At 38.6% G+C, this 141,498-nt stretch overlaps 3 long non-coding RNA genes across 3 annotated transcripts; 2 read left to right on the top strand and 1 right to left on the bottom strand.

Moving 5' to 3' along the window:
- Window positions 1-58,783: 58,783 nt before the first annotated feature.
- Window positions 58,784-60,270, top strand: LOC114144283 (uncharacterized). Its single transcript, XR_003595456.1, has 2 exons — window positions 58,784-58,849; window positions 60,074-60,270. It is a non-coding gene; the product is annotated as an uncharacterized LOC114144283 (long non-coding RNA).
- A 1,099-nt stretch (window positions 60,271-61,369) lies between these two features.
- LOC114144133 (uncharacterized) lies at window positions 61,370-82,884 on the bottom strand. The gene is made up of 3 exons (XR_003595414.1): window positions 82,854-82,884; window positions 70,308-70,309; window positions 61,370-61,468 (listed from the first exon to the last, which is right to left on the bottom strand). It is a non-coding gene; the product is annotated as an uncharacterized LOC114144133 (long non-coding RNA).
- An 8,635-nt stretch (window positions 82,885-91,519) lies between these two features.
- On the top strand, window positions 91,520-107,408 carry LOC114145198 (uncharacterized). Its single transcript, XR_003595628.1, has 3 exons — window positions 91,520-91,719; window positions 91,897-91,901; window positions 107,387-107,408. It is a non-coding gene; the product is annotated as an uncharacterized LOC114145198 (long non-coding RNA).
- Window positions 107,409-141,498: the final 34,090 nt, after the last annotated feature.

The raw sequence follows: 141,498 nt of genomic DNA on the forward strand, positions 1-141,498 counted from the left end.
ACGCTTCAGCTTTGATTCAACAACATATTAATTATGATGGCAGACCGTGGGGCAGAGGGTTGTAGCGGAACATCGCGCCCCGCCGCTCTGGAGCCGCCGCCGGCCTGACGTTCGCCAACACTGGCTGGCAGGATCGCTGCTGTCCCAGCTCCGCCAAGCGGACCCGGCTCCTGCAGAGGCAGCGGTTTGGACCGGATCCACCCGAACCGATCAGCACGCCGGCTCTGAGGCCAAAGCTAGAGAAAACACTGCAGTTTTTATTTTCTTAAGCAATTCCTCAACCTTTTGATCTTTAAATTTAATAGATAACAGTAGCCAAAAGATATGACAATACTGCAGAGGCACCTGCAAACTCAATAAACGTAGATTTAAGAAAAACTACAATAAAAAGCAAATACCTACAACTAGCTGTACATGAAGAAGGATTTATTTACATATTTAAAAAAAACAACACTTTTTTCTGTGTTGTTTTCACCATTGGGCATATGCAGCATGTTAGCTAGTAAATGTCATAATTCTGAGAAAAAGTTTGAATTCTGAGAATAAGCCAGAAATCTGACTCCATCTGCAACACCTAGTTGAGGTACAGTACTTTCTGTTAGCTTCCACTTAATACAGAGTTCGTATAGCGCTTTAACATTAGCTCCCACCAAATGCAGTGTTGGCATAGCGCTTTAGTGTTAGCTTCAATTAAATACAGTGTAATACAGTGGACCAGTTGCTAATTTTCCTTGTTAGTTGCAAAGATCTAATGTGTTTCTAATTTCAACTTTACCAGCAGCACCAACTTCTTCAAAGCATTTAGGTTTTTCCTTCCTAGCAGCGTCATGAACGACAGTTTAAAGGCTTGCGTGAAATAGGACAATTAGTTTCATCATGGAGCCACACCGATAAAGGAAAAAGTGATCATAAGACCATGACTTCCCAGCCTGATGAGTTAAGAAGGGAGTTTCACCTCGTCTCAACCTTTGCATTGATTTTTGAGCGAGTGGGAGATCTGGGGATTACTTCGGAGAGCAGCGATGAAGACCTAGCTTATTTGGTCTTTTTTGTATTTGGCAAATGGGCTTGACAAAGATGGAGGAGACAAAATCTAGGGCTTACAGCTGCGGCACCCAATCGGGGGAACTTGAAAGTAGCGGCGGCATGGGAAGCTGGGATAGACGGTGCCTCATTTAGGAGCGGTGCGTTTTGGACCGGGCGGCATAGGGAGATGCTTAAAGCAAACCACAGAGGCCCCAACAATCACCGGGAATTGAGACGTTTTAAACCTTTAACAGGGGACTGTGATCAAAGCGGCGGAAGATCCTCGCTCGAGTGTGAAGGAGGAACCAGAGGGAACAGAGGGGATTGGGAGGGGATCACGGCAGGTTGAAAACGTAAAATCAGCACATTAGCTTTATAAGGGCATCAGAATATAGATGATCTGGGGATCATTGGACCCATGGGGAACCAAAGAGAATCTGATATGTACCGAGCCGAAGCGCAGGAAAAATGAGGCCACTGCTGACAGGAAAGCCTCCTTTATCAAAGATGCAGTTAGAGAAGATTTTTTTTCTATATTCCCATGGAAAATATCTTCATACACAATTTGGAGTCGAAATCTTTATCTCTTATCGCCACCTTCCAGCTAACGGAGTTACATTACACACCAGTGACTTTCATCATATCCAACTTTTCTGCCTAAAAGTTTGATTGTTTTATCAGTTCAGAGAATGAAAAGCAAAAGAATAACATCTGTACAGACATTTAATCTAATAAAAATCAGATTCTTTCACCTTTCGCTTGCTGCACCTCCCGCCGCTGGCTGGAGAAGCTCTTTGAATTATAAATCAAAGAGCATTTAAATAAAACCATTTGCTAATTACACACACGCTCACTAGTTTCTCTCCTCGGCGTATTGCTTGCTGGTGAAGTTTATAAGATGAGGAGTAACTTTTAATAAGTTTAAAATAATGGAAAAGTTAACTTATATCATTAAACCAGTTAAAGAAATGAAACCTGCCCATTATATCAGTTTACTACAATCATTTCAAGTGTTTATTTCTTTTAACTTATATAGATAGATATAATAATAGATTCAAAAATAACATGTCAGTGGTGACTCAAGATGCTGTCCAGAAAGTCTTCAGTGGTTTTTGCCTCACAATCCTCTAACAGCTACATTTGCAACTTTTCTACAACACATTTTTCCTTCAACTGAACTTTCCAATCAATATAATTGGACACATCACTCTGTGAGGGAGGTTTCTGAGCAAAGACAACCTGTCATTTCTTATGGAAATAAAATAAAATGTGATAAAATAAAATTGCTATACAAATAAAGCATTGTTATTATTTTGGTCTATTTGTTGTGAAATCCCTGGTTTTGAATCTCAGTGGGTTTTTTGTCCTGGTAAAATAAAGGTTATTTATTAAAAATGTTATTACCTGTGAGCCATAATCAAAGTGAACACAAATAAATGCTGAAATATAATATTTCTTGTGTAATTTAATATTTGACGTTTTGAAGTTAAATAAGTGAACTCTTCAGGTATATTCTTATTAACTGGGACGTTTTATTTTCTTGTGATTAAAATCTGTATTTGCTGAAATTAACAGACTCCCGGCTACCAAAGCTGCTCTTTCTTTCCTCCAGTGGAGATATTTTTATCTCCTCTCCTGTATTTGTGACTTGCTCGTCCTCTTTCTGTCCTCTGAGTGTCATGCTTTACGCCCCCACCGCCTCCGCAAGGCGAACCAATTCATCACCGGCCAAAGAAGGCCCTTCACTTTGTCTGTTTCCCGGCTCTCGCTCCGCAGGTCGGTCTCCTAATGAAAGGCGGTGTCGCGTCCCGGCCAGTCCACTGAGACCAAAAGGGGCCAAGAAGTCCAGGTCCAAGTCCAACGTGGAGCGGTAATTATCCCCCGAACACTCACACATGCTCTGGTTGTTAGAAAGGGCTGCTCAAGCCGGGCGCCATGTGACCCGGTGGACTCAACGCGCCTTGGCCTTGGTCGCGGGCGCCGGCGGAAGGACCGGTGCCAGGCCCGGCAGAGGAGAGGGGGGAGTCGGTTGACAGGAAGAGGAATGGACTGTCAGGCAGAGATAAATAACGAGAGGGAAGCGGGCAGCAGGCGACCCGCGGCAGGGCTGCCTCGTTGGGACAGTGACCCACTGACCTCTGGGCTAGCTCTCGCGGGGGCCACCCACTGGTCACCTACTTTCCCTCTGTCATGTCGCAGTTCAGGCTGGGATGGAGAAATTACATGATGGATAATCAAGAGGCCGGCGTTTAAAAATGATAAACTGTGGATTTCGTCTGATCAGAGCAAAGACTTTTCCTCCTTATTATTAAAGGTGACCTGCTCTGCTTCCTTTAACAGGTTAAGATGGATCCATAGGATATAAAAAACATGTTTGTTACATTTACTCCTTAAAATCATTCTTACATAATGATTCAGTCGAATCTGAGTTCCTGTCAGAATGAGCTGTTTTAGGGCCTCTGTCACTTTAAATCCAAATAAGCTGCTGCTGGCCACCCCCCAGTTACACGTGCATGTGAAGATGGCTGCAAACAGATCTGCAATTATACAACTGTACATCTTTGAAAAGCATTAGTAGAGCCTCCCGCACAACCATCAAGAATGCAGCAAGTGGTTTCTGGATGGTAAATCAGCAACAAAATATCTGAAATATCTGTTAGGGTTGAAGCCGAATTCAACCCCAGTAGCAACTTAGGGGCAGCTATTGCTGGTGAGGGGCAACTTACCTGCTCCTACGTTGCCCCTTAGGAGCAGGTAAGAAAGTTTTGCTGACTGGTGAAGGGCAGTGCCTGCTGATTTGTGACATTACATTTGGAAGGTTTTTGAAAGGGTTCATGTTCTAGACACCAAAAAACATTAACTTGTTGCCAAAAAACGGCTGGATGGTTTTATTTCAGGCACTTGGGTTGTTTTTAGAAGTAGCAGAAACCCAAATGGAAGTACAAGAGCAGGTCCCCTTTAAGAAAAGATGACACACAAACGACTTGGATTAATTTCTTTTACTTACATGGATACCTGGGTTAAAAAAAATAATTTCCTTCTTTTAATTTAATTTCTTCTTTTCCCCCTGAAATCCTTTTTTTCTCTCCTTTTTTTGCGTGGTCGAAACCGGACTTCTATGTGAACAGTTCTTAAGCGACACGCATGCGCAGAAGAAGAACGTTGACGTCACACAGCAGCGCCCTGATCAGGGAATAATGGCCGCCGCCGCCATCTATGGATGGATTTTAAAGTTTATTCAGCAATGGGAGCCGGTAGCATCGTCACTAAAACGTAATAAGACGGAGGAAGCTAAGAAAAAGAAAACAAAACCAATAGCGACGCCTTTTTGCGGAGCCTTGACTGCAACGTCTGGAGAGACGTCGGTTTGGTTGTGTGGTCGGAACCAGGAATGGCGGGATTCGGATGCAATGCGCTTCACTGACACATACGTATTTTATAATTTCATAATTATAATGTTCAGTCGTTGTTTGCGGTCGGAATTACCTCGTCTGGCTTCTTCTGGTGGAGGAAAGGATTCTGGTACCGACTTTGGAGGGCCGCATCCCGCAGCTGAACGCCGTCAGGTAGGGCGCTCACCTTGTTTCCAATGTTGAGTTTTTTATGGCATTTTGAAGCTTAGCATTAGAACAGGTAGATGGAAATTAGAAATCACTCCTGTAAAACAAAAGAATTCTATATTATCAACTTAATTTTATTTGTGGCAAAATATCATATAAATAAATCTAAACGTTCAAATCAGAAACCTTGCTTCTCAACCTTTAAAGAGGAAAAACTATAAAATTATATCACCCTGGTATTCTAAAAGTAGAAAAGTCATAAAGACATTTATATGTGTACTCACTTTAACATTTTTGTGACGTGATTTATATACATTCCCATTTGAGTTTGCTGTATAACTTCCTGGCATTTTTGTTTTGTTCTTTATTGACAATCACTTTATCATCAATAAAGATAAAAAAACAGTTATAGCTTCCTGAAAACCTTTTCTGAGATGTGTTATCCAAGTTAGGTAGCCACCTCTACTTCCTGTTTATTACAGCTACGCACAACGTCAAAATGTGACAAAATGATGTTTTACCAGCCTGGTTGACTGACTCAAATCCGGACCTGTCACGATAACAAATTTTTCTGGATGATAAATTGTCTCAGAAGTTATTGCGATAAATATAAGTATTATTTTTTGAGACCATTTGAAAGTAATATGATGGCAATAGCATAATAATGCAAAAACATATTCTCAAAGGTCAATAAACTTTAAACCCTAATGAACATTTAAAACTAGAACTGGAAGATATTTTAAATATCCAAACAAAACAACAGAAACAGAAACTGTTCTTTAAAAAAAACAGACTGAGGACGTTTGTCATCCAGTTTTTGGTAGAAAGAAAAGAGAAAAATGATGAATTAGGCAAATGGAAATGATTAAGTTTGTTTTGATTTATTGAGTGAATAATTTATTTATTGCAACATTTTAAAAATTCTCTTAGAAAATGCACACCACTCACCTCCAGTTCAGGTTCGTTCAACACTGAACATACCAACTGATTTACATTCTTATATGTAATTTTTCTGTCATAAAAACACTATTTTCAAATCATCCAATCAGGCAAATGTTACATTTTTTATTTCAGTGTTGACCTCTGAGGTCAAAACAAGCATCTCCTCCTCCAATCCTCAACTTACACAGACAGCACAGCTGAGTTCCCATAAATTAAAGCACAAAGTTCTCCTGAAAACAGCCCTCTGGCAGTTTTTATAACCCGCTCCCCTGTTTTCATCATGAACCAGTGTCTGTAATGTAATTTAGTTGAGTGAGCTGCCTGGGATGCCCATCATTCCCTCCATCTCTTCCTGCTGGTATCGATCTTCCTCTTGGACCAATTAGACATCTGCCTCCGCAGGGTTCTGCTGCACCCATATCTGCACCACTGGACCAAACCAGCGTTTGTTCAGGGACAACAGGACTTTTCCCTCCTCCGTTGGAGAGAAAGTAGACTCTGGATTCCCTCTGGAAACTGCAATAAATAACCGAATAATTCAAATTTCACAAACTGCTGATGAACCCTAAGTGTATTCTTTTGTGGATGTTATTTACATTTGTTTTTCAGGAAAACAAAATCTATAAATTTCATATGTACATTGTTATTTTCCTTATTCTTCTCAAGCTTTTTAACTCGTATATCTAAATATTTTTGTGTTATTGTGACCAGTTGATTTGCAGCTTTAAATCTGGACAAAACCAAAGCAAATATATATAAAAAAGAATATTATTTGTATTAAATGAAAGAAAGAAAAACAACCTGAAACAAACAAAATACTGATTTTTATTATCCAAACTTTTTGTCATTAGGGCCAGAATTGTTAAGTTGACTTGAAGGTCACACTTTTTTAAAATAAGGCTGTAAATATTTGTTTCTTAACATCTGTTATCAATATATTGATCAATATACTAAATAGACAACATTTTAATACAGCAAAGTCATTTAAAGTTTGCAGAAAAGGAATCTAAATTATTGTTGATCCAACATACAAGCAGGGCTTTGCAGAGTTTCTGTGTTAAATAACTGGTTAACATTTTTTGGGTATATTTGTTTCTCAGTTTTTCTTATTTTACATTTGTCAAAAACGTTTGTGCAGAGCCTGCTGGTTTTAGGAAAGCGTAAGCAATAAAAACAGAAACATTTTGATGAACAAAAATACTTTGTCTTGTACCTAAAAATATGTTTAATAAGATCTTATTTGTCTGTGAAAATCTCGAATTGATCGATCAATTCTTTAACTGTGGACAGAAAGGCCAAACAAAATCCTCCAGAGGGCCACAAAGGGCCCCTGGGCCACACTTTGAACATCCCTCATTTAGCGCAACAGCTTCATCATGTAAGAAAACCTTTTTCACACTTGAATGTTTCAAAATATTTGAAGGGGCGGTGTTATTTGATTCAGATCACAAGCAAGTAACTATGTTGCCTTCAGGAGTTAAGAAATGCTGTGAATAACAAAAATGGCTTAAAAGAAATTTGATTTTGCATCAGAGCTGCATCCATTGCCTTGAAATTGGCCTCTGTCTCTTTAAGAAACTGCTACCCTTTATATCAGCCCCCTTCGGCACTATGGTAAGAGAAAAGTACCAAATTACAATAACTAAATGACATGTGAAATTATTATTTAAATCTGTCGATTTTTAGAACTAAAAGTATAAGAATAATTTATTAAATATGAATTAATCATGTGTTTCGATTATTATGGCCATTGTAGAAAAAAAGCACATTTAATCCTAAAAAATTCTGAAATTTGTAGAAAAGTTTCTGAAAATGTTCACATTTGCCAGAAACAAATAAAGATTAATATATAAAAAAAAATCTTGAAAATATTTTGGTATTTCTGAGTTTGAAAAGACAAAAATTTGTTAGAAGAAATTTTTAGATTAATCTCAGAACTTTTTTAGAAAAAAATCAGTGTCTAGAAAAAAATCAAAAACTTTGAAATTGTTCTCAGTAATTTTCTAGGACAATTGTAGAAGTTTCCCAAAGTCAAAAATGATCAACTCTTGAAACTGAGAAATTTCCAAGATTTTTCTAAAAAAATCCTGAAATTAATCTATAAAATTTGGAGTTTTCTGGTGGAAATTTACTGCAGATTTTTCTATCTACAAAGGTCCTCATACGGTTTCGTACTTATATATGTGTGCAGTAATTCTCATTCTCATCCATGAATCCCCCCGTAAGACAGTTTGGCCCCCTGTGGCGCCCCTGACTTTAAAAGTCTAGCTCCACCACTGCGTCTAAAGTTCTGCGCAAACAATTCCTGGTTTATTTGTTTATCGAACTACGACGCGTGTAAACGTTGCTATGTGCATTCTTCCAGTCACAGCAGCACACCCCATAATAGTCGAGAGTTTCGGCCTGAAGAGAGGTGACAGTGGGGCAAGCCTGCGTCGTCATGGCGATAGCCCGAGCAGAAAGTCGATACGCGTCGAGGCGAGGAGTCGCGGGGAGGGGGAGCGGAGCGAGGGTTGAAGGAGGAGCAGATCAATTTTGCTGTTTGATCTTTCTCAGGCTCTGAATAAATGTATATTTATTCTCTCTGAGCAAACATTGACATTTTTCATGTTGATTCTTGACTTTTGTGGATAGAGACTTGATTTTATCCAACATCTTGGACTTGTTATTCCAGCTGTGTGTGTGTGTTATTTTTTTTTGCGAACCGGACCGAGGTGGCAGAGCACCGGGTCTCCCCTCAGATACAGCGACTCTCAAAAGGGAGAGTCATGCTTTTCTAACTAAATGTATACAAATTTAGATCAAATAAGTAAAATTCAAGTGAAAAACAATGTATAGTAAAAAAGCTGAAGTAGCTGGGTTGTTTAAATGTGCAAAACCAGCTGAAGCAACTTTTAATTCAATTTCAGCTTTTAATCTTGAGGTCACACCTGATTAACACACTAATATGTAGATAAACGAATAAATACATGAGAGAAGTGGGGACATTTCTCCAAAATTGATAAAAAGATGAGACTGAACTGCTACAAGACGGTTAGCATTTCTGTTCATTCAATGTATGACATAATCAGTTTGATTCATTTAGATGTTTATATACAGTATCTTAGTGTATATGTGTTTCCATACATATGTATCATTGTAAATACATACAATGATACATATTTATATTGTATATATTTCTTACATCGTTTGCACTGTTTTTGGAGATTTTTGGATGTGACGACAATAAATTCTAATTTGTTAAAAGACAACAGAAGGTTTTCCTTACAAAGAAAACACAAGATAAGTTTGGAGAAAACAACACAACTCACCAAAAATACACCGTACCAACAGTGACGTATGGTGACGGCAGCATCATGAACGTTTTTTAAATACCAGTCAGATTTTTGGTCGCTAAACCTTCAGTTGTCGTAAGTTTGTGATTCAGTTATAAGTACAAGTAATGGAGTATTAGGACCAGGATAAGAAAAAAACTTAAATTACGCAAATAAACTTATAATATTATGAGAAGATGAGTGACAATAAAGTTTAAATAATACCACATTAAACTACATTATGGAGAAAAATTGTAACATAATAAAATTTGTAATAAAACGAGAATAAATTAATATTATTACCATAAAGTCATAATGTTGTAACAAAAGTCATACTACAAAATAAAGTCGTAACAATATCAGAATAAAGTCGTAACATAAGAAAAATTCACAATAGTTATTTTCCCAGGAAAATGTCGTAGTAATGACAGAAAAAAGTCACTACATACCAAACATACCTAAATGTTATAGTACTCCTAGAATAAAGTCATAGTTATACAAGAAAAAAATTGTAGTAATACAAAAATACTCATAATATTAGTAGAATGAAGTATTTAGAGAATGTCTTGTGAAGTTATGTTTTATTGTTTTTACAAATAAGGAAATAATCTTTTAACTCATCAGTTTCAAATTATTTAGCAGAAGTTAGAAACGATTGGGGAGACAACTGTTTCAGTTTTGAAAAACGAACTACCCAAACTGAGGATCTCAATGCTTTTATCTCATGATAACGTCTTTTTTTTTCTGGTAATGTGTGTTTATTTTGCTAATGTTATGACTTTATTCTCCTAATAATAATAAAAAATCAAACTCTTAGCCAGGTCCCAACACTCTGTTGTAATTAATCCAGTCTTTGTGAAAGTCGACCAGCAGCAACACAATCCGGTCTTTACTGGAATCCAGTGAACCAAACGAGAGACTAACTTTTTCTTTAGTCAGACTTCTCTGATGCAAGAGTAGCGAAAAGCCTCCTATGTTCATACGATGCCAAGCAAACAGAGATGCGTTTGTTTTGTTCGGCAGCAAAGTTTCTGTCAGGCAAACTGTAAAGATGTCAGTAAGGCAACAACAAACCTACTGCCTGTCTCTGGTGTGAACGGTCTGCAACAAGACGCTCTCAGTTTTATTTCTGCTTTCTTCTAATGAAAACATTCAGATATTTAAGTACAAAGAAAGTGGTTCTAACGTTTGACCCATTTACGGTTCTCTACCGCTCCCTGTTCAACATGGCTGCCCGTTCTGCGGTCCCAGCGGTTGTCCTCGCCCTGGATCTGGTTTAAATAACAAGCTCTGCTGCAATAATTATGATTTAATCTCGTTTAACGTCGCTGAATTAAAGAGTTTCCAAGATGGGCAGATTGGAAATAGAGAGGGATTTGAATGAGAGTTAATGAAATTAGACCGGCTGGACATTTATCTAAATAATTCATTGTCCTTGTGATGTTACAGCGATATGGTGATTACCCATTTAAACGTCTTCAAGGGGAGTTTTATTACTTTTTTGCAGGTTTGTGGAGGAAAATATGAAAGTTGCCAGGCGGTTCTTCTGTAAAGTGTGTTCAAAAGGCGTATTTATTTATTCCCCTGTTGCTCCAGATGTGTGAAATATTTTACCGTCTGGGTATGAAACTGGTTTTTGTTTTGTTAAAAGTGCTGCAGCAGTCAGCGAAACATCAAATGAAATTAACCCAAAACACAACACTGATTAACAAACAGCGCTGTGCAAAAGTCTTGAGTCATCTCTGGTGTTTCCAAGAAATGACTGTAGCTTGGATTGTAAGTCCTTGAAAATGCTTGAATTTCATTGAGGTGTTTTCAAAGTTAACAAACTGTTTGATTTTTGTTTCATATTCAAACTGCATAGTTTTGTAATGAATCCATTTAATGCTGAATTAAAAACCTAAACCTGAAAAACAATATTTACAGTTAAAACCAGATATTTTATAATTACACACATTTTTTTTTTTCTCGCTGTTTGAAATTAAATCAGACTAAACTTAATTTGTTTTAGGTCAGTTAGAATAACCTAAATTATTTCTATTTGACCAGAAAACTCAGTGAGAAGATTTTTTTTTCAACTTTCTTTGCATATTGTGATTTTTAAACATTTAATTTGAGCAGGAAGATAATTCACGTTAACATTATTTGTTTGGATTGTTTAAATTGAATGAATATTTATTATTCCCAGTGGCTCAGTGACTTATTGATTGATATTTTATACGTTAAACAACTTTATTGAAATTGGGGGAATTTGTTTCTTAAATTTGTGTTTTGTTGTCAGAGCGTTAAAGTGTAAGATGTAAAACTTTGTTATATTTAAGTTTACCTCGTCCACGCTGTAGGATGTGTAATAATGTTGTCACAACTTTATTAATAACAGTAATAATTGATGTCATCTAATGGTGAATTGAAACATTTCTATTTATTTTTTTTATTTTTTTTGTGTTGTTCTTATCTCCAAAATGTGAAGCTGGAAAACTTTGAAAACATACCTTGAAATTCTTGAAAAGTGCTTGAATTTTATTCTTTGTTCCAACTCAGTGTTTTGTTAATTAGTTTTTTCATTTTCAGCCTTTTAGCTGCTCTTTCTACAGGAATAGTTTGGTGTTTGTTTGGTGAATCTGTGAACTTTGACCTATGAATCTTTTAAATTAAAAAGTCAGACTCAGTGAATGAATCGGTGTTGGCACCCAAAAACAGTCAACCCAGAAAATAACTGGGTTCAAATAGGATTTTCTCCACATTTTCTCATGTTCTAGCTAAAGCTGTGCAATAAACAATTAATCAGTTCAGCGCCTGATAAATTAAAAATCAGCTCAATAATTTCCATCTAATTGATTGTTTTAGTCGTTTCTCTCTTTCTACCAAAACCTGGATGACAAAAGTATTCAGCCTGGATATTTGGTCCTAACTAAACCCTATTTTTCAATCATAATTTTGTTTACAGAGACTTCAGTGTCCATTTTATTTGTTGTTTTGGGTGTTTTGTTTATTTATTTTGGATATTTAAAATGTCTTTAAAATTTCCAGCTTTAGATTTTTGTTAATAGTAACATTTTATTGATCTTTGAAGGGGTTACTTGCATTGTTACTAGCAGTAAATCACTTGAAAATGATTTCAAAACAACAATATTATCATTAATTACAATAACTTGTGGGACAATTTATCGTTCAGAGAAATTTGTTATTGTGACAGGCCTAGTTTCTGCCTTATTCCAAATGGCACTAAATTAATCTCTCTTAGACACAAATACCAAATAATGAGAGTAGAAGCATTTCTATTACAAATGTGCAAAACTTTGTCAATATTCTGCTCCAAAAATCCATAATTTAGCTATTTTTGTGTTTCCATTAAGTGAGAAATGTAACTAAAATGACACTTGATACGTTTTTTCACTCAAGTTATTAAAAACCATATCGCTCCATCATCTCTGACCACTTCCTGTCGTCTTCTTCGCGGTTTGCACCAGTGGGAACATCTGGTTGTTGATCATGTGACTCGTGTGACGTGGAAATACAAAGTGTTTCCATTGCAGTTTTGCTAAATAAACAAATTTCAATATGATCTAAAAACCACCAAAACTTTTTATTGAAAAATGAGTTTTTTCGAATTTGGCATGTTTCCTTTACATTTTTAGATATCAATTATGTGATCAATGGAAACACAACTATCGTGGAAAATATTTTTAGAGGTCTTTGCAAATTAGTCTTAATCTCTATATATATATTTATTTTGTGTATCAGCGTGTGGAAGTCGGTCCGCTGACCCACTTGTCCGTCATCAACGCTCCACCCTGGAATCGTACCGTACCGCTGCAACATCTAACCCTATACATCACTTGGATCTTCTTCCATTATTTATCAAAAATGTTTACCGCCACTCTAATCTGGATCTCTATGAATTTCCTCTGACAGGCCAGATGCTGTGTGTTCCTGCACATCAGTCATCAGGCTTCATGAACTGTTTCACGTTTTGTCACGTAGTAATGCAGCTGGACAATATGGCTGAAAAACTTATCACAACATAAGAGATACATATCAACAGATGTAGATCATTTTTGATGAGTTTTTTATATTTAAATATGTGAGCGGTTTGATTCTTTTGACCTTGTGTCGTCTTTGTCTTTTCAGACTTAGCTTGTTTAAAATCCTCTTCACGGTTATTGTTTTTTATTTAATCTAAGAGGATTTAATCTACACATAAATACAATTGATAGAAATGGGTGGACAATTTTAAAATTTAATGGTGTAGAAGAGAACTTTTGTTTCTGCCAAAGCAAGTCGTGTCTTTTTTCCTTTTATTGTGCTTCTAAATTACAAATAGTCCTAAAATGCTATAAATGCACACAACACTTGTAGTGCAGTACTTATTTTTTTCATTTCCATGTGTTTGACATCATTTGAAAGCTTAGAATCCACGTTTTCAAAAACTGTAAATAACTCAAAACTCCCAGAGTAGTTCACGGTTTCGTCGTGGCCAGTCAGCACCGCCGTTCTCATAAGGATGAACAAACAAAACAACAATGGCTGCTGGAAAAGACAAGCATTTTGTTGTTGACTTACCATCCAGAGACCACTTGCTGCATTCTTGCTGGTTGTGCAGGAGCCTCCACTTCCGCTTTTCATAGGTGTTTGGTTGTATAGTTGTGCATCTGTGCAAACGCTGAATTGGGGGCGTGGCCTGCAGCAGCTTATTTGGATTTAAGTAACAAAATAGAACTGAGAAGACTAAAATTCCATTATGTGAGAATAATTTTTGTGCAAAAAATGTAATGAACATGTTTTGTTTAGGCCACTGACCTATCTTAACCTTTTCAAGGAAAGATAATAAGTCACCTTTAAAATCACCCAGACTTCACGTGGCTCAAAGTGAGAGTAGAAGTTTGTCTTGTCTTGTTTGGATCACCTGAACCCACCTGAACCCTCTGCCTGACCTGTTGACCTCCACCTCAGCTAATTAGGAGGAACAACAAGGTTTTTTTTACGCTACATTCCTGATAACGACATTTGTCCTGTGAGTAACTGGGAACCAGTTCCTCTAAAACTCTCAGGATAAACATGCACCAATCACAGCAGCGGCGCAGGTGCAGGACACACCGAGGACAGCCGCATTAATAATTCACCAGCATTAATTATGACATGGCCGCCTCTCTGTGTGGTGCCATTTCTGAGGGCATCTTAACGTTTGCTAGGACTCTTCCACTCTGCGTTTTCCCTTTGTGGGATCAGTCACCGCCACCGGCCACTGGGACCTAATTAACACAACATAAATTATGGGATGCTGATAAAGCAGTCAAAAGGGGAAGCTCTGCTCATAGCGGACCAACATGGCCGCCTGTGTTTACTCTGTGAAGTGAGATACTGGATACTTCACTTTGTCTTCCACTGCAAGGACATTTTAATTTCTATTTAATCATTTTCACCTGATTAAAAATAAAAATTCTTCATTTGCATAAACCTCCTGCAATTGCATCATTTTTTAAATTTGCAGTCAAAGGCCACAAAAAAATCATCCCACGGGCCACAAATGGCCCCCTATCCGCACTTTGAGCACCTCTGGCTCAGTGTTTTTGCATGCAAACCTTTATGCTTTCCGCAGAAAATATTTTACAAAAGATTACTTTACCTGCTCTACTAAACACCAGCAGACAGTTTTAGACACATATAATTGTGCAAAAGTTTTAAACCACCACCTAACTTTGCTTAAACTTTTTTTTTCAAAGATCAAAACTTTATTGTAATTTTTTAAAATGGATGGGGATCATTGTGTTTTTTTGAAGGTTTTTCTATTTTTTCTTTCAACTTAAGCTGCTTTTTTATAAAAAGATTTGTGCAATCCTTGTACCTGAAAGACTTAGACTTAGACTTGTACTTTATTGATCCTTTGGGAAGACTCCCTCAGGAAATTGAAGTTACCAGCAGCTCCCAGGCAAAAAACAAAGATAACACACAGTAAGTTAAGTGCAAAAGAATACAAAATACAAATTAAATACTAAGGTACACACCAAATGTGAGTAACCAAAACCTTAAATTATGCAAGAAACAAGGAATAAGAATATAGAATATAAGAATATAAGTAAATATAAGTACAACACAAAAAAAATATAAGAATTTGGCGGATAGATTGACCAGTGATATGGTATTGCACTATGTGGTTTGACCTGATAAGTATGGAGAAAAATACAAGGGGTCACTACTCCTTCCACCCTCTGTCCTGTGTCACCTCCCCCCCCCCAGTGAGGAATTGTACAGTCTGACGGCATGGGGAACAAAAGAGTTCTTAAATCTATTGGTCCGGCACTTGGGAAGCAGCAGTCTGGCACTGAACCGGCTCCTCTGGCTGCTGATGACGGCGTGTAGAGGGTGGCTGTTATCGTTCATGATGTCCAGCAGTTTGTTCAGTGTCCTCGCCTCTGCCACCGTCACCAGAGAGTCCAGCTTCATGCCGACCACAGAGCCGGCACGCCTGGTCAGTTTGTCCAGTCTGGACGTGTCTTTCTTGGATATGCTGCCTCCCCAGCACACCACGGTGTAGAAGAGGACACTGGCAATCACAGACTGGTAGAACATCCAGAGCAGTTTGCTGCAGATGTTAAAGGACCGCAGTCTCCTCAGGAAGTACATCCTGCTCTGCACTTTCCCATACATGTGGCTAGTGTGTTTTGGCCAATCCAGTTTACTGTCCAGCCACAGCCCGAGGTATTTGTAGGCGTCCACGACCTCAACCTCAGTTCCCTAGTCTAGCAGTCAGCAGTTGATCCCTTTACATTCTGTCTACCCTACATTTTGTTTTATAATAGTAGAAGCAACAGAATAAATATACAACTCACTTAGTTTTAGGCCTGTCGCAATAAGCAATAAATCAACTAATTGCATAATAGATTAAAACAACCTCAATAATTTCCATTTACATGATTTATTTTTTTCCCTCTATCAAAAACTGGATGATAAAGATCTTCAGTCTGGTGCTTCGGTCTCAACTGGCCCTTTTTTGAAGGATAATTTTGTTTACAGAAACTTCATAATTCATTTTATTTGTTGTTTCTGTTGTGTATTTTGGATATTTTAAGTGTTTTCCAGTTGTAGTATTAATTGCTCATTAGAATTTAAAGTTTATTAATCTTTAAGTGGCAGTGGTATCGTTATGCCACTTGAAAACGGTCTCAAAACAACAATATTATTGTTTATCCCAATAACCTCTGGGACAGTTTTTTAGCTGCATAATGTTGGAATCTTGAACAACGAACCGGAAAAAGTCTGCATGACTGACTGAAAGCGCGTTTGGCCAAATAAGGAAAGAAGAAGCAGTGTTGACAGCGAGGCAGTGGTCGATAAACTCAGACAAAATGAAAATGGAAGTGTGGAGCCATCCGTTACCTCCCGTTCTGGAGGAGATAAACCTCAGGCCGCCGCTGCAGACATGTTGGGGACCGGCAAAGATGGGCGGCCGACACACAAACACCGAGGCCATGATAGATGTTAAAGCGAACCAAACAGCCGAGTAACGAGCCATGAAAAGACAGAACCCACCGGCGCAGACATCACTGCCAAAAAAAACCCCGAGCAGGTAAATAAAGTGTAAAAAAAGGGCAAACAAAGGCGATCCCCAGCAGCTCGTGGCTCTGAAGGAGGATCAGGCAGCACTCAGGCAGCCTTGTTCTCTGTTTATCCGAAAACAACAGAGAAATGAACTGAGTGTGTTCCTCCAGGTGCATGCTAGGCATTGCCCTCGGTTGCGCTGTTTGATTTGTGCTCGGCCTTGCTGTTGTGCTTGTCTATGAGCTCTTGACATGTGCACTGCCGCATAAATAATTGAGGCCTCGCACACAGTTAGGGTCCAGCAAGCACTGCTAGCTCCCTCTCTCTCTCTCTCCCTTTTGTCTCGTCGTCTCACTTCATTTTCAACTGGACTCCAGACGCGTTGACACCCCGACCGCCGTTCCCTGTGAAATATGATGCCATTTATTGACGGTTCGGTCTGTGATGGAAGCGCCGAGTAGAGATGATACTATCGATACCTCCGATACCAGAACTTTATGCTTTAAAGTTCAACTACGCCTGTTGCAATAAGCAATAAATCAATTAATTGCATAATAAATTAAAACAAATTCAACAATTTCCATTTGCATGATTTATTGTTTTTCTCTTCTCTCTTTCTACCAAAGACTGGGTGAAAAAAGTCTTCAGTCTGGTGCTTTGGTCTCAGCTAGCCATTTTTAACCACAATTTTGTTTACATTGACTTCATAATTCATTTTATTTGTTGTTTTTGCTGTTTTATTTACTCGGGATAATTAAAATGTCTTCTGATTCCAATGTTAAATGGAACTGGAAAGTTTATTGATCTTTCAGAATGTGCTCTTGCATTATGTTACTTTAAAATGTTCTCTAAACAACAATAGTTTTGTTTATCGCAGTAACTTCTGGGACAATTTATCGTCCAGCAAAATGTGTTGTTATGACAGGCCTAAAATCCACTATTATGTTTACTTGAATAAGCTGGGAAAGGTCTGTGGGCGATATAAAACATGTTCATTACATTTAACACACAAAATCATTCTCAGATCATTTTTAATAAGTCTGACCTGCCAATTATGATTTTGGTCGATACCAATTTTCTATTTTGTTTAAATTGTTACTGAATATAGCAAGAAACTTACTGAGTTCTCTTCTCATATTTTTCCTTTTTCTTGCTTTTTGTGTCGTCTGCGCAACACACAGGAATGTTGTCATAGCAACTGACTGACAACAACAGCTAATGTAACAGGATTCAACACCAAAAGACAGGAAAACATTTGCCACACAAAGAACAGAACATTCAGTCCATTGCAGTTTTATGTTTTCAGGGATGATGTTTATTTTTGCGCTTATTAATAATTGATCGTTGTGGTAGATTAGCTACTTGCTGCTATTAGCTAATCTAACACATCGTTTGTTGATTAGATAATTTAAACACATTCTCCACTGATGATCTGTCAGAGTTGGTGTGTAGGTCGTGTTTTTTTGTTTTTGAACTGAACCGGAAAGCACTGATTTCCACAGCACATCTACATGTTAAGGTTGTCAAAGTCAAGCTAGCATAACTGACTTACTCATTTCGCTATTTTTTTTAAATTAATACTTTTTCCGGACCTTGTTATCTAGTTGTCATAGTGTTGAAAATTAGTACCACGGCAGTGTGTCCCTTTTTCTTTTATATATCAGTTGTACATTTAAGATTTAACTCAATATCTTGATAACTTGACAGCTTAAAACAATGCTAGTCATCGTTAGCACGCAGATTTTTTCCCTCCAGCTGGGAGCCGGATGGCGGGATCTTTCCTGTGACGTCACGTTGGATCGGTTCTATCCGGCCAAAAAACCACTTCATCCTAACGCCAAACCTTTTCATTGGAAAATGTTAATGTTATTGAAATTATGCAAATGTATTTTTGAATTCTCAAATTGCGCCATAATATGGTCAATGTAAACGCAGTGACGTATGAAAGGGCTTTTTATCTTTACAGCTCTTTGACGCTGCTCTTTTTGGCTTTGAAAGTGCTTTCTAAATAAAGTTAATCATGTATTTGTGTAATTATTCGTAACTGTTACTCTGGTGTACATTCATTTTGTTTTATTTTTGACAGTATATGCTCCCTTTAGGCTTGTGAGGTTTGTGCTGAATGGAAGGTAAAGAAAAACAGCCAGACTGTTGATGAAGACATGCTAATCAATGAGAAAAGACTGGAGGAGATCCGTCCGTCTGTCTGTCTGTCTCTTCCTCCATACTGAGGCAGGTACAGCGATCAGCAGATAAACAAACCCAGCTGCCAGATATAACTCCAATATGTGAAACTCAATCAAAATTCTGGAAAAACCGGCTGGGGATATGAAAGAAGGAAAGAGGAAAATGAAAGCTGCCATGCCCACAGGGCAAAGCCCAAGGTCCCTCTGGAAAACCTTCCTTTCCCTCTTTGCTATCACTTATTTATCTTAGAAAGATAAAAAAAAAAAATACAGATTGAAATAAAAAAAAAATCACCATACAGAAAATCCCGTTACGTTTCTTTGTCAACGCGCTCTGCTTATTGGAGAATACAGTGAGGAAGACGAAATCTGGCGAATATATTCAACCCTGAACGCATCAAGGTTTTAATAGTTTTGGGTTTTTCTATATAGTTTAGTTTTATTTTGTTGTTTGCCCAATTCAGTTAATTTTTACAGTATTTTTGCTAGTTTTTATTAGTTAAATATTGTTTTGTTTTGGTTAAGTTTTTAGTTATTTTAATAGTTTTAGTTTTTTCATACTTTAGTTAATTTTTAGATTCAGAATTCAAAAAGTATTGAGATTGCGTGTGCATGGATTGGGTAATAAATACTCAACAGAAGATCCATCCACCCATCACCCTTTGTCCCTAATGGGGTCGGGAGGGGTGCCGGTGCCTCTCCAGCTAACGTTCCGGGCGTGAGGCGGGTTCACCCTGGACAGGTCGCCAGTCTGTCGCAGGGCAACACAGAGACATACAGGACAAACAACCATGCACACACACTCACACCTAGGGAGAATTTAGAGAGACCAATTAACCTGACTGTCATGTTTTTGGACTGTGGGAGGAAGTCGGAGTACCCAGAGAGAACCCATGCATGCACAGGGAGAACATGCAAACTCCATGCAGAAAGACCCCGGCCGGGAATCGAACCCAGGACCTTCTTGCTGCAAGGCAACAGTGCTACCAACTGCGTCACTCTGCAGCCCTCAATAGCCCTCATTTTCAAAAAAAAAAAAATTTCAATTACTGTTGAACGACTGGCGTAAGACTGGACGATACGACTGAAAAATGTATTGATAATTATTGATTAGTTTTTTGTTTTAAATATCTGAAATATTGCCAAACTGGTGATCTTTCCTGTTTTATCCACAATTTTTTCTCTATGTTGTAGTTTTTTATTTTTACGCAGTTATGAGACACGGTGGAAAAACTTAAAACTGCTGCTGTGTAAATTACCCAGCAGCTTGTTGCTAGGTAACCGAAGAACGAGTTAGTTGATTCAAACAAGCTAGCTTAGCTCTCCTCAGCCTACATCTCCCAGAATGCTGTGCAGTTGTGGGTGGGCGTTCGGTGAATATTCTATATATTGGATATTGAATATTCTACTAGACGTATCTATTGATATTGATCATGTTTCTGTGGCCATATATATTGTTATTGATTTTTTGTCCAGCCACATCCTGACTGGTATTTTCTTACCCTAACCTTTTCCGGTCACCATTTTGCCGTCAGGAGGAGAATGGAGCGCCGTAATTTGCCGACAGCTTGGCATAAACTGCTTGAATGGGGGAAAAAAATAAATTTTACATTCAAAAGACAAAAAAATAAGTACATTTATAAATGCACAATACTGTTAGGCCAGTCGCAATAAGCAGTAAATCAATTAATCGCACAATGAATTAAAACAAACGTAGTAATTTCCATTTGCATGATTGATCGTTTTGCTCTTTCCTCTCTTTCTACCAAAAACTGGATGACAAAACTCTTCGGTCTGGTGGTTTAGTGTCAGTTTTGTTTACGGAGACTTCATAATGAATTTATTTCAGTTTTATTTATTTTGGATATTTAAAATGTCCTCTAGTTCCAGTGTTAAATGTTAATTCGAATTTAAAGTTTATCGATCTTTCAGAATGTGTTCTTGCATCACCACTATATGACTTGAACATGGTTTTAAAACAACATTTTATCACAATAACTTCCAGGACAATTTATCGTCCAGCAGAATTTGCTATCGATTTAGTTATAGTTTCCCCACCCATTAATTACCACTTTTATTAATTTCAGTGAATGAAAACGCTTTCTCAGGTTCAGTTTTTGTTATTTTGGATGTCTCCTCTGAAGTCTTCCTCGCCCTCCATCTTGGATGTCTGTGATTTCCTCCTGTCAGAGAGGAACGCGACCTCAGCATCAGAGGAAACTTAGAGGAAGGGAAAAAAAACACAACCAAGTGTGTGCGTAGCGCTAGCTTCGACCGGACTCACTCCTGCTTTGACATTGACGGCCCTGGGAGAGAAGAAGAGGACCGGCTACCCCAGAGGAAGAGGAGGAAGAGAAGCGGGCGGGGGGGACTGCCAGAGGCGGATCCAGGCTTTGAAGCAGGGACTAGAAAGAGTTGAGGGCACCGTTAGACGCCTTGAAGTGGATTCAGCTCTTGTCACTCTTGCGGGCGCTGCCTTGAGCCGCGGACAGGTCCCAGTCTGGGCTCACCTTGATGTGGTGACTTGAATCGATACGCAGACCAGTGAGCCACTGGAACCAGTATGCTGTGATGTTTGAAAAGTAGCTGAAGTGCTTCTCCGTGCCCCGGCTAGCTGGAGGAAGCGGTTCCTGTCAGAGTCCTCCAACACGCAGCAGGAAACAAAGTGGGAGGAAAACACAGAGGAGCAGGCCGTAAACTTTAGGTTAGGAAGAGAAAAAGTACATTCAGGTAAATATTTGAGCCTGAAATTCACTTTTTAAAATGGGCTTGACTGCAAGTCTCATACCTTTAGATTAATACAAAACTCTGATTTGCTCTCTTTCTAACTAGTAGTCATTTTAAATGCCCTTTATCTGTTTATGCTGTATTATGCTGTACAAGTATTTCTGTGTAGCTGGTATAAAATAACTTTAGAGTAACTTTTCATCAGCTATATGAGCTTGTTTTAAGTTAATAATTCTTTAATATTGGGAAAAGACATAATATTACAAGAATAAAGTCGTAATATAATCAGATTAGTACTACTTTATTCTCATAATGTTATTTTTTTATTTTCTTAGCGTGGCTCTGATACTCTATCCTACTTTTTCATCAATAATAAGGAATTATTGACTTAAAACTATATCTTGCTGAAAAGTTACAGGAAAGTTCATTTTATTGAGATATTTGCACTAGAAACCAGACCAAAAATACTTGGTAAGATTTTGTGTTTTGCAGTGTTTTCACTGAAAAACATTTGAAGGTAGTTTAAGTTGAGAATGAAGATTCACCTACTGCCATCACTGCACAAGATTTTACAAATAATTTTGGTTTAGTTTCTAGTGTAAATATCTCAATACACTTAATATAAGAAAAATGAACTTATAACAGGCTTTTCAGCAAGAATTATGAGTTTGTTTTAAGTCAATAATTGCTTTAATATTGGACTGCTCCAAAAACAGGAAGTGGACTACAGTGCAGTGCATTCTGGGTAAACACAACCAAACCAAACAGGGGAACAATTGAGAAAAGAAAAACAATTGAAACTATTTTTCCCCTCTATTTTACGCTCTACTTATTTGACTGTCATGAATAAATACAATAAAAGTCACTAAAGTTTGTTGTAACAACATGTAGAAAAGTTAAAGGAGTGTCAATAAATCTGCAAGGTGTCAAATACACAGGAATAAAAAAAAAATCAACAACTACCAAATGCTAATCCATTAGTTTCCTGTCTTTGTTAGAGGTTTGCACGTAATTATTGTCAGTGAACATTTGTCTCGGTGCAGAACGGCGTTCACTGTTCATCATATATAAGGGGGAGGAAAAAAAGCCCTTTGTCTTTGCTTTAGTGACCCAGCTCAATAAATAGACTGAAATACTTCTGGTCCCAAAGTACCCACTAAGTACTATTAGTATTTACTGCCTGTGGTTCCTCTGCCCCCTCGTTTGGCCTCTCCCCTCCCCAAAGATAGATTACATCCAAGACAGCCTATGACCGATGGATGGGGGGCACAGGCCTGAGCCTTTAGAGAAATATGCGCTTATGAAATCATAAATATTATCTCTAACACTAATTAGCATTAAGAGTAGCAGTGATTTTATTTATCACGTTTAGCCACAATTAACAGCCAGAGCCTTGAGAAGAGCGCGAGGCGGCCGTGCAGGACATGTTCTCCGCGTCAAGGCCGTAAACCCACAACACGTTACTGATTGAGGCAGCCGCCCCCCTGGGGGAATAAGTAATTGTGTCTGAGAAATTTTAATTGCCCTGGAATTCGTTCTAAATTACAGCGGCTTGTTTTCAGGCAGGAGCAGCGCGGGTCGAGGGGCTGGGATCGTGGCGAGGTGTCGTGGGTCCAGTAATGGGCGCTAAACTCCAGATTACCCAAGCTGTTTTATTTTTTATTTCTTTATTTTTTAACCTCGTGGTTTGTGAAAGACTTCATAAAAGTTTTAATGTGAGGCTTTGCGACTGCACAATGGTTTATTTTATTTTAAATTAACGGGTATAAAATAAAATTGATTTTGGAAATGGAAAAAAGGAAATGTAATGACTATGAGGCCGATTCCAGGGCCGGCACAAGCTCTTATGGGGCCCTAATTAGATTTTCATTTGGTGCCCACGATACCAACAGGCTTCATCATTCCTAAGCTAACATGCCTACTATCATTAGCATCATTTATAATTAGGTTACATTATACCAGTGTTATTATTGCCTTTGATTTTTACCAGGAGTAGCAAGTTAATTTAAAATATTTGGATTTTAAATTGCAGCGGCGTTTCAGTGTGTGATATTATTTCAACTGTCTGAACGTAGCACCAGCTGGTAAAGTCCTTGCTACATGTCTACAAGGCCTCAGTTGGAGTAGCATTAGACGATAAGTTCACATTTTGTTTTGAGGTAAGTCCTGAGTGCATGTAATGGGAGACGGGAGGTTCAGTGCAGATGATTTTAATTATAAACCGAAAGAAACAATGTGAGAGAAAACTCTTACGGTCATCTCAGGTAATGCACAAAAACCGACAAAGTGTAGCGGTGAGCCATGAAGATTGACGGACAAACCAGGGGAGAACAGAAGCTGCGTTTCCGCTGACCATAACATTGTGCAAATGGAATTACGAAAAATACATGTGAAAAAACACGACAATTTTAAAAACTTCACATTTTTCAACAAAGATTTTGCAAGAACGGATTAAAAAGTGGATTAAATGCAACATTACCGTTAAAAACGATGGATTTGTATTCAATTTATTTCCATATATGGAATTGGCACAAATTGGATTTTTGGGGATCAAAACTTCGGATTTGGGTCGGCTGCTGTGAGAAAGTAGCCTAAATGCAACCAGGCAGTTGTCAAGCGCCACCTGGTGTTCAAACACAAAACATTTATTTTATTCTGTATTTTCACATTATGACCTTTGTTTTGTTTTGAGAACAAATCTTTAAGTTTTGGACGTAGATGAACATTTCTAAGCATAAAAAACTATAATTATTTTATGTAATTTTTATGGTGATTGTGTTGAAGCATTCTTGTTTTGTTTTTATTGTTTGCATTTATTGTAATGTTTTTATTGACAAAATTTGTGTAGTAACATTTGTGTAGCTTTTGTTTGTCTTTAGAAAACAAATTGAGCATTGTCCAAGGACAGCAGATGAAAAATAGCCTTTGGGTTAATTCTGGTACATTTACAGAAATATAAATATGCATTGTCCCAGACAAATAAATTAAAATTAAATGTTTTTTATATTAGAAATGAAGTTGCTTTACCTTTGCGCCTCCTATCTAACTGGAGCCGGTTGTTTGTCTTATTTTTTAAGTTATTGTGTGCTCATTCATTGTAGCCATAATAATGTCAAATTTTTAAATTTACTGGCCCTCAGATAGACTCTTATCTCACCTGCAGGCCGTCAAAGTGAACCCTCTGCCTGCTGGGAATAAACTGAACTACTTTGAAAACTCAGGGGTTTTGGCGTTACTTTGCTATTAAAGTTATTCTTTGCTAGCTTGTTAGTGCTGCTGCGCTGAATTAAAGTTCATCCGAACGTTCACTCGCACAATCTTTGTCCGATACTCACGCGGGAATATTTTCTGATGATTTCTGTTTCTCTAATAACTCCCAGCCCTGCTTTGACCCAGTGGTTGTTGCTGCCGTTTGCATCACCTCCAAATATAAATATTATTGTGCAATTCAGCCGGGGAAAGAAATCAGAAGTATGAAGATTTGCTTAATGAGTTTTTGTAAACAACTTTCATTTCAAATGAATCATTCAGAAAGTGCCAAATTCAGTCGTAAATTTGTAAGTGTGAGGCAGAAATAATGTTTTAATTACAGAAATTCTGTATAAAATACATAACTTGTGGATCTCAGGACTCGGAGACTTTTGTGGCAACATGCAGAGCAGTGAAATGCAGAGAGGGGGAGCTAGCTGCCAAGTCTGGAAGAAAGATTTCACTGTGCACATCTTCTAAATTCACACAAGAGTGTGTTGATCTTTGTCGCTTTAGGGGAAAACAGACAATCTGAAAGCAGGCAGAGATCATAAACTGTCTTTAACATCAAAAAAGTGTCCACACAGATATACTTAATGGGTTTAACTCGGATGAATTATTCAAAGCTTCCCACTATGCCGCTCTCTGGCAACTGAACCCAAACACACAAATGGTCATGGCTAAATGTTATCACTCCTTCAACCTTTTATTAGTTTGTTTTTCTCCACTGGCTTCTGAAATCTTGGAAAACTAATTGGACTTTTGAGAGTTAAAAAAAATCTGGAGTTTTAGACAATTTTCTTTGCTGATAGTCTTGAAATTAAAACTTTTACTTGACGTAGTAACATTGTTCAAGGGAAATATTTCAGTCAATACAAATGGTCTCAAAATCCTTTCACCCTGTAAATCAGTTTCACCATAACTTAAACTCACAGTAATGCAGTAAAAGGATACAAAAATAAGACATAATTTTTACAACAAGCATTAAGAGCAAAAAATAAAACAAGTGAATCATTCATGAATGGGTCTTTATAACTATGAACTGGGCTAATCTAAACAACCTGCTATGAGTCTGTAATTTCAGTTTAATTTCAATAATCATTGAAGGATATGAGTATAGCTTTGGGGAAATTGGATTAGATTGTGAAAGCGAACAATGGAACTGATATTAGAACAAATGTTGCATTTTGGTGCCCAGTCGAACAAGAAGTTGGGTTTCTGTGGTCACTAAGTGGGAAATTGTTCAGTAAAGCATGAGGAGTCAGAGTGACTATTTTGGATGAGGCTTGAAGAAACCATAGCATTTGGATTTTCTCCCTAATTTGAAATATAACCTAATAATAAAACTGGATTTTTTTGAGTTCATCCAGCAAGGCAGAGTCACAGACACAGTAGATGTTATATATTCGACGAGTCACTCACTGATGACTTGGAGAAAATGACATCTGAACATCTCTGATGTGAAGACAATTCCAGAAACAATACCATGTTTACAACAAACTCTTAAAAATGACCAACTGATGGATAGCTTTGGAAAAAGTCTGACATTGACACTGACATATGGTCTTTCTACTTAACCTCTTACATTTCTACATTACACAGTGTACAGCAATAATATTAGTTAACAGTTGCAACCTTAATTTGATCTGTTTACATGAAAGATCTAATTAATGGAGAGAAAGTCAGGATGTAGCGCATGATGTCGCTCCGGAGGACTGTGTGGTTTCGGCTCTCTCTGCAGACTACCAAATCATTCAGATTAGCTCTTTTTGAAGACCCTGACACGTCGGCTCTGTTTTATGTGACCAATAAAGAAAGTCTCCTGCTAAAACTCAGCAGGGCCCCCACTCTGATACATGGCTTACTGTGACAACACGGCAGAGGGAGTCCGCGTGAAGCTAATCTCTAATAAGGCATGAATCTCTGCTCCTGAAGAGTCAGCTTAAGCAGTGCGTTGAGTTGCATGCAGATTATTTTAAAATGAACTCTTTTTGATCATGAAGGAAGGTAAAATAGAGCTTTGTATCCTATGTATTTCATTCATTTTCCAGAGAATTAGTTGGTTTAAAAAGCTAAAACTTTATTAAACGTGTCTTATGCTTTCCTAATCAGGTTAGAATATGTCTATGTTCTATACAAAACATGTTTATGACATTTTTTTGCACAAAATCATTCTTATATAATGAGAGTTTAGTCTACTCAGCTCCTTTCAGAGTGAGCTGTTTGAGGGTGTCTTGTCACTTTAAACCCAAATAAGCTGCTGCTGGCCACGCCCCCTAACACAAGGTTTACACTCAGGTGAAAATGACTACAAATAGATGCGCAATTATGCAATGAACATCTTTGAAAAGCAGAAGTGGAGCTTCCTGCACAACCAATAAGAATGCAGCAAGTGGTTTCTGGATGCTCAGTTAACAACAAAATACTTGTCTTTTCCAGTAGCCATTGTACAGCACATACAACAGTAAAACCAGCTGACCAAACATGCTGGAGGTCAACTTGGGTTGCTAGGTAATGAGCGGAACTCAGCTGGGGTTGCTAGGTAACGGGTTAAAAAGTAAGTGTTCGTAGTACGAATTGTTTTGTATACAAAATACGTGACATTCTTTATTAATGCAATACATCCAGTTATGTGCTTATAATATTCAAAATTGGTAAAAATATTGCTAATCGTGCCTCTAATAGTTTTAGCAATAATAATAATGATGATTATATTGAGGCTAACATAACCATAACATATCAAGAGTTTCTCGTATTTAGCGTAGACCATTTTCTTATGCGAAAGTTTGAATTGTTTAATGTTTGGACATAGAAGCAGAAAAACATCTTGTGGTTCTGATCTTACAAGCTTTGAATTTGCATTTCTCTCTGATATTATAAAGCCAGAAAACAAATATCGAATATTTTCTGGTATTTTCATTTTGTGCTTTAAATAAGACACAGAGAGTTTCTAAAATTGACCAGATCAGTAAGTTGTAATAATTTAGAATGGATAAATAAGTGTGATCCAGGTAGCCAACTCATAATTCTTATTGTTTTTTTGTTTTTGTTTTTTTTTGCAGTATAATTAATGGCTGTAATGTAATTGCATTCCTACTGTAAGGTATAATTTCTATGAAAAGATTGTAAAATATTCCAAACAGGGAAAATATTCCAGGGTTTTCTCCAAACTCTAATAATTATAAGTTTATAATTATAAGTATTTGAGCTGCAGCATGCAGACCATAAGTGCCATTGTAGAATCTGCCATTTCAAACGTAATGGATGAAATTAAGAGAGACGTTGCAGTTCGGTGCCGGGCTCAGTGTGGGATTAGAGGGCAACTATCTCAAGGCTGTGCTTCTCAGATAACCGCACCTAAGGCAACCTTTTCTGGAGCACACAATTACCCGTCCGCTCCATGCCCCAATCCCTTTCACCGCCTCCCTTCTGAATTTCATCAGGGGCTTAATTAGTATACAAATAAAACTTCCCTTATCTCCCTCTCGCCCTAATTGGCCTGTCTTTAGTTATGCCTGGTGAGTGTGTGTGAGAAAGCTGGGGCCCCTGTAATTAGTGTGACCGTGTTCACCTTTCCTCTCAGACACGCGGGTACTCAGGCGGCCCATGGGGCCCGAGGGGCTCTGCGTTGTACTGTACACTCATACGAATGTGTGTATGATTGGATTATTGCTCTGCAATCATTCCTGGACCATCCGAAAGGCGTTCTGGTGAGCCTGCGGGGGCTTTGGGTGCTACTGGTTCCCACTGAACTGAAGGAGCATCGCAGTTTATTCATCCTGTTTTCTCAGTCTACCTCAACCTCGACTCCCCTTTAGACTAAAGGGTTTATTGATTATCTCAACCTGCTCCTTAACAACTTAATATTGGGTGACAGTACATTGTGTTCTCACCGTAATTAGAGTTCAGTGCTTAAGCGGGGGTAAGCCAATATGGGGGCAATTAGAACCCTTTGTTATTAAATATGATTCATCTTCCCCGTTACGACCTGGTCGGCCATTCTGTCGGACTCTTACAGAGAGTAACGCAACATACAGCCAGCTCAAACTGGCTGAAACCAGATTGAGCTGACTGGAACCTCCTGGAACTGGACAGAACTGGCTGGAAAAAACTGGAACCGGATAGAACCTGGTAGAACTGGCTGGAACCAGATAAAGTGAGTGAGTTAGTTGAAGGCACCAACCTCGCTTAGTTAGTTGTGAGAGATTGAGCTGCTGAAGTATCTCCTCTGTCCACATCCCCCAGAATGCTGTGCAGTTCTGCATTGGAGTTCAGAGAATATTGAATATTCTATCAGATGTATTATCTATTGATATTTATCAATATCACAAGCAGACCAGATACCGCTCCAAAATCATGAAGTGGACCACAGTGCATGGCATTCTGGATAAATATGAACAAAACAAACACGCTAGCTGGAGAAATGGGTTTTTATGCCAAAGACAAAAGTGAAATCCTACAACCACTAAAATCTGACTCCACTCCAGTTTTGTTTACATTTTGTGAAGAAGAAAGTTTCACTCAGCGTCTTCTTGAGAGGTTTTTGTGTTGTTTCCTTTAGTTATTCTGGGTGCAGCGCCCCCACAGGTGAGGACTGGAACAGGTTTTTCATTTAGTTTGGTTGGTTTGACACAGCTCAGTGTGAAAATGTAATAAATGTTGCTATTTTGGTCCCTAGTCGAACCGAGTCTATCAGACTATCAGATGGAAAAACTCCCCAAATCTTAAATAAGGTTTTAATTAGTGCTAAATTGTGTGGTGAACACAATAGCCTGAATTTCTTTTTTGACCTTTTGAGGTCATTCACTAATGTTATTTTAACAAAATTATATCAAACTTTTTCAAAATTTACTGTAGCAAATAATTTGAGGATGGGTTCTGATTAAACATATTCAGTACTCTGGCAGCCTCCTTTAACCCTTTCTGCTCAGTCTTTGCTTCTTTGTGCGTCTCCTGGAGCTTGAGATGCGGCTTATGGGAAGAAGGGAAGCAGATCAATCCCGGTGTCAGCAGCTCAGCGCACATCTTTCCCAGTAACGGCAGGACAAGTGTCAACTGGAGGAGAGAAAGCCGCCATGCAGAGCCGGAGAAAGAAAGTGAGACTGAGTGAACGGGAGGCTGGGAGGAGGCGGGGTGAGAGAGGGAACGCACTGCATGGCAGCCAAGCGGGCGAGTGAGCGGCCCTGCCCAAGGGAGTGCACCTCGAGTAGACAAAAGATCAATTCTCTCCATTTCACTCTCAGCTCCTGATAACAAGCAAAAGTTCAGCAAGCCCAGAAGCTGTCTTGTCTTTGAAATGTGCATACTGGTTTGCTACACACATATAGCTGCACTCTTAAACTCTCACACAAGAGCCGAAGACAAACAAACCCTCAACGCAGCTGCATGTGAATGAAGAAAGGCAGCGGCTTTGTCCTGGTTGTAAATAAATGCTATCTGATGGAGATCTGGACAAGATGAAATAACTCAGTCACTGATTGTTTTGCTTTGTTTTAGTTTTACAAGTAATTTACAGTTGCAACAAAATTACACTAATCCCAGTGCGAATATGTGTTTTTGTGGACAGCACAAGCTAGCATCTGTTTGCAGTAAATCAACCGAAATTGATTTTAAATAGAACAGAAATAATATGACAAAAGGTTTCTTCAACTTTAACACAGACACTTTTAATGATTCTCGAAGGCGGGGCTAGGTCCGACCAGCCGTTTACCACGGCTGAGTGGTTGCCATGGCGATTAAAGGATTGCTCAAGCATGAAAGAATGAAAGCAACTCATGGTATATTTTGATGAAGGAATAACATAATATTAAGTAAAGCGCAAATAAGTTGATTTTACATAATACTGCCCCTTTAAAATAATAGATAGTTAAAAGTAATAATTTTGAAAAGTTAGTTTGCCTGCAAAACTGGCAAAAACCATAGGTAACATAAAACCTCTGTAAATAACTTTGTTTTTCCTGAAGTGAGTTTTTTAAAATTTAAATAGTTCTGCGTTCATGCAGCATACTTTACTTGCATATTTTCCTATTAATACCATACCAGATTCTCATTCCTGCCACAGAAATGATTCATTCTGGGGCTGCAGCTGGTTCAAAATGATAAAACAAACAAAGAAATAAGAGGAACTTTGTATTTGCTCGGAATCAGAAACTTGTGACAGCTCGCCGTGCCATGTGGAGTGTGGTTTGGATCGTGATTGCAGATTACATTTTCTTGGCGAATGACAAGCAGAAACATGCATTTTTGTTTTCCCCCTGCACACGTCGTTGTACTCATAACATCCTCATTTAGGAGAGTTTATGGAATATATCGTTTCCTTCCTGTTTTTGCCGGCGTTCGAGTCGCCTTGTTTTGTTTTTTCTTTTTTTTTTGCTTTTTATCAGATTTTAAGGAGTTCACCTCCTGCAACCACATGTTTTCTGTTGACTTGTTTCCCGTCTTTTTACCGTATTAAAATAAATGTGCGATGACATGTCCTCCATTTATAACTGTATGCAGCACATTTAGTTCCTTTTCCAGTTCCAGTAAAATTCACGTGTATCTAGGGCGGAGAAAAAAAAATCTCAAACATGCTGCCAAGTTTCTTGTTTTTGAAAATCAACAAGTGAATTTCATGCAAAATGGCCAAAGTTTATCTCATCTCCCTGCTTGGGGATGCGCCCCTGCAGTCTGTTTTGATTGTCTGTCTCTCTGTGATGGGCCATGAATCCGCGCCGGATCCCCGCAGCGCTGATGGTGTTTGACAGTCCTGTAGCTGGTTCTGGTTAAGCCGACCACAAACACGGAGCCGCTCTGCGGAGGTTAGAGCCTTGCCTCTTCTCATCAGAGTAAAATCCCAGCGCGAGGGTCGCCGTTCGTCAGCGTTCGGGGCAGAACCCTGACCCCTCCAACCACGCGGGTTGCCAGATCTGACTGACAGTTTCCAGCCCAGAAACAACAGAAAACCCAGCCCAGACCTCAACTTCTAATGAAATTAATGGGATTACAATCCTTCTACAAAGCGACACTGATTAACCAGTGACTAATCATTGATGATGTTTCGTTCGAGAGATTCTAGAGATTTCAAAATAAAGTAACTAATGAGATAAATGAAATAGCATGCCATTTTATTTAAGGTTTTCTGCTGTTTAGCCACATAAGGACAAATATTTTGAAAACTTTATCAAATGCAGTGGAAACCCGACCAACTTGGCCACACTGGTGGCTGGAGTTGACGGTTGGATTAGCGATGTTTCCTTCCCACCCTAACAGTTCAGCTTCATTCGGAGTCTGAATGTCGTAACACCGTCTGCGAACTTTACATAATAATTAGGTTTTCCTCTCAGGGAGACTTTCTGTGGCAGGTGGCTTGGATTCCTCCGTGAATGCAGTGGGAAAGTTTACACACGACTGTCATTACAAGAACAGGCACGAATGGAGGGAAAATATGTTTTCAAACTGAGGGTGCAGCACCCCGGGGGGCAGTCAGGGGGCGCTGTGCAGGGCTATGAAAGTTGGAGCAAAGATGAGAGAAAAAAATGTGCAAAAATAGACAAAATTGAATTAGGCAAATTTTTTAATCTGGAAATTTTCATCATACTTCTTGTTTTGTTATTAAACAATTTTTTAAATAAATAAGTTAAAATAATTGATTTAAATGTAATTTCCATGTTTGATTTCTTGCTTGCTCCTCAAGCAAGTAATGGAAAAGTTTCTGACAAGAAAAAGACCAACGAAACTGGGTACTCCTGCAAAAATCCTAAGAACCGTGGGAATAAAATTTAATTTCATGTGATTAATATAAAATATTACAGATTTCCTTAAATCATCATTTTAGTATCTGGTGATAAAGTCGTAATATATTAACTGATAATAAAACAAGTTTGCCACAGAACTCATGGGCATCTAAAATCAGATGGTATGAAGCAACATTTAAATGAATTTAGTAATTATGGAATAAAAAAGTAAAAGTTGATAATTCCGTATTCTTTCTAGTATTATCTCTGAGTTTGCACAGGCGGTTTCCAGCTAAGGCATGGAAAACTTTGGAAATTCCTGATCCAGTTTGTGTTTCATTTTTCTCTTTCTTTCCCCCTTCATGTTCTGCCTGAAAGCAGAGAGAAAGTTACGTTCAGCATCACACAACTGACCTTTTTACATGATTTTCAATTACCAGAGAGTGCAGGAACAGTGAGGTCCCTGTAGCTTACCGTCGTCTTTCCTGAACATCTGCCGGTCCAACATGTCCGCCGCTGCTCTTTCCTCCCCCATGCAGTGGCCTGCCATGGCCGGGATGGGCAGGTGTGTGCTGGGCCGGGCCCCTCCGTCATTAAGCGGCCCAGCTGTGCTGTCACGCCTGACACGGAGGCCGGTGTCATCCGTGACCCGCGCGCAGACCTTGACAGGGCTGCTGAGGGTGAAGACACGCCTGGAATATCTATGAAGGACGATGGCGCCGTCCCCTTTTCGCCTCCCGGCGGGCGCCACCTCCGGGCCTGTCAACGTGCAGGACGGGCTGCTCATCAGCCGCGTCCGTCAGGAGCAGCAGAGATATCGTCCTGGCCCCCCCACTGTGTCCTCGGTGTCCGCTCAAAAGACACTCAGGAAATGAAATGATGGAGCGCTCGTTGGTGCTTTCAGAAGCTGCGACTCCATAGCAAAAGTCTTTATCTACATACTGATAATGTTGGAAAAACACAATTTCACAATTTCCATTATATAAGGAATTAAATTAAAATTGCACGTGAAAAAGCTTGTTCATCATCAGAATCATGGCAGCAATGGATTTAAATATTTACATAGCATTTAGACACGTTGCAGTGTGATATCACACGCACAAGGCCCCGCCCCCTGCTCCGTGCTGTAGGACGAAAAGCTGCTCGCTAACAATGACTAGCATTGGTTTAACATAGCGCATAAAATCTTAAATGTATGCATGATATATAGAAAAAAAACAGACACAGTACTTTGCTGCTTATCTTCAATACTACGACAACTAAATAAAAAGGTGAGGAAAAAGTTGTAATTAAAAATAATAATGAGGGAGAGGGAAGTAGGTCAGCTATGCTAGCTCGACTTTGACAATCTTAGCAAGTAGTTGTGATGCAGAATTCTGAGTGTTTCAGTTCAGTTGCAAAATGAAAAAAGGCGACCTAAACACCAACTCTGGCAGATCATCAGTAGAGCAGACGTTTAAATTAGATATTCAACCACCGCTGTGTTAGCATAGCTAATAGCAGCTAATCTACCACCGCGGTCACTTAATCATAAAATAAACATCCAACCTAAAAAGATTAAACTGTAACAGACTGAATGTTCTGTGGGAAATGTTTGCATGTGTTTTGGTGTTGAATCCTGATGCAGCGTTTGTCTTCGTAGGCTTTTTTTTGTCTTCATAAAAGGCAGTTTCCTAACTTTTTGTGTAATTATTTTCAGATTATTTGCTTTGAACATTTTTTGTCTATTCCCAGCAGCAAAAATGAGAACTTACTTTAAAAAAAACATTGAGTTAACAAAGTTTAATAAAATAACGAATGTGTTCCAGTCTTTAAGTAAATATTCACTGGATGTTTGTAGCCCTGCTTACTATTAAGTAAAAAATAAAAATACTTTGTGTCTAACTCTTTCTGCTGAACTGTAGGTGGGGGCCACACTTTGAAAACCCCTGGCTTAAATTAATCATTGATGTTTCGGCTTCCTAAATTAAAAATATTATTTTATTCTGTACATTGAAGATAGGATAGGAACACTGCAAAAACAGAAAATTTCTTAATACATTTGAAATGAAGCAAAACCTGAACATTGATGAAAAAATACTGGTTCCAGTGGCAGGTTATTTCAGTTAAACTTGGGAAAAATGGCTTGTAAGTGAATTTATCCGCCAGTGTAACTAGTAGTTTTTCATCAATATTAAGGACTTACTGACTTAAAACAAGCTCCTATATTTTGCTGAAAAGTTACTTTTAAGTTTGTTTTCCTTATTTCAAAGGTGCTAAGATTTTCCAAAGAAACTAGACCAAAAATACTTGGTAAGATTTTGTGTTTTTTGCAGTGTAATTAAACGAAAAAAAATCGAAATAAACAAACGATAGTTAAAGTAATCTCTGGTTTTCCAACTGTACGCATCTTTTCTATAAGAGCCGTTTGTCTATTTGAACAAATATTAGTGATCTGCATTTTGAGGCACAGAGTGAAAAAAATAAAATTCTTACCGCAGCCAGACTCGGCTGTCCACACAACCTTTTTCAGGCGGGCTAGAAATGAAGAATTTAATGTTTGTTTGGTCATTTCTGAGTTTGTGTTTCTTTGGTGTCAGCAGCGTTATTCCCAGCCTCACCTACAGTTTGCGCTCACGTCTGGAGTTATTGGCGGCGAGCCTTCATCCGCCGACACCTCCAGCGTCCCTGGTGGCCTTTGTCACAGAAGAAAGAGAATGATCAATATCCCAGTTAAACCAGACTTTCAAAGCCCAACGTACGGGGCCTCGTTCTGGGGCCTTCTTTAATGAATTTTCTTTCATTCCGCACAAGTTTTTAAACATCAAACAATAAATCGGCCAGGGCACAGTAAAATATTTAGATCTATTGACTGTGTTTGAAAAATGTAGAGGGCGAAAACTCCAGTGGTTTGATGCTGATGCGTTCTGAACACTTTAATCCACCCGAGTGTTTCCTTTTATCTGCCTGGGCTTCTCCAAAAGAGGGGAGAAGGGCCTGAAGAATGTTCTCAAAGATCCACCAACTCCTTCTTAAAAGCTTCTTACCTTCAACCGCGCTTCTTTACCTCATTCGGCTGCATGGAAACAACCTTTAAAATACCTGCCTGCACCTACAAAACCACACGTTATAGCACATCTTCAATGAATCCCATTGTTTTAGAGAAGTTAATTAATTTTTTTAAGGTGTCTACACTGGTTAGGCCTGTTGCAATAAATCAATTAATCGCATACTAAATAAAAACAGACTCAATAATTTCCACTTGCAATATTATTTTTTCTTTCTACCATAAATAAATTGCATGACGAAGGTTTTCAGTCTCAACTAGCCCTTTCTTGGAAGGACGTTTTTGTTTACAGAGACTTTATAATTCATTTTATTTGTTGTTTTATTTATTTATTTTGGATATTTAAAGATTCCAGGTTTTTAGAATTGAAAGTTTATTGATTTTTGAGAATGTGCTTATTATTATTATTATTATTATTATTATTATTATTACTGTGCCATTAAAATGGTCTCAAAACAACAGTATTATTGTTTATTGTGATAACTACTGGGGCAATTTATTGTCCAGGAACATTTGTTATCCTGACAGGTCTAATGACAACAGTAAAAAATAAAAAACATAGAAACATGGCAAAATTACACATGAAACCCCCTATATAATTAAATTTGTCTAAAATATAAGTTAAATTATGGTGCTTGTAAAGAAAACGCAGAGATGTTAACAGACAGAAACAGAAAAGGGGAGGAGCTGTCAGTTGCCGGTTGCTATGATAACCACCAACCGCCAGGGGGCAGAGTAACTTTCGGTGAAAATGGTCTCAAAACAACAACAGCATCATGAAAGGCCCAACAATGCAGTCAAAAAGTATTTAGTTTTTTTTTTATCGATTTCTTCTTTTTTTAATATTTCAGGTTTTTAGATCTTAAAACTTTTCATACGAGACGATAACCGAAGTACACATTGTCAAATCATTAACAGTTTTTCCCTGGGCCTCTAAAACAGAACTGTTTTCACTTAAAAAAACAAACAAAAAACGAGTAAAATCTATTCAATGTACCGTAAATATTTAACTTCATGTTTGGAACAATTTCAACACTATCCCAACAATCTCTCATATTCTCATAGAAGCAATAATTTAATGTCCAATCATGCCTTCTGCTATTTAGCTTCAATTAGACAAAACTTCACTTGCAGCTTCATTGAGTTTGTGTTAAAAATGTATTTTTGCTGCTGTTGGCGCATTATTTTCCTTGTCAGTAATTGAGACTGATGAAAGCAGAATACTTAGAGAAAACAGGTGGAAAACAACTTAGAAAGGTTTGAACCTTCTTGGTGTGAGAAGTTAGCAGGAATCAAAAAAGTTACAGCAATGCCTTCGCCTCACAACATGAGATTTGAGCAATATTTCAAGATAAGAAAGTAAGACAAAAAATTCAAAAAACATTTTTTGCAAATTTTTAACTGAAACAGAAATTTCTAAATTTTCTATAGAAAACTTATCAGATAATTTTAAAATTTCTGAATTTTAAAATATTTGTTTCAAGTCCAACATTTTCGAGTTTTGAAAAAAAGAAAAACTAAAATAATCTGAAATTTTCACAATTTTTGTAGCAAATGTTCAGCTTTTAAAATTCAAAAGTTTTCTCTAGAAAATCTCTAAGATTAAATTCAAAATGTCAGATTTTTTCCCTAGCAGATTTTTGATCTTTGAAAATTTCTGAGTTTTTCTTAGAAATTTTCTGAGATTTCTAAGAAAAAATTGTAAAATTGTTTTGGAAAATTTCTGAAGTTATTCTCAAACTTTGATTTTTATGTTTAAAATTGACTCTTTTTGTTCCCCTATGTAGCCCCGATGCGCCGTCGTAAATCAGTCTGTTGCTCTGGCTGCGCGCGTTTCTCGGTGTGTTCGCCTGGCCAGCCTTGACGTTCAACATCTGCTGGATGATTCAGCCGGCCGCGGATGTGGAGTGACACCGAGGCACATCTGCCGAGGTGTGGGCAATCCCTGCCCCGTTCCCCCCGGCCCGCTCTGGGGCTCAGCACCCCGATCGTTCTTGGTTTTTTTCCAGTGGTTGCGTCATCCTCTCTCCTCTCTGGAGCGGAGAGTTCATAAAAGTGACATCCTGCTTCTCTCCGCTGAGGAGCAGCAGATGTGGAGCCTTGAGGAGATTTGGAAATGGCAAACATAATGAAACTCAAGAACAAGGAGGAAAAAGCCATCCTGAAAATCTTTTACAGCAGGGGTGTCCAAAGGGTGACCCGGGGGCCGTTTGTGGTCCTTGAAAATGATTTTGTTTGGCCCTTGACCACTAGAGAGAAATGGGAAAATACATTTTTGCATGTGTAATTTGATACATTGTGTGACCCAGCAGTAGGCCTGTCACGTTAACAAATTTTGTTGGACAATAAATTGTCCCGAAAGTTTCTGCGATAAATGATAATATTGTTGTTTTGTGACCATTTTCAAGCCATGTGAAAATGACTTCAATGGTCGTCCAATTTAGTATGGACAACTAAATTGAAGGACCACTTTATTGGAGACTGAAACACCAGACCAAAGACTTTTATCGGTCAGTTTTGACAGGAAGAGAGAAAAGAGAAGAATTATAATTCATGCAAATGGAAATTATTGAAAGTTAGGACAAGGGCTGAAACGATTCCTCGAGTGATTCGAGTACCTCGATTATTAAAATTCCTCGAGGAAAATTTATCTGCCTCGAAGCTTTGTTAAGTTATATTTTATTATTTAGCGCACCGTGTTCCGGCCGGGTTATTACTTGCGTTGCGTGGAGCTCTGACTTCCCCCTCTGAGTTGTTGACGAAAGCTAAGTGTTAGCAGCATAACGTCCAGTTTTCAAGTTCGGCCTGGGAGGATTTTATTGATTCATGATAATGTCTCAGTCTTTGTCATTTTTCGGGGGACCAATAGACATCCTTAAAATGACTGGCGCGATGCCTGGAGTACGGTAGTTTTTTCTCCTCCCGGAGCTGCTGCCTGGTGCCGGTTCAGAGCGAACGGCGGGGAAGAGCGCTGCAGGTGTATTTATACAGGTGAGCGGATAGACTGAACATGGTGGGCGGCTGCGCATTAGATAATTAACGTAAGTGTAGCTTTACGGACGAACCTAAAAATTTATTTCATATCCTCCCGGTCTCAACAAAGGGGTGGCGGAGCTCATCGTGACGGTACGTAGCTGGTAGATGAGTTTCTGTGTGTGACGAACGAAGGTGTCAAATCCTGTCGCTGACATGAACACAAAAGCTATAAATGTTCGTGCAAGGTGAGAGTTCATCTATTAAATTGACTGAAGATGAATACATACACCAATAGCTGGAGTACAGACATTTTTTATAAGCGTATTTGTGAGCCTGCCTCTTTATTATTGAATTGAATATAATTTCAGATTTTTGTATAACTTTTCTTCAGGTTAACTTAGAAAGTGAGCTATTATTGTTACAGGTAAATTTTCTAAACTACAGAGAAGTTATTGTTAGGGAAGCTCAACTGTGAAAAATTGGACTGATGTTGATATACGATAGTAGATTTACCAATGTTTTATTTTATCTTTTTATTTTATCTGATTACTCGATTTATCGTAAGATTACTCGATTACTAAAATATTCGTTTACAACAGCCCTAGTTTGGACACCACTGGGTTTAAATATCCATTTTCACATTAAACACCACAAGTAACAAATCACTTAATCATCAAAAAGCTGCTGCAACAAATTCTTGATGTAATCAGGGAAATATTTCTGGCTTTTTAATTATTATTTTCATTTATTTATAGTCCAGAGGGTATCATAACCCAGATTAAGTTGAGGAATTTGTTCAGTATTCATTCAGTAGCTTCTGAGTGATTTTTAAGAGAACAGTCTGGCTTCGTGATAAATCTATTCCACGGAATGGAAAGATTGAGAAATCATTTGAGTCTAAGTGACAGGTGCTTCTCTTCACTACAGCGCGGGGCTTTGTAATCACTTGAATGAGTACAGCTTGACTAATTAAGGTTATGCAGTTGGCTGGCTCTCTCCAAACAAAGCTCCAGTAATGTAGATTGTGTTGCAGCACGGCTCCTGAGGTTTCCAGCAGATGAGAGCTGATTTCAGCACGATGTGTCTGCCCTCCTCAGCCGCGCGCCGTTTCACTTCCAACATTTCCATTTTAATTTTAAGACAGTAGGAGCTGATAAACTGATTTTATTTGGTTGTTTGCTGCTCTCAAATTAAACCAAAATTAAAACATGTTGCATAGAATGGCTATTCATACCTGTGTTTAGCACTGATGGGGCCCGAGGACCGACTTGGCTGTAGTCTGGTCTGCTTATTATTAGCGACATCAGGCTTATTTCTTACCAAAGTCACTTGCAAATTTAATGAGGCTCAGATTTATGGAGCTAAATTGGGACCACAATGTTTAAAAGAAAAAAAATTATACTGAGAAAAAAAAGATTTGAAACTGAATAAAAAAAACATTTGAAACTAAAGTTGAAAAAAGTTTTAAGCTGAAAATAAAGATTTGAAGCTGAAAAAAAAAATGCTCAAAACTACTTATGATTAAAGTTTTTTCTTTTCAGATTTTATTTCAGTTTCAAATCTTTTTCTGTTTCAAATAGGTTTTTTTCTTCAGTTTCAATTTTTTTCTTTTGAACAAACTTCATGGCCCCAATTTAACTCCATGCGGATTTAAATTGGGGCGTATTTTTGAACGGGAAGTTGCGTATTTGGTTTTGAATTTCTTTCCAAGAAAAAAAAAAAACGGTTATCTCCCAGCTCCCCACAAGGAGCCATTAGTAGATGCAAACCGATTACTATTGGTGGATGGCTTAGTCATGCGATACGCAGGTATACACTGTAAAACCATGATCTGTGTCTTTGTTAACATAAAGGTGATACTTGCTGTGAAAGACGTCGAGCTTCACGTTGCCTCCAGCAAACTGCAAACATCGAGACGAATCTGGACTGCGTAGTAAACGTGAAAACGGTTCGTAAAGGTGCACAACTAAACGGCATTTTAATTATTAATATGAAAGATAAATGTCAAAAATCAGTGACTTAAGAAGGTGCCCAAATAAAAACAGCTTTATCAATTAAAGTCTTATTTAGAGTTTTCCAGTCAATAATGGAAAACTACGAAGCTCCCTAGGGGTCAAAATTTTTCTTTTGTGTATTCTCTTTTTATTATTAGTCAGTTCGTGCGCCATCTTGAATATTCAAAGGCTTTGTGAGATATCTTAAGATTCATATCTTTTTCTTTAGATTACAAATGCACCGCAAACTTATGTGCAAAATGCAAAAACAAACATGGTCTTTGGACATAAACAGAAACTTTATGTAAGGAGGAAAGAAAGAAAAAAATACATTCAAACTATTTGGACTATTTTGGAGTTATTTTGACCGTTTTGTGTGTTTTTTTGTATGTTGGTAGTCCCATCTCAACCTAACACGCACATAAACATGCAGCAATATATCGATTTTCAATCAGTTTTTTGGCACCAAATAGTTAAGAACGTATAAACACGTTTTCACTGAGGCTCTTTAAAGGTATTTGCAATTTTAAGTGACAATTTTAAAACTGTGACTGTGTACAAAATATACCCGGGTGTATTTGCTAATTTGTTGTGATGGAACGCAAAAGAAAAAAATTCCCCTTTGTCCCTTTTGGAGCTCCGTAGAACCACGCAAAAATTCCAAAAGTAAGTTTTTATCTGGATTAAACTAATTTCATTGTCATTTTGTATCCTGATTAGTTGTATGAAATACATTAGTGGATCAATAGCTGATATAGCTATTTAATTTAAGCTATATATATATTTTTTTATTAATAAATATACATTCATGCAGTTGTTTCTCTGGCATTGCGGGCTGGGATCGTGTCTCCGGGGCGTCCCAGATGTTCCAACATGGCGGAACGTCGAGTCTCGTTTATTTATGCCCAGCTTTTAGATCTGCGGCTCATCCATCACAAAAACAGGAACATTTCAGGAAGGAGGATTTGTTTTTTTTTCTTTGCATGATTGTGCACTTGAGATTAGTCAGTAAAAAGGAGTCTTGATAGACCGTAACCCACTACTTGAGCTTTGCAGGAGCATTTAATGCACGTAAATCAGGATGTTATCAATCATTTCAAACGAAGTGAAGCACAATTAATCACTCCTAGACATCTTATTAAGGTGGAGGTGTATTTTTTGCATGTAATCTTAATAAAAAGTTGCTTATTTGAGGTGACTTGTCTGGACTGAACAGCTTTGTGACGAGTGAACCAGTAGGTGGCAGTATGATACCTGAATCTGCTTTACAGAATAAGCCTGACAGGTTGAAATACACATTTATATCTGCTATTATTAAGCAGTATATTCAGCTATTACTGCTGCACATGATGGGGATAATTCATTTAAATAAAAGCTCAGACGTGTGGACTTGACTAATGTGTTAAAGATGGAGAAAAAGTGAAATTCATAAAGAGTTTTGGTTTTTTTATTTCAGTTGTTTGAATAATTGTACAGAAGAAAGCAAAATCTCAGCTAAAATCTTAGAGAAAACAGTTTATGTTTTCATTTAATACCTTTTATTCATACATTTTCTGATATTGACAACTATTTTATAAAAGTTAACGTATACAAGCGTTGCAGAATGCAGTACGTTTCTCCTGCCAGCATTTTCCAAACTGTATGATACATTTCTGACACCACTGTCAAACTACACCTCTAACTCCTGGAAAACGTTTAAAATATCTGCAATTTCAACGATGCAATATGATAATTTCATTCACCAAAAAACTGCGATCAGCCATTTTCACCCCTGATAAATCCCTCAGTCAAATCCTGAAAAATCTGAATTGTTTTGTTTAATAAAGCAAAACTAAGAATTCACTTTTTTTCATGCATTTTGATCTGAGTAAAAAAAAAACAAAAATCATATATATATCTATATATATATATATATATATATATATATATATATATAAGGTGGAGGTGAGAGTCATGTGGTTTGGTAGATGAATGAAGATAATGCAATAAATTTTCTGGTGGACTCAAAATAATTCACTTTATTACAGAAACTGCAAAACATTTTCTCTTTTTTATGTGTTTTAGTTATTTTAATAAAAATATGAATCAACTGGTCGAACCTCAGAAAAAGTTTGATTATGTTTAATTCATTTTGTTTGTTTAATTTGAGTTTTTCATTGTTGAAACTGCATGTGAGCCTGTTCTGTACACTCAGATATTTGAAGGCTGTCATACATTTCCTGCCTGTACATTGAATTATATATTTTTTTTCTGAAGAAGAGGGGAAAAAAATAGCAATTAGTGCTAAATTTATTCATGGATTTCTGCAATCAATGCAAGTCCACTCCAAGAGGCTCAGTGGGACCCAGTTCATCCCAGTTAATGTGTTTGAAGGGGAATTACCATTGATGTTGTTTTCCCGTGCTTCCCGGGGTCAAAGAGCGTCTCAGCGTTGTCACGGCGTCCAGTCTCTTCGCTCGTTACCTGCGAGGCACCTGGACAGGACGGCGGCAATAAATCAAACGCACACAACTGTCGGGTCTCCGCGCCGCAGATTACCGCGGATCCAATCAAGGCTGGGAAAAACGACTATTGATTTGCTCCAATAATAAACAAAATGCAGAGAGAGAGAGAAGAGAGAGCGCGTTTACCTGTAGATTCACGTAAAAAATGTCTTCCATGTCAAATTAATATTTTTATCCATAGATTTTCCCATCCAAAAGACAATGCTAGCAAATGTTGCTAGACGATAAATTGTCTCTGAAGTTTTTGCGATTAACGATTGTATTGTTTTCAAGTAATATAATAGCATAATAACACAATTCTAATGAACATTAACGGTGGAACTGGAAGACATGTAAAGTATCTAAAATAAACAAAACAACAGAAACAACAAATAAAATGAATTATGAAGTCTCTGTAAACAAAATAATCATTCAGAAAAAAGGTCTAGTTGAGACCAAAGCACCAGACTGAAGACTTTAGTCATTAAATTTTTGGTAGAAATAGAAAAAGAATAAATAATGCAAATTTATCAAGTGATTACTTGATTTATTGTTTATTGCAAAAGGCCTAGACAATGCTACAAAATAACATTCAATTTTACAATTTTTTACTATTCAATTATTACATTCATTTAGCAGAGGGGTGTCCAAAGTGCGGTTCTGGGGCCATTTGTGGCTCTTTGACTGATTTTGTGCGGCCCCACCAACTGCAATTCAATAATTATACAAATTTCAGGTTAAAATTACTACCAACTTACAATGGAAAATGTTAGATACAACACAAAGTATTTGTCTTTTTACAACCAGAAAGATGAATGTGGCAAATAAACCATAAAGGTTCGTTCTGTCTTCTGTCTCTATCTTCAATAAGTTATTTTAACTCATATTTTCTAATAACAAATGAAAAACATTACATTTCTACTTCATTACCACATTATAAAATTTTTCATCACATTGTCCTCTTTTGATTAAAAGAAAATATGTGATAATTTATAGTAGTCACATCAGATTTTATTTTGTTCCCACAGTTGTTCTGGTTTTTAGCAGCAGCTCCTTTGCTCTAAAGCAGCTTGATGAATTTAACTGGCAGCTAATAAAAAATAACATTTAAATCAATTATTTTTAACTTGTATTTTATTTAAAAAGATTTAATAAAACAACAATTCTGATGAAACATTTTAGATATAGAATTACATTATTTTTTTAAATTTTACATTGTTTTTTCTCATCTTCCCTCCAACTTTCTGAGACCCCCTAGCGCCACCTGGCGGCCCTCCATTGAGCCACACCCCCCACTTTGAACATCGCTGTTGTAACCCATTGCAGAAGCGCTCCGTTTGGTGAAAACAACACTCTTTTAATTGGCCACAACCTCTGTGATTTTAACTCACGCGACCCTCCGTGACTTTGTTGATTGTTTTCATAATTCTTGTATACTTCGTGACGCCACGGTAACCAGAGCTGTAAAAAAAAAAAACACGTTCCTTCAAGGATTCTCCGTATTGATTTCAAACAGTTCCCGCACACAGGCTAGATTTCAGGTCAATTAGACATATTTGGGCATTTGCAAATCATTTTTCTTGTGCTTCTCAGATCCTGCGGCTCTAAAACTGCACTTTTGGCCCTAACAGCACTGTTCGGATTCTCAGCGGAGCTTGACATTTTGATCCGCAACAGAGACTAAATGATAACCATTTCCTTGTAAATACAGTTGCCTGCGGGGGAGGGTTTAAATAGACCGAGAAGGACTTTTTCACTCACTGGCTTTATTTTCGCAGCTCATCTAAATACGGACAGCCAAAGCATTTAGAAAATAAAACGCACTTTATGTATAAATGTAGAAAAAGGATGCCGATTGTTTTTGTGTTGCTTTTCAACTGTGGCTTCAGCTCCTCCGTCTTCCTCTCTGTCACTGTTTTGTTTTTGTTTAAAGAGAATTTTTCTCCTGCTCTGTTTGAAAGAACAAGTTTTCTTTTGTTTGAAGTGTTTGGTCTTGGCATCTATGATCACTCTCATTAGGGCTCTCCTCTCACTGCGAGCAAAAACACTCCGACTCATTTATTTTTGTTTCAAACATCTCATTGACTGCTGTCTGAGCGCTGCATCCACATCTAAGAGAAGATTGTTTATTTGAACCCAGTTAACACCCTTTTCTTCTGCAGTTTTAAATATAAATAGAGGCCGTATCGATTAGTCACTCGCTGCTTTTTGGACGATGCCCCACTATCTCTGGAAAAGCAAGTAAATAATTCTTTTTACCAATAAGTGAGAAGATGGGCCGGCATATTTATTTTAGCCTTGAGAAAAAGTCGGTGCTGAAAGTTTGACCCATGAGTATCCTCATGACAACACTTGAGATCTCTGCTGCTTTATGACAACATCATCCCACGGCTGCACTCACGATCACAGGCGCCGGTTCTGTGGGCGCTTTGGGGTCGGCTCACCCACGGAGAGTCCTGAAGACCACGTGCGCCAGGCAGCCTACACTTGTCATTGATTTACGAATGACCACAGCAACGATGGTGAGCTCTATTAATATTCATTACAGGACAGGACAGTAATACTTCGCTCCCACAAGTCTGAACCTGAAGTGAGCTGCGCCGTTGATCCGCCATCTTGGTAGGCAGGCATAGAGCAATGCATACTGGACTAATGGCTTCGAGACCAACAAAAAGAAAGTATATTGACACTTTTGATTAATGTGCAAGAGAGAGATGTAGACACATTGCATGTTACTGTTTACATCCGGAAGTCTCCCACATGCGCACAATGGTGGAAGGCAAAAGGTCGATTCTTTTACTTGCCATCGGCAGCAGAGCAATCGCATTAACTAAATGAAACCTGGAGATATCTGTATTATTCATCTAGTGCAATGCGCCAAAGCAAAAGAAAAACAAATGCAGAAAAATACTCTGAAGAACAACTCAAAACCACTCATGTTCTTTTTTTTTTTTTTCTCGCGGTCTCTGTCGGCTACGCTACACGCAGACCTGTTGCCATAGCAATGGACTGACAACTGCTCCACCAGCATATCAAGATTGAACCACAAAAAAGCTTGAGGTGGGATTTTACACATGATGTCACGCTGCAGCTTGTCTCTACTGACATGCTCCTGCGCTGCCACTATGCATAGAGTTTTATCCACAAAACCATCACTGTTCCAACGTGAGATGTGCAGTAATTTGTCACAAAAATGTTCATAGTTCCCTTATTTCTTATCCAGTTAAATAGATATGTAAATTAACTATTCATCCTAGTACTAAATCTAGGAAGTTTGGTTTCTGTCAGTTCTTTCAGAGTCCTAAACAATTTCTTAAAACATACTGGGCAAATAATTAAATTTTACATACATTTTTCATACGCTGTAGGAGAGTTTGCTAAATACTTTATGTCCTACCTGACGACTATAATGAATATTGCGTTAGTCTACGAACGAACGAGGTAATTAGTCTGTTTTTTGTCGTTTATTGAACTCAGATATTACTAGTGGCTGCAGTGTGCCACGCAAATAATGTTATCTGGCAAATAATGCCAGAAAACGCGTGAAAAACGTCTCAAAACCGCTCAAATTCTGACAACAGCTGCGCTGGTCAACAGAGCAGAGGTTACGTTAAAGTGAATCAGGAACATCAATACCAAAAACAAAAAACACGCATTCAGTCCGTCACAGTTTTATGTTTTCAAACTTGATGTTTATTTAATAATTCATTAATAAACGGTCGACTGAAAACCAGCGGCGGTGGGTTAGCTAGTGAGGATCCAGAAACGAGGCTTGATTGAGCTTCAGACGGCGTCATAAGAAAACCTGTGGGGGAACGTTAAAAGAAGAACATCACATTGTAGTCTTCGTGATTCTGCACAATATTACGTTTCACAGTGAGCCTCATAAAGATGGCTGATAGTAGCTCCAGGGAAAGATAGCGCCGTGTCACATCGTTATCAAAGGAGCGTTTTGTTCCTCCTCTCACACTCGGTTCGTATTCCTCCAGCAGCAGGCCTGTGATCTGTTTTATTTGTGTGTGCATGTCTTTGTGACCCTCTCCGATGCGCCGCTGGAGATCAATTGTGTTTGTACTGTATGTGAATGTGTATCAAAGAGTCCCCACAGTCGATACCTCCACTTATAAAGTAATGTACTGACACAGGAGAGTCCAGGGGGAGTGGGGAGGAGGCTGGGTGGAAAACACTCGCTGCTTACACAGAACAGGTTTTCATGTAAAAAATACAAACGCAATCTCATGAATGCATTCCTCTGACAGTGCAGGAGCTTTTCCAGGGAGCGGCGTGGTCTTTCTGCGTTTCCCAAACTTAAAGTTTTATCATGATATTTTGTGGAATTATTGTGATAACAATAAACGTGACTATAATTATTTATTATTTTTTAGGTAAATGTATGGCTGTGACTGCATGACAGCAATTATAGCCCCTCAAACTAATTTTGAAAATCATTCCCAATTGTTTTTATGACATATGGGAATGATTTTTACGACACCAGTCATATAAAGAAGTTGGATTTGTATCAATAAGTGCAACATTGGAAAAACAATGAGTAAAGTTGTAAACTACTAACCCCAGCAATCCGAACAGTTTTGGTTGGTTTCAAACAGTAACTGGAATTTATTGTGACAACAATAAATTAAAATTCTTATCATGATAAAAAAAATTATCACGATAAATGACAAATTCTGCGAATGTTGAAAAAAACTGTTTTAATTTAATTTCTTATTCCATTAAATAAGAAATGAGATTAAAATCACACTATGGACCAGTGCTTGAATAAATCTATGATATTTTATGCCCTATAATTGCCAGCTAATCTAAAATAACGGGGAAAAGTACCATAAAACTGCTCAACCTCTTCAACTGACATGCTAATTGTAGCTAATGATTAGCCAAGCGTTTTGTCACATGGCCCAAAATCCTCACATATTTGCCATTTTTTTGTTGTTGTTGTTGGGATGTTATTTATTTGGAGATCCAAAACTTAAAAAGGATTTTTCGCGCTGACTTCTAGTTTTCTATTTTTTGGGTTTGACTGAAGAACAGGATTTGATCAACTTCCTTTCAAAACGCTTGTATGTTTAGCCAAGTTTAACAAATTAGATAAAAGTTAACTTGGTTATAAAAAGATAAATATTTGGTGTTGTACTTAATTTTCAAAATCAAAAAATTTCCGAAAGTCAAAAATTTTTTAATTTTCAAACTCAGAAATGACCTTGTGTTTTTTTCTAGAAATTTTCAGAAATCTTATAATTTCTGATTTTTTGGTGGAAATTTACTCTTCCTCTTTTGCCCCTAATGGTCCGTCGTACACCAATCCCTCAAAGAATATTTAATGTTGGCAGATTTCAGATGTGATATAATATAATGTTTGTTTTCAAGGTCAGGTCCATTTCCCAGGTTTGTTTTTTAGAGTTTGGAGTGATTTTGCTTCAGTTTTAGATTGTAACTGCTGTAAAAAAAAATATGAAGTGTTTCATTGTTTTTCTCAACTGGAGCTTCTCTCCTTCTAAACAGTTTCTCCTAACAAAATTAATTTAAAGATCTGAAACATTTTCACATGTCCACAAATTTCAAAGAGATTTCAAAAATGTTTTACACCATAACCGCTATAACTAGTCAGATTCGTCTGATTTCTTTGTCTTTTTGAGCCTTTTTGGCTTCTCTTGCATGCATGTAGTAGTTGTAGTGAACTTCTTGGTTTTATTGCTTTTAAGCTGTCGTCTGCCTTTAGTGAAAACTGCAGCAGAAAGAAAAACTTCCTGAAAACTAGTTGCAGAGGATAAACAGAGAGGGTAAAAAGCATCTTTTTGCTGTTTCACTAAACCACAGGGGAACGCTGTCAATGAGAAGTTTCACAGCAGCAAAAAATCTCACCTGGTTGTTTTATAAATCCTCCAGACTCAGGAAGGTATTTGTCCTTGTAGGAAAGAAATTATTCTCATGCATTTCAATATTATATTGACCTTATAACTTGCGAAGTTTAGGCCATAAATCCATAGTTGTTCACCAACTCCTCCTTTCTGCTCTAAGTGTATTAGGTTGGAGGCAGCTCAAAAACAAGGCTGGGATTTTGTCGGATTTACACAAACTGAAGAAGAAGTCTCTCTGATGCTCTCTACTGTCAGGGTCAATTCTGGGGTTTTACATATCTTACGCAGCCATCAAAAGCTGTGTTTGAAAAACTAAGTACTCTCCATGATAAACTATACAGCAGAAGCACCGTTAGCAGCATCAGTTTAGTTTTCTTTTAAGACTTTATTCGTATCTAGATAAAAGTCAGAATTTTGCCACAATCTATTGAGATTTACTGACATTTCTATCTGCATAGCTGTCCTGAAGTTTAATGTTAAGGTTTGGACTTTGGTTCAGATTGGACTTTGAAAAGCTTTGGTATACAGAGGAGTCGATTCAATTACCATATCATCACTTTTCCACCGCCACACTTGACCTTGGGTACAAGGTGTTTTTGATGTTTGGGTTTCTGTCCATAGCAAATTGACCATATGTGTTGAGGCTCATTCAGAAACACCTTTTCAAATCTAAAAGCTTCCATATACTCAGGAACGCATACACAGCGGATGGTTGAGATTCAGGCATACCAATTTCTGACATTTGTCCCGACAAATTCCGTCATTTCATCCATAGCATCAGTGTTGCATTCACACCAGCCCTGTTCAGTCTGCTTTATTTGAACCATAGTTTGTTTTTCATAGAAACTCAGGCTGGACTATATGACTGAAAAGCTTATCATGATGTAAGCGTTTCATACCAGTCAATATCGATAATTGGCAGTATTGTTAAGTTGCGCTCAGTGTCTTCTTCAGAGGTTTTTGTGCCATTTCCATCAGTGGTTCTTGGTGCAGTGCCCCCACAGGCGAGGAGGGGAATGGGTTGCTCAATTAGCTTTATTGGTTTGGTTTGAACAGTATGAAAATGGAGCAAATGTTGCAGTCTACCAGACTACCAGGTGTGAAAACACCCTCAGTTTTACACAAATACAATCAAAAACACAGCATTTTGAGGTTGTCTTAAAAGCAATTTTGACTTGTCAAAATTACAGTTGAAGCTATTTCTAATTTAATTTTCATTTGCTTTGAACATATTTGCAATTTAATTTGCATTAATTGTTTGGATCTTATCTTTAATTAGAATTATGACTAATCAGATCAAAAAGTGAGATATCTTAAAATTATTTTATGACTATTCATAATTTCATTGTTGATTTATGTTTCAGATAGTCTGCAATAATTTACTGATGTTTTCAGTTAAAGCTTCCATACAACTTAAATCTGATGTTACTTATGCTAGTCAGAACGTAATTATTGGTATTTATTTTAGTCAAAATATAATTAGAGATAACTTAATTTACTAGTACTCATAAATCAGTTTCAGGTATCTGGAATGCAAGTGTGCTGAAACGTATTTTAGGTTAAAATGACGTGCCATGCAAAGGCAGGCCTTTTTGACATAAAACAATCTGCCTTTTATGTTAAAAGGGTCATTGCCAATTTTATTTGATAAAATAATGACAGGAATTGGTGTCCAAATCAAGTGTCATTAAATCTTGATATGTTTTAGCTGAATAAGGGGTGTACTGTCTTTTTAACCCCACTGTTTGTGTCTCTTTTGGTATTTCTCCTCTTGATCTGTGTGAATGTGAGGAAACTTGCCCGGTGACAGAAGTTGACCCCTGTGTCAATGGCGTATTAAGTCCGGTTCATTAGCCGGGCCCAGCTCCGTTGGCTGTCAGTTGTACTGCCTGGCAGTGTCAGCCGGTCAGTGTTAACTCTGATGGAGTGTTGTTGCCCCGCGCAGAAAGGCAGGGAAGAGCTACATAACAGGCTCCCAGTGACAGGTTCTCAAAAACAGGCGAGCCATGAATATGCAAACTCCTCCACAAACAGCCACGGAAAAAAAAAACCTGCTTGATGTAGCTGAATTTGAAAATAAGCAATTTTGATATGTCCAAGCAGCAGCATTGACACTTTCAGCAAATTTCCCAGAGTCTCACTGTCTCTTCAATTTTATTTCTGCAGCACAAGCGAGAGCAGAGAGTTTCTTGCCTGTTTCATCAGTAAATATTAAATAATGTTTCACTTTACTGTCACAACATAATGAAAAGAGGAGAGATGTGCTAAGGGATAAAAAGAACTCGTAATTGGATGTTTTTGAAATGTTAGGATATTTGTGTGTTTTTTAATTAGGTGATCTTGCACAACTAACGTGTCCTGATTGATTGAGATAAGGACCTCCTCTTAGCTCCAAATGTGCCTCAGCGCAGGCCTGTTTAATGCAAATTAGGCGAACTTGTGCCTTTGATATTGAAATGCTCTCACTGCATTCCTGCAAACATTTCAGTGGACCAAAAGGAACTGCATTTGCATTTTTTTCTGTAACTGTAACCGTGAGATTTTACTGTTTTATATTTAAACACAACTAATGCTGTGAAATATGGGTTAAAAGCAAATCGTCTTCACAAAGAAAATGGTACAATCATTTTATTTTAAGGTAATGCAAGCTTGAGACAGGTGCATTTGATCTCTTTTACACTTAAATATAATGCAATATGTTTAATGTATATTTAAGTAATTGGTAATTTTTTTGAATAGCTAGAGTTTCAAACATGTAACGTTAAGCATTTTCCTTGCAACATACTCCAAAAATACACAAAAAAAGCTGATTTCTTGATTTAAAATGTGACCAGAAATGTTATCAGTTGATTTTGTTAACTGTTAATTAAAAGTTCTGCTCAACTTCTTTTTACAATTGAAAAAATTTAAACATAATATTTAAATATTTATATTTTTTGTGATTGATTAAATAATTTATGGGAATATATGGTAAAACATAAATGACCACAAACTCAGATTTATTAATTACATAGGTTTTAATGCTTTAAAAATTTAATGCAACATTTATGTTTTTGTAAGGACCAAAGTGCTGTGTTTCTGGTACGTCCATAAATCTGATGCTCATCCTCAAACAACAGTGATGGACGACGAAGCCGCCTTTTTTGAAGGCTTTATTTCTGCTTCAAAAAATGATCTGATTGGACGCTGGATGCGACATCAAAATGCCGACCCCAACTAAAAGGCTTCTTGTCAATTACCATTGGTTTTAGCTTTCAAGATGTCAACATAATGCGCTAATTCTTCAATGTGCGCTTGAGATATAAAAGAAAAATGGAGGCAGTGCTTTGCTACTGATTGTTAACACTATGACAACTAGATAAGGTCAGAAAAATGTTTTAATAAAAAAATACAAGGTTGAGGGAAGTAGGTCAGCTATGCTAGCTTGACTTTGACAAACTTGGCATGTAGACATGCTGTGGAATTCAGTGTCTCTGTTCAGTTAAAAACTACAGTAGACGTTTAAATCAGCTAATCAACCACCGCTGTGTTGACGATTAATAATCACAAAATAAACATCAAGCTTGAAAACACAAACCTGTAATGGACTAAATGTTCTGTTCTGTTTGCATGTCTTTTTGTGTTGAATCCTGATACACTAACAGTTGCCAGTCAGTTGCTATGGCAACGAGTCTGTGTGTAGCATAGCTGACACAGAGAATGAGGTAAAAAATAAGAATACAATCACTATTCTTGCATTATTTTCCCCTTTGCTGTGGCACATTGCACTAAATTAATAATACTTCAATTTCCAGGTTTCATTCTGTTAGCAGAGTTGTTCCACTGCTGCGGCGCAGCTAAGGATGGCAAATAACAGAATCGTCCCACGTCGATTTGCTACACATGCGTGAAATTTCCGGGCGTAAACAGCGACATGTAACGACTCTATGAAAGCTACATGCTGCACCTTTAAAGTTTGCCTGGTGGTGATGACATTAACTGCTCTCCTTTCCTGTTTGGAGGAAAGTGCCAAGCATCACAGGACGCATCATGCATTTATCAAATATTCTCGTACATTAACTCAAATTGTTTTATGCAAACTATCTAAACAAACTTTATACTTAGGAGACATTTAGCAGCACTCGCACATCTAAATGCCTCTCTGCTCTGGCACACTCAGTGGCTCTGTCTGGTTCACCTCGCTACTTTTACTGGAAGGCCACTCTGATAGGCCCCTCGTAAGGAGAGACGCAGCATCCCGCCCGGGTCCGCGGGGAGCCCTTCAGAGGCAGCACTTCCAGTGACTTCAGTGCATTAAAGCTTTTACCTTCTAAAGGCTTCGGGACAGAAACAGGCCATGCTCTTTGTCTCCACCAGGGAAAGAGGGAATGCATTGTCTTGTGAGGACACTGATTACTTAGGAATCGGTCATCAATTATTCAAACGACAGAATACTGCACTGCCTCCACCTTTTGTGACAAGACCGCCTTTCAAGGCTGGGAAGTGGGGAGGCACACCCTTGCCAAGTGCAGAAGAATCAATACGAGCCGAAGGGAGTTGGCTTCCTTGTTTTCCTTTCGGTCTGCCTCGCTCTATGTGGCGGTGTGAATTTGGGGCCCCTGGCATTGGCCCCTTTGGGAGGCCTTGAAGTGCCAGCTGCTGAGCAGGCCACAAGGGGAAGGCGGGCCACCATGGTAGCCCGCGCGGTTTGGACCCGGCCTGCGGGCTTTCTGTCATATTCAGTGTCTGTTGTCTTAACTCCGCCGATTAGCCGTAAGTGAGCCTGATGAATGTCCGCCGTTCATCCGCTCACCTCCTCGGGATAGCAGAGGTGGAAGTTGCCCCAAGGTTTGAGACAGACACAAAAAAGGGGGGACTTTCTCCGAAGATGGGACCACCCAAGATTTGCATACTTGGGGTTTTTTTATACTTTGTTTTTCTTTCTTGCCTCCACTCGGCGGTGTTGCCATGTTTTTCTTTGGACCGCACTTCTGGCATTCCCTACTCTCCGACTCCTTAGTCACTGTCACTGAAACACAAAGCACCCAACACATACAGCGCGTCCCGGTCCAGACAGCCTGACCTCGCTCGCTGGAAGCCTTCAGCACTTTGCAATATTCTGCATCAGATTATTTTCTTCGTTGCTGCAGAGCCAGAGTCCTAATTTAAAATCAGTGGAAATCACTGAACAGGTCGAATGTCCCGGTAGGAGGGCCGCTGCTGATGGATATCTGCGTTAAAATGGGTTTATATACAGTAAAGCAGGGATACAGTTACCAGGATCTGCTTTTTACTCTATAGCCAACTCACCAGGCTTCAGGATTTTACAAAAACTGTTTTGGCTTTTTCAGTTTCTGAACCGCAAATTTATCCACAATCAGGAAACTTTAACTGTTCCTGGAAAAATTAGAGAAACTCTGGAACCACAAACTGGTTTTCTGAGGGGAGTTAATGGAGCTGTCCAGCCATCCAACCAAGCATCCATCCATCCATCCATCCATCCATCCATCCATCCATCCATCCATCCATCCATCCAACATAACATCCAACGATATGTCCGCCCATCCAAACGAACATCTAACCAGCCAGTCATCCATCCATACATACATACATACATAACATTTTCTTCCAGATTTTCCTGCAGCTTCTGACTGATTCAACAAAAATGTAAAGGAAAAAAGGAAAAGCTGAGAGAGGAAAGAGGGATGAGTTGAGTGGTGGAGGGTGGTGCTGCTGGAGGAGTTGGGTAACAATGGCTGCTCTCCAAGACCAGCTAATAGTATCTGACACGCTGCAATTTTGAGGCTTATATCAACATAGTTTTTACAGCTGTAATTAGCCACCTAATCAGAAGCACATTGGTCGGGACAATCTGAGGCAGTTGGGGGCAGTTTGGGGGCAGACTGGGTGATCCGCCTGCGGCCCTGCGGCCAGGCTGCAGCTCTGGGCCGGACCAGGCTAAATGGAGGCCAGCCAAACGAGCTGTGGGTGGGGGATCATCCTGACTGACGCACACACACACACACACACACACACACACACACACACCGAGGTGGGGGCTGAGTCCCAGTCCTCCGTGTGTGTGTGTGTGTGTGTGGATGTTTCTCTTTCCATTTTCATGGTAACATCTGTGTTAATTGTGCTGCAGCTGAGTGGATTTCCATGTTTGTTCAGCGGATGTTTGAGGGCAAAATGGAGAAAAGCGTGCGACTGTGAAAGAAAGAGGGGACGTGTGCATGTGTGCGGTCACCCCACCCCTCGTCAGGGCCGAGTGCCGAGTCACCCGAGTCTCAAACGGCTCACACACACGCAGAGGGAGAGAGGGGGAACAGGACGCGGCGCTCAGCTGGGGCCAAAGTCAACAGATGAGCTGGTCTGAACTGGCTTGCTGTGTGTTCTGATTGTAAATTGCGCTGGTGATGATTAGAGAACTCCAGCACAGGATGTCGACTCTTAAAACTGTCCAGAGAAAATAATTTTCTACTATGTTCAGGAAACTTTTTTTCCTCCTTTTCTTTCTCTGCTTTACGCTGCTCCCATCGTCCTCAACTCCGACTTTAATTTAAACATCATGGGCCTGGAAGAAGAAGTAGTCGCTGTTTAAAGTGGTTTAAGGCCTCAGCAGGAAAAACACAATGGAGAATGGAGCCTCTTTCTCTCTTTTATTATGCAGTGAAAACAGATTCATACAGAATCCACAGATATATGGATAACATTGATTAAATGCTAAAATGTTTAAAATGTTCACATTTTCTCAGATATCTGGCTGTATGTTAGTTTTCGACAAATGTCGAAAAATTCCACCGAAAGTGGGCGGAGCTAAGATGCTCAAAGGGGCGTGGTTAACTGAGAAGATGATTGGGGCGTGGTCAAGACAAGAGAGCACGCTATTGCCAATTTAACAGCCTTGGTGCCATATTTCATGAGTTTTCAGACCCTGTAGTGACTTCTTTATTTAAAAAAAACTAGCAATAAGTCTAGTGGCTTTTTTCTGTGTTATTTGAGATTTTGGCAACAACAAAGTTACAAAGAATGAGATGGTTTTATTCCTGTACTCAGGTCTGTGACTTAGACAAGCTGTATTGTTGTCACCAATAGGAAATATCCACAATTCAACCCAAAGGGGGCAGCACTGAGACATTTTGTACGGCAAATTATTGCAATTTAGACAGTTCAATGTTCTATGTCTGTGACATAGAAATCAACTAATACTGTTCGAAACCAACAGGAAAATTCAACTGTAGTAGTCATTCTTTAACCAAAAGAGGGCAGTACTAAGACAGCTTTCGGCAAAAATATTACTGGAAATGTTTTTTATTTTATTTTCCTTTTTGCAAAGTAACATAAAGAGGGCAACTCTTCAGTGCATATTTATAATTTTGATTTGGACCTTAGATGCTCTTTATAGAAACAGTTCCTTCCAACTAACCAAAGACAATTAGCAAACATCTCATTGTAGGAGCTACTTCTCAGAACAACGCTGGTAAAAACACTGTTAAAGGGTTAATAGAGGAGCCATGTTGTGACGACTTCCTGAAGGCGGAGTTTCAGAAAGAGCAGGAGCTTATTAAAGAGACAGAGGCCCAATTTCAAGGCAGTAAATCAGGAAGTAAAATTTCAGATTTTACATATATAGAGAATTGTTTTAACAACTGACGGTAACATAATTATCTAATTGTGCCATAAAAATGCACTATGTGCCTGGAAATCGCATAATACTGCCCCTTAACCAAAGTATTGTGATTATGTTTACATCGATTGACTAATGAATAATTAACAGAAGATACAATTTTCAAATATTGTTTAACATCCAGCTGCCATTTTGCTGCCAGGAGGAACGTCGTAATTTACCAACGGGGGAAAAAATTGTTTCGCAGCAATTCAAAAGACTAATAAATAGATTCATAAACACAAAAACAAAGAATATGATATCTATAATCTCAGGATGCTTTAGTTTTATAAACCTACAATATAGTACCATTGAGTTATAGTTTTTCCCCATTAAATTCAGTTTTTATTTATTTCATGTAACAAAATAGTTTTTCAGTTTCAATTTTTGTTATTTTGTTGACGTTGGAAACCAGCTGGTTGGTTCTGACCCACTGATTCACCTTTAAGGCAACTCCTTTCACCACATCCTTCAGCCTAATTTAGATTTGCTTCCTTGTTAAAAACTTCCACCCTTAATATACGACTTCCACTTCTCCAAGTCAAGCTGAAAAAATATGACTGCAGAGAGAAATGTATGAAAGAGCATGACTGTTTTCCTGAAGTGTGGCAGCTGCTACTTTTTTCTACCTGAAAGAAAAATCAAAGTGGGATCTGAATCCTGCGTTTGACCTCTGACCTAGAAAAAAGTTTGCCATTTACAATCATTTCTCTAATTACCATATGCACATTTTTTCTTGTTACCACCATAAAATTTTGTTCATTTTGGTAAAAGTAGAATAAGTCATGGTGGTAAAATGGCCTCCATGCTCCTGGTGAGTTAATTCTTCTTTGAGTCGTTAATTCTCAGTTACAAAAAGGATTTGAGTCACTTTCTTTCAAAACGTTTGCTATTTTTAGCCAAGTTTAATCAATTAAAAAGCTGATTTGGGTGCAGCAGAGTCAACATTTCAGTAAAAGTCTCTGGATCGACATGGTGGAACTTATTATAAAAAATTAGTTATAAAAAGATGGATACTTTGTGTCGTAATTAACATTTTCCATTGTAAGAGAATTATGTAGGTAATAAATCTACCTTGATGATAAATAAAAAGTCTTCATTTACATCAATCCCATGGGATCGATGGGACAATTTTTTATGATTCTTGAATTGCCATTGTGGGCCGCTCAAAATCCATCTAAGGGCCACAAATGGTCCCCAGGCCGCACTTTGGACACCTCGGGCGTAAATGGATGGTTTCTCCACAGCTTACTAAAACAAACAAATAAATTCATGAATTAAATCGCAGCACATTTAGGTTTAGGATGAGAGACAAACAGGAAATGTAAGCTACAGGAGGAGAAAGTAAATGGAAATCAAATGAAGAGAACTGCGTCGGACAGTAATGGTGGATTCTCTGGTTTTTAGCTAGCTGCGTCCCGCCTGCTCCAGTTTGGCGTCGGTCATTTCGCCTCGGCCTGCTGCTGGTTGCAGCGGTGTGCATTAAAACTGCAGTCATGGTTTCTCGGGGGCCTCAGAGTGTTTCAAGGTATGTGAGAGAATTCGGTGTTTACGAGAGAGACTTGGATGTGAAAAGACCCAGATTTATACGTCTTGCTTTTGGAATATCCATGAGACATGTTGGAGGCAGTGAGGGGATTTTATAAAAGTCCTCTCTGGTTTCTCTGCTTCAGCATTTTATCCAGGTGAGGACATTACGCGGTGACAAGAGCCATTAAAATCCCCCCTCCTCTTCTCTTGCTTTTCCTGGCTGCTGCATCGTCTCTGCAGAAAGCCTGAAGTGAACATGCATGAGGCGGATATTTCTCATGTTTATTTAACTAATTACTTCAGCTGGGATATTTACCAAAACAGCCGTTCTAAACTATACAGGAGATTTGTCTTGTGTTATGTCCATGCCTTGAAATCGTCTTTAGCTGATTATATACTTTTAAATTATGTAAAATGACTTTTTTGAGCTTTATATCATGTTATGATGTTATCCCCTCATAAAAAACACACCTGGAGTGCTGCTTGGCCTTAAATTCATGCATCTAAAATTAAGGCCTTAAAATGTCCATTAAAAAGTCAGTGTGTTAATCATAGGTCTTAAATTTAGTTTTGACAGGACTATTTCATTGGTATATTTCAGATGGAGTCAAGATGGTTGAGGCTACCGCTAACTAACTGCTAACATACCCTTGCTAGCTACCTTGCATGGGTTAGTGCATATTTACTGCCAGTTATCTGGACAAAGTTTGTACATTTCTGTGGCGATATGGATCATAAATTCTATTCATAATCAACTGAAAAAGTCTTAAATTCATATTTCTTAAATTAACGCCTTAAAAAGTCTTGAGTTAATACATAAGTAAATTAGCCTTTACTATTTTAATCACAGGTCTTAAATTTTTTCTTTACAGGAATATTTAATCTGGTGTATTCTAGACAGATTCAAGACAATTGAGGCTATCGCTAACTAGCTGCTCATGTACCATTGCTAGTCAACTAGCTTCCTTTTTTGTGTCTTTCAGAGAGCAAACTTCTCGCCAGTAGGCTGAATGAAGTTCATACATTACTCCGGATATATAGGTATTAAATTCCACTCATAAAAAGTCTAAAATCCCTCCATCTAAAATTTTGCCCTTAAAATGTCTTTAATAAATAAGAAAAAAAAGTTGGTCTTAAATACATCAATTACAGATAATAAATTCCATAATTAAAGGACTGTTTAGTATCGTATGTAGTTTTCTGTCAGGCACTCAGATATCTTTATTGTTTTCTAAGATTCAAAGTGGTTGAATCATTAATTAGCTGCTAATATACCATTGTTAGATAGCTAGGTAGCTTTTTTGTGTCTTTTTTGTTTCATGGTGTTTTGGGCTTGACAAGCAGGGAGCCACGAATGACAGTAACAGGCGAAAGTTATCGCCACTCGGGGTGAAACCCAACAACAACAGTAAAAACAGAAGAGCGACAAAAGTGTCATCAATCGTTTAGCTGGAGGACAGCTAACGATTATCGCTTCATCGTTCAAGTTCCATAGGAAATAAGTGGAGATTGAGTGACATCACAATCCATGTTTTGAGCCCTTTAAGCTCAAATTTATCGCCATTTGGCTGGTCGGTGCTCGTTTTCACCACTGGGTCACTTCTGTTGCCAACGCAAACAAAGCTAGGTGCATTCTGTGCAAAGAAATCTTTTAAGCTAGGTGCTACGAGGGGTTAAGGCTGCAGCACGAAGCTGCTGCCAAGAGCCACAAACAGACCTCAGAAATCTCACAATTTATGCTCTGCTTGATTGTAATACAGCGGGACCTTCCAATATTTAGTTTTTTTCTGTCTTAAATTTCATTCAAGGTGGCATTAAAACAGTCTTTAAAAGTCTTAAATTTGACTTGCAAATATGAAAAACGAATTGAAGTCAATGCAAAGTCCTTGTGAAGATAAAGATACGGTGTGTGTATATATATATATATATATATATATATATATATATATATATATATATATATATATATATATATATATATATACACAGTATATATATATATATATATATATATATATATATATATATACACAGTATATATATATATATGCACGTGTCATTAAACTTTGAGACTTCAGCTGCATCCTAAAGAGACGATGAGGAGTTGGCAATCCTGAGCCGGTCCTCTCTGCTTGTGGGTCTGGATTTTTAAGTGAACTGGAAGACCAAACTGGTCTGTTTGGGTGGTTTACTAGATGTGAAACCGCACTGAGTGTCCTTGGGAATAACTGTCCGTTTGTGTGTCTGTGTGTGTGTCTCCTTCAGTTCTGGCAGGAACCAGCAAACCACTGGGAACTGCTCCAGTTGTAACCAGTATGAACTCGTTTGTTGATTTTGGGACGGTCAGGGGTGTACGGAAGCCCGGAAAGGCAAATGAAAAGTAGAATCGAATTCTGCGTATCGTTTCTGCTGACCACATGACTCTGATAGAGGAGAATAATAAATATTAATTTCTTAATTCACTACTTGCTATTTAGTCATTTTTATGGTACTAACTTATTATAAAAGTAATCCTAAAGTGCTTTACACAGAAATGTATCACCAGTATTTGTTTTACTGCATCTTTAATGGCTCATAAACAAATCAACAAATTAAATTGTGGGGGCCAAAAAGATGATTTTGACAGAAATTGTCTTGTTTCAGATGTTTTATTCGTCTTTCAGATTTGAAGGAAATTTACTTTTTTCATATTACAAAGTTTATTCTGTGTGTAAGCAGTAAATAAGCTAGCTGTTTATCTATCAAATGCTCTTAACGGTAAGTATATTTGGAGTGACGAATTTGTTAATTTTGTAATTTATTATCAGCTTGGGAGAGTAAAAATATTTCAAACTATTCATTTTTTCTGTTTTCATAATGCATTCATTTACTATTTATTTATTTGTTTATGTTTAAGATTTTCCTCCCGATAAATTTCTTTCCTGCTGATAAAGCAGAGGGTAGTGAGGAAAAAGAAGTCAGATGCTTGAGCTAAAAATTACTGTCTTGGAATAAAAAAATGAATACATGAAACAAACAATAACGTAACAGCTTTTCTGAAAAAAAAGTAACAAAAAATAAAATTTTTGCCTGTTTATAAGTCTTAATGTTCGTAAAAAACAGTAAATTTGGTCAGCCCTGAAGTGTCATTTCAATGCAAACCCCAGCACAGATGAGTATGAGACACTGAATGGTGACTTTTTCGTCCCTTCTGTGAAGGGACAAAGCGGTGTGGCGATGTAAAGGAGGAGAGTGAAACCAACCTGTCTTCGTTCTCCAGCTGCACTCTTGCACTTTGCAGCGTTAGAAATCACTTTATTTTCCCTTACCTAAAATGGAGTGGGACTCAGAAGCAGCTCTAATCCACACACAACTGCTGTGTTATTTCTGATTTACTGGACAAAGCCTACGATATGTAAGTCTTGAAGGAACTTTTGGGGGTTCAAGCACACTCCAGTACAGCCTGGACTGCTAATATTTCAAACAACAGCTTAGTCTTGGTTACAGCCGTGGTTTCTCCGCTTCTGGTTTTGCACTTTGAGTTGTTTTAAAGGGGAGCTATAATGCAAAATTCACATTTTGCATGTTTTTATTCTTCCATTTGGGTTTTTACTGCTTCTGAAATCAGCCCACATGCTTAAAACAAACCACACAGCTGGTTTTTGGCAGTAAGTTAATGTTCTTTGGTGTTTGGTTAGCTGAACCGTTTCAACCCACCTAGCAACAAAAGCAGAGTTCTGCCTGTTGCCTAGCAACAAAAGCAGAGTTCCGCCTGTTACCTAGCAACGCACGCTGAGCTCCAGCATGTTTGTTTAGCTGGTTTTACCCCTGTATACGTTCTTCAACGGCTGCTGGAAAAGACACTTGGTAGAAACCACCTGATGTACAGTTGTGAAATTCTGCACTTGTTTGCGGCCATTTTCTCGTGCGAGAGTAAAAGCTGAGATGGGGGGGTGTGGCCAGCAGCAGCCTTTTTGGATTTAAAGGGACAAGACGCCGATAAACAGCTCAAAGGCAGAACTCATCAGACTAAAATCTCATTATCTAAAAATGATTTTATGCAAAAAATGTAATGAACATGTTTTGCCCATAAACTTTTCCTAACTTGTTAAAGGTAGCTTTGTTACTTTCAAGTGGAACTGCTGGACACGATAAAAATCAAGCAATAATTTCACACATTTCCATTTGAACTCTGGAGTTAACACACACTTTTTTGAATGTGTAATGTTTTAAAATATTAATTTCACCTGTTTCTTAGTTTTCACACTGCAATGTGCTGCACATGGAGGCTGTTGTTTAACAGGAAGTGCAGATTTCCAGTAATTTGAGCTCACTGTAATAAGACAGGAGGAGTTACACCGAGTGAATGGTCAATATCTTTGATCGATGCTTGAAAATTTGGAATGCCACAGGGCCTGGCAACTATGAATCACATTCTTTTTGGAAGACGGAAGGATAGATTAACTGGATTTGTTATGCTGTGGGAATTTAATCCCAATATTTATTTCCTACATACAATTTAGAGCTCCAGGTGTTTGTTTTCTAATGAAATAACCTCGGGCTGGCAAAACCTCCACCATCTATACTCCATAACAACTCTACGTGTAACTTAGAAACGCTGCGGTTTGGTTTTGCTTTCATCTCTGCAGCTTCTGGCAGAACAGACTTTTCATTGCAATAATCATGAGCTACTTCGTGTTTCCTCGACATTCCTGGAGACCTTCATCTCCTAAGAAAGACGATGAGAACGAGGCGTTTCCATTACAATGTGCACACTTCTGCTAATGTCAAAAAAACAATTTCGCAGCTACGGTGTTTCCATTAAATTAAAAACTTGATTAAAATCTTATATAAATAAGTTTGTTCAAGGAATAAATCAATAAAAAAACCATTTTGCGCGATCATACTCCAACTACTTCGTGTCTTCTTTGTGCAGCAGTAACACCCGGTTGTTGATCACATGACGTGTGATGCAAAAAATGTGTTTCTAGTACAGCTTTGCAAAAGAAACTAATTTCAGTATGACTGAGCAACTATGTCATTATAGCGCAAACATTTTTAATCATCATTTTTTTCAACATGTCAGCATTTCCATTAGACTAACTTATTTTCATAATTTAAATTTGAGCAATTTACAATAAAAAACAAACAAACCATCATCCTCCTACTACTTCCTATAATCGTCCTCTTCTGCGTTTCTGCCAGTAGTAACCTCCGGCTGTTGATCATGTGACTTGTGTGATGTGAAAGAAGTGTTTCCTTTGCAGTTTTGTGAAATACTTCTATTTTGATGTGGCTAGAAACCACTAGCTCAAAATCTTTTGACTTTTATCCAACCTGGTGTGTTTCTGTTAAGCGAATTTATTTTCGTAATTTCAATTTGTGCCATTCTATGGTCAATGGAAACGCAGCTACAGAGGCATTCAAATGTGGTCCAAATTGGTAAAAAGAAGACAATTAGGCGGCTAGTGGCTGTCAGTCAGCACGGCGTTGCAAGGTGTTCTATGAGGTGAAACCAAGCAGGCGAACTCAGGTAGAGGTGGTGTAGTGAGATGGAGAGGCCGGGCAGCCGAGTGCTGGGGAGGGAAACACCATTGTACTGTTCGTTTGGAGACATTCTGTCAAAGTCAGCGCCGGCTGACACCTCGGATCACAGTTTGATAGACGGAAGAGTAGCTCTCACTGACTAGGTCCTATTAAGGTGGATGTTTTCAAAGTTTGGGCCTGGCACTGGGGAAAAAATAGGAAGGACACAGAGGGGAAGTGGAGCCTGAGTGGAGCTGACATGCTTCAAGACCCTCTTCCCCAAACGCGCTGTCGGGGGTCAAATCGCTTTCTTTCCCCGCGCCCGCTCTGGCTTGTTGTCCAACTCACCGAATGTCTAATAGAGAGAGGGAGCTGGAGAACATTCCCAACTTAAAAAAATAACTCTAATCTGCAGGATGCAAAGCAAGCATGAGAGCGTTTTAACACCAACGCTCCCCGGCCTTCAGGCAAACATGCATGCACACGCGTCGACTGCATGTGTAACACGGTTTTATTTAAACATGATAGATGTGAATCTTGTCAAAATTTGTTTACTTATTCTTTAAATTCATTTTGTTTAGTCAAAAACTTATTTTCTCCTGACTTTTAATGCTATATGAGTTATGACAGTTGGTGGATACCAAAGCAACCAGCAACTGACAGTTTTATTTTAACAATATTGTAGAGTTATCAATTTTTTTTATTCTTCAAATTCATTTTATTTAGTCAAGAGTTATTTTCTCCTGAAATGCTGTAAAAGTTGTTGGGCCGCTCTTGACGGTCGCTGGTTACCATAGCAACCTGTAACTGTCGGCTCCTCCCCTTTTTCTGTTGCCGTTTGTAACTGTGGGATTAGGATCCACTTTGTTTCCTGCAGTGTTTTTAAGACATGTTTTTTAGCTGTTATGATTGGGCCTGTCATCATAATATATTCTGCTATGACTTGTGATGATAAATTTTCCCAGAAGTTACTGCAGCAAATGATAATATTGTTGTTTTGAGACCATTTCAAGTAATATAATGATGATGGGACAATAATGCAATAACACATTCTAAAAGGTCAAAAAACATCAAATTAAAATAAACTTTTAACTCTGGAACTGGAAGATGTTTTCAATATCTAAAATAAATAAACGAAAAAATCTGAAACAACAAAATAAATTATGAAGTCTGATAAAAAAAAAAACAATTGTCCTTCAAAAAAGGGCTAGTTGAGACTAAAGCACCAGACTGAAGAGTTTTATCATTCAGATTTTAGTAGAAAAAGACGAAAACAATGATTCATGAAAGTGGAAATTAAGTTTGTTTCAATTTATCATGTTATTAATTGTTTTATACATAGGTCCCACAGGTTTGAACCAGAAGTGATCCACGCCACCGAACCGCCATCTTGGTAGGCTTCAAGACCAACAAAAAAACGTTCAGTACTTAATAGTTGTAACGTACTGTACATGCGTTGTTTATGAGTTAGAATGGAATGAGGTGAGAGCTAGCTTGTAGCTTGTTTATTGTTGTCATAGCAACTCCATAGCAACGGCCAGCCAAGATGGCTGACATTTACAAAGTTCCCGGAAGTGTCGCATGAGAACTATGTCATGCTCTGTAGTTTTAGGGTTATTTATTGTATTTTATCTAATGTATAGGGGCAGAAGCTGCTGGACTGATGTTAACCGGCAACTTGATTTTCTCTCTGTTGGTGTTTTTTAAATTTTGACAACTGCAAGTAATGTTGCAGTTACCAATTATGAGATACTCTTTGAATGTTACATGTGTAATTTTATTTCTAGAACTAAAAATATATAGCCATTGCTACTTACATTAAAGATGAGATTAGTTATGTGGATTAATTATATAAATACAATCAGTCAGTTCACCGCCTTTTTCTGTTGACGTTGGTAACTGAGTGAAGTTAATCACCATAAATACAGTAAATCTGAGTGTGTCTGATCTATCTATCTATCTATCTATCTATCTATCTATCTATCTATCTATCTATCTATCTATCTATCTATCTATCTATATATATATATATATATATATATATATATATATATATATATATATATATACTGTATATATAATATAGAAGAGAGTCCGTCTGGATTCGTTTACATGGGTTTCCATGCAGGACTCTGTTAGCAGCTGTATCCTGGATCGATGCTCTCCTGCTGTCACAGTGAAGTGAGCAGGCAGAGGCGGCCAACAGAGGCACAAAAGCATTAAGAGGTAGCGCCGTTAGCACGGTTAGTGGCGGATTACGATGCTTAAATGTGTGTGTAGCAGTCGTCAGAAACGGGGGGGGGGCAAACGCACTCTGCACCTTGACCACCTATTATGAAGCTCTTTGCCGCGATGTCAAGTGAAAGCAAGTTAATTGGGTGAAGCTGTAGAGCATGTTAGGCCAGTGGTTGAGGGCTCTCCACCCTGACAGTTGAGTGTCAGCGGGACGCAGTGAAGTGTGGCTGAGAGACAGAGCGCTGTCACCGGGCCTAAAGCCGGGCCGCCGGGGCAGCCGGGGAGGGAACACACACACATAGAAACACACAGACACACACACCCCGATTCAAACACCTAATTACATCCACCCATACCCGCTGCTGCACTCCGTCACTAATCATTTTACAGAAAATTACACAAAAAACACATTTTCTGAAGTTGGGGATTTATTTAAAATACATTTGAAAGTAAAATAATGTGGTAGGACTGAAACAATTAATCACGATTAATTGGATTAATCGTGATTAATCATTTCAGCCTAATTTTGTTGTTGTTCTTTCAGATGTAATTTCCCTGAATCCCCAACTTTAGAAAAAGTGTTTTTGTGTATTTTTCTGTACATTTATAACACAAAAACACTTTTCTCAGGTTGGGTATTTAGGAAAAATATATTTGAAGGAACAACAAAGAAGTATGGCAGAAATAATTAATCGTGATTAATCGTTTCAGCCCTACTTTCAGTTTGTGGATGGTACACAATAAAATGTAAAAACATTTAATGGTTTAAATATTCTTGCTAGCTTCTGTATAGATACAGAGGCGAAAGCTGTGATACGTAGCCTATATAAAAACACATTTTTACATATTTGTTAAAATTGCTATTAGACAGATAATCTGTGAAAAAAATCAAGCTTGTCTTCCTTTTCCCAGGACTAACCAGAATAAACCAATCAGAGCCAGGAGGCGGGTTTTAGCGCTGTCAATCACATTCTTATGTGGCCATCCTGCTAAAGGTCGTCAGCATAGCCACAGATTATGATGGATAAACAGAAAGTTGTTTCTCATCTATTAGCACATTTAGCAGCACATTCATGAGGGTGATTGACAGCGTTAGGACCCTCATCTTGGCTCTGATTGGTTGTTTTTGACTGGAAGTGGTTCATTTCTTCATACAGTAGCTCAAGAAGGAGGAGGAGGAGATTGATCTTTTCATAGATGTTTTATATTATACTGTCACAACATGGTGACGAATGGAAAAAACATTTTTTGTAAAAGTTAGAAACTGCAGTAATTGACAATCTCCACTGGACATCGTCTCCCATCTGTCCCCTCTTCCATCTTCACCCTCCACCTCTGGTAATTTAATTGCAATCAGCGGCCAGCTTGACGACTTATTGACAAAACTAAGCGGTACTGAACGAAAAACGCCCAAAAGAACCGGGCTTTAAGTGATTCCCCCGGGAGCGTCCTTCAGCCCAGCGCGCAGGGCTGCAGGATGCCCATTTATCTTCCTGAAGCTCACATTCAATCTCCGTCACGTTGTCAGATGGAAATGAGACGCGCTCTTTTGTACCATTCACACCCCAGAAGTGCTGCTCCGCGCCCCGCTTTCAGAACGACAAAAAGAGCCTAATTAGAGCGGACTGAAGGGAGGGAAAAGTCGCGGCCCCCCGGATCGTTGTGTTATGTCTGCGGCTGTAATATTTGTGTGGGAATGGAGCAGATCATCCCCTGCTATGGGTGCCTCAACGTACTCAACGATCCATAATGTAGGGCCTTATGAAACTGATGGGCCAGAACACGGTCTCTATTCTGGAAGGCACAAAGCATTTGACAAGGCTGTTAGGACTCGGTCCGACCGCGGTCACCTGATTAGGCGAACGCCGGGGATCAAGCAGGAAAAGACCTTCAGACAAGATCCTCTACTCTTTTAATGGACAGATTAAATTTATGCATTTTACAGAGTTGAAGTTATTGCCACCAGTGGAATGTGTGGGCAATTGGGGTAAAAAGTCCTACATAAAGGAATAAACATCTTTTCTTCACAGTTCTGGTGACACTTCATTCAACTTCTTTCAGCCTGAAGGAGAGAATTAAGGATGTTTTCACACCTGATGGTCCAGTAGATTTATTTCAACCAAAGTTGCAACATTTGCTACATTTCCAGCTGCTGTTTCTCTTTCTCACTGCACCCAGTCAAACAAACCAAACCCTCTGCGCAACCTGTTCCCCTCCTCGCCTATGGGGCCGCTGCACCAAGAACCACTAAAGGAAAACCTGTGCCGAAGACACTAGCGCAACTTCCTTCTTCACGACATGTAAATAAAAATGGAGTAGGGACAGATTTTAGCGGTTGGAGGATTTCTCTTCTGACTTTGGGGTTCACATTTGCATTCAAACCGCACAAGAGTTTCAACCCAACCGAGGTTTGAAGGCGGACTATGTGATCAAATAAGTGGATCGGAGACTGCTCCAAAAATAAGTGGAAGTGGACCACAGCAAAGGGCATTCTGGTTAATTACAACCAAAGCAAACATGCTAGCCTAGCGCTAGCGCAAGAAATGGCTTGTGGTCTTTAGCCAAATCCTACAACTACTAAAATCTGACACTACTCCATTTTTCTTTACATTTTGTGAGGAAGAAAGTTGCTCTCAGGTTTTTCTGTTGTTTCCTTTTGTGGTTTTTGGTGCAGCGCCCCCACAGGCGAGGAGAGGAACAGGTTGCTCAGAGGGTTTGGTTGGTTTGATTCAGTTCAGCGAGAAAGAGAACCACAGTAGCTGAAAATGTAACAAAACCGTGGTACCAAATCTTACCGACTCTACCGGACTATCCGGTGTAAAAACTCCCTAAATGAACCAAACCAGGCAGACTTCGGATGAATCACTTTGAGTTCATTTTCCGAAATAAATTGTTTGCATGAACTTCATTTAAGAAATGGTGTAATGAATCTTAAGTTTTGAACCTCGGCATGAAGATGACCTGTTGAGTATCACCTAAAGCCTCTCCATCGGCCTAATGCAATCACTCACTTTCAAATCTTAATTCCTCCAACATTTCGACCAAAAGTTTCCCTCTGTAGTCTGACTTCATGTCAGGACGCCCCCTCCTCTAATCAAAGCTTTGTAAACTGCTAAAGGACCATTATGTCTCCTTTCTTCATAAAGGGTTACGCAGTCAACGCAGCAGTTAATAAAAGGCTGAAAGCAATCAAGACATAAACAGAAATAAAATCTTTTTATTTCCACCTTATCTGAAATCAAGATGTGATTATAAAGTGAAGTAGAAAATCATGAATTCACCTCAGCAGCTTGAACATTTATCATTTCTAATAATTTTTGATTTACAAAATAAAAATGTTGACTCACGCTAATTGATAAAGATTGTTTATGGATAGCTAAGGCATCAAAAGTAAAGCGTAAAAGGTAAGGCTAATTTTATTTATATAGCACATTTTCAACAACAAGGCAATACAAAGTGCTTTACAGGAATTAAAAGGAAATACAAACAAAATAACAAACCAAAGGAAAAAAAGAATCTAGTGTTGATCTAAAGTAAATAAACTAGACACTCTTATTCAGGGTTGCTAAATAAGTATAAGTAAATATCCTCTGGTCTAAAAGTTGCTTTTGAGGAAAGGATATTATTTAAAGCTAAATGTGGCTCTGGTCAAAGTCTATATACACATCATGGTGACTTAAATAGTTATTTAAAATGTTTTTTCATGTTTAAATTAAATAGAAAACAACTGTAATGATTTAATAAAAGCAAAAACTGGAAGCATCGATTGGGGGTTTTCTCTAATCAGAATTGAAAGTATGCATTATATTTCAATTTGGAATAATTATTTGTATATTTTTAATATAAATATTTGGGTATTTATTTATTCAAATAAATATATGGACATTTATTTAGATATTTATTTAAATAAATATTTGGATATTTTTCAAATAAATACTTGGGTATTTATTTTAATATTTATTTAAATAAATGGCCCAAAATTTATTTGGATACTTATTTAGATAAAAAATATATTTAACATTTAAGCCCAGACGTTTGGAGACGTTTTTTTCTGATTTCACAATGGATGGAAATGGAATCATAATTTTAACACAAAATATATTTATTTGCGATATAAAAACAATTACTTAATGAAAAAATAAAAATAAGTCAGTTGACAAAAGTTCATTAAAGAAGCAGCTTATAAAAATCAAAGCAAAGATTATGGAGCAAATATTCTCCAAAGCTTTGCTGTTCAATTATGGAGGGAAATTTATAATTTTTTTGGATTTTTTTCAGCTGTCAAAATAGTCTCAAAATAACAGTATTATCGTTTATCGCAATAACTTCTGGGACGATTTATTATGTCGTGACAGGCCTTGTTCGGGGCCACAGAAAAATCAGTCCAAGGGCCACAAATGGCCCCCGGGCCGCACTTTGGACACCCCTGCTTTAGCTTAATCAATCCAATCCCTCAAAGATGCGATTACACGACAGCCGTGATGTCGCAGGAGACCGCCTCTGCCATTCTTCCTGTCTTCATTGTAATTAGGAAAAACTGAAGTTTGGGGTCTAATTTTTAAAAGTTCCTAACAAAGAAGGAAGGAGTGAGGAAAATCAATAAGCCATTTTAGTCTCTATCTATCAAAGCAGCTTCCTTCTTGTCTGTTTTAAAGTGGGGATGTGGCACTTTAATAGGATAGCGCAGGGCTGTTTGAAATGTATGCCAATGATTCCTGTCATTTCATGGCAGCCTGGCCATGGTTCACTGAGCGCCCACTTCTCCCCTGTCAGCTCGACTGAAGACAAGCATTTAGTTGCAAACTTTGAGCAGGTTGCGCAAACCAGAAATGATGTGACTGCTACTTCCAATCCCCATCCTTCTCTTTCATGCTGCAATGCCACTGGCGGGGCAGAGAGGGGAGACGGGAGTGTGCTTTCCCTCATTTCACCGGAGAACATGCTGATTTAGTGAAAAACTGAAAGCGGAAAGGCAAGAAGAAGGGCAGCGGGATGCGAGAAGAAAGGCGCTGAGGTAAAAGTGGAGCCAGTTTAGGGTCGGGAAGCCAAAGGTTATCAGCTGACCTTTTGGACTAAATGTTTTGAAATCGTCTCTGTCACCTAATCACACTGTTTTCTTTTAAAAAGGGCAGCATTATGTGTTAAAGTGCCATTTTATAGCACAGTCAAGTAACTGTTACCTTCAGTTGTTATGAAAATGCTAAATAAAAATAAATTTTACTCCCTGATTTAATGCCTTGAAATTGGGCCTCTGTCTCTTTAAGAACTCCTGCTCTTTCTGAAACTCCGCCTTCAGGAAGTCCTCCCAACATGGCTCCTCTATTAACCCTTTAACAACGTTTTTACCAGCATTGCTCTGAGCAGTAGCTCCTATAATGAGCTCAGCAGTTCCACCAGGTGTTTGCTAATTGCTGCTGGCTAGTCTGAAGGAGCTGAGTGGGGGAGGAGCTGCATCTGAAGGCGGAGCTAGATCCACCCAGGTGTTTCGTTCAACTGAATGGTTGCCATGGAGATTAAAGGATTTCTCAAACATGCATGAAAGAATCAAAGCAACCCTCCAGGTTTGTTTTTTTATGAGGGAATAACTTTATAACATGATGTAAAGTCTATTTTACATAATGCTGCCCCTTTAACAATTTGTTTTTCATTAACCCCGGCATCAGGAAGCCCTGCTGGCGAACTGATGGCCCTGTTTTCCGCCTTGTAGCTCAGCATAAAAACAATTACTTAATGAAAAAATAAAAATAAGTCAGTTGACAAAAGTTCATTAAAGAAGCAGCCAAAGTAAAACGGCCTCAGTCAATTAATAAAGTTTATTTGTATGGCACATTTCAGCAACAAGTGCTTTACATTACGGCATACAGTCAATAATTGTGAAAACTAGTAAACATTACATTTTGTCAGTGTCGTCAGAATAATCAATACATATCATTTTGTTTATCAGTAGCTGCGATTCCATTAGAAATATGTGCAAAACTTTTGTATTCCACTAAGACTGAAAAAACAAAAAATTTGCATTTGTGTTGTTTCTATTAAATAAGAAAATTAAAATCACATGAGAATTGGTTTGTTCACGCACTACGTCATTACAAAACATCATCCTCCTACCACTTCCTGTCGTCTTCTTCGTGGTTTTTGCCAGTAGAACATCCGGTTGTTTGTCATGACTTGTGATGTGGAAAAAAATGTTACCATTGCAGTTTTGGGAAATTAACCAATTTCTATACAGTCAAAAAAAACTCAGCGCCAAAACTTTTCATCGAAAAAGTGGAGTTTTTTTTTTTGAAAATTGGTGTGTTAACAGTTAGCAAATTTATCTTCAAAATGTCAGAATGCACAATGGAAACACAGCTACAGTTTAATTTATAATATTTCAAAAGCAACTCTAGCCAGGAGGATTTTGTTCTTCATTTATAGAAACTCAGTTTCGGGTGTTGTGCAGTTTTCTGGAAGTTTGTTCCAGATTTGTGGTGCATGGAAACTGAATGCTGCTTCTCCCTGTTTGGTTCTGGACCAGAACCAGAAGACCTGAGATGTCTGCAAGGTTGATGCCTGAAAAATCTGTTGTTGTTTTTGTATTATGGCGCTAGGCTGTTCAGTGATTTATAAACCAACAGAAGTCTATAAATCACTAAACAACGGGGCGGGGCAGCAGGTGTAATAATCGGGTGTCTTGCATCTTTTTTAACAATTTATTTTGCATTAACGTCGGTACCCAGCAGCCCCGCTGGCTAGCTGACAGTCTGGTTGCATCAAGGCCACGGCCCGATATTTTCCGCCTTGTAGCACACCAAAGTAAAATCGCTTGTCAGGCTGAGGTGTCTGTGAGCTGACAAGATGCCCCAGTGACATTTCAGCTCGAAAGAGCAAGTGTCTTGCAACCGAGTGGTCAAATATCAGAGAATAGGTCAAGCAGGGCGGAGCTGAGTGCTATCCGGAAGGCCGGTCTCTGCCAAACGCCAAACGGCCCCTTGACTTTGACAAGTGGGACTGCCGGGGGGTCGGCGAGGCGGCGGCTGCGCGACGGAACAAAGTGATGTTCTGTTGGGCATGGCCAGACAGTGTGCACCTTATTGGCTTCAAAAGGGAAAAGACATTGACATTGATTAATCTTTTTAACCCTGTTGAACATGAAGCGAGGGGCCGCAGCAGCCCCCGTAAGACGGGCCACTTCAGTGGTTTGTACGGAGCATGGGCCCCTGAAATGTGCGCTGACATTCATTAGAATATCTTTGACACCTATCACAGGGAATCCAGCAAGACCAGAGACGGAGAGCAACGTCTCCAGTGATCCCAGTTCCCCTCAAAATGTTCCGGACTCGGCCTTGTCACTCAAGGTGCTACAATGTAATTTTCAGACATGAAGCCACACTTTGGTGCTGGATGTATTTTCTGTTTTTGTTACTGGAACTGGGTTTGGAGACGACACTTAAATTGGGTGATTTCCGCCTATAATCACCTCTAGTCAGACTTTTGGCAGCGATGCAAAATAGAAGTTTTGATTAAAGTGTCTTATTATGGTTCCTTAAACAGGTTAGAATAGGTCTATGAGTGATACAAAACATGTTCATTACATCTTTTGTACAAAATCATTCTTACATAGTGAGATTTTAGTCTGTTTAGTTGCATTTTGAGCTGCTTTAGGGAATCCTGTCACTTTAAATCCAAATAAGCTGCTGCTAGAAACTCTACCTTTACACTCACACGTGAAAATGCCTGCAAACAGACCCGCAATTATACAACTGTACATCTATAAAAAGCATTAGTAGAGCCTCCTGCACAACCAACAAAAATCTTGCAAGTGGTTTCTGGATGGTAAGTCAACATCCAGTTGAGGTTGCTAGGTAACTGTTCAGTGCCAGTCGATTCTGATTCAACAATAAGAAAGTTTTTGAAACATCACAAAAAAGGTATTTTGTCCCATATAACACAGTAGGAGTGTAACAGGTAAACCTTTTATGGATGAAACTCGACTAAAAACCCACCTGTTTAGGATTGTATTTGAAACGTAATCAATTACAAATTTATTGATGGAACTTGACTTAATGTCGTGTTTTGATTGTTGATTCTATGTTGCCTTGTGTTTCTGTGTTTGATATGATGTAAAGCCTGGCTGCTGAAACGTGCTATACAAATAAAATTTGATTGATTGATTGAAAAAAAAAACATTGACTTATTGCCAAAAATGGCTGGGCGCTTTTCTTTTTTTTAAGAAGCAGTAGAAACCTAAACGAAAGTATAAAAATATGCAAAAATGAACTTATCATAATAGTTCCTTTTAAAACAGACGTATTTAAATGCATACCCTCCAAATCTTGACATTTCGTTTAGGCTTTTTGCTCGTTCATATCTGTCAAATGGACATTTCTTACTAGCTTAAAGAATTGTTTCAACATTGTTTGCAAGTTTATTTTATATGAATAGAATCAGTGGTGGGAACTGCTAGCTGGCTGCGCTAACGCTGAAGCGCTAATAATGACTGTTAGTTCTGCATTAGTCTACATTGTTCCTGCATGATTCTCGTTTGAAATCGAGTTATTGGAAATAAAATAACTGCAAAAAAGACGGAGTTCGAGGAGAGGAAACTGAACTGCTGCGTCTTCACTTACTTCAAAATAAGAGCATGGATATAAATGTCTACTTAAAGAATCCTGATCAGTTGGAAACCAAACTTTAACTTCAGGTTGACAAAACAGCCAAGTAAATTATCATTTAGGTGTCTTATGTAAAAATCAATTTAAGGGAATCTAAGTGCAGTAAACGTTTAGCAAAAAGTGCTAAACAAAAAGTTAGCTTTGCCGTTAGCACATTAGCAGATGTGTTTCCTCATCATTGACTAGCATAAATAAAATGTAATGAAAGTGAGTACCATCACTTTGAGTAATGTTTCGATCAGAGTTCATAAACTGTTAAATTTAATTAGATGAAAATACAGAGGTCCCCATCCAGTGGCGTTTTTAGGTCATACTTAGCACATTGGTGACCATTTATCTCAATAATTTTTCAACCTCGTACGCTGTGGCTTAGGTAACGGTTTGTTTACATGCAGGAAATAGAAATTTCCAGGGTTTATTGATGTCTATTTATGTTTATTTTTTTGCTAGTTTGTTCAAATTGAATTGAAATCAGATGGAAAGGGAAGAGAAGAGAGGTAGAAAAATGAAAAAGCACGTGTCAAAGACCTGACAGCCATCAAGGCAAAACGGTGGTGCTGACATAAATATTTAACAACGAGGGGCAACCTACAGCTTGTCATGTCACGGCCGTGATTAGGGTGAACGGTGACCCCCTCTCATATAACACGGCTTCATGTCGGAGGGGGGTCGACGTGTCAGGAACTCGATATCGGAGGACGGACGACGCTCCCCTTAACCCTGATTTCCATGAAGCCATTCCTTTGGAACAGCGTTCCCAACAGGCCTGCCTGCTTATCCTCCATCCCCAGGTACAGACTTTCTGCAGAACGAGACAAAAAGCCCCAGCATGCCGAGCGCGCCTCTTTATCATTCAGCAAACATCATTTGGGATGTTTCCCATTGATTGGTTTAAAAATGTTTTTCCAATGTAATGTCATTGTTTGCCAACCGTCAAGGGTGAGCCCCCTGTGAATAATTCCAACCTTAATTAGAAAGAAATCCATACGTGGAACTTAACTTGCACACAGGATCACGGCACCTTGAAGAAACAATTACACAGCAAAGAGAGGTAATCAATCGCTCGGCTTCGCCATGAAATGTCACCAAATGAAACTTATATTACTCACAGGCGTTTATTAATGGGCTTTTATCCCGACAAACTGAGGAGCAATTAAACGAAGCACACAGGGTGGGGAAAAGTTACATGAGGAATATGCTAATTATCCTTATGGTGTCCAAAGGGCGGCTCAGGGGCCATTTATGGCCCTCTGAATGATTTTGTGCGGCTCCTGACTCATTCTGCAATAAAATCTGTAACAGCAAAAGTCTTTTCTCTTTGTTTAATCAGGCTTCTGCATTTATTTTTTTCATGCATTTTATCAACAAGACAGTTCAAAATGCTCTTCATCATAGAAACATAAACACTCCATAAACACATCATATAGTCACCAATTGTGAAACAAAAACAAAAATTTAGTCAAGTGCTATTGTTAAAATCACCAAAACACATTAAATATGTTGGGCAATAACCTGCGTTTTAATTAGAAATGTGAGCAAAACTTTGTCAAGTTTCACAATTATGGTGTTTCTTTAAGTAATAAACATAATTTAAATCACATTTGAATAAGTCTGTTCATGCGATAAGTCATTAAAAATATCATCCTACTACTTCATGTCGTCTTCTTTGTGGTTTCTGCCAGTGGCAACATCCGGAGCGGAAAAAGTACTTGCGAAATAAACTAATTTCAATATGACTAAAACATACTGAAAATATAGATGTCCTTCTTTTTCTTGTTTATTAATGTGTTTATTAGCCATTCAAACTGATGTGAAATTCTTTTCTTTCTCCAACACCAGCAGTTTATGTCAGCTGTCGGTAAATTACGGAGTTTCAAATGGACGACAGGCAAAAGTTGGGAGAAAACACCAGCGAAATTTGGTTGTTCAACAATAATGGAATAATTTTCAAAATGTTATCTCCTGTTGGATAGTCATTACCTCATCGGTGTTTACGTAATAACATTACAATACCTTTCTGAAATCTGCACCACAAATAAAGTATGACAAAACTAAAACTACTACTGAAACTAATAAAAACTAATTAAAACTGAGTTAGACAAAAAGTCACAATGAAAAACCCAAAACCATTGAAACCCTGGTGTGACTGTAGCCAAACTCAGGTGACACCAGTAAAAAAAACTGGTTTCAGTTTGGTGAAAAAACCTCCAACAGAAAAAAAAAAGCCTTTTAATTTCATAACAAAACATTTTTACCACAGACAGAAGTTGTGAGTCTAATTTAAGTTGGGCGGTTGCTCCGTTTCCAGTAGGCCGAGCTGACTGCTCTTCCGGTAGAGGACACATTACACCAGCGGTGTGGTCATGGAGGCTCCATCTCTCTGCTCGTTTGTCCAGTCACAAATCATCCTGCGGCCTCCCTTAAGTGCGTCTGTGTTTGTTAAGTGCCCCGACCAGAGACCGTGGTGTTAATCCAATTTGCCGTTAACGTCTTCTTTCCTTCTGGAGGCTGGGTGGCTAAAAGAAGATGGATGGCGACACACCTAGGAGACGGTGAAATAGTTCCCCCCAGGTACAGGGAAGGATGAAACAAGCCGGGTAGAGATGGGCGCACACATCGTCGCATTCAGGGAGAGACTGAAGTCTCTGATTAAAATTTAATTTGGAGCCTTTTTAGGCCAGGCCTATTGTGTTTCCCATTAAAGTCTCAGGGATACTGGCATCTCTCCAGTGGATGGTGACAATAGAGGCTTTCCTCCCCATCTCAGGGAGGCGGAAGTGGGATGTTATTATTATTTCATGGCTCAGAAGAGTCCGCTGCCCACTTTAGGGCCTGGTCACAGGCAGCGGAGCGTCCTGCTCTGAGTGCACGCACATTGTTCACTTCAGGTTATCTGCCATTTTCTTCCTTACATGCCCTGTGAGCTAAGAGGAGTTAGTTCAAAAGACAAGAAAAGCATTTAGTACTCCGGAAGGGGTTAAAGGTGACTGGCGGAGAAAATGGACAACCTGCTGGTGAGACCCACCTGCAAAAAACAATAAAAAATACCTTCAAAGACAACAAGACATCCAGTAAGTATGGCGTGTTTTTGGGTACATCAGATTGGGTAGAAAACCAATAACCAGTGATGTTAGTACAGTGCAACTCTAATCCAACCTATTTTTTAGTAACAAGTCATTTAACACCTTACTATTTCCAGTCCAGTAATCAGATTAAAGTTACTTATATAGGGCTGCTTTCACACCTGGTAGTCCAGTAGACTTGGTTTGATTGGGAACCAGAGTTGGAACATTTGTTTCATTTTCAGCTGCTGCAATTCTCTTTCTTTCACCGAGTCAAACGATCCAAACTAATTGAAAAACCTGTTTCTCTCTTCACCTGAGGGGGCGCCGTGGCTAGGATTACTGTAGGAAACGACACAAAAATCTCTGAAGAAGACACTGAGTGCAACTTCAGAAAATGTTAATAAAAATGGAATGCTGTCAGATTTTAGCAGTAGTAGGATTTTTCTTCGGCTAAAGAAAAAGCTAGCGGGAGTCATTTCTCCCGCTAGCACTAGCCTAGCACTTTTGTTTTGGTTATATTTACCCATAGTGCCCTGCGTTCACATATGCATTTGAACCGCACCAGAGTTCACTTCCACCGAACCGAGACGAAGGCTTGTAGGCGGACCAGCGCACTTATATGTATGCAGGCTTCAGCTGTTTTTCAGTCAGATGCAACAATTGCACAACAAAACTACACTAAAGGTACAAGTAATATCTTGTCATTAGATTGATAGCTGAGTACTTTTTTTAACACTAGTTCCTACAAATGCTAACAACCCATAGAGGGAAATTTTAACATGCAGAACTACAAATAAAAGGGTGTTTTTAAAAAAATTATCACACATTCCCCATAATAGATATTCAACAAAAGCTGGATACCTTACATTTGTGGCTCTAAGCTAGTTTTATTAAGCTGGACAGAGGACAGAAATAGCTCTTTGGATTGTAAAGTTTCAGTTCAACAATCATTGATATAGAATTTATTTCATTGATACATTTGGTTGTATAAATTTCTCATAAATCCACAGCAATGTAAATTTATACATAGAAAAGAAATTAAGACGCCAAATAAATTTGACAGGTTCAGAACTCCGTAGATTCTCTGTCTGTTGCTCTGAATTGGTTCTTGCTGCTGCTTTGATGGCGAGTTGTCAGGAGGAGCTGTTTTCTTTTATTCTGTCACCGTGAAGTTTCAGCGACCGTTTGACACTCCTCCTCTGCCTGCAGGGCATAAAAGCAGAGCGCAGTTCACATGAATCTGTTTATGCTGCGTAAAACTCCTCTCTGCAGCAGAATGAAGGAGCATTGATAGGCTTTAAGTGTATGTATGATGTGTTTGTACTCCAGACACGCTGTGAAAACGTCCTCTGTGGATGCTAAAGGAAAATCAGCCGACAGCTGCTTGTTAAGTTACTGAAAACTGCCTTCAGTTGCGCTTCCTACTGTTGGATATTTCAAACAATTCTTTGCATTTATAGCCTTTACGTAAGCGTGCCGGCACAAAGGAGAATGACGTCACCCAGCTTAATGCTGTTGTTGCTGTTAACGACTTTGAGCAACAATGTTTGATATTAATATATATATATTTTCTCTCCCCTCCAGGGAGGGCTCTAGTGTCCCTTATATGAAAGTAGGCTGAAAGGAAAGGGGGAAGACATGCGGCAAATATCGCCGGGTCTGGGAATCGAACCCGCGACGGCTGCGTCAAGAACTCAAGGCCAAATGTGGGACGCGCTATCCCCTACGCCACCACAGCACGCCCATTAAAATATATTTTAGACAGATCATTCATGCAATGCATAAATAGAGATTTTACAGAACTGTATATTTAACCGATTAAACAAGATTCAAGTCATGAAAAGTACAAATAAACATTTTAGGGCTGAAATGATTTCTCGAATGGTTCGAGTACCTCGATTATTAAAATTCCTCGAGAAAAATGTACCTGCCTCGAAGCTTTGTTAATTTATGTTTTATTATTTAGCGCTCCGTGTTCCGGCCGGGACATTATTTGCGTTGCGCGGAGCTCTGACTTCCGCCTCTGAGTTGTTGACGAAAGCTAAGTGTTAGCGGCATAATGACCAATTTTCAAGTTCGGCTGTGGGGATTTTATTGATTGATGATAATGCCCGGGTTTTCATCGTTTTTGGGGGACCAATAGGCATCCTTAAAATGACTGGCGCGATGCCTGGAGTACGGCAGCCTTTCTCCTTCGGGAGCTGCTGGTTCAGAGCGAACGGCGGGAAGAGGCTGCGGCAGTATTTATACAACGAGTAGTTGATGCTTACAGTGTAAGTGTAGCTTTACGGACGAACCGCACAATAAATTTCATGTCATCCTGGTCTGAACAAACGGGTGGCTGATAGCATTGTGGCAGGACATGGCTGGTAGCTGAGTTTCTGAGTGTGACGAACTGTGCCGTAAATATCCCCTATTGCTCCCCCCGGTCTGTCCCCTGGTCTATTTCCTCCTCTCCACCCCTGTCTTGCGTTCGTTCGGTCGCCTCGTTGATTATGTGACTTGTATGACACGAAAAAATGGTTTCCACTCCAGTTTTGTGAAATAAATTTATTTTTATATACCTGGAAAACCAGCTCATCCTTGCGCAAAAACCTTTTTTCAAAAAACATGAGTTTTCAAAATTGCTGTGTTTCTATTAAGCACATTTATTTTTGTAAGTTCAGTTTGCATAATTTTATGGTTAATGGCAGCTGGTGTTACTTTATAAAGAACATAACATGTGAAAATGTGTAGAAGTTATCATTTTGTCACAGCCTGATGTTTTGCGCTTCTTTCCTCGTTTTGCATATCTGCTGAGACAATCAGTGCAATCAGAAAGCTTTCTGGTGTTCAGGCTGATACTTTGGCACAGTTTTAGATATTTTTGCATTTAATACCATCTTATTTCTAACCAAGGTTAACATATTTATCCATGGTGGTTTGTAATAGCAGTTTGTTTTGCTGATAGTGTTCTCTATTTATTTGTGACTGATGTCTCAAATAAAATTCTGCAAAAGAGGCCCCTAAACAGCTAAAATAAAATCAATAAAAGCATAAAAGAATAACTGCTGGATCCTTTTTCCCTCCTCAATGTGTGGACTTATGGATCTCATTACAACTCTGTAAAGGGACAACAAGTCACGGCCATAAACGGGGCTTTACAGTCATGGCGTACGCGTGTGTCCGCGTGTTTGGGGAGCTGTTGGGTGCATTTGGAAGACGTGTGAGGGTATAATTAATGAAAAGTATGCCGGCTGTGACCTTTGAGCAGGTGATTGACAGGGATAGACAGTTACAATCTTTTAACCTTCAGAAATGTCAGGAAGCACCTAAAGTCTGTGGCGAGGCCTGCTGACACCTGTCCTCTCCGCGCCCCGACTCCACGCCACACTTCGGGATGCCGCATGTTTACCATCTCCTTATTGATTTGTTTGTGAAGAGACTCTGGTTCCTATTAAATATTCACAGCTTGTTTTTGTTTTTTTTTTTCCTTTCCCCTCTCCACCATCTCTTTATTGTTAAAAGCAATTTGTCTGCTGGGCTCCTCGTAAGTCACGCTCTCCTTACAAGCTGTAGGAACATGAAGGCGAATCCTACCCAGCATTAATTTTTAAATCTCTTTTCTTTTTTTGTTGTTGTTGTTTTTTTGCTGAATTTGTCTAAAGCAGTACAAATACTTTAGAGTATTTGTACTCTACTTGCACTGCAAGAAAACGTGTGGGACTCTAACACTATGTCTGGAACTTTAATGCATTAAATTCAATAAGTTAATTAGATTTTAACACGTTAAAACAAGTTTTTTTCTGAATTTGTCTAAAGTAGGGAAGTTTTGAAACAGCTTGTTTTCCAGACACCAAAAACTATTAACTTACTGCCAAAACGCAGCCGTACAGTATGTTGCTGTTTTTTTAAGCGCTTCAGCTGTTTTTAGAAACGGTTCAGACACAAATGGAAGCATGAAAATATGCAAAATATAAATTTTGCATAACAAGTCCCCTTGTCAAAATATGCCAAGGACTTTTACGCATTAGTTTTGATTAATTAATCACATAGATCTTAACATATTAAATATTTTAACCACATCTTATTCTTGCTGGTACCTATGTCTTCACAGGTTTCGGGTAAAGATGCTTTTCTCTGCCAACTGGGGGTTCATTTCTGCCAATCTGATGGGACGCTGGAAAAGACGATTGTTACGTTAAATTTATGCTAAAGGAGTTAGCCTATTAGCAAAGCTGTTCAAGCCTAAAGTAGCATCTCAATGCTAAAGAAATGTTCCCAACACTAATGCCAGTGTCCACAGTCAACAGCTCTAAATAAGGATTTTTTAAAATCGGAAACACTGGAAAGCTGAAAGGGTAAAAAACATTTTGCTCTAATTTGAACAACCAAAATAATTAAAAACAACAAATATCTTTGTTGGTGAGCTGATTGTCTTTTTATTCAAGAATTTAACAGAAAAAAGGGATTTTAAATTGAGAATGTTGCTTATTTTGTCAATAGTTGTTAAAATGTGATTAATTAATGACAGATACAGCAAGTAACTAGTTTATACTTATAAATCTTATAAGATCTGACCATCCATTTTTACCCATTAATAACTTCACTGTTGGAGTCAACTTTAGCCACATTTTTGCCATCTTTGTGTTGATTCCTGAAAACTTTTCCCCTTTTCTCGTCTTTTGTTTGTTGTTTAGTTTCAGCTGAACATTGTGAAGACGTTGTAAAAGTAGCTGAGGCAGATTAAAGCACCCCTTCCTCTTTTCTCACTTCCCTAATTCGGATATTCCCGGCGGAGCCCCCGCCGCCGTCTGAGTGATTAGCTGTGGCTGCGGAGGCCAGCTTCCTACCCCCGTCTCCAGTAGGTCCTAATTTCATGTGAGTAGCTGAAAGGATGTGTTTGCGCTTATTTGCGATTTTTTTTTTATGTAGAAAAACTTCAAAGGCACTGCTCTCCTCTTCACCTATCACCAGTGACGGATCTGTGCATCCTGGGAAAGGAGGGAATCAGAATCTTTCTTCATTTATTTGCTCTCTGACTGAAGATGAAATGCATCTGCTTCCTTCCACCTCCACCACAAAAAATAAATAAAAAACCGAAAGGAGCATGTGGCTGATATTAAGGGGGCTGCAGGTGAGGGGAGTCCGTTAATATGTTAATGTAAGCCTCCTGTTAGGTGTCTCCAATCCCCTGAAGATGGGCAGTAATCAGTTTGTTCCTGTCTGCTGGCTTTCTGGGAGGGAAAGGCGGCACTAATCAGAAGTGGCGTAGCTCTCGCAGATGCCAGGAAGAGGAAAAAAATAAAAGGGGAGGGAAGAGAGATGACACCTCACGGATTTATTACCTCCAAATCTCCAATCCGACCTGCGCGAATCCTGCACAGAATAAATACACGAGTGAGCGTAAACGAGTCTGAACGAAGAGAAAGTCAGGAACACTTTCTTGCCTTTCTGCAAATTCATCAACATAGTTTTGCTGCTTCTGACTTAAAGGGGACCTATTACACAGAAATTACATTTTGCATGTTTTTGTTTTTCCATTTGGGTCTCAAACATCTGGGTTAAAAAAAACACCCTGACAGTTTTTGGCAATAAGTTAATGACTTGGTGTCTGGAAAATAAGCAGTTTCAAAAACTTTCCGGAATGCAACGTTGCAAATCAGCAGGCACTGCCGTTACCTAGCAACCACACCGAAGCCCTGCCCGTTACCTAGCAACCCCAGCAGAATTCTGCCCCTCACCTAGCAACCCAAGCGGAACTTATCAAGTATTTTTGGTCCAGTTTCTTTTAGCAAATATCTTAGGACACTTAAAATAAGACAAAACTAACTTACAAGTAGTTTTACAGCAAGATATACAAACTTGTTTTAAGTCAATCATTCCCTAATATTGATAAAAAAGTTCTAGTTCCACTTCCAGATTATTTCATTTACAACAAAATGTTTTTCACGTTATAAGAGAAATACTCTGCCAGTGGAACTGATACTCTCATCAATATTAGGGAATAATCTATTTAAAACAGGTATGTTTTAAATAAACAACGTTCAGTTATGATGAAACGTAGTCCAAATTCCTGAATAAATAATGAAAGAACCCTTTAATTAAACACCAAATAAGAATCATAAATCAGATGCGATCTTCAGCACCTGTAGTCAACAGAGCGAACGAACTGATAGATAACTTTATAAAATTACTCTTTGAACGCCCCTAAAACAGAAGCGCCCTGGTGAAAGAGCCTTTTTGCCCTTATCAAGAACCACCAACACAGAGTGGAAGGAATTGTTAAAAAATCTGAAAACCTTTGACCATCTTTAATTTGATATGGCAGAAAAAAATGCAGAAAATGATTTGCACATGGAAGTAACGTAGTTAGCAACACGAGGATCTTAGTAACACAGTGCAGTGAAGTTTACTTTAGTAGTAACGATGCGAAATGTAAAATACTTTGCATGAAGTAAAAAAATAAAAACCAAATCACAGCAACTAAACATTTTTAATGACCAAAATCTTTTTATGATTGAGTTTTTCACCTCTTTGGTTCGTATTGTTCTGTTTCCTGTGGATTGAAGCGAAGAGGTTTGGACCTGACCTCTGTGGTGTCACTGTTAGGCATTGAGCCTCACATTAAGGCTTTGACCTTTTGATGTAACGAAACTGGCCTTTTCACCCAGAGACATTCACCTTTGACCTGTACCTTTCTCAATGCTCGGAGCGCAGGTTGGTTATGAATTTACTATTGATTGTGTTTCACCTTAAAGAAGTTAAAAGATTGAGCTACTTTCAGGTCTGATTGAAGAGCTGAAAAATGACATTTAGCAGAATGTTTCAGGAATTTATTCGTTATTCTCCTCATTTTATATTTTTTGCATTTTTGTCTCACTTCAGTGTTTCAGAACATCAAAACAATTTCAACATTCGACACAAAATCCAGCTTTTAAATTAAGTTCATTGTTATTGAGGGAGAAAAAATCCAAACCTGCTTTGGAATCTAAATTACAGTGAGCCTTTTCCAGCGGTAAATCCAGGTCAGGACTTTGACTAGACCATGGGTGACTGGCCGTCCTCCTTCATCAGAATTCATGGTTCCATTTATGACAGCAAGTTTTCCAGTTCCTGTAGCAGCAGTACAGCCCAGACCATCACTCTACCACACCATGCTTTATTGTTGCTATGATGCTGTTTTTCTGAAACGTGGTGTTACTGTAACGGGACACACACATGGCCGCCCACTGAGGCGTATGCCGGCGTATTAGGGCATTATATGTAGAAAAACGAAAAAGGAGAAATGTTCTGCCAAAAAACTCATTTTCCAGAAAGAGCTAGAACATTTCTGTTTTAAACTTTTCTGAGTTTGAAAAGTTGAAAATTTGCCAAGAAAAAGAACAAAATCTCTTAAATTTTGAGATTAATCTTAAATTTGCTATTAAGCGGAAATTTGTTCCTCTTTTTTATGTCTCTCTACTACGCCATCATATAAAAGTGAGGCAAACGTCCAAAAATAAAATATCAAACAAAACATGGAAATCAAGAAAGTGGCAACACTTTTCCACCCGCTGTTTGTGTTTAGACCAGTATGAGTATTTTTGGAGCTGTGTTTTCTAAAACCGGCGTCTCCTGCCTGAAGTCGGCGTTGTGTTTGTTCTCTGTAGTAAAACTGCTTCCTGGAAAACAATGCAGCATCTTTTCTCCTCCAGGTGTGGTTGTTCTTTGTCTTTACCTGTCAACGTGTCAGTCTTATGGGTGTTTTTTTCCTGTGTGGTCAGTCAGTGAGCAGGGGAGTCACTCAACCAGTATCTAGGGGTGCGTGTGTGTGCGTGTGCGTGTGTGTGCAGTAAAGGTCAGCTTGATGAGTTCAGGAATGACAGGAAACAATGAACCTTTCCAGGTCCAGTAAATTAACCCATGTCAGGCGCTGCTCATTCCTGCTGATCAATACTGAACACTTTGCTTTCAGAAAATGAGGGTCATCCTCCTCGGGCCGCGGCCTCCCGGGGGACGGACAGGAACGCTGATAAAACAATCACCATAAAGAGGTTCCACGCTCTAAAGAGACGCCGCAGAGTGTGTGTGTGTCCGTGTGTGTGCTGGAGTCGCTCGTCCTCCTGCAGGCCCTCAGCGCTGCTTGCTCTGCTCTGACAGCGCTGAGGTCGATAAAGTGGATTTGAGATATAAATGTTGCCCAAAGCCCTCTCCATCAGTTTAAGACACCTGCAGGCGGGAGCGCGGTGACACAGAGACCCCCCTCGGAGCGAGCCGGTCCCCAACGGAGCGCGCCGAAGTGCTGCATGTAAGATTTCACTGCTTTGGTGTTTATTTTTATCTCCCCACATTATATCCAGAAGCAATTCAAGAGCAGGGAGGATTGTTGGAGAGAAATATAGTTTAGAACAATGTGAGGCAGAGGAAATATGGCTCCTGTTTTTAAAAATAAAATTATGATACATCACAGTCCAAGACACAAAGCAATGATACTTTATATTAGCAAAAAGGTATTATGAGTTATTAATGAATTATCTGGCAAATATAAACGTACAATGGATCAATATGTAGTTCTCATGTGACGTCACACTTCCTGGAACTTTGTAGCTGACAGCCATTTTGGTAGGCAGTTGCTATGACAACAATAAACAACCTTAGAGGCTGTTATTTAAGGTTGTTAAGCCCCATTAATTCCCACAAAGCCATAATTAAATTGCCTGGACTAAACTCTTTCTAAAGTCTGGCTCATATTAGACATATTTTTAATGTTACTATGCATTATTTAATGAAATGTTGAATATGTTTATTGAAATTTGGCCCTAAATAAACTCCATGGGTAACATCACTATGATGCTGTAAATAAACAGAAGAATGTTTTTGTTGACTTTGAGGTTTTGTGTAAAAAAATGTCACTAAATGATAGTTTTAATCCAACCTGTCAGACCTACAGTAGATACTGGGTTGGTTTTTCCTTTAGTCTCATGTAACTTTGTGTTTCTTTTTAGTCTCATGTAACTTTGTGTTTCTTTTTCCAGCGTTTTTCTTACACAATCTGCTGAAAATAACATCAGATCCTACAGAAAAAAAATTGCACTAATTTATTTGATTTTAGTTCTTTTCATTTTCTCGGCCTTGGAGTATTGTTGACCTGATGGTTTTGGCCCACGTGACAAAAAGTTTGGACACCCCTGTTATAATCCAACCAACCAGACCTTTGGACACCTTGCATGTTATCGTTTAATCAGCAGATTTTGCGCATGTCCACAACGCTGGAGGGCAAAACTGTCGCAGTGGAGCAACTCCGTTAACTAAATGAAACATGGAGACGTAGGTATTATTAAATTAGCTCAGTGCGCCACAGCAAAGTGGACAGTAATGCAGAAAAACCGTTGAAGAAGAACTCAAGACCACTTGAATTCTTCTTTTCTCTCTCTCGCCTACGCTACACACAGACTTGTTGCCATAGCGAGCAACGGCTTTTTCTGGTTTTGTTTCTGAACCGAAACACCGAATTCCACATCTGCATGTTATGGTTGTCAAAGTCAAGCTAGCATAACTAACCTAGTTCCCTCCCCCTTGCTGTTTCTTTCTAATTAAAGTCTTTTCCTGACCTTATAATCTAGATGTCGAAGTTTTGACATTTAGTAGCAAAGCACTGCGCCCCTTTTTCTTTTATATATCATGCGTACATTTAAGATTTTGGTGTTATGTTTTGCCAGCAGCTTTTTGCCCTCCAGCAGGGAACTGAGAGTTTGCACGTGACGACACGCTGCAATGTGTTTATAGTGGAGAATGGATTGTGTTTTCTTCATTCTTTATCTTGTACGCTACTGTAACCGCTTGCTTCTTATCTCAACACTTCGCCGTAGCATTTTCTGTCACAATCCTCTGAAAATGGACACACTCGTCCTCCCCGCCGCCTGACCTCAGCTCGTGGGTTTCTGCCAGCTGCCCAGAGGATCTGAAAGGCTTAGATAAACGAAGCTAGAAGCCGGTCGAGGCTGGCCCATTGGCCCGGAGAAAGTGCTTGGAGCAGCAGATGCAGTGGCGGCTCAGGGAGCCCTTTTTCCATTAGGAGTCATTTCCAGGTCCAAGCCCAGCCAGTGACAAAGTGGTCTCCGCGTCTTCATTTTCTGCTGATCTGGTGTTCGCCGGAGGGAAGGAGGGACTGTCATCAGTTACTCCTGCCGCCGCCCCCTAATTGCAGCCAACTGTCGATGTGCGCAATGGACCTTTTTCAGGCCTACATTATTTATTGGGAGAAAAATATTGTATTGATTCTGGATAGCATAGTGAGCTATAAGCGACGCTGCTAAAGAGCTGACAAGACACTTCAAAAACTTTGATCCCGCTTCTGTAACTGTATGTTATGGAAATAAAAAAAACGAATGTTTTGCAGAACATCCATGATCCTGCTGCAGCTGTTTCGTGTTTCACACTGAACTGATGGCAATAATCTATAAAAAAGACCAAAAGAAAGTGTTTCTCTGGTCCGCAATGGATTGTCGTAAGTCAATCATCTTTGATTAAAATTACAAAAAGCAGGTAAACACAAAGTTTTTTCACACTAACACACAAACCTACCAATAAAGTTTGCAGTTTCCACCTTTAGGGTCTCTCAGTTGTTCAATATGGAGATTGATTTAAAGTTGGAATATAAGTCAAGTTTATTTGAACAACACATTTCAGTTACAAGGAGGTTCAAAACACACAAAGTCATAAAAACATCATACAGTCGCCGTTTGAGAAACCAGTAACAAACATTACATTTTGTCAGGTGCCATCATCAAAATCATCAATATATGCTGGTCAGTGTCCCACTATAATCTGGTATACTGGTATAATCTGTACTTACTGTTTATAAGAGATAAAACCTCTCAGTTTGAATGATTTGTTTTGGTTTAAACAAACAGAGCAAAACTTAGTGAGCGGCTTTTACTGTAGCTGTGTTTAAAACAGAAAATAACATAAATTTATGTTTTTGTTTGTGTTGGAATATTTTACAGGTAATGATCTGCCTTTAGCTCTACTCTTCTCCTATATTCAGAGTTTTGCCTCAACAGATTGATGGATTGAACAATTTTCTCAGTGTTCAGGACCATAAAAGACGTGTTGTGTTTTAGCTGATCACTCTGGGCTCCACTGTAGCTCCACAGAGCAGCGGTACGTTACGGTCAGGCTGCAGCTTCTGGCGTCATGCAGTCTGTTGCACTGGTGCCCACACTCCCCGGCTTTTCTGCTAATAACTGAGCTAATTTTTTTGTTTAGCGCTGCTGCTAACTTTAGAGACATTTAGTGCACCAAGCGTTTCCCTTGAATGAAAATTTCCAGATAAATCCCAAAGCTCTAATTTACTTTGCTGTTTAATAAGCTTCCAGTTGAATAAAGTTCAACGTCTGTGTTGATGTTTTGGTTGTCGACTGTTGAGAATTTGTTTATTCAAGCTTTTATTTTGAAGTTTGCGCAGCAGTTCCATTTCCTCTCCTCGAGTTCTCCACCTGTGATGCGGTGCAGCAAATGAAGTTTACCCAGAATGCATCACTGTATTTCCATGGTAAACAGTGAGAGTCTATTCCCACCAGCCCTGTTCAGTCCGATTTAATCAAACTCTAATCCGTTTGTCTAGAAAGTCCAGTTCGTTTGGAGAGATGTGAATCCATAATCAAACTCTGATGCGGACTAAAAACGTGTGTGACGTTCACAGCATGTTGATGCCTGTTAGGCGTTTGGATTTGACCCTGCCTGCCCAGTGAGAGTCCAGATGGAGATGGAAACGCTGGACCACAGTGAACCATGCGGTACCGCTCAGTGGAAACGAAGCGCAGCAGAGTTGCTAAACAGGTCATTGAGGTTCTGGACAAGTCACAAAGTCGAGCCTGGTCCCAGTGTGGATTGGACTCATATAGTTGTGTGTCCAGGAAAACTATGTTAAGATGTAGACACGGAGAGGAAGGTGTTTAGTTTGGAAAGCTAATGGTGTCTTTTATGCAGATGATGTGGTTCTGTTGGCGTCTTCAAGCAGAAAAAGGTGCTGGATCTTCAGCGCGTCTGAAGCTGAGAAGTTCAAGTATCTGAGCTCAAAGCTCACGAGTTTGGTAGGTTAGAACTGGAGATGGATATACGATGAAGCCATCAGATATGATGCTATTTAAAAATAAATTACAGATAAAAACAGGTAAAATCTTCTCTTTTCATCTCAACCTTAAACATCTTGGGAATGTGACACCAATCAAACGCTACATTTGACATGGGAAGACATCAATTAAAAAAAAGTCATGTTTTTTGATTAAAAGATTTTGCGCTGTATGAGTTGGTGTTTCAGCCGTATCCAAAGATGTATTTTGGAGAACTGTGGGATGTTTCTACTGGTAAAAACTGGACAAAAACAAACTACAAACTACAAAGAAGACTATTTCCTGTCGCCTTCTTTATGTTTTTTTTTTTCTGACAATGTGCAGCTGGCTCCACGTCCTGGCTTTGAACGTGTTGAATCCATAGAGCTTATGTAAAATGGCCAACTACAACTTCCCCAAAACGCTGCATACGTAGCTGCTCCCATGTAGGCGGAGCTTGACGCTCCTACAGGTGAATAAGACCCAGAATCTCCTCTGACTGGCTGATAGTTGATTATCACTAGTGCCATCTAACTGGCTACATTCGTCATTGATTTTTAAGAACTTATTGCTTGAACAAGCTTGCTAACTTGTGATTTTAATTTAATTTCTTATTTAATGGAAATGCTGCAATTCCAAAATAGTGTTGTTTCGACATTAGCAGAATATCGACAATGATTTGCAAACATTTGTAGTGGAAACGCAGCTGGTGTCCTCCACACCAAAAGGAGTTAAGGATGTCGCCTTGGTGACTAGTTCTGGAGGTTTTCTGCACTAAATCTCCACCTGGCAGATCCAGGTAACAAACTGTTGTTTGAGAAGCGAAGGGTGAACCCAAACCCTCCCGGACCCGTTACCCCTGCGACCCAATTTCAGGTGTCATTTAGAAAAGAAAAAAAAAACCTCAATTCATGATATGTTGCTCCAAAAGAACCAGACTTTCTGGTAATCTTTTCAACTGGTTTTGATCAAGAGCTCTCCCAGCTTGCTGTTTCTTTTTTCCTCTCATTTTACCTCATAAATAATTTTGTACGGCTTCAAAACTCTTCTTTTGTCCTACAGTTTTCTTTCAGCACTGCACAAAGTCTTCTCATGATCAGTTAAATGACATTAAATCAGTGTAAAAGCAGCAAGATATCTGAAGGAAACTATGAAAGATCTTCAGAAAGTCTAGGTGACTGGTGATCAAATTCACTTTAAAGTCAGGAAACATAGTATAAAGAAATTAGAGGTGGATTTAAACTTTTATACAGTACTCCATGATCTGTGCCTGTTTCAGCATGTTATCATAAACCTGGCTGCCATTTTTATGTGATTTAGAGCCCTCGCTTCATGCCCCGTTTTGTACGTCTTTCTTGTTTTCACCGCGTCATCAAACTCCCTCCAGTTGTGGCGCATTAGACAAATGTCTTCACCATCCTTTTCCAGTGCGGTGACCTCACCACCTGCACAGACTCCGGGTTTGTTGTGCAAGCAGGTTCGAACCTTTTCGAACAGATTTAAGGCTGGCTTGTTTTTGGCACTCACAGAACTGCAGGTGTGATGTGAAAAGCCTGAATGCGGCGCTGGATGTCAACATTGAAAGCTTAATGAAACACGTAGAGCTTTATGTGTTGAATGCAACTTTTAAGACCTTTTTACATAGTTAGAAATCAAAGCAGGGCAAATATGAAGTATAGCAGACGATAGTCATCACCGCAATAACAAAGAGAAATCACGTTGTTAAACGCACCCAGAGTATCGTTTCACTGCGAAAACAACAATTCTTACCAAGTATTTTTAGTCTAGTTTCTACCTCAGATATCTTAGTACACTTGAAATAAAACAAAACTAACAAGTAGAGATGGAAATCTTTCAGTCTAGTGATTCGATTGAGATTTTTAGGGGCACAATTCGATTCAGATACCAATTTTCCTTTTCAAACTGTCTAGCTAAGCTAATTTTGCTATCGGCAGTGAGTATTATAGTAAATATCACTTATATTTGTCTTAGTATTACACAGAGGTGGTAGAGTACTCAAAAGTTATAATCAAGTAAGTTGTAAAGTACCCATATTGCTTTAAATAGGAATGAGGTGAGAGCTAGTTCTAAGCTTGTAGCTTTTTATTGTTGTCATAGCAACTACGTACTGCCTACTGAGATGGCTGTCAGTTACAAAGTCCCCAGAAACACGACGTAGCTTGAGAACAACGTATTGGAGTCTGTTTTAAGTCAATAATTCCTTATTATTGATGAAAAAGTGCTAGTTCTATTGGTAGATTATTTCACTTATAACATGGGAAAATGTCTTATTAGCTAGTTACATACATGTTTGTGAGTTTTGTCTTATTGTAGGTGTCCTAAGATGTTTGCAGTAGAAATTAGACCAATAATACTGGGTAAGATTTTGCAGTGTTTCCAGATCGACCTTAAAATAAACTCTCCAGCTGCGTGAGGTGACTGAAGGTAAAAGCCTTTCTGCTTCCCTGTGCCTAGCATACCTGCGATGTTTGAGTCCACGTAATTGAAAAAAGGCGAGAGGGTTTCCTTGCCAGCACATGGCCTCCCCATTTAAGGTAATGTTTGAGCTGCGAAAGCGGTTAATGACTCCAAGTTCCTGGGAGCTGGCAGCACAACAACAACTACCCAGAGCGGTGCCTGAGAGCGCCCCGGGATGCTGTCCCCTTCCCTTCTCTTCCACGCAGCTGTGAAAAGTTTAAAAAGCCCGACCCCATAACATGAAACGGTGAGGGTGAGTACAAGTACAATTAAAAGGGGGGAAAAATATTGCTTTGGCATCCTGAGGTCATTATCCTCAGTTTATTGCCATTTGTACAGTGCTTTTATTTTGCTTTATATGAGAAGGGTTGGCCTTTAATTGCATCATTTGCTTGTTTTTCCCCTTGCAGCATTTTTAATTTCTGGATGCTTGCATGCGTCAAGGGAGCAGAAAGCCAATGGCTCTGTGAGTTTTCCCAAACGGAACGCTGTGTCCGATACTAAAATCCTTTGACCCGGGAGTTGTGCATGCACTTAATGACACGAGGAGCGTTTCAAAGTTTATGTCTACTAATTTTGCTTGTGCACAAACTGCTAATTTCCTGTCCTACAAAGAAAATAGAATTATTAGCATTTTATTAGTCTATCCTGTAATATAAGTTCAACAAACGTGGCGCACTGCGTCATACTTAGCAGCTGCACCAGAACCCAATCAATCTAATTAGATGTACAATAAGAACGTTGTCCAATTCATAAATATATATAAAACATGAGACGAATTCAATAGGATTCGTTTTGTGGCCAGAGAAGGAAGCGCAGCTGAGTGCATTGAGCCGTCTGTCATGAGGCGACAGTGAACAGGAGCAACTGCACTTTAACAAAACAACAAACACATTTAGTAATCAGACATTGAGTTTTTCTAAATCATAATTTAGAAATACTTATATTTCTAATCAAAATTAACCAAACTGCAGCCGTCCAAGAACATTTCTGACACCACAAAGTGGAGAAAAGTAGAATTTTGACAAATATATAACCTCTAATTAAAAAACCTGTTTATCCACAGGACAGATAAAAGTCATATTTAATATATTAGAATCTTATTACAATCTTAATCCTGGCAAGTGAAACACATAATGCAGGTTAATTGCACCTAGTTTTAAGCCTTTATTTCAGCTCATTTTGTTTTTCTGTTTATAGCCAATGAAAACAAAAATATCACATTAAAACAATAAAACTTTTTAATACAGAAATGTGGATTTAATGAAAATCATCTTTAATCCCTGCTTAAAGATCATTATTTTGTGGTTAAAGTATTAAATGATGTCTTTTCTCTTCCTTTCTGACTTGTGTTTTTCCTCCACCAGCGATCGGTGCCAGGGATGTTCAGAGAGACAGATTTTGTTTTTTTAGTTTTTTTAGCAGGTCAACATGCAGTGTGAACACAGAGATGTCTTTGTTTCCTCTCACTGTCTCTCTGAATGATATTCCTGAACCTATGTATTTGATCTAACATACTTTTGGATGTTTATATATATATATATATATATATATAATTATCGTTCATAACTAAAATCACAGTGTTCGACATGTTTAAAATATTTGGACAAATATCTGCATCAGCATTAAAGGAATCAGTCTTGACCCAGCTTTTATTTTGGTAGTCAACTTCTGGTTATTGTCAAGGGAATTTGCATATTAGTTAAATATTTAGTTTTAAAAAATATATTTAGCTAGTTCAGAGCTAAATGTTTAGCATGGAGCTGAATATTTAAATTGGAGATAAATGTTTAGTTGGTTAACTAAATACTTAACTTGCTAATCGAATATTTAGTTTGAAACTGTGACATTAATAAATAAATGAATAACATGGTGAAAAAATGACAGAAAACTGAATCCCCATTTTTCTCCTATAACAGGCTAAATCTAAAAAAATATTGCTGTTAATAATTTAGGGTTGCTAACTAAATGTTAAGTTTGAAACTAAATATTTAAATTGGAGCTAAATATTTAGTTGTTTAGCTTGCTAACTAAATATTTAGTTTGAAACTTGACATTTATAAATGAAGGAATAACATGGTGAAAATATGGCTTTGAAAAACAAACCCCTGTTTTTCTTTCATAAAAAGCTAAATATCAAAATTATTGTCTCATTTTACAAACAGCAGATGATAAACACAACTCCTCCTTGCAAAACATATTACATTTTCTGTAGCCCCCTTACGTTGCTGTGGAAAAAATAACATCTAAATAGACTTGTATTTACTTTGTCTTCATTTTTAGAATAGCTTTTGTAAATCAAATACTATTGTGGTTATTTTTCATGTGCACATTAATCCCATGTTTATTTTTTATTTTTTTGCATTAAATTTGGGGAGATTTTGCTTTTTCTGTGAGCTTTTTGACGTCGGTGAAATGCTTCGGTCGGAGTTTGCAGCTCCTTGGAAAATATGTCTATATTTTGGGCTCATTAGAGGAGCGTGCGCCCAGCGGAGTGAGCAGGTCTTCGCAGGGCTTCGAAGCACCGCTGATGTAATTAGAAACTGCTTCACGTAACGCATTACGGTGCTCTTTCTTTTCTGAACAAAGCAGCAAATACATCTTTATCTGCCTTCACACTGACACTAATTTAACCCATATTGTTTCCAAAAATATTTTAGAAAATAAAAACTACTAGGGCAAAAGATGATAGAGGCTAATTAAATGATAGTCCCTCCCCTTTTGTAGCTAAATAATGATCAGCAGGAAAGCAGAGTGTGCTAATAGATATGTTGGAGGTATTAAAGGAATCAGCGGCAGCGTAAATAGAGCCAGAATTGATGGTGAAATATGCTGATTTTATGGTTTTGCTGCTGTTATTTGGAGGCAGAGTCCAGTGTGGGAGTGATCATTATGAGATCTTACGAATGAATGGGAATTATTGTTATTCTGGAGGCTTACAGGAGTCCAGGCTTCACACTGAAACCTTAATTAAGAGCTGCAGCCTTAACACCCGATAAAATCGTCATATTTTGCTCTTTTTATCAAAGCAGATTTAAATGTATTTATCCCAGCAAGTCGAGGAGGAAGAATCTGAACCTGAAGTACTGGCTGTCCTTCAGGTTGTCCGTGTCGTTTTCACGGTTTTTAAAAAAGCCTTTTTATCCCATTTGCATGCAACTTTTTCCTGTTTGGCCTGATCCGGATAGAAATCAATGTCGGTTAGGTTGTTAATATGATTATGTGGAATCTGGAATTGATCTTTACTCTTAAGCCAGTCAATGTCATTTAGGTGCGAGTCTGTGCGTTCCTTCACGCTAAATCAGATTAATACCTCATCACCCAGGATGATGGTGGAGAAACAGTCAGCCTCAGATTTTATTTTTATATCCCAAAAAATACTTTTACCTCCTCTTGCATCTGTTGTATTTTTCTAAAGCAAACTTGCTTAAAATGCTTTTTTTTTTTTTTTTGCACTTTAGGAACCTGTATGTCATCTTTTAGATTATTTTGTTAAATGTTTTAAGTGTAACTGCATTGTCTTGCAAAACTTAATTATTTTAAAATTAAAGCTACTGGTTTTATGAATATGATTATGTCATAGTTGCTTGAAAAATGTAGGAAAACACATTTTTAAATCAAAATGACCTCAAAATCAGTGATTCAGTAAATTTTATTTCATGAATAAAATGATGTACTAATACAAGTTTTATGAGTGAAGCACTTTCAGAATGATTTGTGTTTTAGCCAAACAAAAATTGAAGCTAAAACAAAAAGTAGAGGGAGAGTAGAGAACCTGTGATCACGAAGTCTCACGAAGTCTCACTGCATCCAGCTAATCCAACGCTTTGCCTCGTCTGCCTTCGAAGACACTCCTACTCCTCATGTGATCTGATTAACGTTTTCCACAAGATTCTAGCCCAGGCCAATTATGAAAGCCAAGTTTTACACACAGTTTCAACGTATCCCATCATTTTGAGGCTGTTAACATCAGTCACTGATTCTCAACAGTTTGAATATAAAAAATAAAAAAGGTCAGCCAAATTAATTTAAAATCACCCTGGACTCTCCTGCTCCAACTACATTTTAGAAAACGATTAAATTGTGTAATATAATACAATACATTTCTTAAAACATATTTTTCTTACCATTTACAACAAGGGCGTCTAAAGTGCGGCCCGGGGGCCATTTGTGGTCTTGGAAACGATTCTGGCAGGTCCTTGATCACAATTTAAGACAGATTTAAATTTGGTTTGCCAGCCAAATATGCTTTTAAAAGCAATGTTGGGGTGTAATTCTCACTTATGCCAGGCTTTTCTAAAAAGCAGTGTAACATCTTACACACAAAGTATTCATCCAGGTTTCTGCTTTAAATTACATTTATTTTAATAGTGAAAGAGACACCATCCTGTGATTTGTAATAAAATGCAGACCTGGGCATGGCCATTTATTACACCTGACAAAATTAAGTAAAAGTGAACCTTAAAACATAAAACAGATAATAGATCAACCTGAAATATTTTGGCAATTATGTTTTTGAAACCTTTTTTTATGTATTAAATCTACAATGATTTACAGATCCCTTGTCTACAGAAATTTCACTGCTTTATTTATGTTATTAACATAGTTTTTGCAATTATATTTAAAAAGAATAATACAATAAAAAACCTCTGCAGCCCCCAGAGTACTTTAAGCTTGACATTTTTGGCCCTCGCGCCAATAAGCTCCAGAAGTTATTGCGATAACTGATAATATTGTTATTTTTACACCATTTTCAGGTAATATAATGATAATGACATAATAATGCAATAACACATTCTCAAATATTAATAAACTTTAAATTCTAATGGACATTTAACTCTAGAGCTGGAAGACATTTTAAAACATCTGAAGTAAATAAACAAAACAACAAATAAAATAAATCATCAAGTGTCTATAAACAGAAATGCAAAAAAAGGACCAAAGCATCAGACTGAAGACTTTTATTATCTAATTTTTGGTAGAAAGAAAATAGAAAAATGAAGAATCATGCAAATGGAAATTACTGAGCTTGTTTAAATTTAAATGCGATTAATTGATTCACTGGTTATTGAGACACGCCTGCACTACGAGTAACAAGCATGATGGCATAAACTGAGGTTTTGTTTTGTTCTCTGCGGAGGAAGAAAAACAGCGATTGTGGGTCCAGAAGAGGGTGCCATAGATCAGAATCCCAACATGCTCTTCCTTTTCTTTTCCCCAGTTTTCCGTCTGCCATGACACCGTCGGGGGGGAAAAACCCATAAATTCACATGCAGATCTGACTGACGCTCCTCTGCAGCTAATTCAACAACAGTCCAGCAGGGTTAATTATCACCCAGAAAAAACGGGGAAAATATATATTTCACCAGCGAGGAGAAGTAATTACGCTTTTATCCACAACAATGTATGCATTATTTTTTGGCTATTTTTCTCCTTCCACCCTCTCCGTCTCTGTTTCTCCTCAGAACCATTGTGAGTCCCGTCCCGCTGGACCTAGGTGAGGAGTTATTTCTGCATCTGGCTTGAGGTTCCACTGAGCTTTTACATAATCAAATCAATATTGCTATGATTCACCCTCTGGCAACGACTGCCTCGTCCAAGTTTTGCTGGCGATGTTTGGCAGCTTATGAGATAAAAAAGACAGAGAGAGAGTGAGAAGGGGAGAAAAAAAAGCCCTTAGTTAAAAATCTCTCGGCTATTGATTTCTTGCCTTGTTGGTCCTCTACCTACCACCCGACTTTCTCATTGCCCTGTTTTTTTTTTCTTTCTTCCCTTTGTTGAGCCCTGTGCGTTCCAGGTGCAATTTTTCAGTCAGGTAAATAAAGAAGTGGTCTGACAGTGAGGTGGGGCCCCGGGCCGAGGAGGGGCCCCACCTCACTCCTCGCTGAGGTTTCTCAGCGAGGAGGCGAGGCAACCCGCTGTGTGATCCATCTTGATAAGATGACGGGTTATGGACAGGAGCAGCACACCAAACAAAATCTTCCATAAAAGCAGAAATGACAGCCAAACGTCGAAAAGGAATAAAAAAAAGAATCACACCCACCGATTTCTGAAACACAAAGCCCTTGAAAATACAACAGTGGAGAGAAGATCAGTCCGACTGAACTGTGTAGCTGAATCATTGCGAGGCTTAAAAGAAAAGAAACACGATGTGCTGCAAAGTGTGTTAAACCAACGGTGTCCAAAGTGCGGGCAGAGGGCCATTTGTGGCCCTCAGAACGCTTTTGGGCAGCCTTTGATCTCAATTCAAGAATACCCTAAACTTAAAATTTTATTTGTATGCCAAAACGTTCAAAAGGGAGACAATTAAAATCTTAAAATGGAAAATCTAAGCAGTTCTGTCATAACAACAAATTTTGCTGGATGATAAATAGTCCCTGAAGTTATTGCAATAAACAATAATGTTATTTTTTAACTAAATTTAAGTTAAATAATGCAAGAATGCATTCTCAAAAATCAATAAACTTTAAATTAAGATGAATACTGGAACTGGAAGATATTTTAAATATCCAAAATAAATAAACAAAGCAACAGACGCAACAAATAAATGTACTATGAAGTCTCTGTAAACAAAATTATCCTTCAAAAATAAAGGGCTACTTGAGACCAACGCACCAAACTGAAGAATTTTGTCATCCAGTTTTTAGTAGTTATAGCAAGAAAAGAGAAAAATTATAAGTCATGCAAATGGAAATTATTGAGCTCGAATTGTGCGATTAATTTATTGATTATTATGACAAACTTAAGTCTAAGTATTGATCCAGGTTTTTGCTTCCAACTTAAAGTAGATTATTAGATTAAATTGGCATCCAGTGGCTTTTACTAATTTAATGAACTTAGCAAAATATGGCAAAATTGATTCATATCCTGTTTTTGTTGCTGAAAAGACAAAAATAAAAAGAGGATCAATCTGAGAAATTTATAATATGGTTTGGTGCTTTTTAAAAATTAAATCTGGGAAACCTGCAAGACTATTTCTGTTTAATCTCTACAATAATTTATGTTTTCACAGAAATCTGATTGCTTTGCCTATTTCATTATTATATTGAGAGTTGAATTGATTGTTTATTTACATTTATTAGCTGCCAGCTCTGAGACCTTCCTCCTGACTGACTGGTTGTTTTGGTCGGCTGCAGCTTGAGGACCAGCTCCCTGCTGGAGGGCTGAAAAGCTGCTCACAGATGATGACTAGTGTTAGTTTTAGCTGTTAAGTCGTCAGCATAGGGAGTTAAATCTTAAATTTACATGACATAAGGAAGAGAAGGGAATGTAGGGCTTTGCCACTAATTGCCAACACAACGACAACTAAAAAGTTTTAATTATAAGTTTTAAATAAAGAAAATAGCAAGGGAGAGTTATGCTAGCTTGACATTAACAAACTTAACACGTAGCTGTGCTGTGGATTTCTGTATGTTTTGACTAACTTAGAAAAAGACGACCTACACAGCATTTCTGACAGCTCATCAGTAGAGCAGGTGTTTTAAATGATCAGCCACCACTGTGTTCAGACGATCGTCTAATAATTGCAAAATAAACGTCCAGCCTGAAAACATAAAACTCTAACAGACTGAATATTCTGCTCTTTGTGTGGGAAATGTTTGTGTATTTTGTGGTGTTGACTATACGCTAGATGAGCTGTTGTCAGTCAGTTGTTATGGCAACAGGTCTGCGTGTAGCGCTAAGCCGACAGAGACTGAGAAAAAATAAGAATGAGTGGTTTTGAGTTGTTCTTTAACAGTTTTTCTGTGTGATTTTTCCCTTTGCTGTGGCGCATCGCACTAGATTAATTATAACTCCAGGTTTCCAAGCAAGAGGATTGTCTTTTAGCCCTTTGGCATTGGCGCATGCACGAAATTTCCAGATGTAAACAATAACATGCAATGTGCCTATACTCCAGTTAACTGTTATTTGATTAATAAGTTAGCGGATTAATCCACAAAAACCATAATTTTGGTTGTAACCTGGGGTATGAATACTTTTCTGAGGCCTGTGTAAGGTCTGAGCTGTGATTAACCGCAGTGGAATGAGCGCAGACAGATGATGTTTGCTTATCTCCTAAATCATGCCCAGATATGACTTATTTAAAGGCTTGTTGAAGCTCTTCCAGCCGTTTCATCTTCATCCTCTCGTTCTGTCTGGACAGGTTCACCACAGCCCTCCTTTTTTCCCCGGCAGAACATAAATCCTCTCCTTTTGTCACTTCAATCAGCCTCCTTTCCTCCGGTGTGTGTGAGGAATGTGAGTGTGTGTTAGGGTTGGGTGGACCGTTGGGGCGAGGTGACAGGAGGTGAGGAGTGTATACGCCACATATCGTATCGCATTGATTGGGTCCATTTGGTGGACTGAACATGAACCCAATAATCAGATCTTGCTTAAGCACGCGCTTCCTCAGTAATTGACTCTCGCGTATTGATTAAGATGTTGATGTGTCCCAGTCCTGCTCCTGTGCTAATGCAGCCGAGAATGAGCCCGACACGAAGATCAGCGCGGGCGCACGAACACACAGCGCCGGAACAAGGCTGTCATTGGGCTCACTCTAATAGATAAAGCTGTCATGCCGATGCTGCGGCGTCTCACCGGGCCTGCAGACCAAATTAGCCAGTCGATAACGTATGTAGAAAAGGTAAAGAGAAAGCAACACTGACAGGAAAAGGGGGGGAAATGTTAGTGACATGCAAAATACAAGCGGTTTTTATTAAAAGGTCAGCTTGTTTGGGTTTGGTGTTGGTTTTTATCGATCCATTAGCTGTTTGAATCCTTTCTTTGTTTTAACATTACAACACAGCTTTACAGTTTGGGTAAAGCTCTGCAATGTGATTGGACTGTAGCAGTTTGTTATTCTGCATATTTTGGCATTGATCCAATACCAAGTCAATACCGGGCAAATATTGCTAAAAGACACGTTGCATTTTATTGCTTACACCTGGAAATTTCCGCATGCGCAAAACACTGAAAGAGAAAATGAAACATTTTTTACTTGCCATCCATAGCTGCGCTGCCGCGGTACAACAATTTCATTAAATAAAACCTGGAGATGCAGGTATTATTAATTTAGTGCAGGGCTCCACAGCAAGGGGGAAAATAACAAAAGAAACCCTAGAAGAGCTAAAAGCACTGATTTTATTTTTTCTCACTCTCTGCATTGGAACAAAGCCGTTGTCATAGCAACTGACTGACAATGGCTCCACTAGCGTTTCAAGATTCAACACCAAAAAACAAACATTTCCCACACAAGGTCAGTTATAGTTTCATATACAGTCTTTACATTTTCAGGACGTTTATTTTGTGATAATTAACAAGGAATCATCTGAACACAGCGCTGGCTGATTAAGCTAATTTTACACCTGCTTTACTGACGATCTGTCAGAGTCGCTGTGTGGGTCGCCGTTTCTTTAACTGAACCGAAACAGACAGAATTCCACAGCATGTCTTCATGTTAAGGTTGTCAAAGTCAAGCTAGCGTAACTGACCTATTTATTTGCTTCTTTTTTTTTTTATTAAAACTTTACTTGACCTTGTTATCTAGTTATTGCTGAGTTGAGTTAGTAGCAAAACACTGTCTCTTTTCATTTAATATATCATTTAAGATTGAGTACGGTATTTTGACAAGTTGACTGTTAAAACCAACGGCAGTCATCGTCGTCAGCCAACAGTTTTTTATTTTGCGCGTGACGTCACGCTGCAAGGTGACTCTGTATACCCATAGGCAGTATTATGCAACCTGACAGCTGATAAGCTTACATTTTATCAGAGGTGTATGTAATTTATAGATCCACTTTAAAAGTTCAGTGGTGGTTGATTTGCAAACTTTAAATTTGAAAAAAATTCTAATTAAACCTTGAAAATAAGCCATCAGTTTAGAAATTATTAGATGGTTTTCAAAACTAAAATGGACCAATAGATTTCCATTTTCAAAATTCACCTTGAAGACAACAAAACCTAACTACTGTGTTTAATTTTCTAGCAACACCTTGAAATTCTCGACTCTCCGTACTGTTGGACGTATGTAATTACAATCCTGTCTGGCAGGAAAACGTGAACTCAGGCACGAAAATCTCAAGCTATTGATTCATGACCTGCAGGCATGACTTTCACTGGGTTTCCTGCTGAAGGACAAGAAAACAAATACAGAGAATACCGTGTTGTCACTGCCTTTTTGCTCTTTAAAAAATAATGAATGTGTCACAATTAATCTACTTACATTTTAAAAAAAAATAAATGACAAAATAATCTGGAGTGAATTATTCTGAATAGATTTTTTTACTTTCAGTTTGAGTTGACGCCAACTGAAGATTTGTCACTTATATTTGTTATTTCATTTAGCCTTTCAGCATGTTTATTAAAATTATTTAAGGAAAATCAATAAAGTTTACTCATATGCCATTGTCACAAATTATCCCAATACTACTAATATTTTTTACAGCTGATTCACTGTTTCGTTGAGACGTAAAAGTTTGCCAGCAGTATTTAGAAAAAGACTTAGATTTTCAGAGTTCGACTGAATGCACAATCGACCAAACAATGGTGGTCAGCCTGAAAACCTCGGTCTCTGTTTGGCTGAAGTGAAACTCTGGTGCAGTTCGAATGCGAATGCTAAGTGGATCGCTTCAAAAACAGGAAACAAACCAATTTACTGCTGGAGTTTAATGTTGGGGAAAAGTTTGTGTCGCATCTTCATTCCGTTATGTGACTGAGGCTACCGCTAAGAAGCTGCTAATATAGCATTACTAGCTTGCTAGCTTTTTTGCATCAGTCATGGGAAAGCGTGAATTTGCTTTGAAACTGTATGAATGTTGTCTTTTACTCGCTAATTTTAGAACATTTCTGAAAGTTTTTTTCTCGTCAGTTTTTGACTTTTCCAAATTCAGTGAGGTTCAAAAGTCAAAAATATTTTTAGGATTTTTTTTTTACCCCTCCAGGGGGTCTTTTGTGGGCTCTAGTGTCCCTTATATGAAAGTAGGCTGACAGGAAACGGGGAAGGAGAGGGGGGAAGACATGCGGCAAATATCGTCGGGTCCGGGAGTCGAACCCGCGACGGCCGCGTTGAGGACTGAAGGCCTCCAAATATAGGTCGCGCTAACCGCTACGCCACCACGGCACGCCCAAGTTTTAGGATTTTTTTAATGAAAATTTGGAAAATTTCTAAACTTTTTCTAGACGCTTTCTGAGATTAATTTCAAAACTTGAGGTTGTTTCTGAAGTTTGACTTCTGGACATTTTCAAGTTTTTTCAAGAAAATTTCTGGGGTTAATCTAAGAATTTCAGATTTTTTTGTGGCAATTCTCAACTTCTGAATTCTCTGATTTACAAAAGTCAAACGTCTGATTCTTAGAAGAAAAAAAAAATCCATTTTGTTCTAGAAAATTTCTGAAATTATTCTCAAACTATTTTGTGGCAATGTTTGACACTCGTACCTAAACATTTCCAATTTTTTTCTCAAAATTTCTGTTAATCTCAAAATTTTGGAGTTTTATCTCATAAATTTCTGTTTTGTAAATTTTGAATTTGCAAAAGTCAAAAATATTTGACCTTTGCAAATTTTTGGAAATTAAGTCTTTTCTGGAAAATGTATGACAGTAATATAAAAATCTCTGGGTTTTTTTCAGGGAAACATGGTTCTCTTTTTGTTCTGCCTTTAATGGCCCTCAGACGTAGTTTCTGCATCTTGTTTAGGATTCAGACTGTAAAGCAGTTTGACTCCTGACACACGAAGCGTTTTTACTGTATGTTTCTGAATGCATTGGCCTCCAGCCTCCATCTTGATGCGTTCGGGCGTCTCCCATGTGGCCGATTCCATGAGCTCCTGAATGACAGTAGTTTCTGGTTTTACACTCCTTTGTTTTGTTGATTTGCATCACCTCAGAAAGGATCACACACCCACGGTCTCCCAGACTCAACCGTTCAGCTACGCAGGGTTACAGCAGCAGCGCTCCTGTTTGATATTAACCCTCATCTTGCTGGGACTGCGAGTCCCACGGCGGGGAAGATGCTGAGGATGATCTGGAGGAAGGATCGGTGTGTTTTGAGACGTAGATTTCTGTGTGTGTGGCCTTCAGGCCTCGGCTCGCCGCCCCGCTGGGACGGCCGCCTGTAGCGAGGTGAAGCATCACTCTGAACCGCTCCTTCCCTCCCAGGATCGGACCGGCACCTCTCCGCCGGCTGCGGGGAAGCCCGTCCCCTGGGCCGGTCGCCGTGTCTCGGATCGGCCCTGCGGCGGCTGCAGAGCAATAATCTTTGGCTTTTCGTTGCGCGTTGCCCCACGAACGCGTCTTGTGGCGGCCGGCTGTTGGGATCTGCCGTTTCTGCAGCAGAGGAATGCTGTGAGGGACGGTTTCCTGACGCTCCCTCCCTCCCTCTCCGCTGCCTTCGTCTCTCCTCCTCCAACATCGGCAGAATGCTTTAACCTCTCCGAAGACCTCGGCGTATCTGCGGTTATGGTGGCAGGAGTGGGATTGTTCACCTCAGCGGGACCTGAGTGGGAAATTTATTTAAAAAAGGAACGGCTTTTCGCTGTAAGACAAATTGAAACGCGGGGAGGCTGGAGAGGAATGTGGCTGTCAGAGTCAACAGCTGCTAGTTTCTCTCTTTTTTTGCTGTGAATAATCACTGAGGTTGACCCGTGGAAGCTGCGGATTGTGTAACGCACATCTCATAAAATTAAAGGTCAACGCAAACATATGGCGAAGCAACTCTTGACTTCCTTCAAAGCTGCTTTTGTGACCTCAATTAAATTATGGAAATAGAAACTCGAGGCAGACAGAATCACTGTTGTGTTTCGGTCTCTCTTTTTTTGTGTGGTTTTTATAATCCAGGTTCAATCGAAATAATGAATTAATGGATGCATTTTTCATAAACCTTCCGTGAAAAATGTGCTCCCTGATGCTAAAGAGCCCAAAATTTGAATATGGTCTCACGCGTGCACCGCACAGTCACAGTGCACTTGAAATAGCTTGTGGCTCAAAACATTTGAATTTCATATTTTCTTCTCTTATTTTGTGTGTGTCTGCATGAGAAAGCGAGGCAGAAACAAAGAGTGCACGCAACAAAGTGTCCTTGGCATCAGACCAAATCTATAATTTACACTTTTACATAATTGGACTTAGCCTTTGCTGCGTATTGATTGTTCATCCTCGCCTCCTTCTTTTCTGCAAGTGACAGAACAGTGTGGGTAAATATTTTTAATAAAGCGTTTGGGCAGAGATATTCTCCTTATCTCAGAATATAATGATGCAGAATCAGGTGAAAAGTGTGTCAGTGATTTTTATTACTGAGCTCTTATTTAATCGTTGATCGGTAAAGCAGAAGCCTCTCAGGTGGGTTTCTCATCAAATTTCACCATGTTGCAATGTAAGGGTGTCCGAACGCCGAATTGTAGAGAAAATGAAAATGAAACTAAAATCAAGCAAATAAAGTCAGCTAATTTTATAGTTTGTTGTCGGAAAGTGATTTTATGCAAAAGATTTTTCTTTATCAAAAGGAAGACAATTGGTTTTTAAATTGTTTAGGGCTCAATTGAACAAATGTTTCCGCAGTCAGAATATAATATTTCAAAACGCTTTAATAAATTCAGTAAAAGCTGATTTTCAGTAAAAAAAAAAAAGAAAGAAAGCTTGATTATAGAAGAATAAATATCTTTTGTTGTACTTAACATTTTGTATTGTAATTATGTCGGTAATAATTTCACACAAATTAAAAATAAAAAGTCCCCATCTGCATCAACCACCTGTATCATTCTGAATTCGCAGTTGGGGGCCATAAAACAATCAGTCCAAGGGCCACAAATGGCCCCTGAGCCGCACTTTGGACATCCCCGGTCTAATCTTTGCTTTTTGTGCCAGACACTCACGTAGGAAAACCGGAGTTCTGCCAAACTCCACACAGCGTAATAAAAATGTTAATTTTGACAGATACTACCATATGGGAGCAAGGATAATTTTTTATTCTCTACAAATTTCCAGTCAATTTTGCTGCGTTGAGAAGAAACCAGTGACCTCTGACCTGGTCAGAATTTATAAAACACATTTTATTCTTTAATTTGGTTCATATTTAGCTTTTTCTTGAACATTTCAGAAGGTTGGAGCGCGCAGACAGAGGGATCTTTGACCAATCGCTTTTGCACAGTCTGTCTGGATCAGAGGTCAGCGACCTTTTCAGTTCTAAGCGCCACTTCAGCCTCTGCTGAAAATAAATAAAACTGGAACTGAAGCTAGATTTTAAACAAATGTACCGATTAAAATGTTTTATTTTGACAAATAAAATTAAAGTGAAATTTATTTTATTTGTAAAAAAAGAAAGAAAATCATTTAACTATTTCAAAGATAAAACTTAGATTGAATGTAAAAAAACAAATTTAAAGAGGCATTACTACATAAAATCAACTTTTGAGCTTTAGATCATGTTGTAATGTTAATCCCTCATCAAAAATGTATCTGGATTCATGCATGTTTGAGAAATCCTTTAATCTCCATGGCAACCATTCAGCTGTGCAAAACGCCTGGGTGGACCTAGCCCCGCCTTTGAGGCCTAGCTCCTCCCACACTCAGCTCCTTCAGACTAAACAGTAGTAATTAGCAAACACCTCATTATAAGCCAATAAAGACTTTAAAGGGTTAATAGAGGAGGCGTCCACTTCCTGGAGGCGGAGTTTCAGAAAGAGCAGGTATTTTTTAAAGAGACAGCAGCCCAATTTCAAGGTGTTGAATCAGGAAGTAAAATTTCTTTTAATTCATATTTGACATATTTAACATTTTGATAATGACAAATGGCATAAGTGCCTGGAAAACACATAATACTGCCCCTTTAAAAAACCATGAACCATTAGTGCCCTTCTGTTGGGGATATTATATGCAAGTCTTGCATAAAAACATACAGAAAAATGTCTAAAACCCAAATTTTCTATTGCATTTATAAAAATTTCTAATTTGGTTTCTCTGAGAGTCACATATATGACACAGTTTCAGGACCAAAACCAAGACTATTGTGCAAATTGGAATTGTGAAAATAAATGTACATAATGGAAAAACGTGTTTTTCGATCAAAGGTTTTTGCAGTAGCATGTTGGGGTTTTGGCTGTATCAAGATTTATGTATTTGGTGGAACTGCAATGGAAATACTTTTTTCATGTCACACAAGTCACATGACCAATAACCGAATGTTTATATTGGCAGAAAAAACGACAGGAAATGGCAGGAGGATGATGTTTTTTCACTTATCACATGAACAAACTTATTCACAATTGACTGAGTTTGTTATTTAATTGAAATACTGAAATTGCCTTTGTGTTTTTTCAACATTATTAGCGGAACATAAAACATTTTGCAGGCAACACAGTGAGTGACCAGCCTAGGCATGCTAGTTGTTAGCCTCTCCATGACTAGCGCCAGCATATCCAATGCTAATGTTAGCCTATCCATGCTAATGCTAGCCAACCAATCCAGTCGTTGAACGGGTTTGGCATGCTAGTTATTAGCCTATTGAAAGCTAACTCAAGTGAGTAGCCTCCTTTGGTCTTATTTCAGGTGTACTAAGATATTTGCTCTAGTAAGGAGACCAATAATTCTTGGTGAGATTTTGTGTTTTTGCAGTGTAGTAGCAATGATCAATGAGTTTTGTATTTATTGACATGGGATTTTCTTCTCACTAAATAAATAAATTCAAATCCCAGGTTAGGTTTGTGAAATATTGCTTCTGTTTTGTCTCCTGACCTGTGGTACCAGTAGGTGTGGTATCGTTGCCTTTTATTTTAACTTTATTCGTCACAAACAACCAACGCAGCTGGTTTGTTCAAGAAAACTTTCTAAGAACTGGGGGGAAACGAGTTCAGATGGGTAGGAAGTCCCTGTTTTGTAGTCTCAGCACAAAGTGGTTTTAGTCTCAGTCTAAGACGAGTATAGATACGTCTTAGGGCTAAAGTTCCTGGATGAAATATTAATCACAGAGCGGCAGCTTGCCAGGCTGCTGTCACGCTCTCATCATCTGGAGAGCCGTGGACTTGTTAGCCAGGAAGCTACAGGCGAGGCCCCATGGCTGAAACCGCAGCAGTTGCTGAGTGAGCAGGTGTCTTTGTGCTTAGCTGCTCACTTGTTTTTCACGACTAACTGTTTGTATTGCTCTGCCTCTGATCATGAGGGGGAACCTTAATCGTGGGGTGTGAAGCCAATCTTTGTGAGCTGTCATTAAAACAGCCCCCACGGCCATGGGAGTAATTTTGCACTTGAGGCTATTGAAGTCACCGTCTGTAGAGAATCGCTGCTGCGTTTTTTCTCTTCTCTTCTTTTCTACCGGCTGGCTTCGGTGCTCTCCTGTCTTAATCTCTGGACCAGCGTTTGATCGAACATGACAGCACTGTAACTAAACTCAAAAGAAGCTTGAGAATACATGCTGCTTTGGCTTTCTGAGGAAGTACCAGCAGCTACTTTTCAGGAAGTTTGAAAAACTCAACTTTTGCTGATATTCCTAATGGAGAAAATACACCTTAAAAATATACTGTAGTTTTTAAATATTTGTTGAAACTTTCACCATGTCGTGATAGTTTGGTGTGAAACATATTCCATGACATAAAATCGTGCTCCTTTGCCTTCTCCCAGTGCTAACTGGAAACAACCAATCACAGCCAGGAGGCAGATCTTCAATTAACTCTCTCTTTGAATGCTAAGCTAGTTAGCGACACAGATAGCGGCGGATAAACAGTATTCCTGTAACAGTAAGTTGTAACTGTAAGTAGCAGTAAATTAGCAGTGCATTCACAAGCATGATTGACCAAACTAAGACCCGCCTCCTCATTCTGATTGGTTGTTTTTTGAGCATTTCTTTGGAAGCTAATAGTAGCACAAGGAGAAGGTGAAGAAGCTCAATGTTTTCACAGATTATCTGTCTCATTTTAAATAAATATGTAAAAACTAATTCTTATAAAAGTTACAAATTGCAGCTGTAATATAACTACTTATAAGAATCTACTTAGTTTGAGAAAAACAATACAGTAAAAATACTGTAGACTGCATGGTTTGTGTACATTTATATAAATATTATCACTCTTATATCAACATGTTTACTCTGAAGCAATCGGATTGGCTGATTCTACACTGCCCCCTATGGGTTTGGCATATTTAAAACAACAGGGATGTATTTGTGTGGATAAAAACTTTCTGAAGCCAATTTTGTGGACATAATATATTTTAAAAAGATATTCATTTTTATAAAGACCAAGCAACATGTGCACAAGGCCTAGATGTAGAATCTGGAAATAACAACAACAACATAGTTTTCAATAAGCCCACATTTCTGAATTACAAATGTGTTTTTGGGTTTAATGTAATATTCCAAACATAAATGTCATGTTTTCATAATAATTAACAGAAATAAAGTCGTATAGTTTCTGTATAAACATGTTGCAACCTGTTGTCACACACCACAATCACATCTCCAAGTTCCCTGCTAGCTGACAATAACTAGCATTGGTTTAGATTAGACTAGATTGGTTTAGATTAGACTAGATTGGTTTTAGTCATCAAGTTGTCAACACAATACGCTAAATATTGAATGTATGTGGCATATAAGAGAAAAATGTATGGAGCGCTTTTCCACCAATTGTCAACACTACAACAACTAGATAACAAGGTCAGAAAACATTTTTAACTAAAAAAATATACAAAGGGACAGGGAAGTAGGTCAGTTATGCTAGCTTGACTTTGACAATCTTAACTTCTAGATGTGCTGCAGAATTCAGCGTTTCAGTTCAGTTAAAAACAACAAAAACTAAAGTCGAGCCAGACACCAACTCTCACCGATCATCAGTAGAGCAGGTGCTTAATTTAGCTAATAACTGTGTTCAGGAGATCATTTATTAATAATCACAAAATAAATATCGAGCCTCAAAAGAAAAGAAACTGTAACGGACTGAATGTTCTACTCTCTGTATGGGAAATGTTTGAGTGGGGGTTTGGTTGGTGTTGAATCCTGGTATGCTAGTGGAGCTGTTGTCAGTCACTTATTATGGCAACGGGCCTTCGTGTAGCGTAGCTGGCAGAGAGCGAGAAAAGAAAAATACGAGCGGGTTTGAGTTGTTGTTCAACTGTTTTTCTGCAGTTTTTTCCCTTTTCTGTGCACTAAACTAATAATACATACACCTTCAGCTTTCATTTAGTTGTTCTACTGCAGCAGCGCAGCTACAGATTGCAAGTAAAAGAATCAACTTTTTGCCCTCTAAAGCAAAATGTATGGATCTAAACAATAACATGTAACGTGTCTACGTATAATTAGCCGATACAATGTGCGTCACATAGTGATGGAGTTACTGAAATAAACAGGAAGGTCCTGATGACTGTGTTGCACATGGAGAACAGACAGACCTGGATGTGAGGAGCAGTTTGCCCAGTTGCTGAAGGCGTTTCGACAGCATCGCCACGCTGCAGCCCAGTCAGCAAACAGGCAGCAGAAAACAAAAGTAGAGGCTTCACAGCAAAGTGTGATGGACTTGGGGCAATTACACCTAATTGGGTCTGACTGGTTCCCTTTTGCTCCTCAGTTGAGGGTGACTTGGCTGGAAGTCGGGATCAGAGTGATGCCATTGCTCCTGGCGTCTGGTGAACTCGCACTAAGCACTTTTTGTTCGCTTGGTTTCTTCTTGACCAACCGTCAGACTCGCAGGGAGCCGCCTCAGTGCTTCAGAGTTAGCGCTCCATACAAACGGCAAAGAAAGTAGGATCTAAAACCGCCGCTGCTCAAAGGACGAAAATATAATCTAATATGGTGATTTTTTTTGCATTTGTATGAGATGAAAAATGAGTATTCCCTGTGTGCAGCTGACTTGTAGTAATGTTTCTAATTTTGCTGCTCCTCAGACTAATAAGCTTGTCCTGTAATCGCGTTAGCTGCCCTGTCGGCCCCAGCCAGGGGACCTAATTGGGACAGAGCCTTGGACAAAGTGAAAATTATTAACTTTTGTCAAGCTCCTGGTGCGCTGTGTTATAAAGCAGTGCAGGTCAATTAGGACGCGTGATGCGATAAGGTCCGGGCAGCAGAGGCGCGCTGACTCGATTAGGACGGGGACTGGACGGGTGAACCCAGAGTCAAACTATGAGGCTGACGGAGATTTCATCCCGAAAGTGCGGCTTAACAAGCTGCAGAAATGCTCCGTTATTTATCGTCCTCTGTGCGTTCCGGTTACAGATCCACTGGAGACATTTATGAGCTCATCACGGTTCTCTTCACTTTTACTTTTCTTTCCTCATAATTCTGATTCGTCATGAGAAATCTGGGTGTTTTTTAGAAATCCAACTTTTTTTCTCCAAATTTGGCCGTGATTTTTCAGATTTTAGACATCTTTGTTAGAATTAAGCTGATATTTTGGAATTTCTTGTCAGATTTCAGATTTTAATCATAATTTTGAATTCAGACTTTAATTTGGGCTTTAATCTCTGAATTCTTACTTTTTTGTGAGAATTTTGTTTTTCTTCCTTAGAAATTTTACTTTTTTTTAGAATATTGACTTTTTGTGAGAATTCTGGGTTAATTTTTGTAGATTTCTGAAGAAAAACTTGAGCAATCTTCTCAGAATTTGTCCTTTTTTCTCAAATCTTTGACTTTTGTGAGAATCAATCTCTGATTTTGGATTTTTTTTTTTAAGAATTCTGAGTAATCTCAGAAATCTGATTTTTTAAATTCTAATTCTGACTTTTCTAATCTCATATTTCAGATTTTAATCACTGAATTCTGAGTTTTGTGAGAATTCAGACTTTTTCTTCAGAATTTTGACTTTTCTATGAGAATTCGGACTTCGATCTGAGAATTCTTTATTTTCGCAGAATTCTGACTTTATTGTGAGATTATTTTTTTTCCCTTATAAATCTGGGGAAAAATATACAGTATTTCTGATATTTTTCTCAGAATTTAGACTTTTTTTCAGAGTTCTCAGAATGAGTTTAGACTTTATCCCCAGATTAACAAGCTGCAGAAATGCCACGTTTGTTGCACTTATTGTCTTCCGTACACCAAGGGAATGAGACATCACACAAATCCAGTGGAGACATCTGATCATATTTCCAGTCGTAGCTTTGATCAGCGAGGGTGGCAGCGTGTTGATGTGACGCCTGCAGCTTGTACCACTGATGCTCATCTAAGGGACCCAGTGACGCCCTTAATGGTTATAATGGGGACCTAAATGCCAAACTGGAACGCTGTTGCTGCTTCTGCTTCCCTCTGTTGTTCCTCCCTGATGAAAAAGAAGAGAGGTCCCGGCTGCAGCAGTTTCTACTGTTTATCACTTATTAAAAGACGGGGGAAGTGCTTGGATCTGATGTGAGCGTTTAGTTTCTCCCCTGTTCAGCATGTGCTAATAATTCATGACTGACACAGCACATGTGATTTAATTATCAGCTTGACTTTGTGTCAATATTGGCAGTGGAAACGCGACGGCTGAGCAGCAGCAGAGGCTGCGGCTGCACACAGTTTTCTCCTGAGAGGAAAAACACGATTATCTCTGATACGACATGTTGTCCCTGTGTTTACTTTGATTACCTGCAGCTCCACATGCTCTCACTCTGTAATTATGCTGCTACGCAGATACACAGACAGGGCCAGAGATCCTCCAAAAAGACACAATTCTGACTTTCTATCTAGTATTTTGATGTTCCAAGTATTCAGTTTTTCTCATAATTTTTACTTTAGTCTCAGAACTCTGAGGTTAATCTGCAATTTCTTGTTTAGTTTCTAAGAATTCGCATTTTTACTTGTCTCAGACTTATGTTTTTTTTCTATAAGAATTTGGATTTTAGTCTCAGAATGTCTTTAATCTGAGATGTTTGTGGTTGTAATCTCAGAATTTTGTCTTCTCTCAGATTTGTTAAATTATTCCACAAAATTTCAACTATTTCTATTTTCTAGAAATTCTGACTATAATCTGTGAATTCTGATGTTAATCTTGGAATTCTTGTTTTTTTTCTTTTCAGAATTTATATTTTTTATTAGAATTCTGACTTTTTTCTCAGTATTACGGTTTTTCTACCAGAAGTTGGATTTTAATTTCAGAATGTGTTTAATCCTAGAGTTCCTGAGAATTCTTACTTTATTTAGGGAATTACAGTTTTGGTTAAATTTCTGGGGTTGTGGGATTTCTCAAAACTTTATTGTTAGAATTGTGAGTGGTGGGATTGAACTGGTTTTAGGCTAAATATTGTAAAACTAAACAAATTTACACAAAAATGCAAAAAACTTGTCCAGAAAGATAAACGGTCTCGATACAATTTATAAAGACAGATTATCACCAGAAACCAGTTGAAGGATTATGGTTTTGCATGTTGTGAATTTATTTGTTTCGGTGCAATACGAGGAAACAAACAGATCCAGAGCCCAGTTTTACTCTCTTGTTGATGATTTAACGTCGTCAGTGTAAAGTGTTGTTAAGCATTTTGTTTGTTATTTTTCGCTTGCTTGCTCGGAGGCACAGCTGCAGCACCTTTTTTGGCACCATGAAACTGATCGAATAGCCAGAACCCGGCCATATAACGTGATACCGCTTGCATCACGCTGTAACATGAGGCAGATGTCTCAATCTGTACTTTCCAAGCTTCCCAATTGCCGGCAATTCAATCTTGGGCTGAATCTGTGTGTAACTCAGTAAGCGGTCCCTACTGTCGCCACATTATTCACAGTTCCTCTTGGTGAAACCTTCACATCCCCTCAGCACAGGTAATCCTCACAAATGGGGCTTTAATGCTATTGGCGGTGCCATCCTACATTCCCTCACTTTGTCATCACTTTCCCTCTGCCTTAAACACATTTCTTGACTTTAAGCAGCACTTTATTGTGGTGTGTTATTTTGTCGAATTGGATTAAACGAACAGTAACTGGGAATCCATTTGAACCTGATCCTTGCTCAGCCGACTCCATTAACTGTCATCCTTGTCCAGAATCGTCCGGCGCGATGGGTGATGCACCGTCAATAACCTTACAGAGAGAACTGCAAAGTCTTTAAAAAGTAAAACCTTATATTTTATGTCTTCCCACCGAGGCAACAGATCAAATCAGCTACAGCGCTAACAGGTTTAAACTGATGAGACGCAACCAGACTCCCCAGAATGGGACCACGGCGCTTTCAAAGTGGTCTCATCTACGAAGTTAGGCGTGGAGACGCAGACGCCGGTGCTGGATTATTCGCACATTAACGACTTTTATTGGAGCTTTCGGACCCGGCCGCCCTCCCTCCGCTTCTCATATCTCCATCTCTGAACACCTCTCAGCTGAGCCGAGCTTTCAGAGGCGAGAAGCGAGAGTTTCTCTGTCGGTTCGGAAGAGAAAGATGCACAAGAGGATCAGCGACACTGAATTGAAAAATAAAATAAAAAATCTCTGAAATCTGACTTTAATCTCAAAATTTTGATGTTTTTTCTCAGAATTCAGAATTTTTCTTCAGAATTCTCACTTTTTGTGAAAATTAATCTCAGATTTTGACATTTTTCTCAGATTTCTCAGACTAAGAATTGTGACTTTTTAGTCAAAATTTTGTCTTTTTCCTCAGATTTCAAACTTTTTCTGAGAATTAATACCAGATTTTGGACTTTTTCTCATATTTCAAATTTTCATCTCAGAATTTTGACATTTTCCTAAGAATTGAGAGAATTTTTGTGAGAATACAGTTTTTTTTTTTCCAGGTTTCTGACTTTAATTCCAGAATTGTACATTTTGTTTCTCAGATTTCAGACTTTTTTGGGGAGAATAATCTCAGACATTTGAGATTAATCTCAAAATTCAGATATTAAAGTTGGAATTCTTAGGTTTTTGTAAGGATTCTGTTTTTTTCTCAGAAATTTGACTCTTTTTCACAGATATCAGACTTTTTTGTGAGAATTAATCTTCGGACTTCTTTTGCAGATGTCTGCATTTAATGTCAGAATTCAGATTTTTTCCTTACAATTCTGACTTTTGTTGTGGAGAAAACTATTTTACCAAGCACTGTCAGGTAAAATCACTCAATCAGATTTATTCATATATTCATATATATATCATAATACAGAGAACTTGTAGGACAATCAATAATGAAGCAGGTCTGGATGAAAAGCTCTGCCAGGCAGAGAAACACATGAGTTTTATACCAAGGATCAGGAATCAAAGACAGCCTGGTTCTGATGCAGCTGTTGAAAACATTGTACATGTAACCCAAATAGTTCTTTTGGTGAGAGTTCACAAGCATTTCATATAACATGATCAACAGATCTTAACTTGTAGTAATTTTCCACCACAATTTTTACTCATAATTGTCCTGTGGAACGGATCTGGGTGGAACCGTTTTGCTCTTCTATTAGTGAAAATCATCTTCAGGGACCCCCAGAAAAGGAAAAACTGGCTTAAATCCAACATGTTCCTCCAGAAAGTTTGCCGTTTTCCTCCATCTTTGGCCACTGAAGCCGTTTCCTCTTGTCTGCTTTAAAGTTCATTCTGAGATTAAAGTTGGGATTATTTTCATTTTTTCAGCGGCCCTAATCCTCCTCTGCAAGGAAGAGGACACCGGGGCCCTGAGCTGCTCCTCAGATTTATTGAAACTTCATGTCCTGTCCCAATAGCTCGTTTGTCAGGAGACCTAATTTACGCTGGCCCTTAAGACTAATTGCAAATTTGCGGGAAAAATGCTGATGTCGCTGGAACGGAGCAGAGCTTTTTTACATCCCCACCGCCTCGCCTCCTCCGCCTCTGCTGTCCCTCGCTGTGCATTCGCTAATGCGTTTCATCTGTGGAGCATAAAACAGACACCGTCTCTTTTCCTGTGATGTAGTGAGACTCTCTGGCTGTGCGTTGCAGAAATTAACCCCTCGTGGGACGGCGAGCAAACTGGAAATTGCGACAGAAACCCAAACAGTTTTTGCTGTGTAGTTGGACTGCAGGACTCTGATCGTCACTCTTCGTTTTCTGTCAGATTCTCGAGGCCAGAAAACCCAAAACAGCAGCGAATGTTGACAACTGGCAGACACTGCATGACAATTAGATGTACAATTACCCCAGCCACTGGGTGTCTTTGTGTGCAGATGGCGATTACTCCTAATGAGTGGATTGTTACAGAGATCTACTGGTTTGTTTTCAGTTTATCTTGTGGAAGACAAGTTTTTTCTTTATTTCTGCATAACGTTTTGAAATCAGTCACTACCGAGACGCTTGCATGGTCTCATTAAAAAACAAAACAAAACACGTGACAGTAATTTTAAGTCGACTGTGTAGCCTGGTGTCACAATTTAATCCCATTTCAACTTGTTCCAAGACATAAGAGTTTATTTCAAATCCAGAACTGACAAAACAGTCTGAGAATCATTTTCTCTACACCGACATTTCTTGTTTATTTTCATTTGATATGTTCAGTGCAGGTATGAGATTCTCTCTCTTTTTCAACGTGTCCTGCCTGGCAGTGTGGCACTCTTAGTTGTAGTCTGAGTGTTAATGTGAAACAAAACTGATTAACTTTCACAAGTGGAGAGTTGCGGCTTTCGCTAAGATGCTCCACTTGGGCTTATTTCAGATTTAATGGACACAGATTCAGAAAGAAAGGAGTAGGGTGGGGTTTAAAGGTGACTTATTCTGCTTCCTTGAACAGGTTAGGAAAGGTCTATGGGCTAAACAAAACATGTTCAGGGCATTTTTTTCCCACAAAATTATCTTAGATAATGAGACTTTAGTCTGCTTAGTTTCTTTCAGAGTGAGCTGTTTGGGGGCCTCCTGTCACTTTAAATCCAAATAAGATGCCGCTGCCCCCCCAAACTCCCAAACTCAATGTTTACACTTGCATGTGAAAATGGCTTCAAACAGATGTGTGATTTTACCACTGTACATCTTTGAAAACCAGACATGGGGCCTCCTGCACAGCCAACAAGAATGCATTAAGTGGTTTCTGGATTGTAAATCAACAACAAAACACTTGTCTTTTTCAGCAGCCATTGTACAGCGCAGACAGCGGGAAAACCAGCTTACCAAACGTACTGGAGCTCAGCTTGTGCTGCTAGGTAACGGGCGGAACTCTACTGGGATTGCTAGGTAACGGGTGGAACTCTGCTGGGGTTGCTACGTAATGGGTGGAACTCTGCTGGGGTTGCTAGGCAGTTATTACTCTTTCAGAGGGCAAACTTGCGTTATTATGGCATTTTTACATTAGTTAAAAATGCTATCAAAACAGTGATATTGTCATTTACCACTATAATTTCTGGGACAATTTATTGTCCAGCTAAATTTATCGTGACAGGCCTGCTACCTTCTGTTGTTTTTTTCTTGCGATTTTTTTGACTTAGGTAAAATGTTGAAAAAGTTACAGAAATACATAAATAATTTAAAAACAAGGTAAATTTAGTGGCAACTCCAGACCAAGATGTAATTATCTGAAAACAATCTAAGAGATTCTAACAGGATCGCAGATTTTGTAAAAGCAGAACAGAAACGTAGCAAATATTCTTGTTGCTGCAGCAAAAATCTCACAAAACTCTGACCCTGACTTTACGCAGGTTTGGGGAAACGTTCAATCTCTGCAGACCGGATTCCTGCGGTTTTTTATTCAAAATCAACCATTAATATTTCATGCAGTCAAAATATCAGTGTGCTGTTAAGCCTAGATCATGGTTTCACCCTAACCAGTACATTACTTTTAATGCGTCCGTCCTCCAACAATAATGTTTATGCACTTAAGAGGGTGTGAAGTATTTTGGGTAAAATGTTGCGGATGTGATGTGGTGCAGATTCGATGGTTCTGGCCAGATATGACGGCTCAGCATACGCGTCTTGATTTGAGGAATAATATGCAGCCGCATGTCTCAATCATGAGATCTCCACCCTTCGTCAAGGCTTTGACACATTCGGCAGACTTCGTGGTTGTTTTCTCATGCTAGCTGACAGGTTCTTGTCGAGGGAAATGTGTGTCAGGAAGTCTCCTCCACACATGTGCACGCTATTTAAGTTGAAATAAAAAATGTTTTGATCTCTGGTTTTCACGTAATTTTGTTCCGTCTCTTGAGTATTGATTCTTGGTGCTTGGAGAGATTCCTTTTGCTTTTGATGAAACGGTTTGGCAGTCTCACACAGCGCAGGGGGAAGAAAGAAGAAGAAGAAAAAACTTCAGGGGGATTTTAGAGGTTGAGCAATTATATGATTATGAAAAGCATTATATGGCAAAAAGAACAACATCGTGTAATTGGCTTGGCGTGTTAGTGCTGACGAGTGCCAGATGTAGAAACGTGTGCACGTCTGTCAACGTAATGGCTAACACCTTGACCGCATTGGAGCATGAGGCTTGCACCATGTGGGCTGAAGCAGCCATAAAATCCAGCGCAAGCTATTTGTTAGCATCAGACGTTCCAATTTGATTGGTAAAATTCACACTGTAATTGGCTTATAAAGCATTGTTGGAGCCAGAACAATGAGCTGGAGGGGTAGAGCTGTGCCAGGTCGCCCAGCGATTCACAACATCCCCCCCTTCTGGGCATGCCTGGTTTCCTCCGCAGCTACAGGTTCCTCTCTGCAGCTCTGTTTAAGAGCCGGCCGGGATGTTCGGAAGGGATTTAATTGTAATGGAGGTGGGGGTTTCTAGACCTCCCACACTCGGGTTCAACCACAGAGCTACAGCTTTTCGCTTTCGCCTCACCTGATCTCTGCCTTACTTTTTCCTGCTTCCATGTGTCGCACTGCAAAAACACAGAACCGTACCAACATGTTTAGATTCCACTACAAATACACCTGAAGTCAGGTAAAGCTCACTTACAGGTAACTTTCCAGCAAGATTATTTGCTGGGAGATTATTTTCAGTAAATAATTTCTTAATATTGGTAAAAAAAAAAAAAGTTCTAGTTTCACTTAGAACTGGAGAATAAATCAATGATATATATCGCCATAAATATGTGATCAATATCAATAGATTATACAGAATGTTCAATAATTTGACTGGACTCTAATCTAGAACCGCACAGGATTCTGGGAGATGTAGGCCGAGGAGCAGCTCAACCAGGTGCGTGGCATCAACTAATGCTAAAAATACTCTGTAACATTTTGTGTTTTTTTTCTTTGTAATGCGATTAAAAACTTTAGTCCCTCCACCAGAAGTAACGTTTGAATTTTAAATCAGCTTTGATTTTTTAGGACAAAACTAACTTGCAAGTAAATTTTCATCAAGATATAAGAGCTTGTTTTAAGTGAATAAGTTCTTAATATTAATTTAAATAGTCCACTGGCAGATTAAAACAGAAAAAAATGGCTTGGTATGAATGGAATAATCTGCCAGTGAAACTTTTACATTTTAAAGTAATATAAAAATAATAAAAATGTTAAAAATAACGCCTATATCTCACTTAAAAGATGCCAGTTTTGTCTTTGAAAGAAATTAAAGCTGATTTGAAACTCAAATGTTCTTTCTAGTGTTGGGACTCCATTAAAGATTTTAATTGTGTTACACTGCAAAAATGCAAAATTTTACCAAGTAGTTTCTGGTCTCCTTTCTAGTGAAAATATCTTAGTTTTGTTTTATTTCAAGTGTATTAACTTACAAGATGTATGAACCTTTTTAAGTAAATAAGTCCTTGATATTGATGAAGACCAGTCAATCGCAGATTATTTCACTAATAACAAGAGGAAAATGTTTTGTTATAAGTGAAATAATCTGCCAGTGGAACTACAACTTTTTGAAATCAATATTAGGGAATTACTGACTTAAAACAAGTTCCCTGAAAATTTGATTCTAGTTTTGTTTTACTTCAAATGTACTAAGATATTTGCAGTAGAAACTAAACCAAAGCTAATTGGTAAGATTTTGTGTTTTTGCAGTGCAGAAAGGCTTTTTTAACCAAATGCACCTTTCTCCTCCACCTTGCCTCTTAGCGAAGACACCACATGAGGCTAGAAAGCCCACACATAGGGAACACATTTAGCCAGGCAAGCGGCCAGTGGACCGCATTCCTGTGGACCTGCTGGGGGAAAGAACAGCAGAACACATTTTACACGTAAATATTGAGAATTGGATATGGCACATTCCCCCTCCTTTCTTTCTTTGCCCTCTTTTCTCCTTTCTGGTTCTCATCCCCTTCGCTCAAATCAGTCTCCCATGTTTGGGCCACGATGGCCGAGAAAACCCCCCTAAAAAATCAAAGCTTGGTTGGATTTTGATTTGTTTTGCATCAGCCATGCAGATTTCTGATGCCTCCTGGTCGGAGAGGGCAGCCAGCTTTACCTCATGGCTCAGATATTTGTGGGTAAATCAGCGTGTGCAGCGCTCCCCTCTGTGAAACAATCATGTGTTCTGTTTAATTTGGTTTATTAATGTTTGTTTGCAGTTCTGGTGAGAAGTTTACATCCACTCACCACGGCCTCCAATGCTGGGTTAATTACCGCTGTTCTCCTGCCGCAGTGCAGTTACACCACATGCAACTCCAATTAATAATTAGAAATGAGAATTAGGTGCACAATAACCAGTCTGGGTTTTACACAGAGGGTCAGATATATACATACACCCAGGCCTGTCACAATAAATGAATTAATCGCAAATTAAAATGAGCTCAATAATTTCCATTTGCATGATTTATTGTTTTTCTGTTTTCTTTACCAAAAGTTTTCAGTCTATTGCTTCAGTCTCAAACTTTTTATGAAGGACAATTATGTTTACAGAGACTTCATAATTCATTTTATTGGTTATTTCTGAAGTTATTTATTTTGCATATTTAAAATGTCTCCAGTTCCAGTGTTAAATGTTCATTGGAATTAGTCACCATCCATGCTGGATGATAAATTGTCCAAGATGTTATTGAATGAAATAATAATATTGTTGTTTTGAGACCATTTTCAAGTAATATGATAGTAATGGCATAATAATGCAAGAACAGATTCTCCAAGATCAGTAACTTTAAATTCTAGTGAACATTTAACACTAAACCTGGAAGACATTTTAAATATACAAAATAAACGAACAAAAATCAAATTAATTATGAAGTCTTAGTGAACAAAATTGTTGATCATGAAAAGGCTGGTTGAGATCAAAACACCAGACTGAAAATTTTATCATCCAGTTTTTAGTAAAGAGAAACAATAAATCAAGCAAATGGAAATTATTGAGCTTGTTTTAATTTATTATGTGAATAATTGATTTGTTGCTTATTGCAACAGGCCAAATTATCAGATATTTTAGTTGAAACTTGATGTATTTTGCATGGTTGTGAACAGTTTACAGCCCCGAAGCGACCCACAGTGCCCTGTTTGTAAATCATAACACGTCTCACATAAATGATGTAAACTTCTGATAAAATGATATGACCGTCCATACTGTGGACGCTGTGAAAACTATCAGACACATATCCGATTTAGTACCACTTGGAACAAATCGAATAATTTGGAATTGGGCCATGAGATTTCCACGAAGAAGTCAGATATGTAGGAAAAGAAATCTGATTTTGAATCGCGTTAGCCACCCAGTGTCTAAATTCACCTTACTTAATATATATATATATATAAATATATATTTACGTATATACCTGGTGTTACTCTCTGCTCCACTAATACAAGAACAGTGAGGCAGTTTTGTTTCACCTGCTGCAGTGAAACAGCAGCTAGCTTAGCATGTTAGCATTAGTTGTCGTTAAAACTGGCTAAAAACATCAGTTAGCGAACTCAACCGTCTACCAAACGTACGCCAAAGGAGTCGGATGTTAACCAACACAAAGCGGCTCATTTAGTGTATATTTAAATTACAACTAATAACCTTAAAAAAAGGTTTAATAACTAACGTGGCAATGGCTTCCTTTTGGTCGCATTGGCTAACCAGACAAACACACACAAACTCAGAACGTCCAGGCAGGAGATTAAAACACAAAGTAAAATCAGACATGTTTTGTTTTTGATTGAAATCATAAATATTTAACAAATCTGTTGCATAGATGTTTCTAGGGGTTAGTAATAGTTTCAGTCGGGTTGAGGTTGGGACATTGGAAGGAAGACCCAGAAGTTTAATGTTATCCTGCCTTTTTCATAAAAAAACAGATTTGGATCATTGTCCAGTTGGAAAACACAACCGTGTCATAGTTTCTACCATCTAGCTGTTGATTTGAGGAGAATTTAAAGAATTTCGAGGCGCTCCTGCTTGTGGTTTAGTGAAAGGCAACTGGACTTCTCTTGTTTCTGGCAGACGTTTCTCCTCATCCAAATAGCTTCTGCAGTCTGAACACGGCTGGAAGGAAGACGATTGTAAGGACAGCCAGGTTTATCTCATGGCTCACATATCTGTGGTTAAAGCAGCTGACCAATGAAATACTGAATCAAAGGAAGACAGGAAAAATTTGAAATAACTAAAAGATATTGAGACAACATGTTTTTAAGTGAAATTTATACCAAACAGCAAGAGTAGATGCGTTTTCATTTACCATAAAATTGCTCAAATTGACTGAATGGAAACACAGCAATTTTGAAAAAAACTGCTAGGATTGGTTTTTCAGCTGCATCAAGTCTGGTTTGTTTCACAAAAATGCAATGGGAACTATTTTTTTCGCATCACACAAGTCACAGCAGTTTGTATAAAGCAGCATAGACTTCATCTGTAGCCACCTCAGAAGACTCTGAGGGTAACTTCCTTCAAAATGGAAGTAAAATGCAAACAAAAACAGAATATCACCAGATTTTAACGGTTGTAGGATTTCTCTTTTGTGGTTGATAAACAAACACAACCCATTTCTCCCTCTAGCTAAAAGGTAGCATGTTTGTTTTGGTTGTATTTACCCAGAATGCCCTGTGTTTCCTGCTTTTGGAGCAGTCCCTGGTTCGTTAGGCGTTCACATGCATTCGAATCCCACCACAGTTCACTTCAACCAAACTGAAGTTTGTAGGCGGACCAGTTACATGTTCACACCTCGCCAAAAGAACTGGACTTTCTAGGCAAACGAACTGGAGTTGGATGAAAGTGGATCAAATAGGACTAGTGTGAATGCACCCTAATATTCATTCCAGTTTTATGTTGTATAATCAAACAGTCCAAATAAATCAGTAAATTACCAAAAATGAAAACTCAGTCTCACAATCAGTGAAAGTGAAGCTGTAAAAGCTGCAACCTCAGGATGGATGGTGTGTTTTATGTTGTGCACATTTAAATAAAAATACTAATGTCTTTTGGAACATATGGAAACTATTTTATTTTATGCTGCTTCTCTTTTTATTTAACTCAGAATGAGTTTGCATTGGTGATGACATCTGTCATTCCCTTTCACTTTAGTCAGAAAACGAAGGGTCACTGTGTCCGGCATAGTTTGAACCAGTCCTTCCATTTGGTCCTCATATTAATGCGAAGGTGTGCATCTGGTTTTGATAACAGCTTATTGTAGCGTTTATGTGATCTCAGTCCCACAGAGCTTTTCCTTCACTTCCTCAGTGGTGGTGATGGTGGCATTGTTCGGTTTACAGAGTGGGTGTTTGCTCACTTTAAACAGTCTCTCCACATGGCCTCCTGCCTCTTTTGTCTTTTTATAGCCTCCTTCTTGGAGACGCTGCGCTCTCCCTAAATGTAACACAAGCCAAAACACCTCTCAGTTCCTTCGCCAGAGCCTGTTATCCCGGGAATACTGCTATTCCTCCCCTACTTTTCCACACAAACCTCCTCACATCTACCAGCTAAGCCTGGACTCTGATTTTTGAGGTTGAGTCACGGCGTCACACCTCAAACTAAAGCCACAAGTATTAATATGACGACTTTGACCTTATGTGAACCTGAACTATCATAGCTGTGTTTCCATCATCCCACTTTCATCGGGTTTATTAAACAGTGGAAAGAGTCTGTTGTTGTTCTCACTATGAAATCATCCGGACAACTTGAGTAATTCAGAGGAAAATCGTGCTGATCACATTGCTAACCATAAACCACCTCAGAACTTTTTTTAACTATATAATGTTTCATATAAAAATGCAGATGCAATAGACACAAATTTCATGTTGTTGTTGTTTAGATCTGGAATTTCACGCAGAAAGACGATTTTTACATGCCGTCTTTATCCACGCTGTTGAGATAGAAAAATCCAGTTAACAAATAAAACCTGGAGAAGTTGGTATTATTAATTTAATGCAGTGCAACACAACAATGGGGAAAATAACGCAGAAAAACCGCTGACGAATAATTAAATGCCAATCATATTCTTTTTTCTCACTCTTGGTGTCGGCTACGCTACAAACCCATCGCAGTGTGACGTCACTCGCGCATCACACTGATGGAGGGCAAAAACTGCTAGCTAACAATGACTAGCATTGGTTTTAGCTGTCAAGTTGTCAACATAACGCACTAAATCTTAAATGTAGGCGTAAAAGAAAAACGGACAGAGTGTTTTGTAGACACAACAATAACTAGATAACAAGATCTTGTCAATTATCGCAAAATAAACGTCAAACCTACAAACATGAAACTGAAGGTTCTGCTCTTTGTGTGGGAAATGTCGCTGTTTTTTCCTGACTCGTGTAGCCCCGTTGTTGTCGGTTGCTATGGCAATGAGCCTGTGTGTATCATAGCCGACAGCAGCTATAGATGCAAAGTAAAAGGATAATCTTTTTGCCCAGCATTACACAAAACTTCCAGATATAAACAGTAACATGCAACGTGTCTATACACCTGTTGCTATAGCAACTGACTGGCAGCAGCCCCACTAGTGTATCAGGATTCAACACTAAAAAAGACACAAACATTCCCACACTTTGACACAGTCTTATGTCTTCAGGCTTCATGTTTATTTTGTGCTCATTAATAAGTGATTGAACACAGTGGAGGTTGATTGGCTCATTTACACATTAAAAATCTGCTGGTCCATATGCTAATAGCTTGTAGCGGCTGTGTTGTTAGCCTTTTGTTGTTTGACATGCTGTTTTGAAACATTTTCTTGTAAAAAAAAATCATTTTTAATCATATATTTATATGTATGTATAAAATAGGCTGCAACACAAAACAATGCTGAAAAAAATGAACAAACATGAATGTTTTCCTGATGAACTGTATGTTCCAAGAAGCTTAGTATCAGACTTTTTAAAACAGTTCATTCTGGTTCAATAACGACTGTGACATCCAGATGTTTGCGATGCTGCTGGTATGAATCTGTTTCCCAGAAGGAGAAGCCAAAGCGTATTGATTGTAGTCATATGTGGTCGGACGAGGCTGGCCCGTCCACCGACGGCTGGTGCACAGTTGTGGAACGACGTGAAACGTGGAATGACAATAATTCGTCTTGCTACATTTGCTGAGCTTGAAGCAGATCCAGTCTCTCTCAGGATCTGTCAGAACCGGTTATCTGCAGACATGAAAGAAGGTTTTTTTGGAGTGGTCAAAACGTCAACTCAGGACCGGACGCTGCTCATCCAGTCAGGATGGCAGCTCTCTGTTGAGAGTAACCAGGTGGAGAAAAATAGTTTAATTTATTCACTGATTCAACATGAGATGCTTTGTTGATTTGTTGTTGCAGGAAATTCCAGAAATATTCCATGGATTCAGTGTTCATGCTGTTCATTGGTGAGACATGAAGCGACAGGTACCAGGTAAAACCTGAGTGACGTTAGCCTCCCCGCCTTCTTCACATCTGACAAAATTGGTGTCAAACGTTTGTGCAGCAAAATGTTTTGTTTCTGTTTTGTTTTAAAGATTTTAATAAAAAAGTTTCCAGAGGTCATCATCAATATCTTCAAAGCACAAACCGCAAGAACGAAAGTCTTTGCTGCCCAACTGAAGATGAGTTTATTGACACCAAAACTGTTTATTTTATAAGTTTTTTTTTTTTTTTATACCGCTGGGGTGGTTGACCTTAGATCACCTCTGGAAACCTACATATATAAATATGGTTTAATTAATTAGTATCTTTGTATTGTCTTTGGCACTTTTGAAGTTATGGCTGATTGAGTTTTATGTTCTGCTGTTCCAACTTCCCACAAAGTCAGCTGTACTGCAGCATTAATGCTAGTTTGTATCTTTAAAAAAATTCTATTATATTTCACTGACGTTACTTTTGAAAAAACTTTGAAATTTATGAGTTTCAAAAGTTGAAAATTTTAGACTTTTGAAACTTGTAAGAAATCTTTGTAAGATTTTTTGAGATTAATTTCAAAATATCTGACATTTTTCTTGCAAATTTTCAACTTTTCAAAGTCATAAATTTTCAAGTTTTTCTGGAAAATTTCAGAGATAATTTAAAATTTTCAGTTTGTTTTTTTCTCTCAAATTTTCGACTTGTAAAACTCAGATATTTCACCTTTTTTGTAGAAAATTTCTAAGACTGATCTAATTTTTTTGTGTGCAAACTTTCAACTCTGAAATTTCAATGTTTTTCTTGAAAATTTCAGAAATTAATCTTAAATTCTTTACTTTTTTGGCAGGAATTTACTCCTCTTTTCCCCATCTCCAATGGCCCTAATACGGCATCGTAGAAACAAGACGGATGGTTAAGACAAAGGAAAATATGCTCCAATCTTAACATGAAACAATCTGAGTTTTCAAAGAAGCATAAATGTTCCTGTTCGCTTACAGCTGAGAGCCTCATTATCCTTGCGGATGTTTTGATAACACCTGTGTCTATGGTTTGAGGAACTCTTTGCCCCTCGCCAGCAGCTTCGCTCGTTCCTGACTGGTTCTGAGTCCCGTATCGCTCCGGCACTGGAAGCCCTGCGCGGCCTCAGACGTGGAGGCAAGCCACCGCCCTGACACGGTCGTTTGTCTTCTGGCTGCCACGGCATACGGAGAGGGCTGGCACTGCACAGATGTCCACTAAGTGCTGATGAAGGGAGTGAGCGGTTGCGTGGAAGGATGTTTGCCGGTGCTGATGGAGCCTGGTACCGCTCTGCTGCCGTGCAGGGAGGCGGCCGGGCCGCTCAATAAAGCATGTGTTTGCAGATATATAAGTCAGGGAGAGTGTGCTTGCATATGGTCTCTTTCTACCTCTGAGTGTGTCTGTGTGTTTATGCACGATACGGACTGTGTGCACTGTAAAAGATTTCAAGTGAACTTAATTCTCATCAACTTGTTGTTTGTACTCAGCTTAAACAAGTGTTGTGACTTTTGGATAAAAACCGCATGATAAGTTCATCTATTCTAGTAGAGCCATGCAAAACAGTAAAGAATTTGATTAGCCAACAAGGTATCCCACAATGCATTGTGCCACCTGCAGCCAAAACTAATTAAATCATGTTTTTTGTTGTCACAAAAATGAGTTTTGTGATGTTTAAGTCCAAAACGTGAAGGTTGAGTCACTTTCAGAGCAGAACAGATTTTATTAGCTAGTCTTTTTGTGCCATTTTCATTTGTTGGTTTTCATGATTGTGTTTGTTTGGCTGGAAAAAAGTGAGCAAATTATCAGATTTCTTTATTTTCTGTTCAAGTTTGAGCAGAGAAAAACAGGAATCGTTTCAATGAAGTAGTTTTCTTTTAATTTCTAGTTGAAAACAAGCTTTTGGGTGTTTTAGTAGTTACAACATACTCGGGTTTATTAAGATCATTTACGCTACGCTCACTAAAATTGCACGTTAGTGATACTCAGTTAATTCAAGCTAAAAGGTCTGAGTCATGTCATTACAACTTATTCAAAACTATCAGGTTAGTCAAGTTGTATGAATTTAAGATCTACAACCTGCACATATTAACGTCTTTTAAGTTTTGAAAACTTGAGGTAATGAATTTGCAAAATTCTTTTAAAGCAACTTTTAAATAATACACCTTAAAACTTTTTTACACATTTGTTTAAACTGTCACTATGTTGGTACAGTATTGTATGAGACATTATCTGTAAATAAAATTGAACTTTTTGCCTTTTCCCATTACTAACTAGAGACAACCAATCAGAGCTAGGAGGCGGGTCTTAGCGCTGTCAATCAACCCTCTCTTTAGCACAGCCTCTCATGAATGCTAAGGCTACTTAGCATAGCCACCAATGGCAGTGGTTAAACGGTTTTCCTGTAACATTAAGTTGTTTTTCTGGCATAAGCACATTTAGCAGTGAGTAAATGAGCTTGATTGACAGCGATAAGACCTTCTTCCTGGCTCTGATTGGTTGTTTTTGGCCGGGAGCGGAGCGTTTCTTCAGACTGCAATAGTAAATCAGAGAGAAGGTGGAGGAGATCAATGTTTTCAGAGGTTATCTGTCTCAAACAGTCAAAACATGGTGACATGGTTTCAATAAATCTGTAAAAAACATATTCTTTCTAAAAGTTATGTAAGTAAACTCCACTCGTTGTGTTTTACAGTGTGGGTGCAGAGTAGTAGGGTGGTGTCTGGTGTATTGATGGAGCGTAGAAAGCCTGAAAAGAATAACATGCAGCTTAAGGCCAGTAGCTTCAAAGTCATGAATCCTCTTGGGTGAGTCGACCAAGCCCTGAACCTGTCAATGGTAACTTACTCCTCGAATGGAGCGCCAAAGACTTCAATAACGACACCAGCCGGGGGCGGGGGCATGGGGTGCAGTAAGGGAGGGCTGACCAGTTTTCGGGGGTTCGGGCGCGGCCCCCTCAGCACTTTGAAGTCCCACTTGACGAGGCTTTGCGGGCTGCCTGGTACCGGCCGCGTCGGCTGGGTGCAGCAGCCACCAGGGTGGCTTATCAGATTTATGGAGGCTTAGCAGCTGACGTTCACAGTGTCTCTGTGTGATAAAGTGATTGTCTATGTATGTGGAGGAAGAGCGGGGTAAAAAGGGAAAGGGTCATCCTGGTAGCAAGCCGCTCGTCCCGGCTAATTTAGACAGAACCCCGGGGTCTGACAGGGAAGAGTGCAGAAACTCTCACAGGAGTCAGTCGGACTGAAGCCCAGCAAATCACGTCTGCAGCGTTTCATCCACGTATTTTTGTTTTTCAAATCCCATACATCATAATTTTGCTTTTCAAATGTTTTCAGGCTTGGAGCTCAAAATATATTGATTCACTTTTGAGCCAGATATTGAGAAATGATGTTCCTACACCTTAAGGCAATTTAAATAAGACATGTTTTAGTACAACCTGAAATAAAATTCAACTTCACAATAAGCACAAATGACAAAAAAACAACAACCCCAGTTAGCAACAATTTCACCAAAATGTTAGACATATTTAGCACGTTTTTGTACTTCTATTTGGGTTTCTGTGTCTAAACAACAAGTTTTTTTTTGGCTTTAAGTTAATGTTCTTTTGGTGTCTGGAAAATGAGCCGTTTCAAAAACCTCCAGATTCTTGAGTCGCACTGCGTTGTTACCTAGCAACCCCAGCAGAGCTCTGGCATGGGTGGCCGGCTGGTTTTGCGCCACACCCAAACAGACTTCTCTACCAAAGCTGCAGTCAGTCCTCCACCAGACGTTGCTGCTATTAGCAGTGATTTGTTTTTATTAGCTTTCACCATCTTGTTATGACTTTGGGACGATACCGTCAGCTCTCATTGATGAATAAATTTAAACTGGAGCCATAGACGATGGTGGCCATTGTTATTTTCATAAACAGAACACTTCTGTGTGACGTCAGCGTTCTTCTTCTGTGCATGCGGGTTGCTTTGGGGTCGTAAACCATTCACACAAATGTCCAATTGAAGTCGTATTTATTTATTTACTCGTATGAACGACCAAGGAAATAAATTGTATCTGAGCAACAAAAAAAAAAGAAAATTGGAATTTGAGCATCAAGACCTCCTGCGCAAATGGAGAATAATTTCTAAATCTGGAGCTAGAGATGAGGAGGCCTTCAAGGACTTTCTACTTGTAATTTGATGATTTATTTTTGGTGATAAACATGCAAAATGGTGGTCAGCAAATGTAAGAAAAGATTGACTGCTGCAATGTCAATAATGAGAATGTTTTTTCAAAGTGCACATTGTTTTATTCTCTCTTGAAATGTCACTTTTCTTGTCAGAATGAAACCTCCTGGTTGAATAAAGTAGATTTAAATCTAAATCTGCCAGGGTATAAATAATTTTTTAGGCTTTATTGCTATAAAACCTGATGTGAGCTGGAATTATATTTAACAACCCTGTTATAGACAAACGCTATTAAATTGCGCACTCTGTCTGCATCGAGTTGGTACGTTCACCACGCACTAATGGGATGTGGATACGTTACCTTGAATCGCGGCGTTCCTGGAGAGGAAGGCGGGTACCGAAATCTTGTCTCTGTCAGATTTCCAGAGTTGAGGTTTCAAACACGAACTTCAAAGTCCCTCTAATGAGTGGAAAAACATTTCGCCTGCACGACATTAACGTCTGCCATTTTTTATACGTGCGTGTGTGTGTGTGTGTGGGAATACGTGCGCGAGTGTGTTACATTTCACAAGCCTCGCCTTTCAAATGTTAGCAACTCATTTTCACCTCCAGCACAAACAAACAGAAACATATCGCCCATTTCAGCCCATATCAAAGGCACCATTTGTTAACAATAAAAAGCTGGTTTGAAATGGCTCCAGTGCACATTTTTCTGCTGAGACACAGTCCAACATTTCTTTTTTTTATGTCACAGATATCAAGAAGGAGAGAAACAGCTCAGGGGAAACTGCACCTAACCGAGTTTAGGTTTGATTTAATTGTTCAGCTGCAACATTTTGATCCGCGCCGTGTCCTTTCAAGAACTTGGCCTCTGCGAAGCGGCATATCAAATTTGGGACATGCTTCCAAGGCTCAGTAACAGATATGGAGAATCGATAAGTGCATTACAAGGCTGTGACAGAACGACCCCGACCCCCAACCCACCGCGTCTCGTGTCTAAAAGGGTGACAATGGATCTCACTCACTCTCATGAGAGCCAATCCAGAACAGATCACATTATCTGTCGGGTGATCGTTAACCCTTTGGTCGCTCTGTGGTGACCATCAAAGGCATTTTTAAAGGGCAAAAAATGAGCCGGAACATAAATAAATCCCTTTAAACTGAAATTTAAGACTTAAAAAAAAATCTACTATGAGTGAAACTTAATCCTGTGGCAATAAGCAATTAATCAACTTATCGCATGAGAAATTCCATCACTTTCATTCTGGTGATTAATTTTGATATTAAAACTTTATTTACGGCTTTTGTTGTATTTTATTGTTTGGTTGTGTTTCATTTTGGATATTTATAATATCTTCCAATTTCACTGTTAAATGTTCCTTTCAAAATTAAAGTATGTTAGTCGTTGGGTGAGCTTTATTAATATAACATTAAAAATTGGTGTCAAAACAACATTATTATTGTTTATCACAAGTTCTGTCACGATACATTTTCCCAATAAATAATAAAAACATTTTTTGACCATTTTCAACAACATAGTTCATGGCATAGTAATGGAAGAACACATTTATGTAATAATTGTTGGGATAGAAATGGTTATCCTGACAGGCACAACTGAAATGTACAAAAAATTGCACATATTGCATACAAAGTTAAAAACTTTAACTTGTTAAATCTTTAGATTCTTAAGTTGAAGATATTTCACTCGTTTAATTTTTGTGATGTCATTCGGTCAAATACTGTTAAGTTTATAGTAGAAATAAGCTACATCAATTGCTGGGTTTCAGATGACATAGCAATGACGTCATCCAATGCAGATGGAGGGCAGGAAGTAAATGCAGCCCGTTTATTTCTGTTGATCCAGCATCAAAATGCCTAAAGTCTGAGTCCTGTACGGTTGTGCCAACCGTTCTAATAGAGAGAAAGATAAACGTTATTTTCGTGTTTCGAAGGTAGTTGGTCACAAGGGAGTTAATTTAAAAAGAAATTACCGAAAAAAGAGGAGAAAAATGGATCAACAATCTACAGCTAAAAACAGGAAGTGTGAAAACTAACAACGCCAGAGTTTGTAGCGCCACTTTCTAACAGGTAACGATGGCATCGTTTAAATTGTATTTTAGATGTTTTTTTGGACAGTTACTTAGAAAGCTAAGCATTCATATGTGACGTAAGATATATTCTTTTTATGCCCTGGCTTGTTGTCCTCAGAGTGCTAATGTTGATAGCAGCTAGCTCAGTGCTGAATCACAGACAGAAAAATATAATGTTTATTCAGTGGGACTTTCATGCTAAAAAGTTAAATAAATTAAATATAACCTTCCCAGTCATACAGTAACAGTGAGCTGTGACTGTTCCCCCACATGCTTTGTATCTGGACACGAACATGGAGGTTTTTGTAGATCAGTGCGAATAGTTGACTTACATTGGACCTGAATCCAGCGTCCTACAGCGACTCAACATTAAGGGGAGGGGAATAGTTTAGAGAGACGCACCGAGAGACAGCGAGGATAAAAAATGAGCAGTGGGGTTTGTTCAGGTTCAAGATGCGTTGTGTCTGCTGGCAGCTTGTTGGGCCAACATTGTTTAACGCTCTACCCCTCGTCTGTTTGTGAGCTTTTGAGGGCTTTATGGCTCGGTGTGACTCTGCTGCCAATAGGTTCCAGATGCCTCCGGTGTGGGAACCGGTGAGCAGAGGGAGAGGGAAGACTGGGAAGAAGCATAACCAGGTGCGACCCGCGGCTGTCTGGGATGGCTTTCCAGACTCGTATGAATGTCGAACGAGTCAGCGAAGCATTCCTGGTGGGGACAAACGTAACGGTAGACATGATGTCACACAAAGCAAACCATCACAACCTCGAATGCGAGCGCTGCATGCACACACCCTGCAGCGAGGCACCAAGTTCATGCATTCAGTCGCATTGTTCAGCACATTTGCTGCTGGCACCGCCGAGGTCCGACATATGGCAGCACTCTGAGTGTTCAAGCGGGGCGCTGGGGCTCCAAACAGAACCTGCCAGCTCCACAGTGGCCTCCTATAAGGGAAATTGTCAGCAGGAACATTTAAAGGTCCCAAACCGCAAGCACTGATAAATGTCTGCATTTCTCTGTGTAATTAGCTTTTATCCCAGGTCCCTTTTCCAAGACGCCAGGAAGAAAACAACAGAGCCAATAAACTCCAGGAGAAAAAAGGTTTAAAATAAAGCAGCTTGGTTAACTTTAAGTTTGTTTTGTATAAAATAAAAAGGGTGTAGACAAAATATCCACAAGTGGCAAAAATGATCAGCATTCAGAATTTCTTTACTTATCGAGAAACAATTTGAAATTCAAAACGCTCATGTAGATCATGTAGTTCTGATAAAATGACATTCTAATGTAAAATCAACTTTTTTGAGCTTTACATCGTGTTATTATGTTATTCCCTCATCACAAACACACCTGGAGTGTTGCTTGATTCTTTCATGCATGTTTGAGAAATCCTTTAATCTCCATGGCAACCATTCAGCTGAATGAAACGCCTGGGTGGGCCTAGCCCCGCCTTCACGTCGCAGCTCCTCCTCACAGCTGCAGTATCCAAGCTAACGAGCTTCTGCCTCACTTTCAAGGCTTTTTATTATAAAATCAAATTTCTCTTTACTCTCTAGTCATATTTGATAAATAACAACTGAAGTTAACATAGTTACTAGATTGTACTATAAAATGGGACATTTAAAAAAATAATTTAAAAGTCCCAGTGCCTTGAAATTGGGCTACTGTCTCTTTAAAAACTCCTGCTCTTTCTGAATCTCCATCTTCAGGAAGTTATCAAAACATGGCTCCTCTATTAAACCTTTTAACGTTTTTACCAGCGTTGCTCTGAGAAATGGCTCCTTTAACAATGCACAGCTCCACCAGGTGTTTGCTAATTGCTGCTGACTAGTCTGCAGGAGCTGAGTGGGGGAGGGCTGCTCTGTGAGGGAGAAGCTCGATAGCTTGGAAACTGCAGCTCTGAGGAGGAGTTGCGCCTTGAAGGCGGAGCTAGGTCCACCCAGGCTTTTTACACAGCTGAATGGTTGCCATGGAGATTCAAGGATTTCTCAATCAAACATGAAAGAACCAATGCAACACTCCAGGTATGTTTTTAATGAGGGAATAACATAATAACATGATGCAAAGCTAAAAAGAAAATCAATTTTACATAATTCTGCCTCTTTAATTCTTAGCAGAATTTGCAGAAATTAAAATCTCTGTGAATAAAATCCCTCAGGAAGAAGCTCAAAATGTCTGCCGATGCTGTCTACCTGCCAGAAATTCAACAATTTCCTTAAAAGTCTAATATTTTAGTACACATTTTAAAGTATTTTATAACATAAATACCAGCCTGTTCCCTCACCGGCATCTTTTATCTGCTAAATAAACACGCTGCCCTGCCTGGCTGTGATTTAGGAGGTCAAGGACCTGTTAACCTGTCAGCCCGCCCACTCCCCGCCTCTCTGTTTAGATTATTCTGTAGAAAGCAGGTGACTCTCCTGTGTCACAGATAAGACTGCAGCGGAGGGTCAAACCCAAGGGGAATAAAAACTGAGGAAAAATAACCAAAAATATGATTACTCACTGTAAAAAAATAATAAAGAAAGAAAGTACTTTCCCCCCTAAACTTCTTCAAGGCTATTACACTGATAGAAATTCCTCTCCCTCCTCAACTGCCTGGCCCCGAGCGCTCGGGGGGCCGCAGTCTTCGCCACATCTCAAGCTAATTTACAAAGATCCCGAATTATTCTCTTATCTGGGGCTTTAAAGGTTGTAAGGTTGATTAACAAGGTCCTGTCCTGTTTATCAGTCCGGGGCCTGGGTGTGGAAAATAGCCTACGATAAGTGCACAGACCATTAAACATTCTATTTCCCCTAATATTTGTTGGCAACCATCAGCTTAACTGATCTCCCTTCACTTTAATTAAAAGGGATTCCCATCTTGTTGGGGTCATTATGTGCTGGCGGACGCCGGGAGAGGGGTTTGTGATGAGTTCAGCGTTCCCTCTGTCCCCAGGTTGCCAGAAGGATTTTTTTCCCTCCATCCTTTCACTTAACCCCTTCCTAGCCAGGCTGTACTTTATCGCTTTTTTTGTATCCAGCAGTTCTTAAATGGATCCAGAACTCGTTCATTATGTTGGCCTCAATGCATTGTAATTTTCCCATTAACCTAAAAGTTGTTTGTGATGCATAAAAACTCCTAATTACTTCAAAACGGTATATTCTTTTCTGCATGTTTCACCTATAGACAGGGCCGGCCCAAGCCTTTTTGGGGCCCTAAGCAGATTTTCATTTGGGGCCCACAACACCAACATGCTTTATCATTCCTAAGCTAACATACCTACTATCTTTAGCATCAGTTAGGATTAGCTTAGATCATACCAATGGTATTTTATGACTATTGATTTTAAGCTTACAGGAGTAGAAAGCTAAAAAAAGACATTTGATTTTGAAATGCAGAGTTGTGTTTAAGTGTGTCATATTATTTCAACTATTTGAAAGTAACATCAGCTGATAAACATTGAATTTAAGATAAACAAGGTAACAACACTGACAGCAAACAACAGGAAGAGATTTAAAAAAATTCATAAAGTGTTAGCTTGGTGCTGTTGGGGCCCCCCGGTGGTGAGGGTGAGTTTATAAACAAAACATAGGAGGCTGAGGCTAACTAGCTAACCAGAAAATGTCTGGATTAAGGCAAACTGCCTCAAAGATCACGATTCGTTATACATGAGAAATCTGTTGAAACAAACAGACAAAGATTATGTGCTTATAATTTACTGTTTACTATATTATCCTGAGCTAACACCGTTAGCAGGAGCTAACACCGTTAGGAGGAGCTAACACTTTTAGCACGAGCAAACGTGAAATCAAAACAAATGGAAAAATAATGAATGGATGTTTAAAGTGACAATGAAGCATCTTTAAGTTGTTGTAACGTCTAATTTGTTTGAGAAAATGTTTGTGATCTCGATTCTGACCTTGAGCAGCTGGAGGTTGAAACTTGAGCTCTTTGCAGCAAACTGTCCAATCGGTATTTCCAAACAGCAGCTGCTTTTTCATCTGAATCTCTCCTCTTCCTCATCTTTCGTTCCATGTTTTGTTTTCTGCGTTGTCTTTGAAATTGAAAGGACTGAACGTTACTGGCCCAGCTGGACGGATCACGATCTGTTCAGGAAGCACGATCCGTCACTCTGGCTCATCTACACATGCGCTGGAGAAACACTTCCAGATTATTCTGAAAATGTACATAAAAAAAGTAACATATTTATTCACATGAATTAAAATACTACTTGTTATAATATTACCTATTTTCCTAGACAATGTTATAATTCTCTTAATGAAAAACTGTTAGCTAGTAGCTATTGTCAGTGCGCCCTCTGGTGGACTCAAGGACAAAAAAAGACCTTTTATAATAATCACAATTTTTATGAGATTAACTAAAAGTGTTATTGGACTGTACAAAACTATATATTACCATGTGTTCTTGGGAAACTAATTTAGTACGTTTTCTGTCCTCATGTTTGATGTTTATACGAGGGCACATACATTTACTTTTTTTTCAGAAGCATTGTTCCCAAACGCAGTTAAAACATTTTTTTTCTTTATTTCTTGTTATTCTCAATAAATCATATACTCTTTTTATGATAAAATTACTTATAAAAATGACTAAAAATTATTTTTTTTAGCACATGTGTAAGTTAGCTGATGGTAAGGATCGTGCAGTGATACCTAGCACCCGCCACCTACCCAAGATGCATTGCAATGTAAACAACATGGCAACTTGTTCTTCTGTAGAGTTTATTGGCAGCTTATAATCTTAGTGGATTGTGGCCATCAACCACACTGAGGTTGTAATCCACAGATTTAACTCAACCTATCTTCACATACCGTTATTTGATTTAAAAAAATAGTTTAATTTAATTAAATTCTCTCACCTAACTTTGTGTCATTAAATACTTTATATTGAGGCTTCCTCAATATGCTAACTATAGTTATTAAATGCATGTTGTCTTTTCCTTTCCCTTCTTTTTCTTGCTTACTTTCTACAACATGGTGACCCATGTGACAGTATTTTATTTTAATTTATAAAAACTAAAACATCCAGCACCCTCTTGTACAAGTCTATTGTTACTACCTAATTGTTGATCCCTGTAAATGGATCCAGCTTGTGCAAAGTTTTGTCTTTTCCAGGGAAGTGTTTAGATATTCACACTATCTCTCTGAACCGAGGGGCATAAGAATCCGGCCGTAATGGTTTGATTTGCCCAACTCTAGTTGGATCGATGCGGCTGTTTACAGTTTCTCCCTCTTTCACCCCTTTTGTCTTCTTTCTAATTTAGTGTTCCCAAACCACACTCAGGAGTCTGAGTGTGTCTGCTGCGCTTGCATCTTTGCCCTCCTCCCTGCTCTCCATCACTGTCCATTGATGTTTTCCCTCTCTCTTTCCTCGCTCCTCGTCCTCTCTCCTCTCTTGGTTGGTCTTGGAAAAAGAGCTGCATGCCTCCACACTTCTGGACAAGACTGATGGCTCGTCAATAGCATTAGCCAGCATTGCAGGCCTCACTGGTGTAGAACCGAATCAATAGGGCCCAGTAAAAAGTCTTAGAGGTGCGCACAGCCCATTTCAGCCGATCCTCATGTTACCAAAGATGAGTTTTTATAAGAATCCAGGAGTCGCTGCCTAATTTATTCTCTTTATTGCTGTATTTCCCCAGTTAGTCAATAAAAGATGAGTGTTTCTGCTCACCATCACTTCCTAAGAAAAATTAATGAAAGATTAATGTTCCTCAGAATAATATAGTTATAGCAAAATCTGCATCCTTGCAGCGACATGTAAAATCTAATGTTTTTCCTTCACAAATTCGTCCAATTTATCTTTGATTAAGGTTTACCTATTCAATCAATTGGTCTTGAAAGAAAATTGATTTCTGCTTTTACTCCTGCATTGATGTTAGAGGAGTATGATCAGCTGAAACCAGACATTTAATTAGGGAAAGCCGAGATAATTTGGTTTTCTGGTAGGTTCATTTCACAACAGATTTGAGACAGAAATTAAAGGGGTTTTCTTCATGTTGTATTTCAGTAGACTCAGTTCGATTGGGGACCAAAATTGCAACATTTGCTAAATTTTTAGTTGGTGGTTTGGTTTCACATTGCTCTATGTCAAATGAACCAAACCAACTGAAAAACCTGTTCCCCTCCTTGCCTGTGGTGGCGCTGCACCAAGAACTACTGAAGGAAACAACAGGAAAACCTCTGAAGACGTCACTGAGCTCAACTTTCTTCTTCACAAAATGTAATCAAAAATGGAGAGGCGGCAGATTTTAGTGGCTGGAGGATTTAACTTTTGACTTCAATGAAGGCCCAGAAATAATTTCTCCTGCTAGCGTTTGATGTTTGGTTGTATTTACCCAGAATGCCCTGCGCTGTAGTCCACCTCCTACTTTTGGAGCGGTCTCTAGTTCACTTGGCGTTCACATATGGATTCAAACCGTACCAGAATTCACTTCGACCTAACTGAGACCAAGGCTTGTAGAAGGGCCAGAGTTCGCTTTTTTGATCCGACTGCACACTGGACCTTCTAGGGAAACGAAGTTTGATTGAAGAGATTTAAACATGGCTGGTGCGAATGCACCTTTAAAAGTTTGGCTCCGTAGAGTTCAGACAATAGCTCCATTTGTTCAATGAAAACACAACAATTTAGGAAAACACGTCTGCCATACATTGCCTCTTCCAGGTATAAGTGGCTTGTTGCTCCAACGCTCAAATAAGACGGCATAATTTTTAAACATGTTTATTCATGTGTGATTTTAACTGCATTTCGTATTTAATGGAAACACCAGAATTATAAAATTATGTTTTTTCGACATTAGCAGCTGATGAAATCAGCATATTTAGGTACAAAAAATAAAAGTTGCAATGCTTCAAGGCCAAATTGGTGCCATTTCACCTCAAATCGCCCCTCTGGTGTTGACAAACAGACAATCTAGAAAATACATAAAGCAATAATTAAAATGGACTTAATTATTACTTTAATTCACAGAGTTTTGTCAATTGACAAAAACCAATTAGAAACGACAGATTTTTGTTTCCAAAAACCAGTTGACATTGACAGATGGGATTTTAATTTGTGTCTAACTTAAGACCAATAAACTTCGACCCACTTCTTCACAGATTCGATGAAACAGACCTGATTTCTGGATACCTGAACATGGCACTTATGCTATAACTATTTTTAGTTTGTAAATTACAGCATTTTAATTAAGATTATAGATTTCTGTTAATGGAATTTGAATTTAAAAGATTTGATCCTTTTTGGTCCAAAGAAATGGTGATACATATTTGCTGTTGCTATTAATGTACATTTCTTTTTATCGTTGCTGTATCCTGACTTCAGTCCCTTTTTAATTCGATTTCACCCTTTAATCAGACAAAGGGATTTTACCTCCGTCAGGTACTGATTCACTAACCGCAGCACCATATTCTCATGCCCCAACATCTTTTAATAACGCCATTAATCTAATCATCCACTAATTGGTCAAGATAGCCTTTTCTCTGTGGATTATTGTTTTATCATGGAGCAGTTTGAAGAGCCCTGAAATCACAGTGTCTGATTAAATGTAGCTGGATTTCACACACAAACATGACAAAATGCCAGTGACTGATAAATCTTTAATATAAAAATTGTACAAGAATTCTGATACAAATTACAAGAGGTATTTGGACAAAATATGAATAAAATTCCATTTACATCCCAAAACCCTTATGCATTTTATGCAAAAAACATAGACAGTTATGATACAGAAACAAATACAAGAAAGCCTAAAAATAAAGAAAAAGAAAAAGTCTCTTAAAAAGGATCATTTTTGTCCTTCTGTCTGCACATGGGAAACACCTCTGCAGGTAACATACAGTATCAATGAAGCTTCCAAAGTCACCTTTTTAACAGCAAAGTGATGCGAGATCCTTTGCTCTCTTTTTTTTCTTTTTTTGTTAGTTTTTTGCAGTGCGACTATGAAGCCATGCAACGCTGTCGAGTGCTGTAACACAGGCTTTTTTAAACACAGACACTAATGCATCGGATACTCAAAAACACGAGTGAACGAACGTAAAAAAAATCTAATTTCACCAGCTCTTTGAACTATTTCTACTTTAAGACTGCAAAAAAAGAAGTGAAAATCGAATGTAAAACATTTGATTAATTTACAGTATTTTATTCTCACAGGTTCCAGTTGGAGTTGATGAGGGAATTCTGATCTGTACAAACCAACGTGTGTTTTTTCTTTTATCTGCATAATGACGTCCCAAACATTTCACCTCGAGCTACATTGGCTGCACCCATCATCCTCTCCTCTCACTCAATCCGCGACATGAAGAAAATGGATAAGTCGGCCATTTTGTCCCCGGCTCCCTGCGGGTGGAACTGTGGAATAATGGCTGATCAAATATTTAAGGTTCACTCCGGTGGTTTGGGCCGACAAAGCGCGCTAAGTGAAACGGATGGTCGCCGGCTAGCAGAATGTGTCAAGTGAGCAAACAAAAACAACGAAGGAAAGGATTGTTTCATCAACAATCAAGAAGAAGAAACAGGTGGAGGTACTCCCACCTCCACCTGTGTAAGCGCTCCGTTTCCTGTGTGTCAGATGACATGTCCAAAACACCATGTTTTCTCTCTGCCTCTCAAAATGTCTCCAGTCACGTTTTCCCAGATGTTTCTGGCTGCTTGTAGCATTAAGCTACACCATCTCATACCTGTGACATCTTGTTTTCTGCTTTAAACTCATAAGTGTCATTCTAACACAGAAAATGAAAGTGACAAAAGGAAAGTGTGACACTGAAAACTGGGTTATTAAAGGGACTCGGCTGAATGTTGAAGGATTTGTTTAGTCATGGTTCTACCAAAAGGTTAAAGCACTTTAAACCTTAACTGAACTTTTTTTTTTCATATACCTGATAGGGTGAACCTGATATCCCAGCTAATTTGTATTTAGATCAAATAAAGATGTTAAGCAAGTTAACTAGTGGGCAGATGCTAACTACTCAAGCAGACTTGTGAAATTAAAACACATTTCTCATTAAACTGAAGTCGGTCTCATTAATGTAACTGGTGAATTAAACTGATGTTCTTATAAGACCAATAACTTAAGCTTTACATTCTAAAAATAAATTTGAGACTCTTATTTTGGCGCAATACAGGAAGTATCTGCTGTGCTGTCTTTGTGTCAGATTTTACTAATAAAGAAGCTGCTTCTTAGGGTTATAAAGTCTTATAAATCTGTATATTATCGCCTTTAAGCAGTTTGTGAGGCGGGATTTTGAGTTTTAGAAACAAAAGAAGCAATGAGAGACAGGGTTGGAACAATTTGGAAGCCCTAGGAGAAGACCGAGACAAGGTAAATGTTAGCAGTTGTTAGCAGCTAACCGTTAGCCACCGCCAGCTGCTAACGGTTAAGCCAAAGGGGATTTCCAAAGAAACTTGAAGTACACATTTGATGCTCTCTAGATAAAAATGTTAAATACTTTAGTTAGAGCTGAAGTGGAATACTTGATGTTGGCTTCTTCAAGACACATTTTTACGCTTTTTCTTTGAAATACAACCTGATTTTTAAAGTTAGTTTGCTTTTTAAAATGGATTCTTCTCCTTAGGAAAAATGCATTCAGATGTCACTAACCCAAAAACAATTTATTACAAATATCTAGTATTAAAGTAAGATGTATGATTTCTTTCTGGTTCCTTTGTGAGGGAGTATCAGCTTCCTGGTGTGACGTTGCTGCTAAAAGAAATGAACAGAACATTTGTCTTTCCTCTAACTACAGGTTAGGGTATCATCTTGGGACGGCCGCTCTCCAGCGTGTGTGCCACTTTGGATGTTTCTGTGCTGGAGAGACAGCTGTCAGCGGGGTTCCTGCAGAAGCACTTTTTTTATTTCTGCTGGAGCAATTCGATGAGCGAAGAGGCAGCCAGCGCCTCGCTGAAGCTCACTCCAGGGAGAAGGCAGGGGTTCCTGTACTCAAT

Source organism: Xiphophorus couchianus, chromosome 5, assembly GCF_001444195.1.
Source record: "Xiphophorus couchianus chromosome 5, X_couchianus-1.0, whole genome shotgun sequence".
Lineage (NCBI taxonomy): Eukaryota > Metazoa > Chordata > Actinopteri > Cyprinodontiformes > Poeciliidae > Xiphophorus > Xiphophorus couchianus.